This window comes from Triturus cristatus, chromosome 6 (assembly GCF_964204655.1).
Source record: "Triturus cristatus chromosome 6, aTriCri1.1, whole genome shotgun sequence".
Taxonomy (NCBI): Eukaryota; Metazoa; Chordata; class Amphibia; order Caudata; family Salamandridae; genus Triturus; species Triturus cristatus.
Genome location: NC_140589.1, coordinates 484,435,280 through 484,579,458, shown reverse-complemented (window position 1 = coordinate 484,579,458; position 144,179 = coordinate 484,435,280).

Below are 144,179 nucleotides of genomic sequence, written 5' to 3'. Positions count from 1 at the left end.
GAAGTATTGGAGAAACTAGGGCGGTCAAAGAGGGCCAGTAGCAATTGTTCAACAAAGTTCTCAGGACGCCCCATGTCGTTATTTTCTACAATTCCAGAGATACCAATGTTATTCCTACAAGATCTGGCATCCAGCCAGGTCCTCGCTCTTGATTGCCACTGGTTTTAAAAGGTGCTCCATTTTAACTATGCGCTTCTGCATTGTCACGGAGTTATCCTCCAGGCTGGAGATCCTTTCTTCAGTGCCGTCAATCCGGGATTACTGTCTGTCCAACCGCTCGCACAGACTGTCCATTTGGCCAGTTAGTGTATCAAAGCATGCCACCATGGCTCTGAAGCCCGCCTTGAGTTAGACCATCACAGCCAAGATGTCACATGGGGGGGCTGCAGCACCACCTCGTCGAGGGTTCTTCTGGCACTTTATGATGAAAGGTTTTTGAAGTCAAAAAATGTAAGGGTAGGTAGGAGCAGCACCTCTAACACCACTTCTAAAGGTGCAGGATGGGGGAGGGGGGAGCATTTAGAGGCTGTAAGGACTAACTCTAGCAGAGTGACCAGGTGATGGTTCACGGTCTCTGGAGCTTGTTATGCCCCTGTAGCATAAACAGGAGGCCCAATTAAACCGTAGAGTTACATCTAGCTGTCCTGCTTTCAAGGAGATGGTGCAGTTCTCTTCTAGCAGAAAGGTTGGGCTCTAGAAGCAGGGAAATCTTCTGGGAAGCAAGGAGTGTCTCAACCAGCAGTGCAGTATTTTGGAAGCAGCATGGCAGTCCTCTGGGGACCGCGGCAGGCCTCAAGCAGCAGGGCAGTAATCTGGCAGTCCATGAAATCCTTCTGAAGTCTTCCACAGGATCTGAAACATACTGAAAAGACGATCCAAGGTTCTGATAGTTATACCTGGTGCTGGCCTTTGAAGTGGAGGCATTTCTTATGCTACCCTTACATCTGGTTTTAAGGCTCTAAGAATTCTGAGGTGAAAAAGACTAGTGCCAGGTTTGATTGGGTGTGTATGCTAAAGGCTGCCCTTTTGAAGCGTAGGTATGGCAGGGAACAGCTCCACCCCCAGCTATCCCGGTAGCATGGAACAACCTGACAAAACACATAATCCCCTTCTGTCTCACTTGGAGGAATATACAAAGCCAACCAGCTAAATTACTCACAGTCTTTTGACCCAGAACACTGGCAGAAGGCACCAAATGGCCAGGACAAGAAAAAGTCATCTTTCTAAAAGTGGCAGTCTCTGAATTTTAACTTAAAATCAAACTGTACCATTAAAGAGGATTTTAAGTTACAATTCTTTTGAGTCCAAATTTGACATCCTTACCTCTTCCCCATCAAAAAGCACATTTTAAATGTACTACAGTAACACAATGTTATGAAATGGGCGAGACAGTCCTAACAGTAGTGAAAAATGTATTTAAGTTTTTTCACTACCAGGACACGCAAACTTAAAAACACATGCCCTACTTTGTATTTACAATGCATCATTCCCTGTGGGCTTTTTAGGGCCTACACAAGGAATGCCATATGTATTAAAGAAGAAGGCTTAGGCCTGGCAAAAAGTTATTTTGCCAGGTCGGATTGGCAGTTTAAAACTGCGATGGCAGGTTTGATTTGTGTTTTAAAGTGCTACTTTAGTGGGTTGCACAATCAATGCTGCAAGCCCACTAACAGCATCGCAGGTCAGATTTTGCAAAATGTCACGCAACACAGTGGAGCAAGACACCTTGCATTGCTGCGTGACAGGTAGACAGCATGAATGCACTATATTTACCATTACATTGTGCATTCCTGTTCTTTGCTTGCGCTGGTGCACTTGTGGCTGCCTACCGCAAATGCAGATACCCTTGCACCATGGTGCAAATGGGTCTGCGAGGCAAGCAAGATTATTTTTGTGCAGGAGGGGACATCTTCCTGCACAAATACAATACTGTGAGGCTTGTCCCTCTTTCTACGTGTGCTGTATTCTGCAGCACACATTGATAGAGGAGCAAACAAGTAGAAATATAGATATTTCGCCTTATTATGCCTCCCCTGAATTTTGACAACTTCCCAGGCCTACCACTCATGGCAAATCTGGGAAGGCACCCAAATTCATGGGTGGGTTCGCAGGAACACCCATACTCCACCCATGGAATTCCTCCCTGGGACAGAGTAATGCAAGACAGTGACTTGTGCTGCTTTGCGTTACTCCAGATTTACCAAGTCACTCAGGGTCATGTAAGTTGACCTTGCTTGGCATCGTAAATCTCAGTCTAGGTTTTGCATCACCCTATGTCCCCTTGCGTGGCTCTAGAATGACGCAAAACCTTTGATAAATATGTCCCTTAATTTACAAGTCATTGGTACATGTAGTACCATATACTCAGGGCAGGTCTGGCCATATCGGGCACCAGGCTTACCCCCAATGGGCCACTAAGGTGGGATCTGGATTTGGACCCCTGGGGGGCGTTTTTGTTATCGGGGGCCGGTTTTGCAGCATAGCTGCAATAACGGTCCCCTGTAACAAAAGCGGCCAAAAATGACCCTGACAAACAGCTCCTCTGTCCCCCCTACCCCCTGGTATGCCAGCCGAGCTAGTTGCCAGGGCCAGTTTCGGTTCCCAGTCCGGCCGTGCATATATTAGGGACTTACAAAAATAAATTAAATGTGCCAATCAGATGTATCATGTTTTAAGGAGAAAATACAAGCATTTAAACACTGGTTGGAAGTAGTAAAGTTGGGAGTCCTAATGCCAACACAAACTAATTAAGAAACATAAGAGATAAAACCAAAAAGGTTTAGGAGTGACCCTACAAAGAGGGCCCGGCACAGCAGGTACCTTGATTAAGAGAGGACTTTAGTGAAGTCATTAGGCGGCTGACCATAAATGCCTTCTCAATATGGAAGGGCAAAGGTCTAGCAGAGGACCAGATTTAATTCTCAAAAAAATGTGGTTAGAGTTTCAATGCCAACTGGATGAAATTCTGATCTTAATGTAACATAGGACAGATCAAGCTTTGAATTCACTTTTAAAAACATCTTTGTTGGGGGCGTGGCCAATATGGCACTCGCTAGGTCGTGTCTCTCTGTCTCTTCGCTCCTGCCCGACTCAGCCTTGACTTTTGACGGGGGAAGGGGGACCTTCGAAAATCACTTCCCCCAGCAAAACGCTTCCTGAGTGCTGGGGAAGCAAGAGAGAGCCTTCCGGATCACTAAGCCCTGTAAGATCCAGACGGGCACGTGGTGAGAGGTGGCCACACAGGTGCCTGTGGCGACAGCAGAGGCAGCCCGCCGTGGTGAGAAACAGACGGTGAGGACCCAGCGTTAAAGATACTGTGTGGCCCCGAGAACCAGGCCCGTGGGGCCGGGGGAGCAGCAGGGTGACTGAGAGAGGCCCAGTGTAATGTTGCACCAGCTATTAAGCAACACAGACCGCAGAAGGAAAAGCCGTGCTGAGTCCAGGAGCTGTGGCCTCCAGTGAGCCAGGTGCACAGGCAGCTGTGGAAGAGAAGCTGTGCCAGGAGAGTCGGTGCCGGAGTTTTGGCGGTTCCGGGTCGCTGAAACCTTGGGGCTGTCCGGCAATGAGGCCAGGGCCAATGAGCACCCACAACGGGCCATTCGCATCGATGAGGAGCACTACAGGCTGTGGGGCAGTGCCACCATTGCCTGGGGAGGAACTCTGGCCAGCATCCAGGCTGAGCTGATGGCCAGAATCATTGACCCACAGGGCAGGGGTAAAACAAGGCCTACAGACGAAGAGGAACGCAGATGGTGCAGCGGACTGTGGCGACTGAGGGGACTGGCAGAACTGCTTAGGCCTCGTGCCGTGAATTCCGGGAGAAGCAGGCGGCACAAGGCCAAGGAGGTGAGCAGCTGTGGGGGGCTGAAATATGGAGCAGAGAGATGGCAGCGGCCTGAAAAACTTTGCAGCGCATCGGCGACGTCCCCCCAATCCAACTCAAAGTGAAGTCCTTCCATGGACAAGTTCCACTCAAGAGCACTTTGTGGGGCTGAGATCCCCAACCATAACTAGGGGGGCCGTGACACCTTCAGGTGTGCGCAATGAGTGGGGAGTGCCGTAGGGGAGACCGGAGGCAGCAGAAGGAGGACAGCCCCAGGCCTGGACCCCTCCGTACGGTCTAGAGAACCGCCTCATCCCCACCTTAGGGCCCCCTTGATTACTGGCGATTCCGCACCGAGCTGAAGCCCTGGTAAGGACATTGCTGCTCCCCTAACTCAAGCTCCTCGACCCCCAGGTCAATCTATCTAACATGCAGAGTGCTATAAGCTACCAAGGAGCCTGTGGTTTGGCCAATCTTCTAACTACACGCATACCAAGAAGAGGTGGACTACAGTCTGAAAGACGGGGCATGAACCTGGACATGGCCTCCGGTAGAATAAAAAAGGACAGATCAGTAAAGGACATGCTTCTCAAGATGCCCCAATAGTAATATGTGAATCCCCCGCTCCTACAGCCCACAACAGAAGTGGAGGGAGCTGAGGACGTGGAGACCCGGTCAGCCGCCCCTTTCTGGAATCCCTTTTTGCTTCCCTTCAAGAAGACCTCACCTCTATGAAGCGTGACTTATCAGCAGACCTCAGGGAGGTGCACCGGGACTTAGATTCACTACGGGAGAGAGTCAACTCCCTGTAAGATCATGAATCCAGCAAGGTTAAGGAGTTAGAGGGCCTGCAATAAGAGGTTCTTTGCCTGTGAGAACCAAACCTTGACCTCCAGGCGCACACAGAGGACCTCGAAAATAGGTCCCGGTGCAACAACACACATAGCAGAGGTATTGCGTCCTGGACGGAGGATGCAAACATCGAGCCCATGGTGACAGACCTTTTCCACATGCTTCTCATGGAGCCGAAGGACTTCCACATTAAACTCGATCGCACACATAAAGTGGGTCATCGGCGGCATGCCCACCCCCTCCCGGCCTATATCCTAACTTGTGTACACACTTTGCAGCATAAAGAGCAGATCTTACGTGCTGCCAGAGACGATCCCACATTTAAATACAAGGGCCAGAAACCTGCACTATACTAAGACCTGACTGCCTCAACCCTGCTGAAATGCAAAGCTTTCAGGCCCGTTACCATGAATCTCAGATCCGCTGGCATCTCTTACTATTAGGGCCATCCATGTAGATTAGACTTCTGCGTATCGAGTTCCAGTAAGAGGAAGAACCGCAACAAAGCAAGACAAACAGAAACCAATGTAGCAGCCATGGATGGACTACAATTAAAGCCCCAACAAGCAAACTGCACCCTGACCCAGACACCATGGCCAAGGAACGGCAGGAAGTACGGGCAACACTTGCAGGGGACCCCTCTAGTGAATGAAGGCTGGTATAAGCGGGAGGAAATGGTGGACATTCCACAGATACCTCCTCCTGATCCTTTTTTTTTATGGCTGTCGGGGCTGGGTTCGGGCGTGGGCACGGTGAAATTGGTCATAAGTACTCGTTCATTGTTTCTTCTTTGGAGAACGCTGCTCCAGACTGAGGATCACTCCATTATGCTGGACTTTTGCCTCATGGGTTCAATTGTTGGGGTTCATTATGCTTCTTTTTATTTTACTTTGTTTGTCCCCTCTCCCGAGTCCCATGAATCTCTAGCCTTACCTATAGGCACTGCTTCCCACAGGGTGAGACTCCTAGATCTCAAGGGAAGGCTCACAGGGGGGGGGCGCTGGGAGGACACTGGCATCCCGCATGGCTTTCAATTGACATCATAGTTACATGCTGGCGAACATTAAAATCCTCAAGCTAAATGTAAAAGGGCTGAATAACCCGAGAAAACAGACAACTATTCTAACTTACTTAGAACATTCAAGCCCACAAATATGCTCATTACAGGAAACTCACCTCCTGGCCGGGGACACTCACAGACCTAGATCGAGGGCTTTCCCACAACAATATTTCTCTTCACACTCAGCTAAACCAGCGAGAGTTGCAATCCTCATCTCATGCACGTTTAGGGGAAAAATAGGCATGAAACAGGCAGAAATTAAGGGGAGGCTCCTGGCCCTCTTGGTTACCATTAATGGGCACACTTATACCCTAGGCACTATTTACGCACCTACGAGGGGCAGGAGGCATTCCTAAGACGGGCAGTGATGGAACTATCAGCTTCGCCAGACCAGCAACTTATACGAAGGTGAGATATTAGCTCCATTTTCGACAATCAGTTAGATCGTTCAGCGCAACGACATGTACAGGCCGGGGCTCTCTCACAGACGGGGCAGGAGTGGATGCAGGATCTAGGACTAGTGGACATCTGGTGCACTATACATCCCCAGGTGACAGATTACACATTCTACTCACATGCACATAAAACCTATTCCAGAATTGATTATTTTATCAGGTCCAGTTCTCTACTTCAGCACACGCTGACCTCAGATATTGAACCTCGTTCCCACTCTAACCAAGCCGCATTGACACTTACGCTTCGATTTCCTCCCCAGACAGACCATCATACAAATGGCAGCTGCCCAAAACACTTTTACACGTCCAGGGGTGATCACATGCCTCGATAAGGCACTGAAGGAATTCCTGATTTATAACGCTATCCCCGGCATCTCCATCACTACGCCTTGGGAAACACTCAAAGTATTTGCTAGAGAGAAACTCATCGCTATATCTACAGCAAACAATCAAATTAGACGGCACAAAAGAGAGGGCCTCAACAGGAAAGTGCAGGAGCTTGAACGCATTCATAAATGAACCGGGGCCCCCCGGGTATGGTGACAATTAGAGGCAGTGCGCCTGCAACTCACTCGCCTGGATTTGGATAAGGCAGAGTTTGCAGCCCTTAGGCTGCGAGATTCTTTTGGCTAATAAGCTCCGCGCCTAACGCCAAGCGGCCTCCGTGCATACAGTATGCAACAAGTCTGGCAATGAGTTCTCATATGACACAGCCATAACGCGAGCATTCCGTGATTTTAATGAAAACTATACACAGCCCAACACCTTTCAGAAAAAGATTCTCTCACCTGCACACAGGGGGCAATTCTCCCCAGATTAACACTGGATCAAGCAGCCAGCATGGAGTGTCCCATTCACATAGAGGAGGTGATAACAGCTATAGCCTCTTAAGTCCCCGGGCCCTGATGGGTACCCCGTCATCTTCTACAAGACATTTTGCACAACATTGGTGCCTAGTCTCACCAAGCTTTTCAACGAGGTAGGCGATACCTCGGACATTCCCCACTCAATGCTAATGGCCTCGGTCATAGTGATTCATAAACCTCGCAAGGATGTTCGACTCTGTGCCTCTTACAGACCGAAATTCCTTTTAAACACTGATTTAAAGCTCTTTACAGGGATATTGGCAGCCAGGCTAGGTCCAATGATGCCGGGGTTGCTGGATCCCGACAAGTCTGGCTTTGTGGCCACCAGGCAGTGCAATGACAACACACAGAGGCTAAATCACCTTCTCGACAAGGCTCAACACCAGAAAGAGGAATGTGTGGTGCTATCGGTCGATGCTGAAAAAGCATTCGACTGCTTACATTGGAAGCATCTGGAGACCACCCTCACGTGGTTTGTGATGGGAGACCATTTTTGTAAATGGATATTCAGCGGCTGTAGCCACCCCATGGCCACGGTGCGGGTGAATGGCCGCTCCTCCGACTCTTTCCCAATCACCCGCGGCACGAGGCAGGGTTGTCCACTCTGACCCCTACTCTTCGCTCTTTACATGGAGCCTGTGGCCCAGAGGGCGCAGGAGAACCTGCTGTTCTCTGAGGTTAGAATCAGGGGGGACCTTCACACTATCAGTCTTTAAGCGGATGATGCAGAAACTACACTGGAGAAACCCCAGACTTCCATCCCCGTGTTTTTCGCTTAACTCGAGAGCTTTGCAGAGGGCTCTGAGTTCCGGGTCAACGTTACGAAATAGCGGGTCCTAGGGATTTCCCTACGGCCTTCCACCCCCAGGAGACCCTTGAGCATTCTGTTCCACTTCAGTGGGAGAGGGAATCGATTCCATATCTAGGGATCATGCTCACGGTGTCCACATGTGCTACGGTTACCCTGAACTATAAACATCTTCTCTCCCAGATTCGTAAAGATCTGCGTCTCTGGAAGCCATTCAGCCTTTCCTTGCTTAGCTGAGTGGCAGCACTCATGATGAACGTGTTACCCCAGATATTATACATCTTTCAAATGCTCCCAGTGGAGACTCCCCCTAGTAATAATTAATTGCTTCAGCTGGAATTCTCTTCGTTCATGTGGGCTGACAAAAAATCTTAGAATGAGCAAGGAATTGAGCCATAGGTCCTCCCGAGAGGGAAGGAGTCCCCAATATAGCTTGTTACTACCAAGCTACCCAATTGCGTGTTTTGCTGAAATGGTCCCGCAGTGAGTCGGTGAAACATTGGCTGTTTATGGAAAGAGCGATCTCAGGTCAGGCGCTGTGGGGGATCCCTTTCCTTCACAAGACTCAATGCCCAGCTGGTTTATATTGCTCGCCAATCACTCACAAGACTTTGAGGGTATGGGACTATTTCGCAACAAGATACGGCTTAACCTCCTTCCCATCACCCCTCACAACTATAGCTTTTTAATGCTGGGATAGAGAAGGGTGTAGGTCAATAGGACACCTTTTTGACTTGGAGGGCCCTTTGACCATCGAAGATCTTTGTTCCAAACTCGCTCTGCCATGGTCCGAGTGGTACCACTTCCATCAGGTACGACATTGGGTGATGCACCCCTCGATGCGACTAGGGGCCCAAAGACCCCTAACTCCATATGAAAAATGGCTCCACACCAAGAAGTCCAACTCACACCTTATCACTGAGCTTTATCACTTTCTGCAGCCCACAGAATTGATGACAGGGCAATGGTGTTGGGAAGTAGAATTGGGGCGAACACTGTTGCAGAATGAATGGGGCGACATTTACTATCGTACACGCCACACCACGCTGAACATTTCCAGCATTGAAACAGTGACCAAAGTAGTGACCTATTGGTACCTTACACCCCCAAACTACACAGGCACAATACCAATCGCTCGTCGCAATGCTGGAGGGAATGGGGAGCAGAGGGCACACTGACACACTTACTATGGGACTGCCCTGTCATTTCACCCTACTGGGACCAAATTTTAGGCAACGTAGACAACAATTTCAACACACTGATAACGCATTTCCCGGTGGATGTTGTCTTGGGCCTATCCAACGCACTTACGTTTCCGCTCAGGTTGCGCAAGGGTAGACAAATGGGAATAGCCCTTGGGGCAGCATTGCAAAACATAATATTCCATTGGGGCACAGATAGAATAACCACATACCAGGGGTGGTTGCACAAATTATGGCACGTTCTGGGCATGGAACACATAACTCTTTCACTACAGGGAGATGGGTCCTCTTTTGCAGATCTTTGGCGCCCGTTTCTTTCCCTACTTGGCACTGGGCTGAGGGAACTCACTTGCCCTAAGTACTTATGCCTTTTGCGGCTCTTGTAGCCCCCACAAGAATCCACTCCACTGGCACCACCAGGCACAACATCCTAGTGAACTTGTACGGGTTACAGCGACATGACATTCAACTGGCCCTGATGGGGATGAGACAGGTGCAGGGGGTCGGGAGCATCCAGGGAGGGACTTAGAGGGGTTGGGGGGTTGGGAAGGGAGTTGGTTTTGTTTCTTCTTTATGTAGTCTGCCATGCCATGACTCATTGCTCTCTATGACAATAAAAAAACATTAACCTAAAAACATCTTTTTCAATCCCCCTTCTGATGCCATTGATTTTTCATCCAGTTATTTGCTAAGCACCCTAGAAAGAGCTTGTAAGAAATTGGGTTACTGATTGAGTGGTGGTGAAACCCTTATTAAGCAGCAACCACAATTCTTCTCAGGGTAAAGTCACAAACAAACCCTAAATTAACCTGTGCTGAACCCTTGGGTAGATTGCACAGAGCAGTCAGGCTTACCTCAGAGGTAATGTGTAAAGTATTTGTGCAACACTTCAAACAGTAATAGAGTTAAAACACTCCACAAAAGGATTCCACACCAGTTTAGAAAAATAAAGTACATTTTTATAAATAAAAGAAGATAAAATCAACAGAAATCCAATCTACAGAACCAGAGATATGCAGGTTTTAAGATTTCAGCAAAAATAGCATCGAAAGTCACTAAGTGTCAACTATGGATACCTGTTTGCACCAGACCGAGACAAAGTAACAAGTTCAGGCCAACCACGATGGAGCGTGGGCCAGCTACAGGGACGCAGTTAGCCCTGCTGAACAAGGTACATTCAATCCTGGTTTGCACAGCATTGTGTGGTCTGAGTCAAAGATGCATTGCCAAACTGAATGGATGCATCAAATCTGAGGTGCAGCAAGGGTGCGGTTTAAGATCCTGTGCGGTCGTTGACATTACCATTGATGAGGGCTTGCATGCAAATTCCATCTTCAAGATAGCGTTGCACAGTCTGGGCAATCCATCGGTTCTAAGGAGCTAAGAGGCTGAGATGCTCCACTTGGCATCATATTCAAGGCTGCCGTCGATGAGGGATGAGAAGCCCTACACCAAGAATGCATCGCACATTGGCAGTTCCTTCCAATGCGTCAATGGGCTGAGCCTCAATACAGCTCTTTGTCGCGGTACTGATCCACGCAGCAGTGGCAAACATTGGTTCTGCTCAGTGTTATGCTTGGAAGCAGTGGAGTTGCATCCATTCCACTGGATTCACAAAACATGGCAGAGCACCTTAGGCCCATTTACAAGCGTTCCGGACTAAGGTGGCACTACTTTTGAGGGTAGATTCACAAATGGCACAGTCCAGGCGCTGAGCTCAAGATTACTGGATGCTACTGTCCCTGAGGTGCAAGTCAGGATGTCCACCAACTAGCCCATTCAGTCACTTTGTGGTCCTGGGTTCAACAGATGCAGATCCAGTCCTTCTCACTCAGACAAGATGACAGCAGGTCAGCACAGCAGGGCAGTGGTCCGTCTTCCTGACAGAGTATCTATAGGTCCAGAAGTGTACTAAAGAGTTAGTGTCTGAGGTCCAGTATTTATATCAAGCTGTGCATTTGAAGTGGGGAGGAGCTTCTAGACGTTTCCCTTTGAAGTCCTCAGTGATCCTGCCTTCCCTGCCTTAGCTCGAGACTAACTACAGGGGGTATGCAGCCCTTTGAGTGTAGTCAGGACATGGCCTATTCAAGTGTAACTAGGGCTGGGTCCAGCCCCACCCACCCATCCTGCCAGTGATGGAAACTACTAGGCACACCACAGATCTCTATTGTGTGTGCTTGTCAAGGAGGAACACACAAAGCCCCTCTGTCAGCTACACCCAGTCATGTGACCAAGAGAAATGTGACAGGCACTAAGGGGCATATCAACAACAACCGGCGATAATTATCGCTGAGCGCACTTAGCGCTCGGATAATTATCGCCGGCTAGCGCCGATTTTTATCCCTGAAATAGCGTGCTATTAGCAACGCTTATCTCATCAGCGATAAAAATCCTAGCGCTAACTGGCTAACGTGAGATCATCGCTGGAAACCCAGCGATAATCTCACGTTAGCTAGTTGATAGGGACTCACAAACTTAGCCATGATATCCACCTTCCATAGGATATCATGGCTAAGTCAGTCCTGAAGCAGGCGTAAGGAAAGTAGCGATAACAGTGGTTATCGCTACTTTTCCTGACGCTATGCTTCATAGCGTTAGGCTTGCTGATAGGAGAAATGTCGCTTAGTGACATTTCTCCTGTCATGCCACGTCAGGAACGCTCACTTTGCATCTCATTAGAGATGAAAAGCTGGGCGTTAGGAATCCTGATGCTAAAGCAAGGTTTCACGCGTTAGCGTGACCTTGCTGATTAGGCGATAAAATTATCGCCGCTTTTCGGCCGAAACCGGCCACAAAAGCGGCAACAATTTTTTATCGCCTGCTTGTTGATATGCCCCTAAATGGCTCAGGCAGGAAAATGCCCACTTTCCAAAAGTGGTATTTTCAAAATTGTAACATAAAATCTGACTTCATCATAAGTTAGGATTTTTCAATACAATTCCAAAGCCACCAAAAATGAACTGGTTACCTGCTCCCATTTAGAAATTACAGCTTATTAAATGAAATAAAGTAACACCAATGCTATCCTGTGGAAGAGGGATGCCTTGCAGTAGAGACAAATGAATTTATGAGTTTTTGCCCACCAGGACATGTAAACACTACACCCTGCCCTCAGGGCTGTCCAAGTTCTACCCTGGGGGTGTCTTATATCTATTAAACAGGAAGGTTTGGACCTAGATAAAAGGTTTATTTTGCCAGGTTCAAATGGAAGTTTAAATGAGCTTACACATTCTGTAATGACAGGCCTTAGAATTCTTCAGAGGGCTACTTCAGTAGGTGTCACAATAAGTGCTGTAGTCCTATGAGTAGCATTTAATTTACAGACCCTGAGCAAAGGTAGTGCCACTTTACTAGGAACGTAAAGGATATTAAATATGCCAATTGGGGATAAGCCAACGTGACCATGTTTAAAGGATTGAGCACATGCACTTTACCAATGGTTAGCAGAGGTAAAGTGTGCAGAATCCATGGAGAAGGAAAGCCAAATGTTGGGGGGAATTCCAACCGATGGCTGTCAGATCTATCAGAGCTTGTCACTTCATAAGTACTCAAGAGGTAAACCATGGTAGATGTTTCATGGTGGAGGGGGAAGATGTTTGACCCATCCATCATTTGGTGTGATGTTTGATATTTACAAACAAAGATTTATGTAAGATTTATTAGAATGTCGGAGGCACCTTTCTGAGTCATTATTAGGATGCACTTGCTAATACAAGGATCACCACACAAAAAAGTAATATCCCACTGAGATGTCCACTTAAAACTAAGCCTGGGCAAAGCACTACTCTACGCTCGCGTAGTTTGCGAAGTTTGCGCTACTTCACACTACGCGAATTGCACGTAGCACAGTGCAAACACGCAGCGGTCATTTTTTGCTTGCTCACGGTCCTCAACGTCAAGTTGGCGACCGCGAGCCAGCAAAATGACATCCCGGCGAGACTTTTTTCTCATTCGCGATCAGCAACATCAAGTTGCCGATCGCGAGCGTGGAAAATAAACCTCCATGCGAGCTTCTCAACGCGGGGAGGTCAGGTTTCTCATTGTATGCTCGCGACCGCTCACGAGGAGAAACTACCAGTCCGTGTTGAGAAATCTGCTGCTCGAGTAGAAATCTTCTCGAGCGGCAGAAAACGACCGCTTGCACTGTGCAAGATGCAGTTTGCACTGATTGTACAGTGCGGACAAGCATCCGGCACTGTACAATCAGTGCGAACAGCATCTTGCACAGTGCACTACGCAGTTTGCGAAGCTACGCGTAGCTTACATAGTGTGAAGTGCACTTCGCGTAGCTACGCATAGCCCTACTTCGCAAACTACGCCCAGGGTTACTTAAAACACAAAGCTATCACACAAGAATACATACTTGACTGTTACACACTGTGCTTTGCAACAGGCATATTAACCCTTAATGAGAATTAAAAAAAAATCTTTTAAAGTGTATTTAAAATGAAAAATACAATGAATACACAATAATGCATTTGGGTCACAATTCAGTATACAACGCAGTATACTTATCAAGATGTAAATAGCTTGGGGGGTCATGCCCTCTACTGGTAGTGTTGGAGCAAGTTCTGCTGAGAAGTCTATGCTATTTTATGATATATTAAACCTGTACCTAGACTCTACACAGATCTGTTCAGCAAGGGCATTAACCTTCATAGATATCTCATGAATGTTATACCTAGGAACTTGCTTACACAGTGATCTCAGTATAGAACAAAATGGACCCAGCACAATATAGACAATAAAAACCAAACATAAACAAATAAATAGGCAAAAAAATTCAGAAAGAGAGTTCTAGTGTTATTTAATCACACTGAACTTCAAATTTCATATATTCAATTGACACTTTACGCAAAAAACATTTCACGAGACAGAGTAGATGTGCCCAAAAAGGTGGGGAAGGAAGGGTCAGTGAATTAGTGTAAAATTGATGGACATGTGAAAGGAACAATATATACTTACATTAACAATCAAATTGATAGGCATGTTTCTTTCAACACCACATATTTTACATGGATCTAATCTCAAAGTACGATACAATGTACATATATGCCGCCATATAGAATGAGAATCACAGTGCAACATGCACTGTTGATGTTACTGGCAGTTATGTTGTGTTGACGTTTCGACCCCTTGGTTCGTGTAGGCATTCGTTGAGACCTGACAAAATGGGGTCTTCCTCAGGACAGGGTGAAAAGTGGAAAGAAGGACGGGCACCGTTACTGCCTGGCTGGCAGGTTTCTGAGACGCGTGATGTCATCAAAGAAAGGGGGTCCAGAGCCTCCCAGCGGTACAATGAAGAGAGTGATAGCCACGTTGCCAAAGGGGAATCAATCCCCTATTACTCAAGGGAAGCAGTTCAAAATACTGCCTGTGCACAGCCTTGGGTAGATATAAGTCGGCTGAAGCGGGACACGATGTGCAACATCCACTTGGTCACCGTAGAGAAATGAATCCTCTTCGTGTGCTCTCCATCCGTGAATGATCTCAACAGCAAGTGCCTTATTGAGAGGTAATATAAAATGTAGACTATTTTTGACCGAAAAAGTACACATTTACTGTAATCTGTCAATTTCTTTGGAACCGATTTTATATATATATACCCAGGCAGCCAGTGAGTCGCTGAGTAGATTTAGACTAAGAGGATATACCAGTGATCTCCTAAACGACACTGCCCCAAAAGTACAGGCAATTGAGAGACAGTCTTTATTGGGTTCAAAAGAATCTAAAAAGACTCTGGCAGCAGAAAAAATGGAAAGTCCTCGACTTATTTTAGGTTTTTCCACAAAAGCTAGAACCATTAGAGGACTAGTAGAGAAAAACTGGAAAATACTGCAGACTGACAATGTTATTGGTAAAACTATCTCTGAACAACCTGAGGTAACATATCCTAAAAGTAAATCACTGAAAGATTTATTAGTACGCAGTCACTTTTCCGATGATACCCCCAAAAAAACAGTGGCTGGCTTCTACCCATGCCTCTCATGTAAGGCGTGCAAGAACAGCAAAAAGGTTAAAGAATATATGGTTCCAGGCAGAAAGGGAATGTGCATTATCAATAGGTTCATGAACTGCAACACGAACTTTGTCATCTACTGTTTGACATGCTCGTGTGGTCTCCAATACGTTGGAAGTACCATTCATCCCGCCAAGAAACGAGTGTTGGAGCACACACGGGCAATCACAAACCGCGACACAAATTACCCGGTAGCGAGGCACTTTGCTGAAAAACATGAATCTCGCAGCGATAAGCTCAGCTATTTCTGCCTAGACCATGTCCCCGTTACTGAAAGAGGAGGAGACAGGGTTAAAGAGTTGCGTCAATTGGAGGCACGCTTTATTGTTGAACTCCAAACACGCACTCCTGGGGGTCTTAATATGGAGGAAGAACTGTGGTCCTTTATTGGCTAAGCCAAAGTCCAACCCTAGGTGACATTTTTTATGCAATTTGATTCAGAAAAAGTAACAGCAAATTGATAACTCATGCAGTTTGTGGTGTGCATACATTTTTTGCATTTAACATTCATTTATGTATTACTTGCCCATATGTTGTTATATAAAGAATTCTGCAACGATGCACTTTTACCAAACGTTAAACTTCTGCTGGATAATAGCCCATTTGAGAGCTGTATTTAACCTATATGGGTAAGGTTTATTGTTAGTATGTATCTATGGAAATGCACCAAGTTATATTGACCTTAGACGGAGTTTTCCCAAATTCCTAAATGCCATTTGATGTAGCAATACTTATAATTAATTTTTTGCAATCGATCACGACAATGCATCCAAATTGAATGGATTGATTTTTCTTCTTTTAGGGAAACCGCAATGTGCGTACATTTATTTCGCATGCTCCATATGTTTAGGGGGTTGAATGTTATATTATGCACCCATAAAGCTGGCACGGTTTGATGAATTACCCTGTTAATCTTGCCATGATTTCTTCTGTTTAATTAACTAGGCTAAAATGGCCGACACTATAACGATTGATTTTCTGTTATCTGTATGATGAGTCCTCTGTCGGTTTTGCTTACTTTCCTTTCCGTCCAATGAAGACATTTATTATTAATATGTGGTTTTTTGAATATATCAACTGACACTGACGAAGGCCAGGGTGCCGGAACGCGTGTGTTAGCTTTCCACAGAAAGTGAGCAATAAAGATTAATTCTTGGAAACGAGCTTGGAGTGCGCTTCACGTTATCTTTGGTGGAGACGTGGTGTTTTGGAGATATATATATATATATATATATATATATATATATATATATATATATATATGAAGCAACTCGCAATTGTCTTTCCTGGAGGAAAATTACGGGCACAGACCACTGTTATACCAAACAGTATGCTTTATTTATTTCCCAATTTTGATGTCGATGTTCAGGACGCGTTTCGGCCGTCCAAGCAGCCTTGGTCACCTCTATATATATATATAATTTATTTTTTTCACTGAAAAAAACATAGGTTTCAGGGGCGTTATAGTTAGCTGGACTTTTCACTCGTACAAAACCATTGAAATTCCCCCGTTATAGTTAGTTCAGCTAACTATAACTCGCGTGCCCGCAATGCACTGCTGATGACATCACATATTACATCACTCATGACATGGTCAGTGACATCACTCAGTTATCCAAGTCCATGTCCCTACCCCAATTCCTCCTGCCTACCATGATCCAATGTACCATACTTGCGAACATTTTGAACTTGGTAAGAGGGAGATTTTGAAAAAAAACTGGGGTATTGATTTTTCCTTTTGAGTTACATTGAAAAAGAGGAGATTGTAGACAGGAGACAGATCAAATAAAGCCCATTTGACCTTAAAAACTTTGGACGTTTCCAGGCTGAAACGGGTCTGTTGACATGTATGGTTGTACTACCACTGCCTCTTCCTTCTGCCCACAATGGTCTATTATATTGCCACAGCCTCTCTTGCCAGTCCTGTATTGTTGGCTTGCTGCCCCTGCCCCCCTTTCCACTGCCCTCCATAGTCTGTTGTACTGCCACTGCCCTTCCTGCCTGCCCAGTGTGGTCAAATTGTTGCCTCTGCACTCTCCTACCTGCCTTCAATTTTCAGAGTCTGTGCCCCTGGCCTCTGCCTCTCAACAGTATCCCAATGAACAACTAGATTGCTAACATTCTATATTTATTACAAAAGTATGGAACGCCTGACGTCATCTTGATGTAATCAAAACTATATTACCTAGAGCATTTCCATTAGAAATTACATATATGAGAGGGTCTTATTTGCATAAAAATTATGGTTAGTGGTCTAAAAAACTAAAATGAGGACATGTTTTCCGAGTTTTCAAATAGCGGCAAAGAACTTTTAAATTATTTGTAATCTTTTTTTTTTTTTTTTAAAAACCTTTATTCGTGCATCTTGAAAGAACAAATACGGGCCTACAACCGTCAGGCCGGCCACGATACAATGAAGCACTGAAACCCACATTAAATCCCCCGTGCGTCAACAGTCAGGATTAACAACAAGTTATGGATCACATACTGGAGATATCTTTGACACCCGGGGAAGGAGAAGTGAAGGTTAATTTTAAGTTTTTTAGATAAGTTTATCAAGAAAAAAGTCAATGAAGGATAGGAACAAAGGAGATTCGAGTCCGCAAGATAGCCTCACCACACGGGAGAGCAGCAACAGCAGTAAGAACAACAATTGAAGTAAAAACTCAAACAGTGAGGCGGTGCAGAAATATAACAGGATAGTCACATGAGCAAGTACGCACCCCTCCGGAGCCGCCCCCACTCGATCCACCCCACACCCGGACCCCGAATCGAAGAAAGTAGAATGCAGAGACATAAAGGAAAAAAGGCCCATAGAACTAATTAAGAACAGAGTATTACCCCCCCACCCTACACCAATGCGGAGGCTACGGCCTACCCCCCCCCCCAGCATAGTGCCTGTCGCCCAATGAACCCGAAATATAGAGGAGAAAGAAAGTAGGAATAGAGGAAAGAAAGTAAGAAAACAGAAAAGAAGGCGGGGAGGAGCCCACGGGACACCAGAGCGCCCCAAACCATCAGCCAATCATGGCCCCCACACACTGAGAGCCCACTACGCCAAAAAAACGGCATTCGAAGATACCATGGCACCACAGTGTAAGCGAAGGGATACAAGTCGCAACGAGTGCGCGCATAACATACATACAGTTCCAGTCCCAGGCCAGCCCGTCCATAAACCATGGCAATAGAAGTCAGTCTAGCCCTGGCCCGATCGCGGGCTTGGGATTAAACCAGCCCCTGCATGAAGGCCCCGTGTCCCGAGCAGACAAAAACAAGATGGCCGCTTGTGAAAGGATGGTGAAGTAGGATCACGAAATGGCCGCCGCCCATCGATTAAGGTCCCTCTTTGCACCACATAAAATCCAAACCTGGCAAGTAAGGTACAGGAGTTCCACAAAAAGTAAGCAGTGGGCCACCGCGGACGGTTCCTCGAAGCCGTTAGGCATCGCTCAACAGGATAGTCCAGTGGACGCGGTGAGGCAGGCAACAATGAAGCAGGCAGCCATGACCAGGGGGACAAAGCATCCGCAGTTGAGGTGTAGAGCGGTGTACCCTGGGCGCCGGGAGCGCCAGGTGAAGGCACCAGTGTAACACAGTCACACACAGCCGTTGCGTCCCCGCAAGCGGACAAAAGCACCGGGAGACCCACGCCCTGTAGATGGCACACAGTGCGCTCACGACCCGCGGCCGACAGTATGGGGTCAAACCGCTCACTCAGCGCCTGCAGGCCAGCGCACATCTGTAGTTGGAAGTCCCGCAGGGCAGCCAGAACGGAGCCGCATGTAAGCGGAGGCTGGGCCCCCACAGCGGCAGCAATCCGGGACGGCACCGTGGAGCTGGTGTCCGGAAGAGGGGGGGCGAAGTGGGCAGCGGGCGAGACCGGAGTATTGCCCCCCAGCCGCAAGCAGGCACTCAACGCCATGTTTTGCCGCTATACGGTGCAATGGCCGGGGGGGGGTCGTAGCAAGGAGTCGATCCCCCTCAGGTCTACGCCGCAACGGGAAAGGCCGACAGTCGCTTCTCTTCTCGCAGGTTCCCTCCGCCGCTGGCTAGGCAATAGGTGAAGGGGGCAGCAGCCTCCCACAGCGCGGTCCTCAGAGCGGGGCAGGGGACCCGCCTCACCGGGGCCCACCCCACAGCCCCAGCCCGTCCGGCACAGGGTGCAGAAGGTGTCCGGCCGTCCCTCTCCGGGCTCGTCCGGCAACGATCCGTGGTGCGAGGTGAAATCGGGACCGCGGGGCTCAGGTTAGCGCTAGCTGGTCCGGCAACTGCGGAGCTTCCAGGGGGCCGGCAAAGGCCGTAATGGCGCAGGGTTTCAGTGCAGAGGACAAAAGCACCCAGAACTCGGGCATCCGGGCGGGCTGAGACTCCGGGAAAGCGGCAGCGCGGTCAGCGCGTCTTCGCACACGTTGCACCTCGAAAATCGGCGAGGATGGGCATCAGGATAGTAGTCCGAGGCCACGGACCGACGGAGCCGGGCGCTCAAGCGTCTGCTCCGGTCGCCATCTTGGCTCCTCCCCAATTATTTGTAATCTTTATGGTTTTTTTATCCAGTTGACCACTTGATTAAATGTTGCACCTAGGGGAGAGGATGTGGTGTTACTTCCAGAGCTGCAGACTTTGCAACTGGGGAACCAGGTTGGAGTTTCTGCTTCAGCTCAACATTCTGTGATTCTGGTCAAATCACTTAATCTCCCCATGTCTACAACCAAAATGAATTTGATCTTGTGTGGTGTAACCAATGCTCATGTAAATCACTCCAATACCTGACAAGTCTGCACTATATAAAATTGCAAATACACAAAAAATAAGTAATTGTCATTGGGCTACATGTAGGCTACATCTGGGTGATATTTTTGCTGCAGTTGGGCTCTTTTGTCTCTGGTGGCCATCTTGGGAGATTTATTTGTTATGAAGTTTCCTAATTTCCTCATTTACTGCAGTCTCCTTAGTAGGAAATGCTTTCAGTTTTTTACTTTGATTCCATCAAGAAGGTATTCAGATATGTCACAAATTTGCCATAAATTCTGAATGTTAGCACTCTAGTTGCTCATTAGATCACTGTAGTAAAGCTACTGCTCACCACAGAAGTCTGCTGCTGGTATTAAAAGTGCATGTTTCAGTCTACATATCATAATTTTTTAATGAAATAGAAGAGGATTTGAGAAGTCACTCAAAATGTGCCCTAATTTTTCTTTCTTCAGCACTAATCATAATTTCTATGGCAAAATGAACCCCCTCATTGTGTTCCTTTTTAAATTAAATGTTTTAAGTGTTACCAGTTTATTCCAATCAAGATGGCTTCAGGTGTGCCATACTTTTGTCATAAGTTAGACAGTAAGCGCTCTAGTTGTTCTTAAGAACATTCTGGGACATTCTGTCATTGGGCTATACTTGGGCTACATCTAGGTGATATTTGGGCTACATTTGGGCTCTTTTGTCTCTGGTGGCCATCTTGGGAGATTTATTAGTTATGAAGTTTCCTAATTTACTCATTTACTGCAGTCTCCTCAGTAGGAAATACTTTCAGTTTTTTACTTTGGTTCCATCAAGAAGGCATTCAGATGTGTCACACATTTGCCATAAATTCTGAATGTTAGCACTCTAGTTGCTCATTAGATCACTGTAGTAAAGCTACTGCTCACCAGGGAAGTCTGCTGCTGGTATTGAAAGTGCATGTTTCAGTCTGCATGTCAGAATCTTTTAATGAAATAGAAGAGTATTTGAGAAGTCACTCAAAAAGTGCCCTAAGTTTTCTTTCTGCAGCACTAATCATACTTTCTATGGCAAAACGAACCCCCTCATTTTGTTCCTTTTTAAATTAAATGTTTTAAGAGTTACCACTTTATTCCAATCAAGATGGCTTAAGGTGTGCAATACGTTTGTCATAAGTAGGACTGTTAGCGCTCTAGTTGTTCTTTAGAACACTATGGGAAGCTGCATTAGAACACAAAGGAATCAACTGACAGTCTCTGCCCTTGTTGGGTGTACATGTTTTACTGAGAATGTCAGACTTCATTCTCACATGACTGGGAAAGATAATGTGAATTTACAGAAAATATGCTCTCAGTTTAGCTTATAGATCACCTTCCAAACCTCTGTGGGAAAAGCATGAGAAAATAGTTTTCTCTCAAACATGATTCATTATATCACAGCACAAGGCTTTTTCACATTTTAAAAATCAGCTTAGAACACACCACAATTCCTAAAATGAGTATGGTACCATCAACAAACGATGTATAATGTAACTAAAGTCTTAAAACCTTCTATTAACTGCAATGCTTTTTAATGAGGTGCTATCATGTATATAGATGGCTGCCAACACTTCTTGGATGAAGTACTGACAGCCAATCAGATCTCACGATGAGATGTGTGGTTAGGCTCCGCCCAGATATCTATCTTTTTAACTCTAATTTTCTCAGGAAGTACTGAACGGATTTACACCATTTAAGCAAAAGGCACAAGTCTAAACTGAGGACCACCTCTTTGCCAAATTTGGTGTAATTCCGTTTAGCAGTTCGGGCTGTAGCTGCGTCAACAGGTCCTATGGTAAAATGCATGGGGAAAACATGTTTTGGGACCCCCCTTTTCTCTCGGCCCCCACTTGATGAACCACCATGACATTTTCAGGATAGGAGCAGATTGGGGCGGGCCAAAAGTTTGGAAAATTTTACGAAGATTCATCAATCGGCGCCAACGTTATACCAAATAGAATGTTGCGGATTTCCTATAGAAAATAAGTCCTAACTATAACTACCTACTGGCGACTGCCAGTAGGTAATACATTCACAGAAATTATTACAAGCAGCCTTGGTCACCTCTATATATATATATAATTTATTTTTTTCACAGAAAAAACCCATAGGTTTCAGGGGCGTTATAGTTAGTTGGACATTTCCCTCATACAAAACCATTGAAATTCCCCCGTTATAGTTAGTTCAGCTAACTATAACTCGCGCCCCCGCAATGCACTGCTGACTTCTCACTTATACAGTCAGTAACCTACACCCACTCATTCCCCAATACAGCTTGGCATATATATAAAACAAAATTAAACTTTACAGAAAAACACAGTCACTGGATGACATGATGTCATTTTAGATGTCATCAGTGATGTCATCAGTGATGTCACTGACCATGTGATGTAATATGTGATGTCATCAGCAGTGCATTGCGGGAGCGTGAGTTATAGTTTGCTGAACTAACTATAACGGGGGAATTTCAATGGTTTTGTACGTTTTAAACGCCCCTAAAACCTATGTTTTTTTCTGTGAATTTCTAAGGTTTTTTAAATGCTAATTCCTAACTATAACATACCTGAAATATTTCAGTGTATCAATTCCTTTAATTATTTTTTTATATTGTTTTGGTATTGGGTACGTGTTTTCGTGCGCGATTGCTATGCGACCGGTACGCGACTCCAAGTCGAAGTACGTCAAACGACGCTTGCGCGTGCTTAACGCGGAGGATGCACGAATTCTGCGAAATTTCTTAATGTTTTAAATTATATATATAAGTATTTAACACACATATTAGAGCAAGACATTATCTAAGATAATCATAAAAATAGTATACTTTTGGTTTTAATAAACTTAAATTAGTTTTTAATGCGATTTAGCGAAGTCGTGTTGGGTGCGTGCTGCCCCAAGAACAAAACACTTTAGCTTGATGATTATCTCCCAAAAATGACAGTTTTTTTTCCTTGCAGTCGCGCGCCCAACGCATTAGAAACCGTGCACCCTACGCAAGAGAAAACGTGCACCCAACATGTTAGGATGACCGACTCGTAATTTTACAGTAAAAAAAAAAATAGCCCCTATCACTAATTTTTATTATCCCCGGGGACCCCTTCCCCCGGGGCTTATAAAAACATGTTGGGGTCCGTGGGGGGAGCCCCAATGCCCCCACGGTCCCAGCCGGCTCCCGCGTCCTTCGGGAGCCGGCATTGCTTTTCCACATGGGGAGCTGCTGACATGCAGCTCCCCGTGTGGAAAAGCATTGTGGTTTGGATTTTGAAAGAGAGAGCAGTTTCCCTGCTCTCTCTTTCAAAATCCAAACGAAGTTTGCTATGGGAGGGCGGGAGACTCCTGCCCTCTCATAGCAAACAACAGTGTCCTGGGGGTGGGCACCCCAGGACACTGTAGGAGCCAGCCCTGGGGGGGTGGAGGTCCCCAGGGCCCTCGAAGGCTCCAGGAGGGGAGCCATGCAGCCCCCCTCCCTCAATAAATAAAGCCCCGGGGGTGGTGGTCCCCAGGGCTTGGGGGGCCGTTCAGCCCCCCACCCTATTTATTTTCTAGCCCTGGGGGCTAGCATTTCCCGGGGCTGGGGGGCCCCCTTGGGCCCCCCTTTTAATTTTTTACGCATTTTGCCCCCTGGGATTTGGCACCCCGGAGGCTAATTATTAAGGAAGCGCGAAAGCCACCGCTTCGTTTTATTTTTTTACGCCCGGATCCGCTCACCCTGCGTGCATTTTGCCATTTTAAAAAAAAGGGGTCCCTGTGGGTCCTTCTGGGACCCCCTAAGCAACACTAGAGGGTCAGAGCATTTCTACCCTGCCCCCTTTACATCTTTCACACACTTATTTCCCCTACTTCTTCAGCCTCGCTTCTACCGAGGCACAAAATGGCTGCCAACAGTTCCTGGTCTCGAATGTTGACAGACACTTGACATCCAATTAGCATTCAGTGTGTGATCGGGAGGTTGCACGCATGGTTCGCAGAGAGTGCGCTCAGGGTGCGCATAGGGTGCGTGGATCCTCCGAGGCCATAGATATATATGTACTTTTAACTCTAATTTTCTCAGGAACTACTGAACGGATTTACACCATTTAAGCAAAAGGCATGAGTCTGAAATGAGGACTACCTTTTTGCCAAATTTGGTGTAATTCCATTCAGCAGTTCGGGCTGTAGCTGCATCAAAAGGTCTTACGGGAAATTGCATGGGGAAAAAGTGTTTTGGGACCCCCCTTTTTTCTCAGCCCCTGCTTGACGAATCACCCCAACTTTCAGGATAGGAGTGGCCTGGCGCTGGCCAAAAGTTTGGAAAATTTTGCAAAGATTCGTCAATCGGCGCCAGACTTATTGGGAATAGAATGTTGCGGATTTCCTATGGAAAATAGGTCCTAACTATAACCACCTACTGCGACCGCCAGTAGGCAATATATATATATATATTTTGTGTGAGCAAGGCAGTTGTGCCGAAACGCGTTGCTTTAAAAGAATAAACCCTAGCCGGATGGCTAAGTACATCTCCTGTGTCGGTGTCCGATTTTAAGAAGATCGGGTTTGGTTTTGATATATATATATATATATATATATATTATCTACTGGCGGTCGCCAGTAGATAGTTATAGTTAGGACCTAGTTTCCATAGGAAATCCGCAACATTCTATTTGGAATAACGTTGGCGCCGGTTGATGAATCCTCGCCAAATTTTCCAAACTTTTGGCCAGCTCTGATCCGGTCCTACCTTGAAAGTTTTGCAGTGATCTATCAAGCGGGGGCCGAGAAAAAAGTGGGGTCCCAAAACGCGTTTTCTTCATGCAATTCTATGGTAACGGGCAGAAGGCAGATTGGGGGAAGGGTTGAAGTTTATGTCATTTGGAAAGGGTTGAAATGTTTAACCAATAGAAATGTGTTTTTTTGCTTTTGAACTTATGTGGGAAGGAATGTGATTTGATGTTTACATGTATATGTGTGGAAAATGAGAGGGAAACTTTGCCATTCTTTGGTTCTGCTGACAGGTGCACAGTGCAGAGATTCTGTATAAGAAAATCTGGTGTGTGAATGATATCTGGTGTGTGACTGATATACTTCTTAATCTACAAAACATCTTGAAAGGTGAGTTATTTAATTGTGAGGGGATGTATGTAGACTATTTTTATTTCAATCAGACTAATGTATTTCTTCTGCTAAAGTGTAGGGAGTACTTTTGTTCTCTACAATCTTATTGACAGTGTGTGTGCATGTAGAAACCATTTTGTGATAAGGATTTATTTTTTTCATGTGTTTGTAGACAGATAACTGTGCAGTTTTTATATTTTGGTAGAATTAGAAACCAGTCATTGTTTATGAATTTGTGAAATGAGTTATGTTTCTGCAGTAAAATGTAGTACTCCTTGTAGATGAAGAAATGTGTTTTGGTATAGTGCAAGGGATAGTGTTGTTTGTCTAGAATCACACAGAGAGCCTGTGTGCATTTGGGAACCACTGTGAGAGAAGTATTTAGTAATATCTTGTATTTGCTGACAAATAACTCTTTTAAAACCTGTCATGTTGTCAAGCTTTAGTAGCATTAGAAGCCAGTCCTTGCTTATGCGTTGATTAAATGAGTCAGGCATTGACACTAAAGTGCAGTCGTGAAATATGTAGATTGTGTGCAGTTCCCTTACCACTTGCACTGTAGTGAATGAGTTTTGGTAAACTCCTAGGGATAGTGGTGCTTGTGTAGAATCACACTGTGAGTCTGTGTGCATTTGGGAACCACTGTGAGAGAAGCGTTTGGTAACATTGTGCATTTGCTGACAGATAACTGTTTTAAAATCTGTCATGTTGTCAAATTTTAGTAGCATTAGAAGCCAGTCTTTGCTTATGCGTTGATTAAAAGAGTCAGGCATTGACACTAATGTGCACTTTTGAAATATGCACATTGTGTGCAGTTCTCTTACCACTTCCATAGTAGTAAATAAGGTTTGGTAAACTCGTAGGGATAGTGGTTGTTGTCTAGAATCACACTGTGAGTCTGTGTGCATTTGGGAACCAATGTGAGAGAAGTGTTTGGTAACATTGTGTATTTGCTGACAGATAACTGTTCTAAAACCTGTCATTTTGTCAAGTTTTAGTAGCATTAGAAGTCAGTCTTTGCTTATGCGTTGATTAAATGAGTCAGGCAATGATACAAAAGTGCACTTTTGAAATATGCACATTGTGTGCAGTTCTCTTACCACAACCATAGTAGTAAATAAGGTTTGGTAAACTCGTAGGGATAGTGGTTGTTGTCTAGAATCACACTGTGAGTCTGTGTGCATTTGGGAACCAATGTGAGAGAAGCATATGGTAACATTGTTTATTTGCTGACTGATAACTATTTTAAATTCTGTCATGTTGTCAAGTTTTAGTAGCATTAGAAGCCAGTAATTTCTTATGCGTTGATTAAAAGAGTCAGGCATTGACACTAAAGTGCAGTCGTGAAATATGTAGATTGTGTGCAGTTCCCTTACCACTTGCACTGTAGTGAATGAGTTTTGGTAATCTGCTAAGGATAGTGTTGTTTGTCTAGAATCACACTGTGAGTCTGTGTGCATTTGGGAACCAATGTGAGAGAAGCATTTGGTAACATCGTGTATTTTCTGACAGATAACTCTTTTAGAACCTGTCATGTTGTCAAGTTTTAGTAGCATTAGAAGCCAGTCTTTGCTTATGCATTGATAAAATGAGCCATGCTTTGACACTAAAGTGCAGTACCATGTAATATTGTCTTCACTGCACCAGAACTGTAAATGTACATTTTTTACCCAGGCACTGTCCTAGAAGTAGTCTGATGATTTAGTCAGTTTCTAAGTACTTATGTAGTGAACCATTCATTACCAAATAGACTGCTTCAAATGTCTATGCAGTATGCATGTAGTTCTCTAACCACCTTCACAGTTGTTTTCACACCTTCAATTCCCTAGTCAGTATCCATACACTTCTAGGAAACACCCTGTCAGTCCCTTTGCAGTCTTCTAGTGACCCATTCAGCACCATGTAGTAATCCATTCACTGTGCCAAAACCCAAACACTTATAAATTCACTAAGACACTCTCTTTACAGTACTCTAATGATTCAGTCACTGTCTAAGTATTCATGCACTGAGCCAGGCCTTAGCACATGGACTGCTTCAAACCCCTATGCACTATGCATGCAGTCTTCTAACCACCTACAGACTTGTCATTTACACTTTCAATTCCCTAGTCAGTATCCATATAGTCCAGCAAACATCCTGTCACTCCCTTTGCACTCTTCTAGTGACCCATTCAGTACCAAGTACTAATCCATTCCCTGTGCGAAAAGCCTACCACTTATAAATTCATCCAGGCAGTCTCCTTGCTGTAGTCTAATCATTCAGTCAGTACCCAAGTACTCATGCAGTGAGCCGGGCCTTAGCACATGGACTGCTTTAAATGCCTATCCAGTATGCATTCAGTTCTCTAATCAGCTACACAGTTGTCTTTTGCACCTTCAATTCCCCAAGTAGTATTCATATACTTCTAGCAAACACCCTGTTACTCACCCAGTGTGTCTCCTTTCAGTACTGTAATCATTCAGTCACTTAGCATGTAGTCTTTTAGTGAGGTAGGCTTTAGGGCATGAACTGCTTCAAAGTAGTATGCACTATGTATGTAGTGTTTTAATCATCGTCACACTTGTGGTTCAGGGCTACAGTTTCTTAGTCTGTTTGTATATAAAATGTGTTTGTACAGTAATGGAATACTGTAAATTTGAAAGTTATTAATATACATTTATTTGTGATTCTTTTTTGCAGATACTGTTTTTCAACGTTAAAATCGAGAAATTATGCCAGAAAAAAAAAGAAAAAGAAAAGAAGAGGGACAGGAGGATTATTTGAAGAAACATCAACCACAAGTATTGAATGAAGAAGATAATGTGGCTAAAAGGAAAAAAAATTCTGGTAAGATCACGAAGCAATTTATTAAAAATGTTTGTAGGAGCAAACAGAATGTAGAGAATGCTGCAACTTCAGAACATTTTTTAAGTAAGAAAAAAAATCAAAATAAGAGGAAAAGTAAAAAAGCAAATGTTCAGTCAAAGGAGATAAAGTATGGTAAAAGAAGACAAAATCAGTATAAGGAATTACGCAAAAAAATATTTTACAAGAGAGTAGTGCATAATTTGCTGAAAGATGTGAAGAAATATAAAAAGAGAGCTTTATTTTATAAAAAGAAGAAGTATATTGAAAGCATTGTGGAAAAGGCTTTTGAAGTAAAAATGAAACTGTTTATTTTACTGTTAAACAGAATTCGATCACTAGATAAACCAATATATGTAATATAGGCCAAAAGTAGGAGGAAAAGAGTTATTAATAAAAAAAAAATTGTTGTTTTTTTGGGAGAATGGAAACACAGTTCTAGTTCAGAGCCTTTTTTTAATGAAGAGAGTTATTCACTAAGTGAAAAATTATTGTATGCAGTTGACACCAGTGGTAGAGGTTATGAGGTTAGTGATGGTTGTCCAATGGAGAAAGAGAAAATGGTTGAAAGAAATGCAGAAGAAGTGATAGCTGATGAAGTTTTAGGGAGACGTGCTAAAAACCCTGTGTACACTTGGCATTGCAGTAGTGTTTGTAGTGTACGACAGGAATCAATTGAAAAATTATGTCGTTTTTTACGAGTCTATACTAAAAAAAGTGTAAAACAAAAGATTAAGCTGTTGCAAGGACTAGACCTTTGCAGAGTGAGAAAACATATTGGTTTGCAAGGTCATTCTCTGCACAGTCAGACTCCTTTGTCTTGCAGAGGGGGGGGCATCATGTGGGGGGGAAGGACCAGGCACAGGGGGTGGGGCAGTGCCAAAGGCGGAGGTCAGGATGGCGCTGCACACCTTAGCAAGGTCCTCCAGCAACTCCCCTGCACCCAAAGGAACCACAGGCCCCAAGGAGGGAGGGGGGTCGGAGGGATGGGTCGCAGCGCCACTGGAGGGTGTGGACAGGGGGGGGACTCAACTCCCCTGCCGGTGTCCTGCGGGGTGGTGCCACACTGGGGCTGATGGACAGACTGGGCAGGACTGACCCTTTATCCGACTTTTGGCCAGGAGAGCTGAGGGAAGGGGATTTGGAGGGAGTCGATTTTGTGGAATGCGGACGCCCGCTGCGTGTCTTACGCTTGCCCCCCGACCCAGTGGGTGTGTTCCTACTTCACCCTGTGTGTGCATGCCAGGAGATGTGCGTTTGACCTTCCCTGCTGGTGTGGTGTCTGTGTCTGTTGTGGTGGGTGCATGCTGATGTCTGGGTGTACGTGGGACAGGCATGGGAGTGGGAAGTGTGGATGGGTCAGGTGTAGGGGGTTGGACGAAGCGCTGCAGGAGACCCACTGCTGCAGTCAGTGTCGAGTCAATGGACCTCAGCAAGTTGCGTTGGTCAGCCTGCGATGAGAAAATGCCCTCCAAGTATGCCTCCATGTTGTTCAGCACTTGGCTGTGGCCATGGAGGACATTAAGCATCGCAGCCTGACCAACCTACAACTGCCGCTGGATGTCCACAGACCCAGCATTGGCGGCAGCAGAGGAGACAGGGGCAGGGGGTGCGGTGCCTGGCAGGAAGGAGACATGTGGTGACCGGGCATGCTGGGAAGGGACACGAGCAAGTGGGAGGCGGCTGATGGCAATGGAGGGGGTGGGGAGAGATGTTGTGCTGCTGTCAGCTGGTGGTGCAGCCTCCGCCCACTCGGAGAGCTCAGCCTCGGACCCGTTAGCTTCATATTCTGTGGTGGCAGTGGACAGGTCCTCCGCCTCACTCCCCTCCGCCTCAGTTCCACTCGATGTGCCAGCCAAGATGTCACCGCTGGCACTGGTGCTCGGTCCCTCCGCTCGGTCTGTGCTGATGTCTCCATCCGTGTCCCCCGACGATGCTGTGGGCAAGGTGAAGAGACAGGAATTAATCATACACCTGTATACATATGTCACATGAGTCCAATCTACATAGGTTACAGTGCATAGCCTGAAAAGAAACATGAGTAATATCTACAAAACAAGGTACATATGTAGGCCCTGCAACACACAGTTGGTTGACCCACCATGCCACTGAAAAACTATGGAGAGCATGACACAATAGCAAATGACATGAAATGGATTTTGACAGAGGAGCCAGGCTCTGGGGACAATCCAGCACTGCATCTGCACCACACAGCGTTGCCGAAAATAGGGATGAGCGGGGACCATATCCATGAACTTTAGGCACATGCTGCATAGGTAATACTGAAAACATGCCCACCATGACTGGCTCACTGCACCTTGAGTGTATGTCCAGACAGACATCACACACTGGCCAGACCTAGCAAGGAGATATCAGGTTTTGACATGTAGGCTTTGCCCACACCAACCACCCCCTACATGAGACAATTTGTTGAGACACAGGAAGCACTTACATCTCTTAGTCTGGGTGAAATACACATGGGCTGGAAAAATGCAAGATTGGACACAAAATACCCAAGGTGCGCCTGTCCAAATAATCATGTACAAATGGGCATCATCAGATGATTGTAACAAGACACACAGGCACTGGCCACCGTGAGTATGAACTAGGAAAATCAGGTCAGGCTGTACATTTGTACTACATTTTACGTCAATATACATGGTGCCAGGGGACAATGGCACAGAGCACAACCTATGCTGTAGACACTGAGAGTGTCCACATTTTGTGATGACACACATGACACCTAGGAAAATATGCCCCAGGGGACAGTAGTGGCCACACAACTCCATGGTCCTGAATGGGAATGACTGCAACACACGCCACCATCCCTGCACTATGCGTATCGCACACTCATGCACATCATGTAACAGGCCACAACATAGGACATGCGTGCTGTAAGGCATGACACTTGAGAGACTAACTCCCATGTCTGGACTCAGCATCAGTGCCAACTGACATGGAACCCACAAGTACTGAACTGCACAGGGCACAGGCAAGGTCCCAAAACCTGTTACACACCACCCCCACACATGATGCTACAGGCATTGTTCACGTGGATAAACTGCCAGCCTAGATAACCTTGTGAAGGAGTGACTACACACAGACCAGGGAACACATTGCAAGGAGGGGAAGGGAGGCAGGAGAGCACCGCTATACTGTGGGTAACAGGATCTGCACAGCACCTTTAAACCCTGGCAGTGTATCCATGCAACTGCGCACTTACAAATGCTGGTGACACACAACAAACACACATGTACCTACCCCCTTCCTGCTGCTGCTTCTCCTGTAAGCGCCTGTTTAAGTCTGGAAAGACCACTGCCAGCACACACTTGTGGATGTGGGTCAGATGGCGGCGCCCGCGGTTCTTATGGGTCTCAGGTGAGTCCCCCAGCAGGACCCGTGCGATCCTCCATGTCCAGCACCGGATATCCTGCCAGCGTTTTCTCACCTGGGCCAGGCGCCGCTTGCGACCATCCGTCCTCCTCACGGCACTGACGGCGTTCATCTAGATCTGCTTCTTGGCAGAGGCGCCTACCTGTGAGGATGAACAAGTGACACTACATCAATACACCTGGCACATGTCACAGAGACACATATTAGAACAAATTGGCTGGTTACAACAAGGCATAGTATGCATCCAACGCATTGCACCTTTGTCATAGGGACATTATCCTCTGGGGAAGGGCAAAAGCAGTACGTGCCATTGAAAGTACACAGGTGGAATGAGGGCAACGACACAATCAATGATCCAGGCTCACACTGTGCATCACAAGCTACACCAGGATTATGTGCAGCACCTCAAAGCAGTCACATGCCACAGGCCACTGACGCTACCTCAGCAGAGTACACAGACACACACAGGCACTGGACATTCACCTGCCATTGCCAAATGCAGCTACAAACCTCACTCTGCACATGTGCCACTAGACGGGGGGGCTCACAGGTGTGGGGCTGGCTCTGCACGTCAGACACACAACACTGCTCCCTGCTCACATCAGATGGGCAGGGTATATCCATCCCTCATGCAGCTTGGGTGCTACACTCCACATATGCACCCACCCACATGACAGGGGACTTACACACACACCGATGTCCAGGGTACGAACACATCATGTGGACACTCTCAGCACAGGTACACAGAACTAACACACATCTGTGGGTACAGTCACCTGTCACACTGGGCTGACCACATAATCACATGAGGACTGTAGAGGCTACATTCCCAGGAGGATAAGACAGGCAGAATGTGGCATGCACCATGCAGTGATTGTCACAGTAAACACAATGGAAGTGAGGACGGCAGACATGCACCACAGCATGCTCTGGCTGGGAGACATCAGGCATTCCCCCCCTGGGACCCCCCCTACAGTACATTGCATGTGTGTCACACCTGGACACAATGCCAGAAGTCACAGTCACAAAAAAGGGACACAGTCTGTGCTAGTGGACTCTGCACTCACCTGATACCCTGGTCTCCCATACAGCAGGGGGTACTGTTGGAGGATCACATCCAGCAATGCCAGGTTCTCCTCCAGGGTGAAAGGCTGGGCCCTCTCCACAGACCTTGACATGGTTCCAGGGAATCACGAGCAGCAGCTGGGTCGTAGAATCCAAAGCTGTACAGGCAAGTGCTCTCTCATGGGACCTGGCTGCCTTATATCTGCCTTGCTGGCCTGTTTCATGCACAGGAGTACAGAGTGATTGGTCACTCACATTTGCATCCTATGTTTCCTCCAATCCCTTTAAACCTAGCACAGTCAGTGGGTTTTTATTGTTTTTTTTCTTGAGCATGATGTCAACTCCACAACCACATTGCAACAAAGTAGATTCATTCAAACTGACTTTTGCTGTGCACCTGCAGAAAAAAATTCATACTTTAAACTTGGTCTCCATGACAACCAGCATGCATGTAGGCCTTTATACTTGTCCCTCATGTGTCCCCTATGTAATTTTGAGATTCACACACAGGTACGGTGCGTTTCGGGGCCCTAGGGCACCCCAAATGCATAGCAACGGCCCGTACAGGCGTGTGTACGGTCTGTATCACTATGGGTACGCATACGCGAGCACACCCATAGTGATAGTGAGCGTACGCGCGTGTGTACGGTCCGTATCACTATGGGTGTGCTCGCATATGCGTACCCATAGTGATACGGACCGTACACGCGCGCGTACGCTCACTATCACTATGGGTGTGCTCGCGTATGCGTACCCATAGTGATACGGACCGTACACGCGCGCGTACGCTCACTATCACTATGGGTGTGCTCGCGTATGCGTACCCATAGTGATACGGACCGTACATGCGCGCGTACACTCACTATCACTATGGGTGTGCTCGCGTATGCGTACCCATAGTGATACGGACCGTACACACGCGCGTATGCTCACTATCACTATGGGTAGGCCTACGGCAGCACTCCCATAGTGATAGGGAACGTACACAGGCCCTCAGAGCGAATGTACGGTGCCTTTCACACAACACAGTGGTGACAGGCAGCACACAGGAAGGAATAGAGCTGACATACTTGTCCATGGATGGACATCAAGGCATTGTCTGGGCAGTACTACATGTGTGGGGCACAGGTGTGAAAGGCTGTGATGTGGCACATTACTCCTGAGTTGAGAAGGCAATAGATGTATGATGAGATGTGTACAGATGTTATGTGTGACGGTGCAATATGTGCCAGACATGCCCTTAACTCCTTTGACATGTGTGCATGTCGTACTGCACACTAAGGGATGAGCGTCACTGGCATGGCACAGTCAACAACACACGCAAGTGTCCCCTGATGCCCGCTACAGGAGTTACCACACCAGACATGTGACTACCCACGGTGCACGATGTGTCTATGTCATGTATGTGTGGTGTGTTCCCATTAGCTTGATGTTGGTGTTCCCTCAAAAGCATCTGCTGTTGCAGCAACCAACATGTGTCTGTGTGTAGATGGCCATGGCACACTGTTACGCACACCAGGCCACATGTGGTATCGGATGTGAGGTGTGTATGTATGCATGGGACACGGAGTAGCGTAACAAGGACCTGTCTGCATCCTCTCAATGTATGTGTGGTGAGTCATGATATGTACACCTTAATGGCAAGGTGTGTGGGCTGTCCTAGTGTAATGTCATGTGACCTGTGGCTCTAGTGTTCCGCTACCTGTCTCTGCAATCGACATCCTACTTCTGCTGATGTGTTGATGTATGTCACTCCTGTGTTGCGCCTGGCTGTTCACTTACACTGGGACACAGCTAGTCCCATGCCATGGGATGTGTAGCTGGGTCTTGGTAGGAGTGTCACCTGGCAGCCATACGTGTCCAGGGCATGTAGCACATACCTGACTCCCTATGTAGCATATGTGTATTGACAGATTAACATGTGCTCAGTACATATAAATTGTTGTTGTAGTACACTCACTCTTCCTTGTCACTTCCAAATTACTGCAGAGCGCCGCCTCTTCCCTGACCAATTCCGGACTTGGCTGACATGCGGGAGAATGACTGTATACGCTGCTACTGCTTCCCACAACCGTTGATTGAGGAGTTGACGGCAAGGCTGGCACCACACCTGCAACCGCTGCACAGGTATCCTACGGCACTGACACCCAAGCTGAAGGTAATGGCAGCCCTACATTTTCTTGCCACGGGTACCTTTCAATATACCATAGCTCATGTTGGTGGCATGTCCCAGAGCATGTTCAGCTGTGTGCTGCATGACTTCTTAGAGGCCATGTTGCTTCACCTGGATGAGTTCCTCCATTTCCCAACTCCTGAACAGTTGACTGGGGTCAAGCGTGGATTCTATGCCCTGGGAGGGATGCCCCATGTCATTGGGTCCATAGATGGGACACATGTGGCTTACCACCACAGGCACAGGAGGTAGCGTACAGGAATCACAAACACTACCACTCCATCAATGCCCTTGTGGTGTGTCTGTCCAACATGGTGATTTCACATGTCTGTGCTCGTTTTCCAGGATCAGCACATGATGCCTACATCATGAGGCGTAGCAGGGTGCCTGAAATGATGACGCAGCTGCGCAACGAAAGAGCATGTATTGTTGGTGGGTACACTCTGTCTGTCCTGTATTTTGCGTAGACTTCCAGCACGACCGCTTCTCCTGTCCTACTTATGTCCATGTGGTTTCCATGTAGGGGACGCTGGCTATCCCAACATGCCATTGCGATCACACCTCTCCGCAACCCTAGCACGCCGGCCCAGCTCCGCTACAACACCGCCCATGGCCAGACAAGGCGAGTGATAGAGAGAACATTTGGCCTCCTGAAGAGCCGATTCAGGTGCCTCCACAAGACCGGCGGCGCCCTCCCATATGCCCCGGCGAAGGTCTGCAAAATCTTCATGGTCTGCTGCATGCTGCACAACATGGCAGTTGAGAAAGCTGTGCTACTCATCCTGGATCAAGATGATCAGGACCATCCACCCGTGGAGGACGAAGGGCTTGGCAATGTTGCTAGTGATGTGGAGGACATCCGGAGTCGGCTCATACGCGACTTCTTTGCTTAGTGGTGAGTACCAGTGTCTCAGTGTGCACGCATTGGTCCCCGTGTGGCATGTGTTGCGATGTGTGTGTCCATCTGCATGTATGCCACGTCAGTCAGAGGTATGTGTGGATGTGTCACTCGAGTGATGGTGCCAGTGATGAGTGTATTTCCCCAGTCATAATTGTGACCTAGCATGTTGTCATCCTTACATGTGTCGAGTACATGCACATGCAAGTGGCTGTGCTTTTTGTGGCTGACTTCTTGTGTGTCTCTCATCCCCAGGTACTTGCGCATGCCGTCTGCTGGTTGCATTGTTGTGGCACTGCTATTCCTCATGGACACGTCATCGTGTGCTGACTCAGCGTTACACGCACAGACAAGTTTGGAAGTCTCCCTAGGGTAAGGGATGCATCAGGGGTGTATTGGGTGTGGCAGTTGTTTACGATGTGTGCACACTGCCCCTGTCGATGTTTGGTTCCTCTGCAGACATGTCGCATCACCATGGGACACATTACATGTAGCTGGATACACCTGAACAGATGGTCAGACTTGTTGACAGTCATCTGTGATGGGATAGTGGATTGTGATGATGGCATCAATGTGTGTAACACTGCCCTCGTACACATACGGTTTGCATTGGCTTGACATGGTGTGGGACTTCCACATCAGAGGATCAATGGTGTATGGCAGCCTCTCCGTGAGCAGCAGGGGGGGTTTAGCTGTTACCCGACACTTGTGTGCCAGTTCCATGGCTATCACGCATTGTGCTGCAGAAGGGGGGTTCCAGTGTTGGACCCACATGTTACTCCACATGACCTGTGTATGTGTACTCCGAGTTGCCTCTGCATTCCGGAATACATGAATAAAGGTGTCCCTATGCCTCCAAGGTGCCTCTTCTCAGTCAATGCTGGTGTGTTGCCACGGTGCATACGGCATGTCTGGCATGGTTTTCCGTGATAGTGGCTATGTGTCTGTGTGTAGAGTAGCAAGATGCAAGCTGTTTGTGTGGGATTAGACTCTGTATTGTGCATGATGTCCATGACTGTGTGGGTATTGTGACATGTGCCATCCCCATGCATCCAACGTTGGCCAGGCCACCATTCTCTGCATCCACCTGACTCAAGCTTGCAGGACATGGTTCTGCCACCTGTCTACACATACCTGGGTGCCCCCCAGGACACTCCACATGATCTCTGACCTCTGTGCATGACTGTTGCTGTATTCAATATGTCTGTTGGCACGGTTGTGCGGCCACCCCCTCAGCTGGTTGGGCCCATCACGGGTGTGTATGGTGCTCCATGTCTGTCTTGCCTAATACATTGTGACCCATGTGTGTCCTGTGCCAGACTCAGGCCCCAGGGTATGGATGGTTGAAGTCATATGAGAACTCAGGCATGGTTAGACTTTACAAGACACATGTACGGTAATAATGCAAAATGTAGGCATCATCTCTTTATCGTGTAACTTTTTATTTGTGTTGGGGTACGTGTTGGGGGGGTATGACAAGAGGGGCTTTCCGGGTGTGTGGAATCCAAAGTTCACTGGGGGAGTTGGTGTCCTTGCCATTGGAAATCATCAGAGTCCATGCCACAGTCTTTGTCAACATTGGTCAGACAGTGACCAGCAAGTCCATGTGGCAGAGAATGTCTTTTGCTGATGTGCTGCTGTTGGTCCAGTGGGCCAGGTGCCAGGCCAGGTGTCCTGGGAGATGGTGCTGTTGCGCCGACCCTCACGGTCTTTTCCGTGGACGACCCGCCCTCCTGCGGGAACCCTCAGAAGCAGGCCGTGACGATGTTTGGGATGCTCCGTCGGATGTCTCCTCCTCCTCCTGATCCCTCCCTGTGGGTGGTGATGTTCTTGGCCTGGTGGCACAGGGAGGGTTGCCCATGTTGTCGGCTATCCAACGGAGTGTACGGTGAATTCCTGTGAACACCGTCACGAGCTCAGCCTGTCTGTCCTCCATCCGCCCTTGGTGTCGCAGTTGACAGGCATGTTGCTCCGCATGTTGCTGGGCCTGCTGGGTCTTGATCTCCTCGAGGGTCCCCTTCATCTCGTTGAGGGTGGACACAACCTGGCTCATGCTTGTGGTGTCCTGCCGGTATGTGTCCAGGATGTTTCCGACATGGGAATATACGGGTTCCGCAGCCAACTGGTCAGTCTCGCGCCTCCGCCATCCTCCACTCCCACCACCCCTGCCCACTTGCACCTGGCCTGCCCTTGTCGGCACATCGGGTCTCCGGAACCCCTGAGGGGTGGCATTAGCGTTGTCGCCTGCCTCCTCCTGGGTGCCCGGTACACCATGTACCTCCTGGTCAGCCTGGCTGCGTTGTGGTGGTGGGGCAGGGATCCTGGGTGTCTCCTGGGATGTGGCAGGAGTGGGGGTGGTGGTTGGCCCAGTTGTACCTGACGCAGGTGCTGCAGGTGGTTGGACACCAGAGGGGCCAGGTTGGTCGGGGTCGTCCACAGAGTGGTGAGAGTCGTCGCTGCCGGTGGGATCGTCATCCCGCAGAGCCGGGTCCTGTGAGTCTTCCCCCCCAGTGTTGGGGGGTGATCCACGACGTTGACCTGTGTGTGAGAGAGAAAATGTTATTTTTGTGCAATGCAACATCCATGTTTCATTCGTTTCAAAGTTGGCACATTTCCTCTGGGTATTTGGATATGTCTTGCATTCCACTCACAGTGCACTTGTGCATGGGTATGTCCCTTGGCCACAGCTTTTGAGATTTTACCTATGTGTGACACAGTCTTACTTGCTGCGTCAATTGTGACTGCAGTCAGCAGTGGAGTGAGCAGGTGTTGCGAGCCATGCATTGGCGCCTTCCGTGTTGCACTGTACGTGGGCACGTGGAGTTGTTCCACACACTTATATAATGCAGGTAGCTGGCGTTGTGCTCGTGCACAGGTTGAGACATGGCCCAGTGTTTTGCCATGGTGAAGAGAGGGGGATTCAGGCACTGGCCACCCTTGTCTACATGCATGCAGTCCACCTGCTGACGAGCAGACATTCCCACACCACCCAAGGCTGAATTGGTCTCCCTGTGTCTCCCTTTCTCACTCCCTCTCTGTCCCCCTCTCCCTCCCTCCCTGTGTCAGCCTCCTCCCTCTGTCCGTCTCCCTGTGTCTCCCTCCCTCTCTCTCCCCCTCTCCCTCCCTCTGTGTGTCACCATCTGTCACCTCAGCCCAGCTTCCTAGGCACACACTTTTTGCAGATCTTTGAATGGCCCTTGGCTTGTTCATGTGAGTTTGTTTCTGATCTCCAGGCACCCATTGGGTGTAGTGTCTGTGTCTGCGCTGCTGCTGTGGTGGTGTGTGCTGCCACTCTTTCACAGTGTTGGCTGTTCATTAGCTGCTGTCATGTGCAAAAAGTGCCTTCACCCCAATGTCTTAATGCAAGGCGTCCACCATTTGCTGGCAAGTCTTTCCTGTGTGGGGACAAACTGTTTGTCTGGCTGTGACCTAGGCCATATGGGCAGAGGGCCTTGTTGTCTGCTTCTGAGTTGCACTATGTGATTTGTGAGGCCCACACTCCCGCCATCCGGGTTACCGTGTCTTGTGTTGGTGTTTTCTGTGGCCTGTGACTTGGCATTGTCCAGCTGGGTGCATGGGGCATGGTGGCGCTAGTGGCATGTGCGTGTTCATGGAGTGTGGTTGAGTCATGCGATACCTTGGGGTGATTGCGTGCATGATTGTGAGTTTGGTTGTGGATGACGTTCCCCCCATGTGAGGTGAGTTGTTTGTGTACTCACCCGGCTCTCTGAGTCCTTCTACTCCGTCCACTGCCACCACCGGCATTATGGCCGTCACCCTCTCCTCCCAGGGATGGTATTGTAAGCGTCTGCGGGGCGGCCCTCCTCCAGTGATGTTGGCCTGGTTGTGGTCGTCGGTCATTTTGGCTCGGACCCTCCTCCGCAGATCGTACCACCTGGCTTGGCATTCATGCCTGATCCTTCTGGTGGACGCAACAGCATTCACAGCATCGACAATCGTCTGCCACATGGCTGTTTTTTCGGAAATGCTGGTCTGTCTGACCAATGTTCCAAAGAGGTGTGGCTCGACTCTGAGGATTTCGTCGACAAGGACCTCCAACTCTTGGCTAGTGAACTTTGCATTCTTGTTAGTGGGCATGGTGAGGGGTGTGGGTGTGGATGGTTGTGGGGGGTGTGGGTGTGGATGGTTGTGGGTGTGTGGGTGTGGTTGTGCAGGTGTGTGTGTGAATGCGATGAAGGGGTGTTTGTGAAGGTGGTTGTGTGAAGGTGAGCAAGTGTAAGGTGTAGTAAAGGTTCAAGTATGGTGCTGTGGGTTGTCTGTGGGGTCTGGCAGCAGTAAGTCTGTTGCAAAGGCTCATGGTTTGTGTCTGTGGGTCCTTTTTATTGGTCCATTGGTGGGTGTGGCTGTGTTTGAACTTTGGGTGGGTGTGTTATAAGGAGTGGTTGTGTTTTGGGCCTCTGTTTGGGAGTTTGGCAGTTGCAGGTCAGTGAATGTGTTGTATTTGTGCTTGTTGGACATGTTTTGTGGCTTTGTGCGATTCGAATAGAGTATTCTTGTGTTGTTTTGCTTTGTCCTTGTTGTGTACGTGTGTTTTTAGCGTGTGTACGGTGTGTACATCGGCCATTTTGTTGTACAGTGCTGTCCTTGTCTCTGGCTTGGTACGACTCGTACATGCGCGATGTTGGGTGAAGGTGCTGGTGTTGGGGCCTGGGGTGCGCTCCGTACTTAGACTGTTGGGGTCGGGGTACGCTCAATACATACGCGGGTGGGGGTACGGGCCGTACATACATGGTTGGGGTGGGGGTACGCTCCATACATACGCGGGTGAGGGTACGAGCCGTACATGCACGGTTGGGGTGGGGGTACGCTCCATACATACGCGGGTGAGGGTATGGGCCGTACATACACGGTTGGGGTGGGGGTTCGCTCCATACATACGCGGGTGAGGGTACGGGCCATACATACACGGTTAGGGTGGGGGTACGCTCAATACATACGCGGGTGGGGGTACGGGCAGTACATACACGGTTAGGGTGGGGGTATGCTCCATACATACGCGGGTGAGGGTACGGGCCGTACATAAACGGTTGGGGTGGGGGTACGCTCCATACATACGCGGGTGGGGGTACGGTCCGTACATACACTGTTGGGGTGGGGGTACGCTCCATACATACGCGGGTGAGGGTACAGGCCGTACATACATGGTTGGGGTGGGGGTACGCTCAATACATACGCGGGTGGGGGTACGGGCCGTACATACACGGTTGGGTGGGGGTACGCTCCATACATACGCGGGTGAGGGTACGGGCCGTACATACACGGTTGGGGTGGGGGTACACTCAATACATACGTGGGTGGGGGTACGGGCCGTACATACACGGTTGGGGTGGGGGTACGCTCCATACATACGCGGGTGAGGGTACGGGCCGCACATACACGGTTGGGGTGGGGGTATGCTCCATACATATGCGGGTGGGGGTACGGTCCGTACGTACACTGTTGGGGTGGGGGTACGCTCCATGCATACACGGGTGGGGGTACGGTCCGTACGTACACTGTTGGGGTCGTGGGGTGGTTGGGTGCGTATATACGGGGGCTGGGGGGAGTGTTGGGCGCGTATGCGGGCACATGTCTCCATAGTTGCTATGGGAGTTCGGAGCGGACGGTGCTTTTCCCATTCGGTTGTAACATCGGACGCACGGGATGGATCGTACTTCCGCGGTCGGACTTCACTTTTCACATTTGTACGGTAATTCGTCCGGAGACGTGTCGGGCACATTTTCCGACCCGAGGACGTGTGGGGAGTTATTCCCAATGCGATTCGTATGGACTTTTTCCCAGGCGAATCGTAGTTGGCAGTTTGTACGGCACTTGTACGATTCGTACGGTAAAAAGACCGGATACGAGTCGTACGGGGAATTTTTTTACAGGATCGTAATCGGCACCCAAATGTTTCTTGTATTTGTTGTCGACGAAGTCACTATAAAAATCAGACTAGGGGTGTCAATCTGTATTTATAAAGTGAAATAGAAGATAATGATAAGTGGATGGAATTTGCAACTTGTTTGTTGGTTGAGGATTGTTTTGATTTGGGATGTGAGCAGCGTATTTGCAAATATTGTTATAATACATTAGATGAGAATAAAATGCCTGCTAGAGCTGTTCATAATAATCTAGAGTTGGTTGCTATTCCTCCAGAGCTGATTGATTTAAATACGTATGAGTCTATTCTGATACAATGTGTTCACCCGTTTCAGGCTAATGTTCGTATGGAGCCCAAAACAAGTAAATTACCTCCATCAGAGTTGCAAAGAGGATCGAAAGGAAGAGTTGTGTATTTACTAGGCCTGGGCGGTAAATTCCGTTCCGCTCGTGGAATTTGCGGAATTTGGGTAATTCCGAATTCCGCGGAGAACGCGAAATTACCCAAAATTCTGCTTTCCGCGACTTCGCGAAATTTTTTGCTTGTCCGCGTTCTCAAAATGCGTGTTCGAGAGATATTTCTCCCCGAGCACGCAAACAGCGATTGTCAACAGGAAAAAAGCATCGCGAACAAGCAATTCCGCGTGTTCGCGGAATTTCTGCGTGTTCGCGGAGATTTTTTACCGTTTTGCAGAGATTTGCGTAACGCGATTACGCAAATTCCGCCCACCCCTAGTATTTACCATTAGATTTAAGGAAAAATGTTGAAACTATTGGTGTAGATCATGCAGAAAATGAGCCACTAGTCATTCTAGTTAATGGTGTTCCTACTAAGAATAAGAAAATCTGGCAAGAGTTAGTGGATGTTAGAAAAGTGCAAAAGGCATCATTGTATCTGTTAAAAAATAATGAGTACTATAGAAATGTGTTTGTTGGAGAAGAAGAAATAGATTTAGCAGACGATAGTGAAACATTAAGTGGACAAATTGAAAAAGTGGACATGTCCAGATGTGAAGAGATCTATGAACATTACAGTGTACATCCACTTCATTCCAAAGAGGTGATGGGGAATACAATTGAGTTGTTTCAAATGAAAAAAGCAACAGGAAGTCCCATGATTGCATGGGAAGAGAGCTTGGAAGCTCATTGTTTCCCGCAGTTGTTTCCAACAGGAAAAGGTGGACGATATGATGAACGTCCTGTGCAGATTCCTGCATCTGAATATCGGACAACAAGATTATATGCAGAAGATCCAAGATTTCGACAATGTATCCCTTATATGTTTCATCTTCTGTTTGAAAGTGACTTGTCTGGACTTTCATATGCAGTAAATCACATTTTAAAAATTGGAATGCATCTTCAAAATGTAACTGCAAAGGATTTTATGGATAAAGTGCATCAGAGAGATGATCATTTAGAATCTCAGTTGATTAATCTGATGGCATGTCAGCGTGGGACTAATTATTATTGGTACCGTCGACATGGAGAACTGAAATGCATGCTATGGAACTTGGGAACTCCTACATGGTTTGTTACACTAAGCTGTGCTGAGTATGCTTGGGATGATTTACTTGAATTTCTTTGAGAGGCAAATTCCAATATAAAAAATATTGAATACAAGACACCTGGAGAATTGTGCTCTTTGGATCCTGTCAATGTATGCAGATATTTCAATCATAGATTTGAAGCTATGATGTCTTTCATCTGCAATAAAAAGAATCCTCCTCTTGGAGAAGTTGTGGATTTCTTTTGGAGAAAGGAGTATCAAGCAAGAGGTGCTCCTCACATACATATGTTGTTATGGGTCAAGGACGCCCCCAAATTTGGAACAGATTCAGATGAAACTGTTTTGTCTTTCATTGAAGATTATGCTACATGTGCTCTTCCAAATAGCAGAGAAGAGAAAAACTTAAAACAACAAGTCTTACGATTTCAAAGCCATAGGTGTGGAAAATACTGTAGACGAAAGTACAAGTCAAAGGATAAGTTCCCTACCAAATGTCGTTTTGGATTTCCACGTCCTGTATTAGCCAAAGGAAGAGTGAACAGTTTTATGTCAGCTGTACGACATACCATCACAAGAAAGTCTCCGAAAAACACCTACAACTTAAGAAGAAGCGAAGAATCAAAATACATAAATGACTACAATCCAGTTATTTTATCCATGTGGAACGCAAACATGGATATTCAGTATGTTGCGGATAATTCCATTGCTGTTTCTTGATATGTAACGTCTTACATTACTAAATCAGAAAAGACTGAATTGAAAGAAATGTGGGAAGAGATTTCTCACGAGAAGACCCTAAGTAAGAAATTATACAATTTCAGTTTGAAGATGTTATCGCATCGTGAAATTGGAGCATATGAATGTTCAGATCGGTTATCATCTGCAAGTCTATATTCCAAAAGTAGAAGAATCATTTGGGTGAGTCTAGGTTTTGCAGGAATGCGAAATCGGGTAATGAAATCTGTTCAAGAAATTGAATATTTAGCAGAAAATGACCCTGAAAGTACAGATATTTTGAAAACCAATATGTTGGACACATACTATCCAAAGAGAAGTCATCATCTTGAGAACATTTGTCTCTATGAAGTGCTGCAAAACTACACTTTTAAAAGGAATATTACAGAGAACATCAACGATGGAAAATATGGAGTGATTGGTTCTGAAGGATGTCTGGTGAAACAAAGGAAAGGAAATTTAATTAATCACAGAAAACTGAGTTGCGACACTGCTGACAAAAGGGAATTTTACTATTTAGCCCTTTTGCAAATGTTCAAACCATGGCGTTCTGAACTGGAATTACTTGGAGATTTTCCCAGCTATGAAGATTCATTTAATGCTTGTAAAGATAGCTAACAATGCAGTGCTTTCGCAAATTATGTGAAAATGTTGAATGATGAAATTGATCAAGAAGCTACAATTGCAGCTGAGATTGCTAGAGACAGTTCTCAAGACAGTCAAAGTTCTGCTGCACTGAGTCAAGATCCACTAGGACAACCAATTGTTGAAAATGAAGCAGCGATTGCAATGAATGAGGTGGAAACAGCAATGTATCAAGCAAATGAAGATGCCATACAGTTAGGAAACTTGGAAGAGCAACTAAATGTTGAACAGAAACAAATATATCACCAAGTGAAAGAGCAGATTGACCATGGATTACTTCATGAAAAGAGAGTGTGCTCATGTACATCATTTCAACCTATCCGAATGTATGTGAGTGGTCAAGCTGGAACAGGAAAGTTTCTTAATTAAAGTAATTACAAGTTATCTGCAAAAAACAACTGAGTCGCATTTGTCTTGTGTTGTCACTCCTCCAACTGGGTTGGCAGCACATAAAAATAAAGGAATTACTTTACATTGTTTACTAATGCTGCCAGTAGAGCATGAGCACAAATTGGAATACCACAAGCTATCTGGAGAAGCTTGTTGTGAAGTTTCAAGAGTGCTGAAGAAAATGAAATTTCTCATTATTGATGAGGTGAGCATGGTTTCAAACTTGATGCTTGCCTTTGTGCATTTAAAGCAAATTCTTAAAACAGAGTATGACGTGTTATTTGGAGGAAAACACGTCATAGTTTTTGGAGATCTACTGCAACTGACACCGGTAAAAGTACAACCGGTATTTAAAACACTTGCCCATGAAGATACCAGAAAGTCTCTTGGCAGTGTTGGTAATGTGAACATTTGGAGTAATTTTGAATACAAAGAACTGACAACAAATATGCGACAGGCAAATGATGCTGAATATGGAAGTATTCTTCAAGATATAAGAATTGGAATTCTTTCAAAAAAAGGGAAAGAAGCTTTGGAGAGTCGATTACTTTGCAATGTCTTTCCAAATGAAAATGCAGTTGCTGCAAAAGTGTACGTGGAAATTGCTAAAAATAAGTCAGTGATTTGCCTAATGCCGACACTGCGTGAGTGTTCAATATTCAACGAAGAATTATTAAAATTGGAAAATGAAGAAATTGTTAAAATGGAAGCCATCAATAAATTACTACATGAAGGAATCACTATTATTTTGACGGGTAAGTTGAGATCAAAACTAGATTGTTTAGAAAAAAAAATGTCTAAAACTGCTGGTTTGGAAAAGACACTGTATGTGTGTGTAAACTGTCGGGTAATTTTAAGGCGTAATTTGGATGTAGAGAAAGGTTTAGTTAATGGTGCAATGGGTAAAGTGGTGGATTTTGTGAATTATCAGAAAAAAAAAGAATTGAATTTTTAAAAATTAATTTTGATCAGATTGATGAAGTTAAAGAAATTGGTCGTTGTTCAGTTCATTTTTTGCTTGTTAAAGATTTATATGTCCGTAGGAAACAATTTCCATTTTCTCTGGCATATGCAGTGACTATTCATAAATCTCAAGGATTAAGTGTAGACAGTGCATTGGTGAACATTGGTTCTACTGTATTTAAAGAGGGTATGGCATATGTTTCTTTGTCGCGAGTCAGAACATTATCTGGTTTGTTTTCGATTGATTTTCATGAGACAAAGGTTACTGCAGATGCAAACTGTGTAAAAGAGTATAATAGGTTAAGAAGGGTGCATGCTCCAAATTTAGGTCAATATCCTGTATTTGAAAAGCGTGTGGTTTGTCGAAAAAGAAGGTTAGAGAATATCTGTACTGAAGATGTCAAGAAGGGAAAAGAACAAGATAATGTTGCGATTTCAGGCAAAAAGAAATTGGACACTGTTGAAGAGATTGTTGGTTATCAGTTTGAAAATAGTTCTGGTGTCAACTGCTATGCTAATGTAGTGGTCAATGTTGTTTTATATCTGGAAGGTTTGCAAGCACAAATTATGCAGAATCGGGAAAAAAGATTTTGTTCTCTGTTGCATTCTGTTTATGAAAAATTGACAACAGATAGAAGTAAAATACAATCTGTTTCAGATGTTCGTAATCTTTTAGATGTGTGTTCTGGTTCTACACAATTTACACAAAATATCCAACAAGATGCTCAGGATTTTTTAATGTATATGCTTACAATTTTTGAAAATGAAGGTGTAGAAATAGAAAATATTTTTGGCCTTTCTTACAAATGGGAACATTATTGTGAAAATTGCATGTATACATGTAGCACCAATGTAGACACTGAGAGATTTCTGTTTTTAACATTACCAGACTGTAAAATCAGTGTCTTTCAATAGATTAGTGAAAGGTGCAATTCAAAACATGGAGTGTAGCCAATGTAAATCAGAAATGTTATCCACATTATTCTTAACAAAATATGGAAAATACATAATTTTAATGATGCAACGTTGTACAGCTGACGGAAGAAAATTGGATACTTTAATAAAACAATTTGTAGCAGCTCAACTATCAATATCAGGAAGGACTTTTGTAGCAATTGCAATAATTTTCCATGATGGTCCTTCCACCACATCTGGACATTACACTGCCTATCTAAAATGTGACAAAGGCTGGACACTTTGTAATGATGCCCAGTTGTTTTTCAAACAATGTTTGCCTAGGGAATTACAAAATTCCTACCTAATATTTTTAAAGCCAAAGTTTTAGGAAGATAATTCACTCTCTGATTAATTTATTATTATAATTTACCAATTACCATTGGACAATTTACATAAAGAAGAAGTGCAAAAATACCATTTGGCCTCAAGGAAAGGTATTTTTTTTAATTATGGACTTTTTGGTGGTCATTTATTCGGTGATTATTTTAATGCGGCATAATTTACAGTTTTTATAAGTTAATGTTATAAAATGTTGTAATCTGTAAGCATTTCATACATGTATGATTTGTATTTTCTGGTATTTTCCTGAGAATAGTATGTTTTTTTTTTTTAACAATCTTTCTGATTGTTTTTTTTTTTGCCCGCTTTTAAGCGATGAGTACCATTGAAATCACTATTTCGAGTGAAATTCAATATATTCTGAGAACAGCAAAAAAAGCAAACAAATTGCTTCGTGGAAATTATGTTGTGTTGTAAAAAATGTATTATTATATGTTATAATAAGTTTTTCTTTTCTTTCACAGATCCAAATTTTAAAATAAGCAATTTTTAAGAATTTATATTTGAATGAAAAACAGCAACAAATGAATACCATTTTTTATTCCTTTTACTGTGAAGGTAAGTTTAACTAAGTCTCAATATGCAGAATGAAGAAGCCTGCAAGAAGCTACAAAGTTGAAACACGTTTCTAAGAACACTCTGTTTATGTAGTTTTGAAATCTGACCATAATCAGATATCATGTGACCTGCAAAAAAAGAGATTTGAGGGGATCATAATATTTCACCTTTTTAGCTGTTGAAGGACCGCAATCATTTCAATCATTCTTCTTTGAACATCTTTGCAGACAAAACTCTGTGCTTACCTTTCGCAAGGAAATTTAAAAACGGAAATATTTTACTTTTTGTAACATAGTTATTGTGCAAGATACTCTTTTATATTTACAAAGAGAGGAAAAGGCACTCTGTGCACTTTTTATACTCCTTGTAAATACAAGCTCATCATTTAGACCACTTTGTGTTGAAAGGGTGTTCTATAAGTGTTGTTGTGCATGATTGCACTTAATACTCATAGAACAAGACACATGTCTAGATTTATCAGAAATCATAAATCTGGATATGTGTGTGAATGGTGCACCATTCTTCAATTGGTGTAGGAAAGCACAACAAAGTGAATTGTTTTCATTTCTCCACATTTTTATATCTTCAATGCATGCTGAAATGTTCAGCATACATTGAAGGAGAAAAATGCATTTTCTCATTGTTTTTGTGCAGGAAGGTGTGTCTTCCTGCAGAAAAACAAAGAGCACATGAAACAGATATCCTTGCACTATGGTGCAAGGGTGCCTGTGTCACCACATGGCTGCAGTTTAAGCAGCCATGCAGACAGAAGCATGGATTTGCAACATATTTATGTACATATGTTGCATCCCTGTGCTTCGGAAGTACTACAGCACACTGCAGTTAAAGAGGTTACTGTGTGATGCTGCAGCACTTCCTTATAGTTCTGCACTTATACATTCACCATACGCTACTAATGCATTCATTCAGTCAATTACGTACTACTCATACATTCATCTAAACTTTCACACACTAACAAAGAAATTTAGCTCTTTTTTTAAACCAGGAAAGTTAGTTCTTACATGAACTTTTTTTTTTCTTCTTTCTTCTTTTATATTTTTTGGAGGGTTTTTCTAACAATTTTGTGATTTTTTGGGTTTTTCTGAAAAAATAAACAGGAGAAACCAAACAATGAACTTCAGGGAACAATAAAAATAAAAAAAATAAAAAAAATGGCAAATATGACTTTCTTGGTGGCTGCAGATCAGATCGATCGACTGCTCGCCATAGCACAAAGCACTTTTAAAAATTGAAATTGAGGATGGATGTCCAAGGTTTGGTCCGATGGATGCACTCTTGATGTGCTCGGCTGCGATGAGGTGGATGGCGCAGGAGCAGGAGTGTTTCTCATCCGTCGGCACTCTTCTCGTGCAAGATTGTTTGGATGAAGGGTCCTCCTGTGCTTCATCATACTTGCCGTGCCGCAAGAGTATTTCTTGTTAGGATCCCCTCTTGATAGGACTCTTTTGCAAATCCTGCATGTGACCAAGGTGGCATTGGTCTTATTTTGCCCCTCAGGAAAAGTAAAAAATTTCCACACCACTGAAGAGAAACGTTCTTTGCGTGGTAACTCCGGCAAAAATTCATCCTCAGAAGTATGAGGTGATGCAGGGGATGCCTTCTGCCCTGAAGCCATTTTTGGTTGAAAAAAGTTAGAGCTAAGTGTAAACTTAGTCTAAAAAATCTTCTTCTCTCCAAAGAGGTGGTTCTCCAAAGAAGCTCAAAGAAGAATGATTGAAATGGGTGGGGTCTTTCAGTAGTTAGAACAGGAAGTGTAATGAACCAATCAAATCTCTTTTATTGCAGGTCACATGGGATCCGCGCACCCTTCGCTAACGCAGCACGCACCCAGCGCGCATCCGCGAAATTGAATTAAAAAGAAATATAGGATTAGATGTCAAAATATATTACATTTAAGACTAGTTTAGAGTTTGTCTTCAATTAATATTCACATGAAATACATAAATTTGTTTTTTAATTTTAAATACTTTGCGGGATCCGAGCACCCACCGCGTCATAGACGCAGATGACGCAACGCGGAAGCGCGTTAACGTCGCGTTACGTACATCGAACGTGTCGCGTTTAGGCTGGGAGTCGCGTACCGGTCGCATTGGAATCGCACACTAAGCACGTACCCAACGCATACCATGCGCGGAAGCTATTGCGTGGGGATCGAGAACGGTGCGCTTAGGGTGCACGGATCCAAAAACATGGCAAAAAAATATATAAAATAAAGTTTTGCACACATAGTTAAAAAAATATTTTGAAAAATATAAAAAAATATGTTTGAAAAACCCATTAAGTTCAAATAGTATTTTTTAATTTTTAAAATATTTAATTGAAAAAATACATTTAAAAATGGTGATAAAAAATTATTTAAAAAAAAATGTCATTAATGAAATGACACACTGAATTTGAAAAATATAGAAATCCAATCAAAATCATTAAACATGATATCTTCAGAGATAAGTTATAGATAGGAATTAGCATTTAAAAAACCTTTGAAATTCACTGAAAAAACCATAGGTTTCATGCATGTTATAGTTAGGAATTGGCATTTAAAAAACCTTTGAAATTCACTGAAAAAGCCATAGGTTTCAGGCACGTTATAGTTAGGAATTTGCATTTAAAAAACCTTAGAAATTCACTCAAAAAACCATAGGTTTCAGGGGCGTTATAGTTAGCTGGACATTTCCCTCGTACAAAACCCTAGAAATTCCCCTGTTATAGTTAGTTCAGCTAACTATAACTCGTGCCCCCGCAATGCACTGCTGATGACGTCACATATTTCATCACTGATGACATCTCAAATGACATCACTGATGACATCACTGATGACATCATCCATTTGATAAATTACTGCATCTTCTCACACCCTAATTTAACCGTTGATACACAAACTCAAAATTTCAGACGTCCATTCTCAAAACCATAGATACTCCAATACCAATAACTACATACCCACTTATCAACTCTTAGGTCCACATACACCTCCACTCATTCACAAGACTATCATATGCATCTATACACCTACATAGACATTCACACACCACCAATCATCCATGGAGGTACTGTCATACCTAGTCAGTCATGCAAATAATTATTCACACTCCCATTTACTCACCTACGCAGTTATACACACTCAAGTTCACTTACTCATAAAAATAGTACAACATTCTTACGCTCTTATACAATCATTGAAACAAGCACACACTCATCTATACAGCCACTCTCACAATCACACACTCTTACATATACCCACTTATATACTCTTACACGCATATATACTGCCTTTCACATATGTAGTTAGTCAGAAATGTACCACTGAGATATACATTCAATCCCTAACACACCCATACATACACTCACTCAACCATACAGTTCATCACAGATGCACTCTTAAAACCATGCACCCATAGAATCACCCACTCACACATCTATGAACAGAGTCACAAACAGCCTACCCACACAAACACTCAGGCACCCATACAGATACACAGAAAACCAATCGATAACCCATATAGACACTTATATAGCTATTCACAAAACCAACAGACAGAAACATACAGACATTCACACAGTTTAGTCACCAGTCTGCAGTAAGATACATTTAAGGACTCACTTATAGAGTCAGTTACGCACCTAGAAAATCATCCATTCACACACTTGTAGAGCCACTCATTCTTCCACAGGCCTTTCACTATAAATATATAAAACATATTTAAAATTTACAGAAACACACAGTCACTGGATGATGTGATCAGTGATGTCATCAGTGATGTCTTTTGAGATGTCATCAGTGATGTCATCAGTGATTTCTCTGACCATGTCATGAGTGATGTAATATGTGACATCATCAGCAGTGCATTGCGGGGGCGCGAGTTATAGTTAGCTGAACTAACTATAACAGGGGAATTTCTAGGGTTTTGTACGAGGGAAATGTCCAGCTAACTATGACGCCCCTGAAACCTATGGTTTTTTCAGTGATATATATATATATATATATACACATATATATATATATATATATATATATATATATATATATATATATATATATATATTATCTACTGGCGGTCGCCAGTAGATAGTTATAGTTAGGATCGTGTTTCCATAGGAAATCCGCAACATTCTATTTGGAATAACTTTGGCGCCGATTGACGGATCCTCGCGAAATTTTTCAAATAGGTGGGGCGCTCCGCTCCGCTCCTTCTCGGGGGGATTCGTCAAGCGGGGGCTGAGAAAAAGGGGGGGTCCCAAAACGCATTTTCCCCATGCATTTTTCCATAGGACCTTTAGTTCAAGCTACAGCCCGAACGGCTGAACAGAATTACTTGAAATTTGGCAGAGAGGTAGTCCTCAGGTCAGGGATGTGCCTTTTGCAGGTCTGGTGTAAATCTGTTCAGTATTTCCTGAGAAAATAGCATTTAAAAGCATATATATATCTATAGGCACGCTCCGTGCGCGTACGCGCACGCTGCCGTGCGCGAGCGCGATTCTGATTGGTTGTTAGATCTTAGTAAACATTCGAATCGGTCGAAACCAGGAAGTGTCGGCCGCCATTTTGTCTCTCGCAGTCTGAGGGGGTGAAAAACAAAGGTGGAGAACGTGAAAAGGGGGCAGGGTGGACAATTCCTGACCCCCTAGCCTTTGTCAGGGAGTCCCTGAAGGACCCCCAAGGGCCATAATGTCTTGTAATTTTGTTTGGAAAAATTGCGGAGTGCGTGTAGCGTGCGCGTACGGTAGAAACTGAAAAATTCCGAGAAATGCGTAACGTGGGCGTGCGGTGCGCGAAGCGCACCGTGCGCGTACGGTACGCGCACGGTGAAAAACCTTAAAAAAAAAAAAAAATACATAACTTAGCATTTAAAAAACCGTACAAATTCACTGAAAAAACCATAGGTTTCACACACGTTATAGTTAGGAATTAGCATTTAAAAAACTTTGCAAATTCACTTCAGATATTACATCACTGATGACATATGTGTCTTTCTGAAAAAAAAATATTTGTAATACATGTATAGCTAAAAATTAATGGAAGAAGACATGGGTAAATAAGTGTCTAAATACAGTGATGTAATATCTGACGTCATCAGCAGAGGATTGCGGTCGCGCGAGTTATAGTTGCCTGCAATAACTATAACGGGGGAATTTCAATGGTTTTTCACGAGTGAAATGTCCAGCTAACTATAACATGTGTGAAACCTATGGTTTTTTAAGTGAATTTTATATATATATATATATATATATATATATATATATATATATATATATATATATATATATATATATCCAGGCACTCCGCTTCAATTGCGCATTGTTTCGTAAGCAAACAATGGATACGGACCACAACTTGGTGCATAATTTTTTATTTCGTGCAATAGGTCGCCATGACGCATTTCAGCCTTTCCCACGGGTCTTGATCACATGACATGATATATATATATGTGGGTTGAATACTAACCTCTGCTCCTCTTATCTCTGCCATTGCTGCCAAGTTTCCCTGATCAATGCATGATGTGCTGTTCTAGCCAGGTTTTTCTTTGAATTCTCAGATATGTAGTTCAGTTTTGTAATGGAATACACAGGACTACAAGTCCCAGAATTCTAAAAACAAATCTAGACTGGGGACATGGGAAATTTGGCAGGGCTCCTCCAGTCCGTTCATCTACCATGTCAGCCCCAATTTATGGGATCCTTTAGCCATTTTTCCCACATCCAGCACCCACCAGTTAAAAGTAAAGCCTTCAAGTTCCACAATGCAACTTGCAGCAGGTTGAATTAACAAGTTAAAGAAATACACTTAGAATTTTGATCAGACTTTATCATATTTTACACAATGTTTGTTGGATGATTTATTTTCATTAGCTCTGAGTTCAATAGGGAGCCAGAGTCATATGAGATATCATCACAAGGCACGTCTACGTGCAATAATGGAAGGTCTTTGCGGATCTGACCCTGTAGCATCTTTAAAGATTTTAATACGTTTTATTATTAAAAAGCCAAAAGGTTTTCTTTCCCCATTTTCTCTCTCAGTCTTTTCAATGCTGTAAATATCTGCGGTTTCCTTCTTGTTTTTGCAATTTTTCTTTGGTTTTTCTATTACTGTGATGTCCCCCTCCCTTATTATTATCTTTTCCTCATGTTCTTTTTGTTTCACTTCCTTAAACTAATCTTTTCGTTTAGCATTCGAGATCTATGTTTATTTTCTCCTTTGTTTTACATGTAGTGCATTTTAGTTCAAACAGTCAGAGGTCAAGGCAAGATAAACAAACAGTTAAGCACTTTAATGGGAGCCTTTCTTATCGTCCCCGTAAACAGAGTGACTGGGGCAGCAGCTTTGCTTGGAGCGCTGCTGCTTCTGCCTGCTAAAGCCGAGGTTCATCTCTCCTGAGGTGGGCGGGGCTGCTGTGGGCCAGTTTGAGATGTCCAATAGGGACCTCGAAGTCTCCTGAAGAGCAGGGGATACACAATCCCAAGAGGATACCAAATATTACACAGCACCTGTTCATTTCTGCTGGTGCACCGGTATCTCTGAGTCAGAGACGATTTTGCTGTCAGTACATTGAGGTTCCAGTGTCATGTAGCAGGGTGACTGTGATCCTGCAGCAGTTCAATCACCAAAAGATGTCTGGGCCATCGAACCCCTCCCCCCTTCCCAAAAGAGATTCCATTGAGTTGTTTCTGTATCACAGTAGCCAGTGTGCACGCCTCAAGCACAGATTGCCAGGATAGCTTGATTCAAGTGGCACAGTGAGCCCAGGACCCACGTCTGGGCATACCTGGAGCACTTAGGACGAGAAAGCAAACGACACACAATTGATGGACGGAATGCAGAACAAATCAAAACATTCACCCCCAGTCAAGAGATCTGGGTTAAATCCATTATTCTTTTGCTCACCATGCCACCCCAGTTTAGACCTGGCCATATGCAAATCAGTCTTGACCCTGTTCCTCATGGGAACAGTCCAGCCCGAACTGCCAAGTCAGGTCCTCCCTGGACCGGAAACAAGCACTCCTCATTCTCGCCCCTTCACTTTTATGCTCACCCTGCACTCATAACGATCACAATGCACTCACACTGATCACCATTCACTCACACCATTCACCCACTCAGAGTGCCCTCACAGTGATCACTCTGCACTCACAATGCACTTGCGCTGTTCACCTCACCCTGCAGTCACACAAGCACACTACTCATCCTGCACTTATGTGACACTTCACTCACCTGTCCCCCTCAATCCTCACTCTGCAATCTCACTCAAACAAGTCCATCACTAACCATGCATTCATTAGTCCCACTCTGCACTAACATGTGTGCCCAAATTCATATGGTCACCTCACTCACCCTACTCTCACACTGTCGCATCGCTCACCGTGCACTCACATGGGCACTCCTGCCACCCACACAGCGCAGAGGATTAATGTGCCTGCTACCAAGAAAGTGTACCATGCAGATCACAGAACTGAGTGTAAGTAAACTATGAGTAGCGCTATAAAAAATGAAATGTTTGTCAGAAAGGTACTACAGCGAGATGAGGTGCATTGCTGGTGAGTAGTAGTGCGGGAATGCATGAAAAAGGAGTGTAGGAGAATAGGATCTGGTTCACATGGTGCCCCCACTTTCTGCTGGGGTTTCACTGTTTTCGACCTTAGTCTGGCTGTGGCCCTGCTAATCAGGACCCCAGCCTAGCTGCTTCCTCTCTAAAATGGTTTCCATGTTCATTAGGTACATTTCTAATTGAATTCCGGAGTCCCTTATGGTATACTATGTATCTAGGGCATAGGTACCACAGAGGCCTACCAGGGGCTGAAGCATGTATTATGCCACCCCTGGGAAGCACTCCAAAATGACACCACAGGTCTGCTACTGCAACCTGGGTAAGGTGGTGTTTGCACCCCTTACTGTGGTATAGGCTACTGTTGTAGGGATTCTGCGTATGCACAGAACTATGCACAGGAAACCAGAACCTTAGAGAATTGTGGTGTACCAGAAACTCCCCTCAGAACTAAGAACCCCTTATCCGACTAGCTGAGTGTCACATTCGTTATCCGAGATTTAGCTCGGCGGTCCCAATGTATAGACAACCCAGAACATGCGACTTAGTTATTCTCAGGAATGGTGGGAACCCGAAATACCCGTTTGCACATATATATCAGTCCACAACAGAATAACTAAGACACAGTAAAGTTTAAAGAATTTATTCATAAACCTCGAGTCCTGTTATACAGTACTTTGGCTAACATAAGCAGACAAATGGTTAAGATCATTACCATTAGCATTGTTACAATACCATAGAAAATGAAAGGAGCGATCATATTAATAATGACAGTGGAAAATAACCACCCTCCTTTCTCTAGCAACTAATAAAATATTATTAGACTATTAGAAGGTCTCATAGGCTTGCATTGGGGACCCCATACCGTATAGATCAGCTTAGGTGTATCACATCACAGGATCAGCTCAGTGTTCTCTGCTTCAGCTCTTCTATCGAATGCCGTAACAAAATGCTGCGCTGTTATATTAAAGCCTATGACTTTCTGGTATTTGCAGCTGCGTGCATGTTATGACTAAACAGTGGTACGATCACCCTGAACACAATCAGCCGGCACCGTCTAGTGTCCTAGAACAGTTCTTTACTCGATGTACAGACAAAGGGCACTAGCAACTGTTAAGGATGTATAAATAACATTCACTTGAGACAAGAGCGAGTCTGCTTTTCTCAAATGAATAACATGTAACAACAGTGTCGGGTGCAAAGGCAGCAAAAGCAGCAAGATGGTTGTCTAACAGCTAATGTGATTGAGCTAACTTAGCACTGTAAATAGGGAGTGGCCTAAAACCACGTGACATCCCCCTTTGATCGAACCACGGTATAACCAGGGGTGAATATTTTAACAGAACGCAGAGTTCAAGATCAACGATGCAGACTAAAGAGCTTGAAATGTGAGTTCAGAAAATGAGAGGAAAAAAAATTCGAAGAGAAAAATATGTAAAAAAAAACAAAAAAACAATCCATCGTCCATAGAGGCCAACGATCGTTTGTGAGAAGAGAGGGAACAAAAAAAGTTTCTCCACTTGACTCACCACCAGACATTGTGAGCACAATTGTCAATGTAGGAAAGTATAAGCAGCATATGCAGCCGCAGCTTCCAGTAGAAAATCATTGGAGTCATCCGCAAAATTGTCTGTCATCCAATTCAGCAAAGAAAAAGAACACACGTGTTCCACAGGGAAATGAGTATCAAGCACTCCACGTGGACTAGAAGCAGGCATCTCGATGTAACTTCGTGCCAGGAAGTCAACTGCTGCCTTCTCGATATCCCATAATCCAAGGACTCCATGCGCCGCACCCAAGGCCATAAACCCGACTCCAGAACAGTCAAACTCATGAACCACTAAGGGATACATCAGTCGATCAAAATCCAGGTCAGGCGACACCAAGTTTGACAAACACATATCCAGAGCCCATTGGAATGGACATTCGAGACAGTGAAAAACAGGCTGTACACAAGTAAAAAACTGGAACCGGAAGGATAATCCATAAGCGACACTCAAAGTAGCCAGTGGTAAAGTCCCATAGGATTCCCACATCCGGCTACGCAGATGGAACAGGCTGAATCCGTGGTCGAGTAGCGCAAGTCGTGCATCCATAGCGTAGAGCGCAGACCAACAGGAGTATGCCAGCAATTAATGCGAGAATCAGAGGAAATCCTCCGAAAACTCCAGAAAAAATAGAATCAAAAATAGCTGGTATTATACCAAAGATAGACTGGAAAGACGTCACAAGGCCAGAGCCTACAATTTTAAAAAAAATGGACCAGACCAGTCGTGGAAGAAGCATTGAAGATAGTATGTATTAATGTGCCAAAATGCAGGGGGAGGTCAGTATTCAAAAGAGCTTGAACTTCCGTGCGAGTGTTCGCCACCTGAAGGAGAAATGTTTCACGGGACGAAGTCAACGCAACCTCCTTTTGAGACAAAAGAGCCCTTATTCTGCTCATCCTATTGAACTCTGCTTTCAATTTTGGAATCGTCGGCCAGATGGATATATCCAGTCGGCCTTGCGGGGGTGGGAAAAGCACGTTATTACAGCAAATTACCCTTCGTGAAACTGAAACAATATAGGGAATTCCAGCTAACATCCCACAGCAAGCCTCACTATTTAAAAGCAGATAACTACCATTAGCAAGCAGCGTAAATGACGGCGTTATAACTGGCACAGGAATGCCCTTCAATACGCAAGCTAAATTAGGGGCATTCATATTGCACGATCCATGTAATTGGATATGTCTACACACTACGGAATGATCAGGAGCAGTCGTACACTCCTCACCCTTCAAATAAACTTCTTTGCCGTCCCTCTCACATCGATATGTAAATGGGAGAGACCAGACTTCATGCAAGAATGCAGAACCAAGTTTTTCATATCTGCCCAAGGCGTAATGTTTCATGCACGAACTAAACCTATACATAGAAATCGGGAGAGTGACCATCCCATGGATGAGCCACACTGCATAATCAGACTCAGCCACTGAAAAAGGCAAAGGCTCTAACTTTTCTATATGTAGTAATGAATACGTAGCATCTTTCATGGACATGAATTTCTGCTTTGCTGTCAGATTAAATGGGCGGAATAAAGAAGAAATATTCATGTAATCCCAAGGTACTTTCCCCGCCTTTAACGTCTGCAAAATCCAAGCAAATTGCACAATAGATCGTAATTGATTTTGACCATGATATAACACAGACACATCTTCCTGGACAATATCCACAACAGATGAAACAATGCTATCCAATGTATATATTCTCGAAGATAAGGTATTAATACTATTATCTATTACTGCCAATACTTTTTCCATATTGGCCTGGTCAATAGCACGGAGCCTGGAAGCAGCCTCAATCTGCGACAACTTCCAAAACCTCGTTGTAAACAGCATACACCCATCTTTTGGATCTTCCCAATGCGGGACCTTTAACAAAATCATTCAATTTTGTCATGCAAACGGGACAAGTGAATTTTAACAGAATCTAACGTGGAATGTTGCAACCATGTCTGGCACAACTTACCTACCGAGTAGGTAGTGACAGTGTGTGAGGACAGAAAACGTAGGTCTACTCTATCCTGTATGTATCCGGGAATTAACCCCAAAAATCTACGTTGACAGGTATCCGAACTCCTCTGCCATACCAGCCAACCTTTAGGGTTCAATGCACTAATATTGAAAGTGGAATTGGAAATAAAAGACTGCAACATAGTAATGGACAGATCTGTGTGATTCCCCCAACCAGGATAAGCACACAGATCCGGGATCGAGGGAGAATTTAATTTTTTAGAAATAGCCAATCCAAAACAGGTTGTCTGAAAAATTGTGGAATTTAAAAATAACATGTGGTTTGGGATGAGGCAGGCACGATGTAAAGCTTCTGTTCCTTGTACTTGCCAAGGCTTAGTGCCCCAAACCGATTTGAGATCAATAGTATCTTTCCAAACGTCATACCCTCCAATTGCCAAATCGTCCATAAAGGACTTAGAAAACAACAATTTAGTGTGCGTCAAACGCACCTTTGAAATAGGTTCGTCCTTAATTTTAAAATAAAAGGATGCATTATTGGACACACCGAAATCTGAAAAATATGAAAATTTGTTGACCAATGTCTTTGAACTACCAACCATCGGGGCAGGGCAATGTTCCCACTGAGTAAAGTTGACTAAACTATGAAATGTGTTAGCCCTATGAAGAAAATGAGTACCATAATGTTGATAACAAAACTGCTCTGCATAGTTTTCAGTATTCAAATACAAATCCTCAGCATCAAATGCGGCATAGTATTTCAAATCAGAAAACAGTGTCTCTATAGTTTTTACATCCCAATCATCAGATCGAATGTTCTGTTTTACCACATCACCCATAGAAACACGATATACAGATGGTACATTAATCACTTCCGTGGGCCCATGAATTTGAAATTTAACAGCATCCCATGCTATTCCATCACAGACAGGCCAGGCGGTGATGTTCACAAAAGTCTGGTCCCTCTTCATGATGTGTGACGATGAATGTGGGGCCAAAGTTCCATTAATTAATCCAATTGTAGAACGTTCATTCAGGTAGTGTCCATTTATAAGCCTAAAAAACACCACCACAAAACCAATGGACATGAACAAAAAATTGCAAATGAGCACCAGCCAAATGTAAATCCAGGGGGGAACCAAAAATTGTCTCTTGAACCAGGCAAAGAATTTTGAAAATTTGGAAGGGGCAGTGGAAGTCAATGATTCAGTTCCAAAGGAAGAATTAGACTGGATAATTTCAGTTGAATGCAAAAGGGGCAATGGAACATCAGCAGGATAAGAATACTCAGCATCATCAGGCAAATCACCATCCGCAGGTGACACAGCAGAATCAGAAAGTACTTGCATTTCAATGGCAACCTCAGGCACGATGTCAGATGGTGGCACCACAACAGAACTGCGCATCATTGAAGGGCAAGAAACTGAAGGTGTCAGACTATGGAGTATCGGCCACCCTGTGTAGCTTGACATTGTCAACTGAAATGTACCTGTTGTCTCTGTGACCAGGAAGTGGAGGCAAAACAATTGTACGGGTACCCTCAACTCCAAGCATCGGCACTGGTACACGATAGGAGGGGCCAAACTCCTTCTTCTTCTCCACCTTCTCACGGACCAGATCACCAACTCTGGGTAGCCAGCCGACTACCGGAATCTGAAGTCCAGCTTCGGACGCAGAGGATATGTGCTCCTTTGCTAGAGTGTCTCTTGCTTCTTGAAGATTCTGTAAGACAGTACAGTGGTCATCTAAGTCAAAAGGCGCGGCCGCTGCCGCCATGTCGAGACCCTCAAGGTCTGGGACAAACATTCGAACCCCGAAGAGCATCATGTACGGGGTCCTCCCACCCAGAGACCTTCTAGGGAGATTATTAAGTGCACGTTGGACGTCATACAAATGAGCTAGCCAGTTTTTGCCAGTACCTAACACCCTGGCTGTCAATGATTGCTTTAGGTCACGGTTCATTCGTTCCACAACACTATTGCCCTCAGGCCGGTATGGAGACGAAAATTTGACTTGGACTCCCAAACTTCTCATAGCTTCTTTGTACGCCTTAGAGGCGAACGCAGGGCCCTGATCAGTGTGGAGGGTTCCACATGCAAAACTCCCTATAAAGACACGCAATGCTTTGATGACAGTCCTGGCGTCAGCACTCCTGTGTGGCCACACCCAAAGAAAACGTGTGCACGAATCTACTGCAACCAAGATATACTTGTACGCAGTGTCTGAGGAAAAAGGACCGCAGTGATCTAAATAAACACACGCTAGTGGTTGATTAGATATATGCAGCTGCGTTTGTGGTGGACGCGCCATCGTAGATGGCTTTATTTGTTGGCAAATACCACAATTGAGGACATAAGTCCGCGTATGTTTGTACAAACCGTACCACCAATAACGCTGTTGCAACAGTGACACAGTTGCGGACACTCCGGCGTGCGCTGACGCAACACCCTCATGTGCAGCTTGTACCAAAGCAGGCCTGCAGTCCGAATTGGGAATAACTCTATCCCCAACATCATTAATCCTCACTAACGGGACGTTATCAGGACCTAAGTGATAATGGTATCGAGAAGGGAAACCTCTAGGGAAGTTTGTCCCAGTCTCTGAAGCAGCAATGGCTGCCAAGATGTCATCATCGATCTTACTTTTGGATCTTGTAACTGCTTCTACTAAGTATGTTGCCACTGCTGTTTTAGCTGCCTCGTCAGCCAAACTGTTACCGACAGCATGGACGCCAACTCGTTGGTGACCAAGAGTGTGAATAACATTCACAAGGGGTCGACTGCCTTTTAGTTCAGCCACCCTAGCCCAAAGCGTTTTATGCTTCACTGTGCTACCTTTTGAATCACAAAAGCCATTCGCGATCCAAAACATCAGATTGTCGTTGTAAGATTGAACACAATAGTAAGAATCACTCACTATAAGAGTTATGACTCTATAATCAGCAAACTCCAGTGCAAGCACCAGAGCTCTAAGCTCCGCCAATTGTGCGGTACAATCACCCAAAGTCTGCTTATGCACCGCATCCTGTATGAATTCTCCATTCACGAAAGTACCAACAACAATTGCGCAAGCCGCTGAATAAGCGTGCCTTGATCCAGTTGCGGGCTGCGCGGACCCATCAGTGTATATGACACAATGGAACTCCTCCAACGGGCGCAATGTAAGTGGAGCCGGATGAACTAATTCATACTCCAAACTCTCCTGAGTCTGTAGCCCTGCGTCAAAGATGTATTCGACGTCAGGCGAGGCTAAGGAGGTCGCCCATTGTATCCACCTTGGATGCAAAGCTTGAGAATTCGGCACACTTGCTTTAGTGACTGCCTCTAGGGCAGGAAATGGTGTCACCACCATCATGCGTTTCCCCTGTGATAGCGCTCTTTCTTTCAGGATTGCCATCTGAACTGCTGTCAAAACCTTTTCGACAGTGGAGAAACGCATTTCAGCCGAAGTATATAAATGAGATTTGTAAGCAATGGGGACCGTGTCGCCTTCATTGTATGTTAAGTACGTGAGCCCCTCCACACCCGGTACAATTCGTATGACCAGGTTTGTGTGGTTATCACGAGTTTGTAAATATTTCGCAGTAAGAAGGTCAGACTGCAAAGAGTGCAATGCAGCCGAATGCTCTGGCAGCCAGCAAGATTTGGTAAAAGTTGGTTGTACCAAGGCATATAGTGTCTTGATACGCTGGGCATATTCAGGAATGTAGGTACGACCGAAATTCAGAAAGCCCAGCAATGATTGTAGTTGTTTCAATGTCGCAGGGATACGAAGGCGTGCGCATTTCTCAAGGAACTGCGGAGCCAAGCCGCGGCCCTCATTGTTGAGTTCGTACCCCAAGAAGAATACTGTGTACTCGGCAATGTGGGACTTCTTAAAGTTTAACTTGTAACCAAAGTCCGCAAACATAGTAATTATGTTGTCCACGCGAGCAAGGTGTGGAAGCAACTCGTCGTCTGTTAAGTATATGTCATCAACGTACAAGTAAGCCTCCGGGTCTACCATCTCTAAGAGAGAGACCACACGGGCAGCAAATACCCCAGGACTGTTTTTATATCCCATTGGTAGCCTTTTAAACACTTTTTGTTTACCACCCGAAGTAAAAGCGGTCCACTCATAACTATGAGGGGATATGTTATGGCAATAAAAGCCATTGGACAAGTCGAGTGTGGTTTTGAACCTCTTTCTCACAAGACTATCGACGAGAGCCGAACTATGGGTATTTTGCACCGCACAATTCCGGCAGTGCGAGTTTAAGTGCCGGTAATCCAAAACTAGGCAGTACGATCCGTCAGGCTTCGTCACAGTGAATAAAGGATTATTCATTGGTGACACACATGTTTCAATTACTCCCTGATATTCCAATTGTTCAAGGATAGACGCTACGTGAGACCTAGCTTCTCGACGCATAGGGTACTGGGGTTGAGGCTGGGGGTCGGACCGCAATGGGATTTCGTGTAGGGTAGAACATTTATCCCACCCCACCTGATTACGATACAACGCAGGTGCTAGCACCCGCGCCCACTCCTCGGCTAACTTCCTAGACTCCTCCTTGGGCACTACGTGTCCAAAAGAAGGAAGAATGACTTCTTCCCCCCTTGGAGCGTTTAGAACGAAAGCCGGGGGCCAATCTTTCTCCGCCAAAAGTATATCATAGGTGGTCGTCAGATTATCCCAAAATACCGCGTTAATTTTTCGTTGTATGTCACCCTCAATATTGAGGACTACGTCAAATAATCTCTCAGGGGGGGCTACGCGAGTATCAGCAGTTTCTACCGTTACATAGATTTTAGTTGCTGTCGCCTACAGAAATGGACGCAGTGCTCCCCGCACTACTGTAACTTCCGCCGCGCTGTCTAGCAGCGTCAGTGCCCATTTCATGTTCAGAAGCTGTGTCCGTACCATCTGAGGCATACTTCGCTGAGATAGCAGCAACTTTCTTTTTCTGAAACGGAGGACGTGGACGTGCGGAATCCTCCTGCTTGCCTTTTCCGTCCGCCTGTCGGGGCTGGTCTCGTCCTTGAGCACCCCGGCCTCTCCCACGGTCTCCTCCACCAAAGTGTGAAGCCGCTGTTTCCTGTGAAGAACGAGGAGAGCGCTGGTCAGGAACCTGAAACCTATCAGGTGACTTAATACGAGAACGATCACGCAAATCATAAGTGCGTTCAACATATGCCTGAACAGGAGAGGCAGGACGAGTCTCCTGTTTCTGTTGCTGTTTATCTTGTTTTTTAGCTCGCCAATTTTGTTTTGGAAAGTTGGGTCCATCGTCTTTTGTAGACGAACTCCCTTTAGATTGCTGTACTACATCAGGAATTTTGATGACGGGTTTCACGCCTAGGGCACTACGTCCAACCATCCTATAGGCTTTCGCAATAACTTTTGCAAACTCCCTCGGCTTATCGTCATCCGCAATTAGCGCCATCATGTTTCCCACTTGAAACTGCATGGCATCTCCTTTGAGATTTCCCATAATCATGGAACACACTATATCGAAGCTGTCGATAAGCCGCATTCCCAACTCAATAGCCGCTTCCGCACCATGGTCCTCCTGGACTTTCTTGATAATGGAAGGTAGTACCGACATAGACGTAGTGCCGAAGCACTTCGAATAGGTCGCGGCAAAGACCTTGCCCCAATTGTCACAATCGACAATGTCTGGGTGTTAGAGTCGGGGATCTCTGGTTGCCGCAAGGGTGCCCTTGTGTCAAGCAGGAACCCTCTCCTCCACGTCAGGGTGCAGGATAACCCCTCGCGAATGACCCTTGCTCACCCTCTAGGTGCGTGGCGTGAGCAGCCAAGGCGATTCCTCAGGCGTTGTTGGTTAAGCACTTACAATCACACACACAGTAAATACATCAATCCCCCCAGAAACGGACACCAGACTTGGATATATATAAAAATACACTTCTTTATGTAAAAATAGGTATATATATCTCAGCAGACTTATCACAAGACCAATAACGTTTTCGCTAGGCCACCAGGTTGTAAAGCAGGCAAATGTTCTTTGTTCGTAGCTTCAAATGGAGACCTTGTAGTCTCTCGCAAATGTTACTTGTGGTTCCAGTACTCACAGAGATCGGCTCCTGTGAACGGGGAAATAAGGCGTTGCGGGCCCTGAGCCCGATACTGGAACTTCTTTCGTGACGTGGAGAGTCGGCACAGGTCGGTGCGGCTCTCAGCTTGGGAAGTGTTCTTGGGTCCTCAATCAGCAGGTGTGGGCACGTAGGCAGGCGCGGCCAGTGACCCTTTAGCACGGCGGTGCCAGAGGGTCTCCACAGCGGGGGCGGCGCGGCCTGAGATGTCCGGGGATAGCGAAGCGGGGTCGCAGGGCACGGTCAGTGCAGCTGGATGACCCGGCGTAGATCACAGTCGTCGGACGGCTTCCGGCGGGAGGGGTGATAGCGCGGTCAGCGCGCTCCAGTAGCAGGCGGTGACAGGGATGCAGGCGGCCTGGCCCGGGGACAGAGAGCGGCTCTGGACGGAGCGGGGCTCTCACGGGTTTGAGGCAGGCAAGCTTCTGAGTGTCACGGCCCTAGGAGTGGCGATGAGGGGCGCAGTCTCTTTCCAGCAGGATGCACACACGGCTCGAATTGGAGGACGAGCAAAAGCACAGAGAACCCACTGGTCCTGGGGTTCAGTTCAGGGGGCAAGCTCAGATCAAGCCCTTGGAGAATGTTCAAGCACAAAGTAGCAAAGTCTTTTCAGTAAGTCTCTTCCTCTCCTTTCTCAGCAAGGCAAGCAGCAGGCCAGCTCCTCCAGCGTCTTCTTCTCCTTCTAGTCGGGCAGAGGTTCTTTGTGGTAAACAGGATTCTGATTTCTTAGGAGCCAGGCTCCTACTTTTATACCATGATTCTTTTGTTCTTTAGCGCCAGGGGGCCTAGGCCTGGCTCAGTCCAGTTCTGGAGCACTTTGTTATGGTGATTCTGCTCTTTCCTTTCAGCAGCAGGGCAGAGACATCAGCCGCCCCACAGGGGGCGGCGCCGGCTTTGTGGTGGCAGAGCACAGGTCTATTCAAGAGTCAAGGTGTACTCCTCCCACCCGTCCTGGTGTCATCTCCCTACCCACCACCTGGCAGCCAACCTGTCTCTGGGGATCCCCCCACCCTGCTCCTTACTGTTGCTAGGCAGAACACACACACACAGCATGAGATGGTCAGGTCAGTAAATAGTAACTTTCTAAAAGTAGTATTTACAAACCCAGGATATTAAAATAAACTTGACTACAAGAAGTATTTTATTATTCTGAGTTCAGGCATACTAAACTTGACACTCTACCATGCTCTCTGAGTCCCCTGGGGTCACAGCGTTGGCGTGATCCCAGCAGCCCATTCTGGCCTATGGAGAGCAGGTAGCCTTCAATAGTGAAAAACGAAAATGGCTGTAATTCACTACTAAGACATGCCACACACATCAGGGCATGTCCTACCTTATGCCTACAATGCACCCTGCCCTTGGGCCTACCAGAGGGGTGGCTAATATGTAGGTAAGGGAAGGTTTAGGGACTGGCAAGCGGGGGCACTTGCGCAGTCAGCGCGACGGTCCCAGACCGCGCACAGGGTCTGCGGTGGCAGACCCTAGGCACATTTTACACGGCCGCTTTCTGTGGGTGGCGCAACCAGCGCTGCAGGCCCACTAGCAGCATTGGCATTCACAAGCCCTGGCACTCCTGGTGCACTTTACTGGGGACTGACAGTAAATCCAATAAATCAATCATGAAGTCAATTAATGTATACATTTTACCATAGGGAGAGCATATGCACCTTAGCACTGGTCAGCAGTGGTAAGGTGCCCAGAGTCATAAAACAGCCAACACCAGGTCAGAAAAAATACAGGAGGAAGGCAAAAAGTTTAGGGATGACCCTGCAAAAAGGGCCAAGTCCAACACAACCCCCTTCCAGCCAAAACGCAGGGTAGACCAATCACCACCGGGATGGTCTTCCCTGCTTGGGGTGATAGAACAAGGACCTGGCCCGCAACTGCAGGGGCAGACTCCAGTTCTAGGCCAATCTGAACCTATTGGACTCCCTCTGTCCATACTCTCAGGGCCCCCCTTAGCCAATCCATGGGGAACCCTTCTCCTCACCTGTGGACACCACCTGTGCAGCACCTAACCTTAACTGGCCCACAGGTGTGTCCCAACAGACAGACAGCAAAATGCTACAGTGGCCACTGACAGTAGTCAGGGATGAGACCCAGGCCGTATGCCTCTCAGGGCTCTCAATCCTCTGTGGCGCCAGGGAGCGGGGGGCAGTAGCCCCAGGTGCTTGGCACCCTTTGTCCATTCTCCCCCTTGTCAGGTCAGGTATGACATCCTGGCACTGACCCACCAGCCCCAGGACTGTACCCAGCGGCTGGACCCAAGACTGGGGTGGCCTCTCCCACACCCGGTCCTTCTCCTTGGGGCTCTGTACCCTCCCACCTGGAGTGGTACCCCCTTCCAGGATTGCCAGGGCACCTGGGGCAGGTGTCCTGTGCAATTTGCCCACCAGTTCAGGTGTTCTAGCCTGCAACTGGGTGTCCAGGTCAGGGGGGACACCCTGAACCTGGCCCTCCAACCTAGGGTCTAAACCCTTCAGTTGAGCCGGGGTCAGAGGCGAGGACTCCCTCCCTCTGCACCCCCTTCCAGAGTACTGCCCACTCCCAACTGGCGTGGTACCCCCAGAAGCAACATGGGTCAGGACACTGATTACAGTAGTCCCACCCTCCAGGTCAGACAACACCTGAACCTGGCTTCCCAACCCTGGGACCAACCCATGCGGTTGAACGCTCGCCTGGTGCACCAGGACTTCCCGGGGAGCACGCATGCCCCCCCTGAGGGTGACACATAACTCATGTGTCGTGTGACAGTCTGCCTGGCGCTGATCTCCCGACCCCTGTCCATCTGACAGTGCCTGAAGATCCCCCAGGACAGAAGTGGTATCACCATGGTCACTCACGGGGGATGCAGCCCTTCTGGCTGGCCTCTGACCCACTGGTTCTTCCACTGGGGACTCTTTCCCCCTCTCACCCCTCAATCTGGACATCTGCACCCTCCCAACTGGAGCGGTACTGCCAGACACCAGAACTGATGGAGGCCTGCTTACAGACACTCCCAGCTCACCAGACACTAGGGGATCCCCCTCAACGGGCGGCCCATCAGGACAGCCTAGGCTCCCCGCCTGGTGTTCCCTTAAAGAACCATCCAGGCTCTGAGACTGGGTTTCGGGCACCTGGGGGCACGCAGCCCCACACTCACTCCTTCTCCACTGAGACAGGACGTGAGCCCCTACACCCCTCCCACTACCATGGGACCTAGCTGGGCTACTCTGCACCACTTCCACCACTCTGGGTTGGAAGATACCTGAGCCACTCCCCACAGGGTCACTCCCCAATGCCTCTCCAGACCCTCTGGAATCCAGCAAAAGGTCTGCCTCCAATGTGAGTTCTCTGCGGTCAGAGAACTCACTCTCCAGCTGGTGTTGGCATAGCTCTGGAAAACAGGGACTTACAATATGCTCTCCCACAATTGGATCACACAGCCCCCTAGCAGGGTTAACCAAACTATCCTTCACCTTACCATCCAGTGCCTCACACACGTACTCCACACCACTCTCCTGAGACTGGCAAGACAGTATCTGACTGTCTCTGTCCCACAACCCACACTCTTCTGGGCGGTCTTCACACTCACCCACCAGGACTTCAATGTTGGGGGAACCCCTCTCCCTGTACCTCTCAGCTAGAGTCAGTAGAGTGTCCCTCCCTCCACTAGGACTATGAACCCCTGCGCCAGTTACCCTATTCCCTTCAGGGATACTGCGCATTACTGGAGCTACCTCATGCCCTTGAACCTCCTGGTGTATGTTAACCCCCTCCTTCAAGTCAGGTGCCACATCTCTGGGTGTGCGTACTACTCTCTCAGCACTGTAAAACTCAATATTGCTGCCACCAGAGGGAGAGCGGTCTAAACTCTTGATCTTGAGATCCAACTCCCTCATTTTTAGGTCATGATCCATTTGGCGTTGTTGTGCCTCCAAGGCCAACTTCTGCTTCTCCATTTCCATTTGTCTTGCCAACTTTGCCATCTCCATTGCATGCGCCCTGTCTGCTGGCCTGTCTGCCAGCTCCTCTGGCGACAGGACTCTGCTGGGCTCCCCAAGGTTGTCGGGTGGAATGATGTCCCCTGCATTCCGTGGGTCTCTTGACTCCTTCCAGGCTCTCAACGCCTTGGTGTACTGGTTCTTCTTCCTGAATCCAGCATGGGGAACTCGGAGTTTTACACTGTAGCCTTTCAATTGCTCCGCTGTGTAACCTTCCAGTCTCTCCCAATCCACCTCATCCATTCCAGAAATCACAGAGAGTGCTCTTCCAGCAGGGAGTGAGCCAGGCATGGTTGCAGTAATGGCAGATGTCTCAACAAAGTTCAGCAAATAAAAACCTGTGGCTGCGTTACTTGGTCTGCTCTCACTATCTGGTGATTAATAATTCACTGTATGCAGATTACAAATGCAAATCCGAAATCCCACCCGCTGCCAACAATGTTAGAGTCGGGGATCTCTGGTTGCCGCAAGGGTGCCCTTGTGTCAAGCAGGAACCCTCTCCTCCACGTCAGGGTGCAGGATAACCCCTCGCGAATGACCCTTGCTCACCCTCTAGGTGCGTGGCGTGAGCAGCCAAGGCGATTCCTCAGGCGTTGTTGGTTAAGCACTTACAATCACACACACAGTAAATACATCAATCCCCCCAGAAACGGACACCAGACTTGGATATATATAAAAATACACTTCTTTATGTAAAAATAGGTATATATATCTCAGCAGACTTATCACAAGACCAATAACGTTTTCGCTAGGCCACCAGGTTGTAAAGCAGGCAAATGTTCTTTGTTCGTAGCTTCAAATGGAGACCTTGTAGTCTCTCGCAAATGTTACTTGTGGTTCCAGTACTCACAGAGATCGGCTCCTGTGAACGGGGAAATAAGGCGCTGCGGGCCCCGAGCCCGATACTGGAACTTCTTTCGTGACGTGGAGAGTCGGCACAGGTCGGTGCGACTCTCAGCTTTTGAAGTGTTCTTGGGTCCTCAATCAGCAGGTGTGGGCACGTAGACAGGCGCGGCCAGTGACCCTTTAGCACGGCGGTGCCGGAGGGTCTCCACAGCGGGGGCGGCGCGGCCTGAGATGTCCGGGGATAGCGAAGCGGGGTCGCAGGGCACGGTCAGTGCAGCTGGATGACCCGGCGTAGATCACAGTCGTCAGACGGCTTCCGGCGGGAGGGGTGATAGCGCGGTCAGCGCGCTCCAGTAGCAGGCGGTGACAGGGATGCAGGCGGCCTGGCCCGGGGACAGAGAGCGGCTCTGGACGGAGCAGGGCTCTCACGGGTTTGAGGCAGGCAAGCTTCTGAGTACACGGCCCTAGGAGGGGTGATGAGGGGCGCAGTCTCTTTCCAGCGGGATGCACACACGGCTCGAATTGGAGGACGAGCAAAAGCACAGAGAACCCACTGGTCCTGGGGTTCAGTTCAGGGGGCAAGCTCAGATCAAGCCCTGGGAGAATGTTCAAGCACAAAGTAGCAAAGTCTTTTCAGTAAGTCTCTTCCTCTCCTTTCTCAGCAAGGCAAGCAGCAGGCCAGCTCCTCCAGCGTCTTCTTCTCCTTCTAGTCGGGCAGAGGTTCTTTGTGGTAAACAGGATTCTGATTTCTTAGGAGCCAGGCTCCTACTTTTATACCATGATTCTTTTGTTCTTTAGCGCCAGGGGGCCTAGGCCTGGCTCAGTCCAGTTCTGGAGCACTTTGTTATGGTGACTCTGCTCTTTCCTTTCAGCAGCAGGGCAGAGACATCAGCTGCCCCACAGGGGGCGGCGCCGGCTTTGTGGTGGCAGAGCACAGGTCTATTCAAGAGTCAAGGTGTACTCCTCCCACCCATCCTGGTGTCATCTCCCTACCCACCACCTGGCAGCCAACCTGTCTCTGGGGATCCCCCCACCCTGCTCCTTACTGTTGCTAGGCAGAACACACACACACAGCATGAGATGGTCAGGTCAGTAAATACTAACTTTCTAAAAGTAGTATTTACAAACCCAGGATATTAAAATAAACTTGACTACAATAAGTATTTTATTATTCTGAGTTCAGGCATACTAAACTTGACACTCTACCATGCTCTCTGAGTCCACTGGGGTCACAGCGTTGGCGTGATCCCAGCAGCCCATTCTGGCCTATGGAGAGCAGGTAGCCTTCAATAGTGAAAAACGAAAATGGCTGTAATTCACTACTAAGACATGCCACACACATCAGGGCATGTCCTACCTTATGCCTACAATGCACCCTGCCCTTGGGCCTACCAGAGGGGTGGCTAATATGTAGGTAAGGGAAGGTTTAGGGACTGGCAAGTGGGGGCACTTGCGCAGTCAGCGCGACGGTCCCAGACCGCGCACAGGGTCTGCGGTGGCAGACCCTAGGCACATTTTACACGGCCGCTTTCTGTGGGTGGCGCAACCAGCGCTGCAGGCCCACTAGCAGCATTGGCATTCACAAGCCCTGGCACTCCTGGTGCACTTTACTGGGGACTGACAGTAAATCCAATAAACCAATCATGAAGTCAATTAATGTATACATTTTACCATAGGGAGAGCATATGCACCTTAGCACTGGTCAGCAGTGGTAAGGTGCCCAGAGTCATAAAACAGCCAACACCAGGTCAGAAAAAATACAGGAGGAAGGCAAAAAGTTTAGGGATGACCCTGCAAAAAGGGCCAAGTCCAACACTGGGACTAGTTCTTTCGGCAAAGTAATAGTGAGTATCCTGTGTTTTCCACAGGACTAGTGTTAGGAAACACGGCTTCTAGTTGATGGAATTTCTCTGCAAGCCAATAAGGATACTCATCCTTATTCTGGGGGCGCTTTCCAACAACCGCGTTTACCATTACAGGACTGATCACTACCGCATGATGGTGATCAGCCCCGTGTCCCGCAACTGCAGGTGCCCCCACCTGTATAGTGCGCGACACATACTGCACTAACGCCCTATGGACCGTAATCAGGGTTGTGTGTAGTATACGTAAGCTATCCACACCCACCGTCAGGTAGCGTGGATGAGGTGTATGTCCGGCCAGTACCGGCCAAGTAGCTCCTTCAATAGACAAAGGACCCAGTCTCGCCGGGGTGACCGTGTGGGGGAGGGCGCCATTAAACCAAATAGTGTGCTGCCAGGTTGAAATAGGAATTTCTAAAGCCATATACGGGGTATAATGAAGAGGCACCTGCGTAGCAGTGTATTTGTGGAACGTTTTATCGTTATCTTCCACAGCCTCAAAGGTAACCCAAGAGTAAAACAACTCATAAGGGTAAGTGGCATTTGCACTTACGACAAACACCACTGCCATCCCGTCATCAGGCACCCCATACGTCCTCAAATGAGCACGTAGAGACACCCTACTATGAGCGGGAATTTCTACCGCCATTAGGACTAAAAAGAAAATACAACAAGATCTTTAGTAGCACTTGGGCTTAGATTAGTGTAACCTTTTTTATTATCAAGCTTGAAAGAACCTATAGCCTAAAACCTAGGTAGGTTAAACCGTCACTCCCGTTATCCGGAAACCAGAGTGAGGGCGTTGTGGACTAATAAAAGCACTATTAAGGCATCTCAGATATTAAGACCAAACGTTAGGTGCGCCATGTTGTAGGGATTCTGCGTATGCACAGAACTATGCGCAGGAAACCAGAACCTTAGAGAATTGTGGTGTACCAGAAACTCCCCTCAGAACTAAGAACCCCTTATCCGACTAGCTTAGTGTCACATTCGTTATCCGAGATTTAGCTCGGCGGTCCCAATGTATAGACAACCCAGAACATGCGACTTAATTATTCTCAGGAATGGTGGGAACCCGAAATACCCGTTTGCACATATATATCAGTCCACAACAGAATAACTAAGACACAGTAAAGTTTAAAGAATTTATTCATAAACCTCGAGTCCTGTTATACAGTACTTTGGCTAACATAAGCAGACAAATGGTTAAGATCATTACCATTAGCATTGTTACAATACCATAGAAAATGAAAGGAGCGATCATATTAATAATGACAGTGGAAAATAACCACCCTCCTTTCTCTAGCAACTAATAAAATATTATTAGACTATTAGAAGGTCTCATAGGCTTGCATAGGGGACCCCATACCGTATAGATCAGCTTAGGTGTATCACATCACAGGATCAGCTCAGTGTTCTCTGCTTCAGCTCTTCTATCGAATGCCCTAACAAAATGCTGCGCTGTTATATTAAAGCCTACGACTTTCTGGTATTTGCAGCTGCGTGCATGTTATGACTAAACAGTGGTACGATCACCCTGAACACAATCAGCCGGCACCGTCTAGTGTCCTAGAACAGTTCTTTACTCGATGTACAGACCAAGGGCACTAGCAACTGTTAAGGATGTATAAATAACATTCACTTGAGACAAGAGCGAGTCTGCATTTCTCAAATGAATAACATGTAACAACAGTGTCGGGTGCAAAGGCAGCAAAAGCAGCAAGATGGCTGTCTAACAGCTAACGTGATTGAGCTAACTTAGCACTGTAAATAGGGAGTGGCCTAAAACCACGTGACACTACCTATATCACTACCCTTGCACACACATATAAAACCTATAAGTCACTCCTATGGCAGGCCTTAACAATCCTGAGTGCTTGGTTTTTATGTGAGAGGGTACCCCTGCATGAGCAGAGCCCCTCTGCAGCATTCGGAGTACCTCCTCTGATTCTGTTTGTGGTGCAGCCTGACCATATACTCTTAAGTGCATTATAACCTCACGGTAAATGCTAACTTTGGACACGGAACGGAAACATGTTGTGTATGGTGTCAAACACTTTGGAATACTAACCCCCGCCAGTTCTGGTGGTGGGGGTAGCATTCCACCCTTCTAGAGGGAGAGACATGTTCACACTGGTCTACCCGATAAAGACTTTCTAAAGCCGTGGCATTACAAAATGGATGCCACTACCACAGACACGGGTCTGGCCACCTTCTGCTGACTGAATCTCCGGCAGGGGAGGCCTGGACAATAGGTTTCCTGTCCCAGGGAGGTGAAACCACCTGCCCAGACAGGTAGATGTGTATTAGGGCTGGGCGGGAGCACTCTCTGGTGCTTTGAAGTCCTGCACTGGGGGCACACTTGGTGTCCCTGTGCATAGTCCAGTTCAAACCGGTTGCAGGGGCTACCTGCCCCTGCTCTGGTGCAAAACTGGACAAAGGAAATGGGTGTAACCACCCCTCTTTCCAAACCCTCCCATAGGTGGGTCCCTAGAGTATGTCCAACCCCCAAAGTTTGTATAAGTATGGGAACCCAGTGCTTGCGACTTTAGATTGCCCTGGACAAAACTCTGTAACGTATATCCTGGACCTTCGACATTCTACTTTAACTAGAAGACTGAAGATATCTCCCTTGGGGTTAAGGAGTGACTCCCCTGCTTGGCAGGCACCAACGAAGCAACTGCCTGGTCTGTAATTCTGAAGCTCCTGCCAGACGCCGAGGTCTCTGCACCCCAGAGGTGGATTTCCAGACTTCCCCGAGGCTACCCTGAGTCCACAGCAAAGCTGAGGCCCGTGGCTATCGTGGGTAACGTGGAACCATGACCCCTGGACACCGTGTTGTTTTGCTGATCCATCATCTTCCTGGTCTTCCTTGAAGTTGTGCTTTGGGCTAAGAGTAGCCCCAGCCTTGAGCACCGCTTGCACTGAAGATTTCTGGCCTCCACTCCACGAGTGACCCGTGGGCCAGTTTCCAGTGTGACTGCACAAGGCTTCTTTGCGATTGCTAGCTCCTTGGCTAGTGGGTCCCCATGAAGGTGACGCCTCTTCTGATTGGGCTTTCCTGGTTGCACCAGATGTGCCCCAACTTACCCTTGCTGGGTGAGTCCCCCAGACCTTGCTGGTCTGCACCGACGTCTTTTCTCTGTTTCCAAGTGACTTGCAGTTGTCAAGGCTTGTTGGGTCCAATCTGGTCGACGACACTGCAGCACTCGACAGATTTTGTGGGACAGCTGGAATCTTGCTCCTGGTTGTCAGCGGCACCTCCTGGTCGTCCTTTCATTTGATTATTCAAGAGATTATAGACTTGTAAAACAAGCAGCTTTACATTCCTTCGAGACTTAGCCTGAAGGCTTCTCTCCATAGCTACCACTAGGATAGCTTTCAATAAAGGTTGTCTTTAACCTATCACCATAAGGGGTTGTTTGGGCTGATACAAGGTGCCCACTATAACTAGTGGACAGCATATATCAGGCCAACTTCTCACAAGGAGGAAATGGGGCAGGGGAGCCCAAAAAAGACTGTTACACCGTGTGCAACCAGTGCTAGGGCCAACCCCAACCCTTTACTGGGAGAGTTAGCCCCCCCCCGAAGTTTGGGTCTTGTTGTGCCCCTGGTACATGTCCACACCCAAAGTGCACTGGGGCAGGGATCTTGTGTCTAGTAGTGATTTACCAGAGACCTTATTATTAAAATAAACTAAAAAATTATCATTGTCCATATGACAATATACAACATAGCATTGTGCTTACACAGATGTAAACCCCTCAATTAATTAAAAAACACGAATGTCTGCCAGAGACATTCAAAATTGGAGCAAGGTACACGCATTTCAATGTACTAATGTGGCATTTCCCCTGTTGCTTTTTCAATTAATGAAAGCATGTCCTAAATACAAGTTAGAGGGAAAACAACTCGTACAAGGGCTCATAGTAAAATAATACGAACATAGAAAACATGCCACCAAGCCTTTCAGGTCATGTACACTGTTGTAATCATCCTGTTTACAGACCGCCACTTCCAATCACACGATTTCTTATCATTTGAAAAACTGGTGATTTACTTTAACAATTGCCATGAGGGAATCAACACACGGCGTCTTAACCCTGTATGAATGAGATGGCCCCTCAGCTTTAGAGCAGAAAGGTGCAGTTCCAACAGCAGCTTTGCTTGGAGCACTGCTGCTTCTGCCTGCTAAAGCCAAGGCTCCTCTCTCCATCGGTGGGCGGGGCTTCCGTGGGCTCATCCGAGGTGTCCAATAGACAGGACCTCCATATTCTGCTGAAGGCCAGGGGCTACACGATCCCAAGGGGATACCAGAATGCTGGTACTATGGCTGCGCAGCTATATTGAGATCCACATGGTGACACAGGTTGCCTCTGATTGTTGACTGTCCACTAGATCCTCTGGTTCACTGTGGGGAGGAGCAAATGAGCAGTGGAAGGCAGGATAGAGACGGACAGGGGGAAGGCAACTCAGTGCTCAAGCCGCACCAGCAGTTGGGCTGTCTGCTTCTGGTTACCATAGGCCTCAACCCTGCGAAGCAGCACCTACCAATCTGCACCCTAGCCTCTAAAATTTGCCCTCAAATCAAGTGGTTTTAGACTCCCACTCCCTGAGTCGACAGGCAGATACGGCCCATCCTCTCCGTCCGCTATTTCTCTCATCTCAGGATGGTAGAAAAAGGAACCGGGTGGGTAGCTAGAGCAGCGCGGAAAGGGTGGGTGGGCTTATGGGAGTCCTGTGTGCTCCTGGCCTCCATTAGGTCCCAGTCCTCGTTGCCGCCCCCTCCTCAGCAGCCATGGCAGGAGCCGGAGTCAATGGGCAAAATTGACTGTAGGGGTCTGAACAGTCACTCCTCGGCTACCGTTCCCACTGCTTCCTACTGCTAGCTGGGTCACTGTGACTTGATGGTCGCTCAGACCATAGGGAATGCACAGAACAACAAAGGGTAGAGAAATTCAGTTATTACAGGTAGAACAGAGCGTATGCACATCTCTTGATGCAACAGGCTCTGATTAATGGGACTAAAAAAGTTTTGGAATAGACCCTATGACATTTACAGAAGGTGAAATGAAACAAATTTTGGGAAGAGGACTCACCGCAGGGACAGATCAACACATTCGTACAATTAAATTTGCCCAGTGGTAAACTTAAATGCCACCTTACTATAGCTATCCTGAATCTGGTTAACAGGACTCTGTCCCAAGTGGTATCCATCCAAGACAGATGCAATTCCATAAGTCGGGTAAATTAAAGGTTGACACACTCCCTAGCAGAAATTGTTGCTATTTTGGATTTCTCTCTATGCAGTGGGTTTCAGTGAATGCTTTTTTGACCTAAGTTAAATCAGCCTTGGAGCTACAGGTAGGGAAAGAGAAAAGCTTGGGTCTCTCTAGTTCGAACATTTCCTGTTTGATTTAAGACAGCCAGGGGATGGCTAGGCCTCTATCTCAGCTGAGGTAGTCCAAAATCACCCTACTTTTTAGGCATGCATGTTGGTTTGCCCAGATGGCACACCAAAGTACCAGTGTGGACAATTTAGTAAGAGCTTCAATAAACCCAATGCCAAGCTCCTGGTGGACAATATAAGAGGTTCATGCAGGAGGCAATGCAGGGCCCTTTTCTCTTCTGTCTGAAGGGCAGAGATGTTAGGATAGCCCCAAATACCAGCCCCATAAGTGAGGATGGGGGGACATTTACTCCTGAAGACTTCCAGCAAGTGGACCATGGGCTTTTTACCAATGTGTGAAGCTAGGCAGTAGATAAAACTCACATTGCAAGCAAACCTATGAGTTGTTTTGTTCTTACCGGGGCCCCAATTTCCCTTGACATCAAGAACCACACCCAGCTAAAAACTCCTGGGTAAGACAACCTGATAGACTTGAAGAAAAACACTCCTCAGCTTCATATATTTGGGCCCACATGACACGGTGTACATTTTTGAGAATTTAGTAGTTTGGCCCAAGGAAGCCGTAAAGCCAACACATTTCTGTAAGAGGATGTTTAAGCTCATGTGTGTTTTTCCCATTAGGACAGAGTCATCCACCTAAAGTAACATGAGAACAGCCTTCTCCAGTGGGTAGCTGAAGATGCACTCTCCTGCAGGGCCATGCCTAACAGACACTGATAGATCGAAATGTAATGCAAGCAGGAATTAACCTAGCCCTAGATCCACCCCAGGTCACTCAGCATGTCCCTCACCGTGGACCTGACCACACTGTCCAAGGCACTAGACAGGTCCATGAAGGCCAGGCAGATGGAGCCCTGCTTAGAAATAGTTTACTTGCTAATAAGCAGGTGTAGATTGACATTGCTCCACCGTGCCCAGCCCCTCGCAGAAACTGTACTGCACCTCCAACAGTGGGTTTGACTCTGTGACCCAGGACAGCAAGTGGTCCAATACAACCCTTGCAATGATTTTAGTAGTGGAGCCCACAATTTTGAGGCAGAATTATACATGTTCATAGGTACCCCATCCGGGCCTTATTAGATGAATACTTAGTACTGGCCTCTTGGACCTTTTCCAGGGTGAATCTCACAGGCATTGGGTAAACTACCTCCGCCTCCTTGGTGTCCTCAGCAAAAGAAACAATTGATGAACGAAATGCTACACAATGTAAACATACACCCTCAGTCACAAGGATCTGGGTTGAATCCATTATTCTTTTGCTCACCACACCAACCCAGCTATTCTGGCTGATGAGGGGTGAAACCCCAAAACCGGTCCTAGGATGCTTGTTTCCAGTCCAGGGAGGGCCTGGCCTGGCAGTTCGGGCTGAAGTGTTCCCATTGGGCACATGGTCGAGACTGATTAGTTCAAACTGGAATGGCATGGTGAGCAAAAAAACACTGGATTTCGGCCCAGATCTCTGTACTGGGGTGAATGTATGACATTATTCTGCATTCTGTTCATCAATTGTTGTTTTTGCATTTGTCACCCCGAGTGGGACGGGTATGCCCAGACGTGGGTCTCGTGCAATCCATGCCACTGGAGTCAAGCTACCCTTTTGTAAAACACTCACTATCTCTGGGTTTCTCCATTAGAGCCCAATGCAAAATCACTGAGGCCTTTCTGCAGGGTGAGTCAAATAGTTTGTCCTAACTGGTTTTATAAGGAGGATACTGATGGCATACCCCAACTGAACGAAACCATTGGCCATTAAACATGGGGTAGCCAAATGTTAGGCAATTAAGTAGGATACATAGGTGATTGGCGATTATTTCAATACCACCCCTTTATCTGCATTCCTCCAAACTGGTTAATATCCTGGGACATAAAAGTTAGGGACAAAAGGGAATGCTAACATTGGTTGAAGAAACAGAGGCCTATTTTTTAACAAATACTGGCAGTGCTCCCATGGAAATAGTATGGGACTCTTACAAAGCTTTTTTAAGAGGCTGTATAACCTCGATTCAAATTGTCAGACAGAAAAAATACAAAATGGAGATAAAAGAAATAGAGGATAAGATTCAGGAATTAGAATATGATCTCATCATGCAAGATGAGGAAATGGAAGAGAATATCACTGATAGATTATTATCTCTCAGAATAGATCTGGCAGCGATACTAGATGCAAGGCTGCAAAAGAGGTGGGATACGAGTAAGATGGCGCACTTTGAATATGGGGAAGGTTCGGGCAAACTTCTATCTTGGAAAACTAAACAAGAACTAGCAAGGAGCAATATTAAGGAAGTAGCATGTAATTTCACCGGAAAAATGTGCCTGACTTCTGAAGATATAGAGGAAGCTTTTCGAAATCATTTTGAATCAGTCTACAGAGAAGATCTCAATCCACAGGAAAGCATAATAGAATCCTGGCTTCAGCGCTACCCTCCAAAAAAAGTCAGTGACATGGCCTCCAGTAATTTTAATAATCCTATATCTCAAGCTGAAATTAGGAAGGCAATAGAATCTGGCAAGAAAGGGAAAGCACCAGGACCAGATGGTCTTCTGGCCGAGCTATATAAATCCTTAATTCAAGTTCTAATTCCAGTAATGTATCAATTGTTTTCTTATATTTTTGAGGAAGGTGGGCCTATGCCTCCCTCCTGGAGTCAGGCTATGGTTGCCCTGATTCTAAAACCAGCTAAGCCTGCAGGTCAGTGCAACTCGTACAAACCAATCTCTCTGCTCAACCTTGATTATAAAATCTTTGTCAAGGTTTTAGCAGAGAGGTTGAATGGTATTATGAGTGGGTTGTTGCACCAGGATCAAAAGGGTTTTGTTAGAGGGAGGGGTATCCAAGATCTAACGTATAATTTGATTGGTGCTATAGATATTGCAACAATACATAAACTACCCTTAGCTATTATCACGTTGGACGCCTTGAAAGCTTTCGACCGGGTAAATTGGGCACATCTAATTAAGGTATTAGACAAATATAACTTGGGGGAAACATTTTCTAGAGTTATTTCAGCTATTTACAAAAACCCAACAGTTAGAATATTGATAAACGGAAACCTCTCCTCTCCTATACAAGTGCAAAGAGGCAAAAGGCAGGGATGTCCTCTGTCGCCAATGTTATTTAATTTGTATATAGAGTCTTTCGCAGATAGTATTAGAACACATGAGGACATACTTCCCTTTAGACATGGTATCTGGGAAAAAAAAGTTTCACTATATGCCGATGACATCATGGTATACACATCTGACCTCGAAAAAACTATCCCTATTTTATATAGTCTAGCCCAACAATTTGGTAATATTTCAGGGTACGAGATTAATCAGTCTAAAACTGAATGTATGGCTTGGAACACTACAGTTTGCCCCCCTCTATTGAAAAGAGAAATAGGATATTTAGGAATAAAAATTACTCATGATATTAATGATATACCTGATTCAAACTTGCGCAAAATCGATAAAGAAATATCCGATTCTCTAAAAAGTTTGGGCTTACTTACCCTTAACACTAATAGGAAGGACTAACTTGATAAAAATTATGCTCTTACCTAAATAAATTTTTATATTCCAAAATATACCATTGGCTTTTAAAGAAGAAGCTTTGAGAAAGATCCAGTCAAAATTGAATTCATTTATATGGGCTTCCAAGGGCATTAGAATTTCCTGGAAAAAACTTCAGAGGAAAAAGGGAGGCCTATGCGCGCCTGATATAATCTTTTATGCATGGGTCTCTCTAATGGAGGCAGGAAAAATGCTCATGAATGAACCCAATTTTTCAGATATAGGAAATATGTTTAGGGAAATGTTGCAAGACCTAAAAGGAGCTGAATTTGCTTATCTATATAAAGTTGGAGATCCACGCTACTGAAAATAAATTTTATTGAAAATTTTAAAAGATCTAGCAGCTACTTGGACTAAAATTAAAAAGTTCTAAAAAATCAGCTATTATAGTGCCATGGCGCCCATATGGGACACACCTGGATCACCTGAATGGACCAAAGATACACTAGTAACATCTTTAAAATCTGCTGGCATAAATTGTTGGGTCCAGCTTATGCCAGAGGGTTGTTTGAGAGCTTGGGAAGATTTAAAGCTTATGACGGATAACCAGTTATCTAAATTTAAGTACTTACAAATAAAAATTTGGTCTCAGAGGGTTGGCATACCAGTTGGTTTTACAAACGATTTAGAGGCTGCCTTGAGAGCCAGACGACGGAACAAGAAAGAAGTGTCTAATCTTTATTAGCTTCTGATAGAGCAGGCAGACGAGGACTTTACACTTCCAGCACAACTGTGGGGCGAGTACTTGCCAGATGCCAACATGGAAACATTATGGCAAGTATCTTTTGATTTATTATATGTTACAGTCCAAGCTGCCAACTTAAGAAGGAATCATCTCTTCTCTCTTCATAGAGTATACTGGTCTCCATTAAAACTATCCAAATTTGCAAAGGGCACCATTCCATGCTGCCCGAAGTGCCGGAAAGAAAAATCTAACGATGAGCATATGTTTGTAAGCTGCCCTATAATACAGCAATTTTGGGGACTGGTACTAAAAGGTATGGAAGGAATCTTTGGGTTCGATATACAGGTGAGCATCTTGCTATTCTTTTTTGCTCTTTTTCCCAATTATGAATTGCTTTCTCTGGATACTAATAAGTTGTGTTTTTATCTTGTACTATTAGCTCGCAGAGAAATTTGTAAATCTTGGATTAAATGTACCCTCCCGACCTTTTTAGATTGGGTCAATGCTATTAAATATGTAATAAATTTTATATAGCTACAAGAAAAGATAATAGCAAGAAAAGGGCCTATTGGGGACCTTGCATAAATTGGTTGGATAGTCTTTAAATTACATCAAAATAGGGTTATGTATGTCCAATGATTATGCCTCTACATGGAATTACTTTACCACTCGGGTCAGTTCCTGGGCCTCACAGATATAAGATAAGAATTGAACAGACACATTTTTAGAGGTTCTGTGTAAAGTGCAAACCATTTAGATCAGATTTCTCTTGCTGATGCCTACTAGATGGGGGACAGCAGAGGAAATCAATTGAGTTTTGGAAAGATCTAATGGCGTATGAGGACAAAAAAAGAGGGAATGCTACCCGAACTACCTTTCTCCTTCGGAATACTGAGGTCCACCCACAAAGGATTGTGGTCACTCTGGGCTGTAACAATGGTGCCCCCACACTTAATCCACCTCCTGAGAAACCTGGAAACAAATACGTAGTCAATGATTGTTCCATAATCCCCTGACAAAGGTAACATTTAAATGGTGGGCTCGGTCGACAGCATCACAAGCTGATACTGTTTCCAAGACAACAAAGTACAAAAGTTTGTTATTTTGGCCATGACAGGCCTTAAAGTGGCGAGCCACTGGATATTGTTCATTGTTCTGGCGTATTGCTCTCTTGTGCTCAAGAACACTTTTTCTGGCACGGTGTATTGTACTGCCTATGTAATATTTTTTACATGTCTAGATGAGGCAATATACACTGACCTCTCTATTGCTGTCGAAGTTGCCTTTGATCATATATTCTCTGTTACCCCTGGGTACTCTAATTTTAGTACAGATTTTACTGTTGATGCATGCTTTACAATGCATACAACAAGAGAACCCTGTAACACCTTGGTTCTTGCTAGATTTAATCTTAGTTGTCACTAATTTATGGCTGAGTTCATCATTTAAGGATCTGCCCTTCCTGAAAGTTATTTGTGGTGATTCGTTGAGATAACGATCCAAGATGGCATCTGTTTTAACAATATGCAAATTACGTTGTAATATTTTTCTGATTTTGTATGACTGACTGGAGTAGGTGGTAATAAACCTGACCTGATTTTCATGTTGGCTCTCATTCCTTGCTTTGGGATTAAGCAAGGCTGTTCTTTGCAATTTATTGACTTTGCCTACTGCCACTTGGATCACTTTATCAGTGTATCCTTAGTCTTAAATCTTTGACACATTAATGTTTTTTCTGTCTGAAATTTCTGTTCCGCGCTACAATTTAGTTTTGCTCTAATTAATTCTCCGTAAGGAATACTTTGAATTAAGCTATACGGGTGGGCACTTGTAGCATATAATAAGCTATTGCCTGCTGTTTCTTTCCTGTGCAGCTTTGTTTCCAAATGATTGCCTTCTACAGCAATTTCCACATCAAGGAAAATAATCTTCTTCTGACTTATGTGTGATGTTAACTCTATGTTCAATGTATTCATATTCAATGATCTTATAAATTCAATGGCACTGGACTCATCTCCCTTCCAAATAAGAAAGATATCATCAATAAATCGAGTCCAAAGTACGATTTGGTCTCCAGACATTTCACATTGATTGGACACCTGCTCCTCCCACCAGCCCATGAATAAATTCGCATAACTGGGGGCGAAGCAGGTGTCCATCGCTGTGCCCTGTGTTTGTCTGTACAGTTGGTCATCAAAATAAAAGAAATTATTAGTCAGACAATACTTAATCATGTCTATCAGCATTTCCGTATGTAAAAGGAGTGAAACTGATCTTGCTCTTAAAAAGTGGCGTATTGCTAGAATCCTTGATTCATGTTTTATCGATGTGTACAAACTTGTCACATCTAATGTTATAAGTAAAGAATCTTTTTCCCACAGTAGACCATCTATCATTTTTTTAAATGCATTGTGTCACTTAAATAAGCAGGTAAACTCACAACAAAAGGTCTTAAGAAGAAATCTATATACTTAGACTTCATCTCCAACTGTGAGCCTATAGAAGAGACAACAGGTCTTCCTGGGGGGGAGGGTGGATTTTTATGTAGTTTAGGTAAAAGATATAATACTGGAGTTTTCGCATGTTTACATGACAAATTACAGTATTCCTCCCATTCCAGTAAACCTTGGTCTTTCCATTCTTTCAACATTTCATTATACCGGTTCTGGGAAGACAGTACTTCATTCCTAGAGGATAACTGAAAACAATTTGAATCATTTAGTTGACATTTACCCTCCGTTAGATAATCCTCTTTCGCCCAGACCACCCTTTGTCAGATTGCCTTATAACAATCGACAGGTCTTTGCTGAAATTCTCTAATACTTGAATTTGAGTTCTTGTCAAATTACGTTTAGATTGATTTTTATCTGAGTATCTGATCTTCTTCAATTCTTTTACCAGGCTTTTTTCAAAAACTTCGATGACATCACAATGTACCATGGGTATAAATTTAGATTTTGGTTTAAAACCACTAGGACATGTGTTGTCTACAGTCACATCTATATTATCTATATTATCCAGATTGATAATCGGATCTTCATGATATTCTATATCCAGGTTCAATTCTGCTAGAGTATGTAGTGTCTATACATCTGATACACATAACCTGTTCTGTGTAGGTACTTCAGGACATGTCCTATCTGCTGGTGGATGTAAACTAAACCATTTCTTTAACTTTTTGGGAGGAACATGGCGGCCGCCAGCTAAGTAGTCGTAGCATCGCTTTCCCCCTCATGCGTAATGGGTTCCCACTGGATGAAGTTGCAGCCCTGAGACCCTGAGCATGTTAATAGAAAATATACATCTACCTCGCAGTATGTTTGAGGACATTCCATCTGATTTTTTTAAGGCACCGTGGGCGGAGGAAGAGCGGACGGTAGCGCGGAAGGAGGTGTCGGAATTGGCACGGAGCTGCAAGGGCGAAGAAAGAGACAGGACCGGTTTAAACGTGGTGAGGTTGCTGATTCCGAGGTACGGAGTCGGCGTTTTCTTTCACCACTTTCGGCTGCTGGCTCGTACCTGTGGCATCATAACTGTCAATCTCAAATTCGAGAGAGCACAAGTGGCTTTCAATTTTTTGACAACACTAATGGTAGTTGTAGCGCTTGGTGCAGAACCTGGTGGTGCTCCTTGGAGGCAGTGAGGGGTTGTATATACTGCATGGATCTCGAAGGGGGTGTAAAAGTTGGCAACCTTGGTCATAGTATTGGCTCAAAGGCCTCTGATAGCTTTAAGGACATAACCGTAAGAGCAGAGTTAAGTAAAACTCGAGAGGTCAAAATAAACAGATATGTTTTACGCAGCAGAGCGGCGAACGAAATAGAGGCGCCAGCATATCCCCCCCCGTATCTCTCCTCCGATCTCCGAAGTAAAAGCTATCAAAAGCCGAGGTTTACCGAAAGGTAATAGCACGGACGAGGATAAAGGGAAAATAAGGGACTCCTCAAGGAAGAAAGGCAGGGGGAAGAAGGGGTCTCCCCCTAAAATAAAGGTTACTCCTTCCCTTAAGACTTTCTATAAAGTAATGTCCACCACCACTACCACTTCCACTATGGCCGCAGCAGTCGCCCCCCCCTCCTCCCCTCCTCCCAGAGGGTCGTTGCCGGAGACACCCCAAGCATAAACTCGGTTAACACCTTAGAATCACCCAGCCCCCCATCACAAACGAATGAGAAAGCTGAGGGCACACAGATGAACATTGCTGCTAGTATTAAACATTCAACAGTAAGGCTGTCGAATAGATTTTCGGCATTGGTAAGCGAGGAAGTAGTGACTCCCTCTGACGATCAATATAATGCGCCCAGTGGCAAAAGCCCCAGTGACAACCAGCCAGACTGTATAGCGGGCGATGTGTTGGCTTCTGTGAAAGGGGCAGGGGTAGATGTAGATGTAGATGTAATGGATCCATTGGGCGCAGCAAACATGGCATCTCATACACTGGCAGATATACTCCTTGCTATGAAAGAAGAAATCGCAACCAGATTCACGGTTTCTGAAAAGAATCAGGCGGAGATGACAAACAGATTTTTAATCTCTGAGGCCAATCAGGCAGCAATTCAAGCCTCTTGTGAAACATTGACCAAAAGACTAGATGAAGTAACGGCAAGATCTGAGGCTATAGAGCTCGTACCACGGAAGCTGACTTAGCGAAGTTATCTGCTCAAAATAAGGATCTGAGAGAGGATCTTGAACATTTGGAGAACCACGCTCGGAGGAACAATCTAAGGTTTTTAAATGTTCCAGAAGCCCTGGAAGGGGCTGACCTTAAGGGTTTCGTGATATCTATTTTAAGGGGTTCGGTCTTAAAGGATGTGCCAGAAATCGATCTTAAACACGAAATACAGAGAGTGCATCGAGACCCATTCAGGAGAAACCCAGGCAGAAACCAAGAAAAATAATGGTTAATTTCTTAACTTATGCAGTTAAGGAACGGATCTTGACCTCCGCACTGAAAGAAGTCTCTTTGTCCTACAACCTCCCCACACCTTTTACTTTTCAAATTAGATCCGATATTTCCCACTCAACAGCAACTAGACAGTGGGAGTTGGGAAAACAAATGGAGGAGCTCAAAAAAATTGGGGCAAAGGCACAGTTGAAATTTCCGGCATTACTTCGGGTAATGTGGAAAAACCATATGTATCAGATAAAATCTGGAGAGGAAGCGGATGCTCTTATCGAGAAAATTAAGGGAGAGCAAGGGGAAAAATAGGGTAGCAACAATAATATGAAGGGTGTTCTCTCCGGTGGGAATTCAGACTAACGTCAAACTTATTTCTTTTTCTTTTTGATAGAGGGGGAGAGAATGCTAAACAGGCATATGCCTATTAGAAGGGAGGGTTCCTTGTGGGTAAGAGGAAGGGTTCGGGGGGTATGGGGGAGCACATGGGTGGGTTGAAATGGGAGAAAAGGGGAAAAAAAAATCTTACCTCATCATATCAAGTTATTTTGGCCGCAAAAAAATTGTTTGATCATGGAAGGGCGTTAGTTTTACAATTAACTTATGGGTGATTGGGGGAACAAAAAATTTGCTTTGTCACATGGAATGTCAATGGGTTGAGGTGTCCTAGGAGATGTAGGATGATACTTAAACACCTGGAGCTCTCCCCTGCTAAAGTTTGTTTGTTACAAGAGACACACTTAACTTACAATGAAAGTTGTTTGATTCTTTCTAAAACCCCCTGGATTTAGTCTTATAGTGTGTCACTTCAGACGTCACATAGCAGAGGGGTCGCAATTTTAGTTAAACATGGTGTACAGTGCTCCATAAAGAAATCACAATCAGACTCCTCTGGAAGGTGGCTAGTTACATGTCTATTGTTAGAAAATGTGGACCTAGTCTGTGTCTCCTATTATGGCCCAAATGTCGACGACCCGAGTTATCTGTGCAAACTACAATCAGTATTGCTTTTGGAATCTCCACCATATATTATTGGTGGCGATTTTAATGTTTTGTTAAACCCTTCGAAAGATAGGTCTAATTTGAGTCATTATATAGGTGATCCGAGGATCCGTCGTGCTTTATTAAATATGATTCAGGATCTGTACCTAGAGGATGCATGGAGGGCTAGAATGAGAGATCAACATGGGTTCACATTTTATAGTAAAAAACATGGTCACTCATCTAGGATTGACTATGTTTTTATAGATAAGCTATCCTTGAATAGGTTAATTGAGATTCAGGTTATGCCAAGTCTCCTCTCAGATCATTCTCCGGTTCAATTTATCTATCAGAGTAAAGGGGTGCAGTTCCCTTCCAGGTGGACTCTAAACCGGGCCAAGCTCTTAGAACCAGAAGTTATAAAGGCTGCTAAGTCTTCAACCTTGGAATTTTTCTCCTTTAATATGGGCTCAACATCAATGGATTATATTTGGGATGCATATAATGTGAATCTAAGGGGGTGCCTCCACGGTATTATTCGCTCTATAAATCGAATTGAGGCAGGGCAACAAAAAGACATCGAATGGAAAATAAGCCAGCTAGAGAAAGAGAGGAACGATCTAAGCAGAGGAAGTAAAGAACGATTGTTGCAGGTTCAGAAGGATTTAGAAGAAACACAACTGGAGTATAGGGGGAAATTAGACGCAAAATGTAGAGCGCAATGGCATTCCAAAAATATGGAGAATTTTGAATATGGAGAAAAGGCTGGTGCCCTGTTGGCTTGGAAGGCTAGAGCGGACCAAGCAAGGAACAACATTAAAGAACTAATAATTAATGTCGAAGGGGAAACATCAGCTAGCTTTGATGATATGCAAGCCTGTCTCCTCTCTCTTTTTTCTGACCTCTATAAAGAAGATTTGTTACCTTCTTCACGTTCAATCCAAGCATCGTTGAGGGATAAAAGGTTACCCTCTTTGTCAGAGGAAAGCAGGAACAGGCTAGAGGCTCCCATCACACATGAAGAAATAATAGAGCAAATAAAGAAGTCTAAAAACAAAAAGGCAGCTGGTCCAGATTCACTTCCAAGTGAAGTGTATAAGCACCTGGCAGAGGAGCTGACCCCCCAATTAAGTACCATCTTCAACTCAGTCTATAGCTTTAAGGGTAGGGTTCCTGAGTCCTGGAAACAGGCAACAATTGTTTTGATTCTGAAGCCTTTCAAAGATCCTTTAAAAGGAGACCTGTATCGTCCAATCTCCCTGCTAAATGCTGACTATAAGATCTTTATGGGTATATTAGCAGGGAGATTGGCCAAGGTAATCTCAGAGTTGATCCATGTAGATCAGAAGGGTTTCGTTGCTGGACGGCACATTCAGGAGCAGACAGACAAAATATTTGGCCACGCAGAGATCAGAATCAGATCCTCTGGCTATAGTTGCTGTAGATGCCGCCAAGGCATTCGATAGAGTTTGTTGGATGTACCTCTGGGAAGTAATGGCGAAGGCGGGTTTTGGACCAATTTTTATTCAAACGTTAAAAAATTGTTATTATGGTGCCTCGGCCAAAATTCTCCTAAATGGAATATTGACATCAAGCTTTTCCATACAAAGGGGCACTAGGCAGGGATGTCCAATGTCGCCTCTATTGTTTAACATCTATATAGAGCCGCTAGCACAAGCTCTAAGGTTAGATGATTCAATCGGACCCTTTAGGTCAGAACAATACAGTTGTAAGCTAGCTCTATATGCAGACAATCTAATTATATATACTAGTGACCCTGAAGGAGCTGTCCCTCGGGTGGAAGCGCTTCTGTCTAAATTTGGGAACCTGTCTGGTTATCTGATCAATAGGTCTAAGACAGAAGTAATGTGCTGGAATTTAGATCAATGGTCTGGCAAAGTTAGTAATGAATTCAGATATTTAGGCATCTACATAATTAAGAATCTGGAAATGATCCCACAGATAAATTTGAACAGAGTTACCAAAGAAATAGATCGTCTCTTTAGCCGATGGAGGAACCTCCCCTTGTCCATTTTTGGAAAAATTAATTTGGTGAAAATGATTATCTTGCCTAAACTCTCTTATCTATTTTCTACCATCCCCCTTGTTTTTCCTAATAATTGTATTAGTAAAATACAGAGTAAAATCTGGAGTTTTGCATGGGGAGACAAGGGGGCTCGGCTGACATGGAAGAAGCTGAGACGAAGGCTTGTTAAGGGGGGGTTGGCCCTCCCAGATATCAGTCTGTATGCGATAACTATCCAGTTTAAAAGTATTCGGATGTTATGTGTGAAACCCGAGAAGTCAGCGTGAGGTAGGCTGCTGGGAGTAATGGTTAGAGCTGAAGGAGGGGGTGGGGGCCAGTCTTTTCTATATAAGTTTGGCGCCCCTAGGTTCTTCAAGCGAGTTTGTCTGAAGGTGCTGAGGGTAGCCTTAGAGCTATGGCATAAGATCAGACTTAAGTGGGGTATTGGATACTACTCTGACTGTGCCCCAATTTGGGACTCCCCTGGAACTCCGGAATGCCTTAACCCCTTCGCCGCGGCAGGAATTCCGCCGCGGCGCTGGGGGGGTTTGGGGACAGTTGCGGTGCCGCTGTGCTCGTGATGGAGCCACTCCGTCACGAGTCACGGGTGAGCTGTGCTCATGACGGAGTGGTTCCGTCACGTCTTCGCCCACTGCGCTAATCACCCGCACAGGCGGGGAATTAGCGCCGCGTGGGCGGAGCGGCCGCCAACGGCCGCAGCATGACGGAACCACTCCGTCATGAGCACAGCGCACCCGTGGCTCATGACGGAGTGGTTCCGTCATGAGCACGGAAAGGGTTAAAGACACATTAGCGCTAACTATTAAAAGGGCGGGTATTAACACCTGGTCCGAGCTGGCAGACTCTGAGGGGATTCACCCCTGAGAATACTTGCAAGCTAGAATAGGGGCTGGATTCTCTAGGTTTAAATTCTTGCAGCTGAAGTCTTGGGTCAATGCGGAAAAAGGGGAATTTAGAGGAAACCGAGATATTGAAAGCTTGTGTCAATCTATCAATCCATTGAAGAAAGAGATCTCAATATGGTACAAACTGTTAATTGATGTTGATGATCAGAAGATATACTCTTCTGAGATGGTTTGGTCTGGAACATCTCTGGGTCCATCTATAGGTTCTTTGTTTGAGCCATCTTTGAAGATTTTATACAAGCAAGTTAAAACTGCTTGTTTGAAGAAGAACCACTTTTTTGTTATTAATAGGCTGTACTATACCCCGGCAAAGATTCCTAAATTCGCCCCATCCCCCCCTCCTAAATGTTTCAGATGCTTATTACCCTTGGCAGACGATTTACATGTTTTCGTTGAATGTCCGGTTTTGAAGAACTTCTGGAAAGAGGTCGGAGATTCACTTCAAGATATTTTTAAGATCAACATTAGCATTAATTTGTCATTCGTGTTCTTTGGAGACGATGGGCTAACAAGTCATATAGTCTCTCCACTACAGAGAGGCCTCTTGCTATACTTGGTTCTCTTGGCCCGGAGAGAGATCTGCAAGAAATGGAAAGACCCCCAACCACCAACAAGGGAGAACTGGCTCAGGGCCTCATTTAGTATGGCTCGTTTGGAGTACGAAAGCGCTGCAGACAAGCCATCTAATGTCTGGTATCCTCTTATTTGTTGGGGACGTAGTCTCCGGTTAATAGAATTGGTCCAATGATTACATCAAGCTCCCCTAAGCTAAGGGGTTTGGTCGGAGACCAAGGTGATTGCGGAAAAGCCAGGAGGCCCTCGGAGTGTTAAAAAGGCTTTATAAGATCCGCATAGAAAAGCTTGGTAAGATGAGGACAAAAAAAAAAAAAAAACCACTAGGACATGTGTTGTCTACAGTCACATTTATATTATCCAGATTGATAATCGGATCTTCATGATGTTCTATATCCAGGTTTAATTCTGCTAGTGTATGTAGTGTCTCTACATCTGATACATATAACCTGTTCTGTGTAGGTACTTCAGGACATGTCCTATCTGCTGGTGGATGTAAACTAAACCATTTCTTTAACTTCAATTTACGTAAAAAATATATATCTTTTACCCAAACTACATACAAATCCATTCTCCCCCCCCAGGAACACCTATTGTCTCTTCTATAGGCTCACAGTTGGAGATGACGTCTAAGTATATAGATTTCATCTTAAGAACTTTTGTTGTGAGTCTACCCGCTTATTTACGTTACACAATGCATTTTTTTTAAATGATAGACGGTCTATTGTGGGAAAAAGATTTTCTACTTATAACATTAGATGTGACAAGTTTGTACACATCGATAAAACCTGAATCAGGGAGTCAAGCAATATGCCACTTTTTAAGAGCAAGATCAGTTTCACTCCTTTTAAATACGGAAATGCTGATAGACATGATTAAGTATAGTCTGACTAATAATTTCTTTTATTTTGATGAGCAACTGTACAGACAAACACTGGGCTCGGCGATGGGCACCTGCTTTGCGCCAGTCATGCAAATTTATTCATGGGCTGGTATAAGGAGCAGGTGTCCAATCAATGTGAAATGTATGGAGACCAAATAGTACTTTGGACTCGATTTATTGATGATATCTTTCTTATTTGGAAGGGAGATGAGTCCAGTGCCATTGAATTTATAAGATCATTGAATATGAAAATATTGAACATAGAGTTAACATCACACATAAGTCAGAAGAAGATTATTTTCCTTGATGTGGAAATTGCTGTAGAAGTTAATAATTTGGTAACAAAGCTGCACAAGAAAGAAACAGTAAACAATAGCTTATTATATGCTATGAGTGCCTACCCGTATAGCTTAATTCAATGTATTCCTTATGGAGACTTAATTAGAGCGAAACAAAATTGCAGCACGGAACAGGAATTTCTGACAGAAAAAACATTAATGTGTCAAAGATTTAAGACTAGAGGATACACTAATAAAGTGATCCAAGTGGCAGTAGAAAAAGTCACTAGATTGCAAAGAATAGCCTTGCTTAATCCCAAAGCAAGGGATGAGATCCAAAATTAAATTCAGGTCAGGTTTATTACCACCTACTCCAGTCAGTCATACAAAATCAGAAGAGTATTGCAACGTAATTGGCATATTCTTAAAACAGATGCCTAGTGGATCGTTATCTCAACAAATCATCACAAATAACTTTCAGGGCCATCCACCTAGGTTAAAAGTATATCAGCATTAAGAATATTCAGAATAGCTAATCGACATTAAATGAAAAGGGTCGATTTAGAAAGTGAATGGATTATGAGAAAATAGTCATTGACTGTAATTATGAATAATTGGGATTTTTCACTTTTTATGAGAACAAGATTTGATATTTTAAATTGTAATATAGACATGGAATGTATACAGAATAGTTTTATTTTAGTTCTCTTTTTCTTATTTTTGTAATGTCATATGTGTAATAGGAGTATGCAATTCAAGGGAAAATGGTTAATCCGAGGCCGTCGCAATTAATTTGGCTAAAAATGGACGAGCGAGATCATAGAATTTATCCTGATTGGTGTACAACCAGCCCACTTGGGAGAAATGGTCTTATTATACCCTGATTAATGGACTGTTTGCCCACTTGGGTGAGATATGTGTACTATGTCGATCTGTGCTTCCCAAAAAAATATTATTTTGAATTGGCACGACTTTCAGTCAAATACCCACCAACTGCGATAAAAATGTTAAAACGCAGGGTGAGATTATTATATTAGGAAAATATTTACATTTGAAAAATACACTGAGAGATCAAAATACAGCTGTATTGTGCACATAAATTATTATTCTTTTTTGTACTAAACAGTGGTAGTTGTTAAATTGCAACCAGTGATTAAATCGCATTTGCATTTTGTTCATTTGTATTAATTTTACTAAATGAAATGTTTTTTAACAACTTTGTCCGTTACAAAATGGCACCTGTGAATTTTTGACTAAAAACCTGTTTAGCCCATTTCTATGTTTATGCATACAATCCTATGTATACTGAAACGTGACATGACTTGCTGTACCATGAACAAGCCGTAAAGGTGAAACGCGTCGGTAGAAGACCATCTGCTTTGGAATAAACAGATCAAGCATCCCTGGGTGCCCGTGGTTTCTTTTTCTGAGGTAGAGAAAGTATTCTGGCGATATTGAGGGAGTCCGGATCCCATCCATGGACCGCCGCGCAGCTAAGCCCCACACTACCAGAAGTTTGTGCAGAACTATATATATATATATATATATATATATTCACTGAAAAAACCATAGGTTTCAGGGCTGTTATAGTTAGCTGGACATTTCACTTGTACAAAACCATTGAAATTCGTCTGTTATAGTTAGTTGTACTCACTAGGCCTGGGCGGTAAATTCCGTTCAGTTCGCGGAATTTGCGAAATTTGGGTAATTTCGCGTTCCGCTGAGAACGCGAAATTGCCCAAAAATCTGCGTTTCGCGACTTTGCGAAATTTTTTGCTTGTTCTCGTTCTCAATATGCGTGTTTGCGAGATATTTCACCCCGAGCACGCAAACAGCGATCGCGAACAGGAAAAAAGTATCGCAAACAAGCAATTCCGCGTGTTTGCGGATTTTCTGCGTGTTCGCGGAGATTTTTTACCGTTTCGCGGAGATTTGCGTAACGCGATTACGCAAATTCCGCCCACCCCTAGTACTCACTATAACTCGCGCGCCCGCAATCCACTGCTGATGATGTCACATATTACATCATTCATGACATGGTCAGTGACATCACTGATGACATCACTGATGACATCTCAAATGACATCACTGATGACATCACTGATGACATCATCCAGTGAATGTGGTTTGGTTCGTTAGTTAAATATGTATGACATATTTAGCAATCTGCATTGAAGAATGAGTGGATATATAAATATAAATATGTGGATGGAGGATTTAGTAGCAGTGTGATTGACTGTTTACCTGACTATTTGTTAGTATCTCAATAAATATATTGGATAGTAACTAAACTGTGTTAATATTAGGCCTGGGCGGTAAATTCCGTTCCGCTCGCGGAATTAGCGTAATTTCGCGTTCCGCGGAGAACGCGAAATTGCTCAAAAGTCTGCTTTACGCAATTTCGCGAAATTTTTGCTTGTTCGCGTTCTCAAAATGCGTGTTCGCGAGATATTTCTCCCCGAGCACGCAAAAAGCAATTGTGAACAGGAAAAAAGCATCGCGAACAAGCAATTCCGCGTGTTCGCGGAATTTCTGCGTGTTCGCGGAGATTTTTTACCGTTTCGCGGAGATTTGCGTAACGCAATTACGCAAATTCCGCCCAACCCTAGTTAATATCTGTATCACTTTGTCAGTTGTTGTGTAAACTGCTGTACCAGTTGGTTACTAGCTATGTGAAAGTCTATATTAGTTGCTGATTAGTTAACTGAGTATTTGTATGGGATAGTAAATGTGTGTGTGGTTCGGTGGGGGGGGTGTGACTGCCGAAAGATGAGTGAATAGTTGATTCAGTAGGTATATGAGGTTAAGACTACATGTTATAACAGTTGTTTGGGTGAATATCTTTATGGGTGTGCTGATGAGCAAATATACCTCTTAATGGTACATGTCCAATAAACTAGAAAAATAAGAGGCAGTGTATGTGACAATTGTTGTATATAAATAAGTATACATAAGACTCAGTGGTTGTAGGAGTGACTGTATGGATAACTGTATACTTGTAATAGTGATTTTATAACACACTAAGTATGAGTTACTATCTATATGAATAAATGAAGTGGTGTTTTGTATATGTGTGTAGCTGAGTAAATGTAAGTAGGATTCGTTGTTTGCATAAATGAGTAGGATGACTGCATAAGTGAATAGGATGTGTGCTGCTATGTAATGTCGATATAGGTGTAAAAGTATATTTGATAGTGTTCTATTGATCATTGACAGCATGTATGAGTGAATCTATAGGTAAGTGATTAGATGTGTGTGTGGATCTAGGACTCACTGATTGGGTTTTTAGAAACTCTTATTGGTGTGTCAATGGAATCAAATATGGTACTCTGTATTTTACAGTGAGTAAAAAAAAAGGTTATACTAGTGTATGATGAGGTGTATCTGATTGTCACGTGGATGATGTCATCAGTGATGTCATTTGAGATGTCATCAGTGATGTCATCAGTGATGTCACTGACCATGTCATGAATGATGTAATATGTGACATCATCAGCAGTGGATAGCTAACTATAACAGCCCTGAAACCTATGGTTTTTCAGTGAATTTCTAAGGTTTTTTAAATGCTAATTCCTAACTATAATATGTCTGAAACCTATGGTTTTTTCTGTGAATTTCGAAAGTTTTTTAAATGATAGATTTTAAATGTAATAATAGTTATATGTATTTTTTATACTGATTTTTACAGTTTTTTAACTGTTTATTTTTACATATTTTATTTTTTAAATTACATTATATATTTTTAATATAAATGGAAATAAAAATGTATTTTAAAATATTAAAACTGAAATATTGTTTTTTCTGTTGAATGTATAAGTGCAGAACTATAAGTGTGTTGGTTAGTTAGGATACTGCATGCATAGTGGAGAGGGGTTTAACCCCTTGTGTGCCCCGCCCTTTCCACGCCCTGTGCCGGGCGTTTCATTAGCGGGCGGGGCTCATGACGAGATAGTCTCGTCATGGGCACAGCGCAACCGCGGCCCATGACGAGACCATTTCGTCATGGGCACTCAAGGGGTTAAGGCAGTCCATGTGCTAATGCCTGGCTCAATGCATGAGTACTTGCATACTGACTGAATGATTAGAGTACTGCTAGGAGAGAGCCTGGGTGAATTTATAAGTGTTAGAATTACTTTTCAGAATCAGTACTGGGCTTAAAGATGCAGCACTGAGGTCTCTCCTAATAACAGGTGAGTAAATAAAAATTTGTAGTGCGGCTGATTTTAGATGAATATTTTAAAGTTCCAAAACTGCACACTTAGAAAAATTTCCAAGTTAAACCAGTCAATGTTAGCCAACATCTTTCTCAGGTCAGGTACCTCTCACAGGCATGCGGGTGCTTCATCCACGAGCTCGTCAGCTCAATAACTCACGGGAGTACAATTAAACAGGAAAGGGGGTTGGGAGCACACCGCTTCACCTCCCAGCAAGGTTCGCCCCTGGCATTGTGGTAAATACAGTTTCAGTTACTTGCTTGCTTCAAGAGTGTTTGAGTGTTTCGCCACAGTTGGCGTCGATAGTGCTGATCTCTAGACACATGGTTCTGGTTCTTTAACCATCAGTAGAGATTACAGTCTTTCAAATGTGGAGTTTGCTAAGTAGGCTGGCAACATCTTTCTCAGGTCAGGTACCTCTCACAGGCATGCGGGTGCTTCATCCATGAGCTTGTCAGCTCAATGACTCATGGGAGAACTATAAAAAAGGAACAGGGGTGGGAGCACACCGCTTCACCTCCCAGCAAGGTTCGCCCCTGGCATTGTGGTAAATGCAGTTTCGGTTACTCGCTTGCTTCAAGAGTGTTTGAGTGTTTCACAACAGTTGGCGTAGATAGGGCTGATCTCTAGACACATGTTTCTGGTTCTTTAACCGTCATCAGTAGAGATTACAGTTTTTGAAATCTGGGGTTTGCTGAGTAGACTGCCAACATCTTTCTCAGGTCAGGTACCTCTCACAGGCATGCGGCTGCTTCATCCACCAGCTCGTCAGTTCAAGGACTCATGGGAGTACTATTAAACAGGAAAAGGGGTTGGGAGCACACCGCTTCACCTCCCAGCAAGGTTCGCCCCTGACATTGTGGTAATTGCAGTTTCAGTTACTTGCTTGCTTTAAGAGTGTTCGAGTGTTTCGCCACGTTGGCGCAGATAGTGCTGATCTCTAAACACGTGTTTCTGGTTCTTTAACCGTCATCAGTAGAGCTTACAGTCTTTCAAATGTGGGGTTTTCTGAGTAGGCTCCCAACATCTTTCTCAGGTCAGGTACCTCTCACAGGCATGCGGGTGCTTCATCCACCAGCTCGTCAGCTCAATGACTCATGGGAGTACTATTAAACAGGAACAGGGGTGGGAACACAACGCTTCACCTCCCAGCAAGGTTCGCCCCTGGCATTGTGGTAAATGCAGTTTCAGTTACTTGCTTGCTTCAAGAGTGTTCGAGTGTTTCGCCACAGTTGGCACAGATAGTTCTGATCTCTAGACACTTGATTCTGGTTCTTTAACCGTCATCAGTAGAGATTACAGTCTTTCAAATGAGGGGTTTGCTGAGTAGGCTGCCAACATCTTTCTCAGGTCAGGTACTTCTCACAGGCATGAGGGTGCTTCATCCACAAGCTCGTCAGCTCAATGACTCACGGGAGTACTATTAAACAGGAACAGGGGTGGGAGCACACCACTTCACCTCTGGCAAGGTTCGCCCCTGGCATTGCAGTAAATGCAGTTTCAGTTACTTGCTTGCTTCAAGAGTGTTCAAGTGTTTCGCCACAGTTTGCGCAGATAGTGCTGATCTTTAGACACGTGTTTCTGGTTCTTTAACCGTCATCAGTAGAGTTTACAGTCTTTCAAATGTGGGGTTTGCTGAGTATGCTGTCAACATCTTTCTCAGGTCAGGTACATCTCACAGGCATGCGGGTGCTTCATCCACAAGCTCGTGAGCTCAATGACTCACAAGAGTACTATTAAACAGGAACAGGGTTGGGAGCACACCACTTCACCTCCCAGCAAGGTTCGCACACTGGCATTGTGGTAAATGCAGTTTCAGTTCCTTGCTTGCTTCAAAAGTGTTCGAGTGTTCGAGTGTTTCGCCACAATTGGCGCAGATAGTGCTGATCTCTAGACACGTGTTTCTGGTTCTTTAACCATCATCAGTAGAGATTACAGTCTTTCAAATGTGGGGTTTGTTGAATAGGCTGCCAACATCTTTCTCAGGTCAGGTACTTCTCACAGGCATGCGGGTGCTTAATCCACGAGCTCGTCAGCTCAATGAATCACGGGAGTACTATTAAACAGGAACAGGGGTGGGAGAGCACACCGCTTCACCTCCCAGGAAGGTTCACCCCTGGCATTGTGGTAAATTAAGTTTCAGTTACTTGCTTGCTTCAAGAGTGTTCGAGTGTTTCGCCACAGTTGGCGCAGATAGTGTTGATCTCTAGACACGTGGTTCTGGTTCTTTAACTGTCATAGGTAGAGATTACAGTCTTTCAAATGTGGGGTTTGCTGAGTAGGCTGCCAACATCGTTCTCAGGTCAGGTATCTCTCACCGGCATGCGGGTGCTTCATCCACGAGCTCATCAGCTCAATGACTCATGGGAGTACTATTAAACAGGAACGGGGGTGGGAGCACACCGTTTCACCTCCCAGCAAGGTTCGATCCCTGGCATTGAGGTAAATGCAGTTTCAGTTACTTGCGTACTTCAAGAGTGTTCAAGTGTTTCTCCACAGTTGGCACAGATAGTGCTGATCTCTAGACACATGTTTAAGGTTCTTTATCCATCATCAGTAGAGATTACAGTCTTTCAAAAGTGGGGTTTGCTGAGTAGGCTGCCAACATCTTTCTCAGGTCAGGTACCTCTCACAGGCATGCGGGTGCTTCATCCACGAGCTTGTCAGCTCATTGACTCATGTGAGTACTATTAAATAGGAACAGGGGTGGGAGCACACCGCTTCACCTCCCAGCAAGGTTCACCCTTGGCATTGTGGTAAATGCAGTTTCAGTTACTTGCTTGCTTCAAGAGTTTTCAAGTGTTTCGCCACAGTTGGCACAGATAGTGCTGATCTCTAGACACGAGGTTCTGGTTCTTTAACCGTCAGCAGTAGAGATTAAAGTCTTTCACATGTGGGGTTTGCTGAGTAGGCTGCCAACATCTTTCTCAGGTCAGGTACCTCTCACAGGTATGCGGGTGCTTCATCCACGAGCTCGTCAGCTCAATAACTCACGAGACCACTATTAAACATGAACAGGGGTGGGAGCACACCGATTCACCTCCCAGCAAGGTTCGATCCCTGGCATTATGGTAAATGCAGTTTCGGTTACTTGCTTGCTTCAAGTGTGCTCGATTGTTTCGCCACAGTTGGCGCAGATAGTGCTGATCTCCAGAAACGTGTTTCTGGTTCTTTAACCGTCATCGGTAGAAATTATAGTCTTTGAAATTTGGGGTTTGCTGAGTAGGCTGCCAACATCTTTCTCAGGTCAGGTTCCTCTCACAGGCATGCGGGTGCTTCAACCATAAGCTCATCAGCTCAATGTCTCACTGGAGAACTTTTAAACAGGAACAGGGGTGGGAGCACACCGCTTCACCTCCCAGAAAGGTTCACCCCTGGCATTGTGGTAAATGCAGTTTCGGTTACTTGCTTGCTTCAAGAGTGTTCGAGTGTTTCGCCACAGTTGGCGCAGATAGTGCTGATCTCTAGACACATGTTTCTGGTTCTTCAACCGTCATCAGTAGAGATTACTTTCTTTTAAATTTGGGGTTTGCTGAGTAGGCTGCCAACATCTTTCTCAGGTCTGGTACCTCTCACAGGCATGCGGGTGCTTCATCCACGAGCTCGTCAGCTCAATGACTCACAAGAGTACTATTAAACAGGAACAGGGGTGAGAGCACACCGCTTCACCTCCCAGCAAGGTTCGCCCCTGGCATTGAGGTTAATAGCAGTTTCGGTTACTTGCTTGCTTCAAGTGTGTTCGATTGTTTCGCCACAGTTTGCGCAGATAGTGCTGATCTCTAGACACGTGTTTCTGGTTCTTTAACCGTGATCAGTAGAGATTACAGTCGTTGAAATCTGGGGTTTGCTGAGTAGGCTGCCAACATCTTTCTCAGGTCAGGTACCTCTCACAGGCATGCGGGAGCTTCACCCACCAGCTCATCAGCTCAATTCCTCGTGGGAGTACTATTAAACAGGAACAGGGGTGGGAGCACAACGCTTCACCTCCCAGCAAGGTTCGCCCCTGGCATTGTGGTAAATGCAGTTTCGGTTACTTGCTTGCTTCAAGAGTGTTCGAGTGTTTCGCTACAGTTGGCGCAGATAGTGCTGATCTCTAGACACATGTTTCTGGTTCTTCAAAGGTCATCAGTAGAGATTACTTTCTTTTAAATTTGGGGTTTGCTGAGTAGGCTGCCAACATCTTTCTCAGGTCTGGTACCTCTCACAGGCATACGGGTGCTTCATCCACGAGCTCGTCAGCTCAATGACTCACGAGAGTACTATTAAACAGGAACAGGGGTGAGAGCACACCGCTTCACCTCCCAGCAAGGTTCGCCCCTGGCATTGTGGTAAATGCAGTTTCAGTTACTTGCTTGCTTCAAGAGTGTTAAAGTGTTTCGCCACAGTTTGCGCAGATAGTGCTGATCTTTAGACACGTGTTTCTGGTTCTTTAACCGTCATCAGTAGAGTTTACAGTCTTTCAAATGTGGGGTTTACTGAGGAGGCTCCCAACATCTTTCTCAGGTCAGGTACCTCTCACAGGCATGCGGGTGCTTCATTCACGAGCTCCTCAGCTCATTGACTCATTTGAGTACTATTAAGCAGGAACAGGGGTGGGAGCACACCGCTTCACCTCCCAGCAAGGTTCGCCCCTGGCATTATGGTAAATGCAGTTTCAGTTACTTGCTTGCTTCAAGAGTGTTCGAGTGTTTCGTCACAGTTGGCGCAGATAGTGCTGATCTCTAGACACGTGTTTCTGGTTCTTTAACCGTCATCAGTAGAGATTACAGTCTTTGAAATTTAGGGTTTGCTGAGAAGGCTTCCAACATCCTTTTCAGGTCTGGTACCTCTCACAGGCATCTCTCTTCATTCACGAGCTCGTCAGCTCAATGACTCAAGAGAGTACTATTAAACAGGAACAGGGGTGGGAGCACACCACTTCACCTCCCAGCAAGGATCGCACCTGGCATTGTGGTAAATGCAGCTCCTCAGCTCATTGACTCATTTGAGTACTATTGTAGTAAATGCCGTTTCGGTTACTTGCTTGCTTCAAGAGTGTTCAAGTGTTTCGCCACAGTTGGCGCAGATAGTGCAGATCTCTAGACATGTGTTTCTGGTTCTTTAACGGTCATCAGTAGAGATTACAGTCTTTGAAATTTGGGGTTTGCTGAGTAGGCTGCAAACATCTTTCTCAGGTCACGTACCTCTCACAGGCATGCGGGTGCTTAATCAATCAGCTCGTCAGCTCAATGACTCACTGGAAAACTATTAAACAGGAACAGGGGTGGGAGCACACCGCTTCACCTCCCAGGCATAGTGGTAAATGCAGTTTCGGTTACTTGCTTGCTTCAAGAGTGTTCGAGTGTTTCGCCACAGTTGGCGCAGATAGTGCTGATCTCCAGAAACGTGTTTCTGGTTCTTTAACCGTCATCAGTAGAAATTATAGTCTTTGAAATTTGGGGTTTGCTGAGTAGGCTGCCAACATCTTTCTCAGGTCAGGTTCCTCTCACAGGCATGCGGGTGCTTCAACCATGAGCTCATCAGCTCAATGTCTCACTGGAGAACTTTTAAACAGGAACAGGGGTGGGAGCACACCGCTTCACCTCCCAGAAAGGTTCACCCCTGGCATTGTGGTAAATGCAGTTCCGGTTACTTGCTTGCTTCAAGAGTGTTCGAGTGTTTCACCACAGTTGGCGCAGATAGTGCTGATCTCTAGACACATGTTTCTGGTTCTTCAACCGTCAGCAGTAGAGATTACTTTCTTTTAAATTTGGGGTTTGCTGAGTAGGCTGCCAACATCTTTCTCAGTTCAGGTACCTCTCACAGGCATGCGGGTGCTTCATCCACGAGCTCGTCAGCTCAATGACTCACGAGAGTACTATTAAACAGGAACAGGGGTGAGAGCACACCACTTCACCTCCCAGCAAGGTTGGCCGCTGGCATTGTGGTAAATGCAGTTTTGGTTACTTGCTTGCTTCAAGTGTGTTCCATTGTTTCGCCACAGTTGGCGCAGATAGTGCTGATCTCTAGACACGTGTTTCTGGTTCTTTAACCGTCATCAGTAGAGATTACAGGCTTTAAAATGTGGGGTTTGCTGAGTAGGCTGCCAACATCTTTCTCATATCACGTACTTCTCACAGGCAAGCGGGTGCTTCATCCACGAGCTTGTCAGCTCAATGAATCATGGGAGTACTATTAAACAGGAACAGGTGTGGGAGAGCACACCGCTTCACCTCCCAGGTAGGTTCACCCCTGGCATTGTGGTAAATGCAGTTTCAGTTACTTGCTTGCTTCAAGAGTGTTAGAGTGTTTCGCCACAGTTGGCGCAGATAGTGTTGATCTCTAAACACGTGGTTCTGGTTCTTTAACTGTCATAGGTAGAGATTACAGTCTTTCAAATGTGGGGTTTGCTGAGTAGGCTGGCAACATCGTTCTCAGGTCAGGTACCTCTCAGCGGCATGCGGGTGCTTCATCCACGAGCTCGTCAGCTCATTGACTCATGTGAGTACTATTAAACAGGAACAGGGGTGGGAGCACACCGCTTCACCTCCAGCAAGGTTCACCCTTGGCATTGTGGTAAATGCAGTTTCAGTTACTTGCTTTCTTCAAGAGTGTTCGAGTGTTTCGCCAGAGTTGGCGCAGATAGTGCTGATCTGTAGACACGTGGTTCTGGTTCTTTAACTGTCATAGGAAGAGATTACAGTCTTTCAAATGTGGGGTTTGCTGAGTAGGCTGCCAACATCGTTCTACGGTCAGGTACCTCTCACCGGCATGTGGGTGCTTCATCCACGAGCTCATCAGCTCAATGACTAATGGGAGTACTATTAAACATGAACAGGGGTGGGAGCACACCGTTTCACCTCCCAGCAAGGTTCGATCTCTGGCATTGAGGTAAATGCAGTTTCATTTACTTGCGTGCTTCAAGAGTGTTCGAGTGTTTCTCCACAGTTGGCGCAGATAGTGTTGATCTCTAGACACGTGTTTATGGTTCTTTATCCATCATCAGTAGAGATTACAGTCTTTGAAATTTGGGGTTTGCTGAGTAGGCTGCCAACATCTTTCTCAGGTCAGGTTCCTCTCACAGGCATGCGGGTGCTTCAACCATGAGCTCATCAGCTCAATGTCTCACTGGAGAACTTTTAAACAGGGGTGGGAGCACACCGCTTCACCTCCCAGAAAGGTTCACCCCTGGCATTGTGGTAAATGCAGTTTCGGTTACTTGCTTGCTTCAAGAGTGTTCGAGTGTTTCGCCACAGTTGGCGCAGATAGTGCTGATCTCTAGACACATGTTTCTGGTTCTTCAACCGTCATCAGTAGAGATTACTTTCTTTTAAATTTGGGGTTTGCTGAGTAGGCTGCCAACATCTTTCTCAGGTCAGGTTCCTCTCACAGGCATGCGGGTGCTTCAACCATGAGCTCATCAGCTCAATGTCTCACTGGAGAACTTTTAAACAGGAACAGGGGTGGGAGCACACCGCTTCACCTCCCAGAAAGGTTCACCCCTGGCATTGTGGTAAATGCAGTTTCGGTTACTTGCTTGCTTCAAGTGTGTTCGAGTGTTTCGCCACAGTTGGCGCAGATAGTGCTAATCTCTAGACACGAGGTTCTGGTTCTTTAATTGTCAGCAGTAGAGATTAAAGTCTTTCACATGTGGGGTTTGCTGAGTAGGCTGCCAACATCTTTCTCAGGTCAGGTACCTCTCACAAGGCATGCAGGTTCTTCATCCACGAGCTCGTCAGCTCAATAACTCACGAGAGCACTATTAAACATGAACAGGAGTGGGAGCACACCGCTTCACCTCCCAGCAAGGTTCGATCCCTGGCATTATGGTAAATCCAGTTTCAGTTACATGCTTGCTTCAAGAGTGTTTGAGTGTTTCGCCACAGTTGGCGCAGATAGTGCTGATCTCTAGACATGTGTTTCTGGTTCTTTAACCGTGATCAGTAGAGATTACAGTCGTTGAAATCTGGGGTTTGCTGAGTAGGCTGCCAACATCTTTATCAGGTCAGGTACCTCTCACCGGCATGCGGGTGCTTCATCCACGAGCTCATCAGCTCAATGACTAATGGGAGAACTATTAAACATGAACAGGGGTGGGAGCACACCGTTTCACCTCCCAGCAAGGTTCGATCCCTGGCATTGAGGTAAATGCAGTTTCAGTTACTTGCGTGCTTCAAGAGTGTTCGAGTGTTTCTCCACAGTTGGCGCAGATAGTGTTGATCTCTAGACACGTGTTTATGGTTCTTTATCCATCATCAGTAGAGATTACAGTCTTTCAAAAGTGGGGATTGCTGTGTAGGCTGCCAACATCTTTCTCAGGTCAGGTACCTCTCACATGCATGCGGGTGCTTCATCCACAAGCTCGTCAGCTCATTGACTCATGTGAGTACTATTAAACAGGAACAGGGGTGGGAGCACACCGCTTCACCTCCAGCAAGGTTCACCCTTGGCATTGTGGTAAATGCAGTTTCAGTTACTTGCTTGCTTCAAGAGTGTTTGAGTGTTTCGCCACAGTTGGCGCAGATAGTGCTAATCTCTAGACACGAGGTTCTGGTTCTTTAATCGTCAGCAGTAGAGATTAAAGTCTTTCACATGTGGGGTTTGCTGAGTAGGCTGCCAACATCTTTCTCAGGTCAGGTACCTCTCACAAGGCATGCAGGTTCTTCATCCACGAGCTCGTCAGCTCAATAACTCACGAGAGCACTATTAAACATGAACAGGAGTGGGAGCACACCGCTTCACCTCCCAGCAAGGTTCGATCCCTGGCATTATGGCAAATCCAGTTTCAGTTAGATGCTTGCTTCAAGAGTGTTTGAGTGTTTCGCCACAGTTGCAGCAGATAGTGCTGATCTCTAGACACGAGGTTCTGGTTCTTTAACCATCATCAGTAGAGATTAAAGTCTTTCAAATGTGGGGTTTGCTGAGTAGGCTGCCAACATCTTTTTCAGGTCAGGTACCTCTCACAGGCATGCGGGTGCTTCATCCACAAGCTTGTCAGCTCAATGACTCATGAGAGTACTATTAAACAGGAACAGGGGTGGGAGCACACCGCTTCACCTCCCAGCAAGGTTCACCCCTGACATTGTCGTAATTGCAGTTTCAGTTACTTGCTTGCTTCAAGAGTGTTCAAGTGTTTCGCCACAGTTTGCGCAGATAGTGCTGATCTTTAGACACGTGTTTCTGGTTATTTAACCGTCATCAGTAGAGTTTACAGTCTTTCAAATGTGGGGTTTGCTGAGGAGGCTCCCAACATCTTTCTCAGGTCAGGTACCTCTCACAGGCATGCGGGTGCTTCATTCACGAGCTCATCAGCTCATTGTCTCATTTGAGTACTATTAAGCAGGAACAGGGGTGGGAGCACACCGCTTCACCTCCCAGCCAGGTTCGCCCCTGGCATTATGGTAAATGCAGTTTCAGTTACTTGCTTGCTTCAAGAGTGTTCAAGTGTTTCGTCACAGTTGGCGCAGATAGTGCTGATCTCTAGACACAAGGCTCTGGTTCTTTAACCGTCAGCAGTAGAGATTAAAGTCTTTCACATGTGGGGTTTGCTGATTAGGCTGCCAACATCTTTCTCAGGTCAGGTACCTCTCACAGGCATGCGGGTGCTTCATCCACAAGCTCGTCAGCTCAATGACTCATGGGAGTGCTATTAAACAGGAACAGGGGAGGGAGCACACCGCTTCACCTCCCAGCAAGGTTCGCCCCTGGCATTGTGGTAAATGCAGTTTCAGTTACTTGCTTGCTTCAAGAGTGTTCGAGTGTTTCGCCACAGTTGGCGCAGATAGAGCTGATCTCTAGACACGTGGTTCTGATTCTTTAACCGTTATCAGTAGAGATTACAGTCTTTCAAAAGTGGGGTTTGCTGAGTAGGCTGCCAACATCTTTCTCAGGACAGGTACCTCTCACAGGCATGCAGGTACTTCATCCACGAGCTCGTCAGCTCATTGACTCATGTGAGTACTATTAAACAGGATCAGGGGTGGGAGCACACCGCTTCACCTCCCAGCAAGGTTCGCCCCTGGCATTGTGGTTTATGCAGTTTCAGTTACTCGCTTGCTTCAAGAGTGTTCGAGTGTTTCGCCACAGTTGGCGCAGATAGTGCTGATCTTTAGACACGAAGTTCTGGTTCTTTAACCGTCATCAGTAGAGATTAAAGTCTTTCAAATGTGGGGTTTGCTGAGTAGGCTGCCAACATCTTTCTCAGGTCAGGTACCTCTCACAGGCATGCAGGTGCTTCAATCACAAGCTCGTCAGCGCAATGACTCACGGGAGTACTATTAAACAGGAACAGGGGTTGGAGCACACCGCTTCACCTCCAGCAAGGTTCGCCCCTGGCATTGTGGTAAATTTAGTTTTGGTTACTTACTTGCTTCAAGAGTGTTTGAGTGTTTCGCCACAGTTGGCGCATATAGGGCTGATCTCTAGACATGTGTTTCTGGTTCTTTAACCGTCATCAGTAGAGATTACAGTCTTTGAAATTTGGGGTTTGCTGAGTAGGCTTCCAACATCCTTTTCAGGTCTAGTACCTCTCACAGGCATGTGCGGGTGCTTCATTCACGAGCTCGTCAGCTCAATGACTCAAGAGAGTACTATTAAACAGGAACAGGGGTGGGAGCACACCACTTCACCTCCCAGCAAGGATCGCCCCTGGCATTGTGGTAAATGCAGTTTCGGTTACTTGCTTGCTTCAAGTGTGCTCGATTGTTTCGCCACAGTTGGTGCAGATAGTGCTGATCTCCAGACATGTGTTTCTGGTTCTTTAACGGTCATCAGTAGAGATTACAGTCTTTGAAATTTGGGGTTTGCTGAGTAGGCTGCCAACATCTTTCTCAGGTCAGGTACCTCTCACAGGCATGTGGGTGCTTCATCCACGAGCTCGTCAGCTCAATGACTCACGGGAGGTCTATTAATCAGGAACAGGGGTGGGAGCACACCGCTTCATCTCCCAGCAAGGTTCGCCCCTGTCATTGTAGTAAATGCCGTTTCGGTTACTTACTTGCGTCAAGAGTGTTTGAGTGTTTCGCCACAGTTGGCACAGATAGTGCAGATCTCTAGACATGTGTTTCTGGTTCTTTAACGGTCATCAGTAGAGATTACAGTCTTTGAAATTTGGGGTTTGCTGAGTAGGCTGCCAACATCTTTCTCAGGTCACGTACCTCTCACAGGCATGCGGGTGCTTAATCCATCAGCTCGTCAGCTCAATGACTCACTGGAGAACTATTAAACAGGAACAGCGGTGGGAGCACACCGCTTCACCTCCCAGGCATAGTGGTAAATGCAGTTTCGGTTAATAGCTTGCTTCAAGAGTGTTCGAGTGTTTCGCCACAGTTGGCGCAGATGGGGCTGATCTCCAGAAACGTGTTTCTGGTTCTTTAACCGTCATCAGTAGAAATTATAGTCTTTGAAATTTGGGGTTTGCTGAGTAGGCTTCCAACATCTTTCTCAGGTCAGGTTCCTCTCACAGGCATGCGGGTGCTTCATCCATGAGCTCATCAGCTCAATGTCTCACTGGAGAACTTTTAAACAGGAACAGGGGTGGGAGCACACCGCTTCACCTCCCAGAAAGGTTCACCACTGACATTGTGGTAAATGCAGTTTCGGTTACTTGCTTGCTTCAAGAGTGTTCGAGTGTTTCGCCACAGTTGGCGCAGATAGTGCTGATCTCTAGACACGTGTTTCTGGTTCTTTAACCGTCATCAGTAGAGATTACAGTCTTTTAAATTTTGGGTTTGCTGAGGAGGCTGCCAATATCTTTCTCAGGTCTGGTACCTCTCACAGGCATGCGGGTGCTTCATCCACGAGCTCGTCAGCTCAATGACTCGCGAGAGTACTATTAAACAGGAACAGGGGTGAGAGCACACCGCTTCACCTCCCAGCAAGGTTCGCCCCTGGCATTGTGGTAAATGCAGTTTCAGTTACTTGCTTGCTTCAAGAGTGTTCGAGTGTTTCGCCACAGTTGGCACACATAGTGCTGGTCTCTAGACACGTGTTTCTGGTTCTTCAACCGTCATCAGTAGAGATTACAGTCTTTCAAAAGTGGGGTTTGCTGAGTAGGATTCCAACATCTTTCTCAGGTCAGGTACCTCTCATAGGCATGCGGGTGCTTCATCCACGAGCTCGTCAGCTCAATGACTCACGAGAGTACTATTAAACAGGAACAGGGGTGAGAGCACACCGCTTCACCTCCCAGCATGGTTCGCCCCTGGCATTGTGGTAAATGCAGTTTTGGTTACTTGCTTGCTTCAAGTGTGTCCGATTGTTTCGCCACAGTTGGCACACATAGTGCTGGTCTCTAGACACGTGTTTCTGGTTCTTCAACCGTCATCAGTAGAGATTACAGTCATTGAAATCTGGGGTTTGCTGAGTAGGCTGCCAACATCTTTCTCAGGTCAGGTACCTCTCACAGGCATGCGGGAGCTTCACCCACCAGCTCGTCAGCTCAATTCCTCGTGGGAGTACTATTAAACAGGAACAGGGGTGGGAGCACACCACTTCACCTCCCAGCAAGGATCGCCCCTGGCATTGTGGTAAATGCAGTTTCGGTTACTTGCTTGCTTCAAGTGTGCTCGATTGTTTCGCCACAGTTGGTGCAGATAGTGCTGATCTCCAGACATGTGTTTCTGGTTCTTTAACGGTCATCAGTAGAGATTACAGTCTTTGAAATTTGGGGTTTGCTGAGTAGGCTGCCAACATCTTTCTCAGGTCAGGTACCTCTCACAGGCATGTGGGTGCTTCATCCACGAGCTCGTCAGCTCAATGACTCACGGGAGGTCTATTAATCAGGAACAGGGGTGGGAGCACACCGCTTCATCTCCCAGCAAGGTTCGCCCCTGTCATTGTAGTAAATGCCGTTTCGGTTACTTACTTGCGTCAAGAGTGTTCGAGTGTTTCGCCACAGTTGGCACAGATAGTGCAGATCTCTAGACATGTGTTTCTGGTTCTTTAACGGTCATCAGTAGAGATTACAGTCTTTGAAATTTGGGGTTTGCTGAGTAGGCTGCCAACATCTTTCTCAGGTCACGTACCTCTCACAGGCATGCGGGTGCTTAATCCGTCAGCTCAATGACTCACTGGAGAACTATTAAACAGGAACAGCGGTGGGAGCACACCGCTTCACCTCCCAGGCATAGTGGTAAATGCAGTTTCGGTTAATAGATTGCTTCAAGAGTGTTCGAGTGTTTCGCCACAGTTGGCGCAGATGGGGCTGATCTCCAGAAACGTGTTTCTGGTTCTTTAACCGTCATCAGTAGAAATTATAGTCTTTGAAATTTGGGGTTTGCTGAGTAGGCTGCCAACATCTTTCTCAGGTCAGGTTCCTCTCACAGGCATGCGGGTGCTTCATCCATGAGCTCATCAGCTCAATGTCTCACTGGAGAACTTTTAAACAGGAACAGGGGTGGGAGCACACCGCTTCACCTCCCAGAAAGGTTCACCACTGACATTGTGGTAAATGCAGTTTCGGTTACTTGCTTGCTTCAAGAGTGTTCGAGTGTTTCGCCACAGTTGGCGCAGATAGTGCTGATCTCTAGACACGTGTTTCTGGTTCTTCAACCGTCATCAGTAGAGATTACAGTCTTTCAAAATTGGGGTTTGCTGAGTAGGATTCCAACATCTTTCTCAGGTCAGGTACCTCTCATAGGCATGCGGGTGCTTCATCCACGAGCTCGTCAGCTCAATGACTCACGAGAGTACTATTAAACAGGAACAGGGGTGAGAGCACACCGCTTCACCTCCCAGCATGGTTCGCCCCTGGCATTGTGGTAAATGCAGTTTTGGTTACTTGCTTGCTTCAAGTGTGTCCGATTGTTTCGCCACAGTTGGCACACATAGTGCTGGTCTCTAGACACGTGTTTCTGGTTCTTCAACCATCATCAGTAGAGATTACAGTCATTGAAATCTGGGGTTTGCTGAGTAGGCTGCCAACATCTTTCTCAGGTCAGGTACCTCTCATAGGCATGCGGGTGCTTCATCCACGAGCTCGTCAGCTCAATGACTCACGAGAGTACTATTAAACAGGAACAGGGGTGAGAGCACACCGCTTCACCTCCCAGCATGGTTCGCCCCTGGCATTGTGGTAAATGCAGTTTTGGTTACTTGCTTGCTTCAAGAGTGTTTGAGTGTTTCGCCACAGTTGGCGCAGATAGTGCTAATCTCTAGACACAAGGCTCTGGTTCTTTAACCGTCAGCAGTAGAGATTAAAGTCTTTCACATGTGGGGTTTGCTGATTAGGCTGCCAACATCTTTCTCAGGTCAGGTACCTCTCACAGGCATGCGGGTGCTTCATCCACAAGCTCGTCAGCTCAATGACTCATGGGAGTGCTATTAAACAGGAACAGGGGAGGGAGCACACCGCTTCACCTCCCAGCAAGGTTCGCCCCTGGCATTGTGGTAAATGCAGTTTCAGTTACTTGCTTGCTTCAAGAGTGTTCGAGTGTTTCGCCACAGTTGGCGCAGATAGAGCTGATCTCTAGACACGTGGTTCTGATTCTTTAACCGTTATCAGTAGAGATTACAGTCTTTCAAAAGTGGGGTTTGCTGAGTAGGCTGCCAACATCTTTCTCAGGACAGGTACCTCTCACAGGCATGCAGGTACTTCATCCACGAGCTCGTCAGCTCATTGACTCATGTGAGTACTATTAAACAGGATCAGGGGTGGGAGCACACCGCTTCACCTCCCAGCAAGGTTCGCCCCTGGCATTGTGGTTTATGCAGTTTCAGTTACTCGCTTGCTTCAAGAGTGTTCGAGTGTTTCGCCACAGTTGGCGCAGATAGTGCTGATCTTTAGACACGAAGTTCTGGTTCTTTAACCGTCATCAGTAGAGATTAAAGTCTTTCAAATGTGGGGTTTGCTGAGTAGGCTGCCAACATCTTTCTCAGGTCAGGTACCTCTCACAGGCATGCAGGTGCTTCAATCACAAGCTCGTCAGCGCAATGACTCACGGGAGTACTATTAAACAGGAACAGGGGTTGGAGCACACCGCTTCACCTCCAGCAAGGTTCGCCCCTGGCATTGTGGTAAATTTAGTTTTGGTTACTTACTTGCTTCAAGAGTGTTTGAGTGTTTCGCCACAGTTGGCGCATATAGGGCTGATCTCTAGACATGTGTTTCTGGTTCTTTAACCGTCATCAGTAGAGATTACAGTCTTTGAAATTTGGGGTTTGCTGAGTAGGCTTCCAACATCCTTTTCAGGTCTAGTACCTCTCACAGGCATGTGCGGGTGCTTCATTCACGAGCTCGTCAGCTCAATGACTCAAGAGAGTACTATTAAACAGGAACAGGGGTGGGAGCACACCACTTCACCTCCCAGCAAGGATCGCCCCTGGCATTGTGGTAAATGCAGTTTCGGTTACTTGCTTGCTTCAAGTGTGCTCGATTGTTTCGCCACAGTTGGTGCAGATAGTGCTGATCTCCAGACATGTGTTTCTGGTTCTTTAACGGTCATCAGTAGAGATTACAGTCTTTGAAATTTGGGGTTTGCTGAGTAGGCTGCCAACATCTTTCTCAGGTCAGGTACCTCTCACAGGCATGTGGGTGCTTCATCCACGAGCTCGTCAGCTCAATGACTCACGGGAGGTCTATTAATCAGGAACAGGGGTGGGAGCACACCGCTTCATCTCCCAGCAAGGTTCGCCCCTGTCATTGTAGTAAATGCCGTTTCGGTTACTTACTTGCGTCAAGAGTGTTTGAGTGTTTCGCCACAGTTGGCACAGATAGTGCAGATCTCTAGACATGTGTTTCTGGTTCTTTAACGGTCATCAGTAGAGATTACAGTCTTTGAAATTTGGGGTTTGCTGAGTAGGCTGCCAACATCTTTCTCAGGTCACGTACCTCTCACAGGCATGCGGGTGCTTAATCCATCAGCTCGTCAGCTCAATGACTCACTGGAGAACTATTAAACAGGAACAGCGGTGGGAGCACACCGCTTCACCTCCCAGGCATAGTGGTAAATGCAGTTTCGGTTAATAGCTTGCTTCAAGAGTGTTCGAGTGTTTCGCCACAGTTGGCGCAGATGGGGCTGATCTCCAGAAACGTGTTTCTGGTTCTTTAACCGTCATCAGTAGAAATTATAGTCTTTGAAATTTGGGGTTTGCTGAGTAGGCTTCCAACATCTTTCTCAGGTCAGGTTCCTCTCACAGGCATGCGGGTGCTTCATCCATGAGCTCATCAGCTCAATGTCTCACTGGAGAACTTTTAAACAGGAACAGGGGTGGGAGCACACCGCTTCACCTCCCAGAAAGGTTCACCACTGACATTGTGGTAAATGCAGTTTCGGTTACTTGCTTGCTTCAAGAGTGTTCGAGTGTTTCGCCACAGTTGGCGCAGATAGTGCTGATCTCTAGACACGTGTTTCTGGTTCTTTAACCGTCATCAGTAGAGATTACAGTCTTTTAAATTTTGGGTTTGCTGAGGAGGCTGCCAATATCTTTCTCAGGTCTGGTACCTCTCACAGGCATGCGGGTGCTTCATCCACGAGCTCGTCAGCTCAATGACTCACGAGAGTACTATTAAACAGGAACAGGGGTGAGAGCACACCGCTTCACCTCCCAGCAAGGTTCGCCCCTGGCATTGTGGTAAATGCAGTTTCAGTTACTTGCTTGCTTCAAGAGTGTTCGAGTGTTTCGCCACAGTTGGCACACATAGTGCTGGTCTCTAGACACGTGTTTCTGGTTCTTCAACCGTCATCAGTAGAGATTACAGTCTTTCAAAAGTGGGGTTTGCTGAGTAGGATTCCAACATCTTTCTCAGGTCAGGTACCTCTCATAGGCATGCGGGTGCTTCATCCACGAGCTCGTCAGCTCAATGACTCACGAGAGTACTATTAAACAGGAACAGGGGTGAGAGCACACCGCTTCACCTCCCAGCATGGTTCGCCCCTGGCATTGTGGTAAATGCAGTTTTGGTTACTTGCTTGCTTCAAGTGTGTCCGATTGTTTCGCCACAGTTGGCACACATAGTGCTGGTCTCTAGACACGTGTTTCTGGTTCTTCAACCGTCATCAGTAGAGATTACAGTCATTGAAATCTGGGGTTTGCTGAGTAGGCTGCCAACATCTTTCTCAGGTCAGGTACCTCTCACAGGCATGCGGGAGCTTCACCCACCAGCTCGTCAGCTCAATTCCTCGTGGGAGTACTATTAAACAGGAACAGGGGTGGGAGCACACCACTTCACCTCCCAGCAAGGATCGCCCCTGGCATTGTGGTAAATGCAGTTTCGGTTACTTGCTTGCTTCAAGTGTGCTCGATTGTTTCGCCACAGTTGGTGCAGATAGTGCTGATCTCCAGACATGTGTTTCTGGTTCTTTAACGGTCATCAGTAGAGATTACAGTCTTTGAAATTTGGGGTTTGCTGAGTAGGCTGCCAACATCTTTCTCAGGTCAGGTACCTCTCACAGGCATGTGGGTGCTTCATCCACGAGCTCGTCAGCTCAATGACTCACGGGAGGTCTATTAATCAGGAACAGGGGTGGGAGCACACCGCTTCATCTCCCAGCAAGGTTCGCCCCTGTCATTGTAGTAAATGCCGTTTCGGTTACTTACTTGCGTCAAGAGTGTTCGAGTGTTTCGCCACAGTTGGCACAGATAGTGCAGATCTCTAGACATGTGTTTCTGGTTCTTTAACGGTCATCAGTAGAGATTACAGTCTTTGAAATTTGGGGTTTGCTGAGTAGGCTGCCAACATCTTTCTCAGGTCACGTACCTCTCACAGGCATGCGGGTGCTTAATCCGTCAGCTCAATGACTCACTGGAGAACTATTAAACAGGAACAGCGGTGGGAGCACACCGCTTCACCTCCCAGGCATAGTGGTAAATGCAGTTTCGGTTAATAGCTTGCTTCAAGAGTGTTCGAGTGTTTCGCCACAGTTGGCGCAGATGGGGCTGATCTCCAGAAACGTGTTTCTGGTTCTTTAACCGTCATCAGTAGAAATTATAGTCTTTGAAATTTGGGGTTTGCTGAGTAGGCTGCCAACATCTTTCTCAGGTCAGGTTCCTCTCACAGGCATGCGGGTGCTTCATCCATGAGCTCATCAGCTCAATGTCTCACTGGAGAACTTTTAAACAGGAACAGGGGTGGGAGCACACCGCTTCACCTCCCAGAAAGGTTCACCACTGACATTGTGGTAAATGCAGTTTCGGTTACTTGCTTGCTTCAAGAGTGTTCGAGTGTTTCGCCACAGTTGGCGCAGATAGTGCTGATCTCTAGACACGTGTTTCTGGTTCTTCAACCGTCATCAGTAGAGATTACAGTCTTTCAAAAGTGGGGTTTGCTGAGTAGGATTCCAACATCTTTCTCAGGTCAGGTACCTCTCATAGGCATGCGGGTGCTTCATCCACGAGCTCGTCAGCTCAATGACTCACGAGAGTACTATTAAACAGGAACAGGGGTGGGAGCACACCGCTTCACCTCCCAGCAAGGTTCGCCCCTGGCATTGTGGTTTATGCAGTTTCAGTTACTCGCTTGCTTCAAGAGTGTTCGAGTGTTTCGCCACAGTTGGCGCAGATAGTGCTGATCTTTAGACACGAAGTTCTGGTTCTTTAACCGTCATCAGTAGAGATTAAAGTCTTTCAAATGTGGGGTTTGCTGAGTAGGCTGCCAACATCTTTCTCAGGTCAGGTACCTCTCACAGGCATGCAGGTGCTTCAATCACAAGCTCGTCAGCGCAATGACTCACGGGAGTACTATTAAACAGGAACAGGGGTTGGAGCACACCGCTTCACCTCCAGCAAGGTTCGCCCCTGGCATTGTGGTAAATTTAGTTTTGGTTACTTACTTGCTTCAAGAGTGTTTGAGTGTTTCGCCACAGTTGGCGCATATAGGGCTGATCTCTAGACATGTGTTTCTGGTTCTTTAACCGTCATCAGTAGAGATTACAGTCTTTGAAATTTGGGGTTTGCTGAGTAGGCTTCCAACATCCTTTTCAGGTCTAGTACCTCTCACAGGCATGTGCGGGTGCTTCATTCACGAGCTCGTCAGCTCAATGACTCAAGAGAGTACTATTAAACAGGAACAGGGGTGGGAGCACACCACTTCACCTCCCAGCAAGGATCGCCCCTGGCATTGTGGTAAATGCAGTTTCGGTTACTTGCTTGCTTCAAGTGTGCTCGATTGTTTCGCCACAGTTGGTGCAGATAGTGCTGATCTCCAGACATGTGTTTCTGGTTCTTTAACGGTCATCAGTAGAGATTACAGTCTTTGAAATTTGGGGTTTGCTGAGTAGGCTGCCAACATCTTTCTCAGGTCAGGTACCTCTCACAGGCATGTGGGTGCTTCATCCACGAGCTCGTCAGCTCAATGACTCACGGGAGGTCTATTAATCAGGAACAGGGGTGGGAGCACACCGCTTCATCTCCCAGCAAGGTTCGCCCCTGTCATTGTAGTAAATGCCGTTTCGGTTACTTACTTGCGTCAAGAGTGTTTGAGTGTTTCGCCACAGTTGGCACAGATAGTGCAGATCTCTAGACATGTGTTTCTGGTTCTTTAACGGTCATCAGTAGAGATTACAGTCTTTGAAATTTGGGGTTTGCTGAGTAGGCTGCCAACATCTTTCTCAGGTCACGTACCTCTCACAGGCATGCGGGTGCTTAATCCATCAGCTCGTCAGCTCAATGACTCACTGGAGAACTATTAAACAGGAACAGCGGTGGGAGCACACCGCTTCACCTCCCAGGCATAGTGGTAAATGCAGTTTCGGTTAATAGCTTGCTTCAAGAGTGTTCGAGTGTTTCGCCACAGTTGGCGCAGATGGGGCTGATCTCCAGAAACGTGTTTCTGGTTCTTTAACCGTCATCAGTAGAAATTATAGTCTTTGAAATTTGGGGTTTGCTGAGTAGGCTTCCAACATCTTTCTCAGGTCAGGTTCCTCTCACAGGCATGCGGGTGCTTCATCCATGAGCTCATCAGCTCAATGTCTCACTGGAGAACTTTTAAACAGGAACAGGGGTGGGAGCACACCGCTTCACCTCCCAGAAAGGTTCACCACTGACATTGTGGTAAATGCAGTTTCGGTTACTTGCTTGCTTCAAGAGTGTTCGAGTGTTTCGCCACAGTTGGCGCAGATAGTGCTGATCTCTAGACACGTGTTTCTGGTTCTTTAACCGTCATCAGTAGAGATTACAGTCTTTTAAATTTTGGGTTTGCTGAGGAGGCTGCCAATATCTTTCTCAGGTCTGGTACCTCTCACAGGCATGCGGGTGCTTCATCCACGAGCTCGTCAGCTCAATGACTCACGAGAGTACTATTAAACAGGAACAGGGGTGAGAGCACACCGCTTCACCTCCCAGCAAGGTTCGCCCCTGGCATTGTGGTAAATGCAGTTTCAGTTACTTGCTTGCTTCAAGAGTGTTCGAGTGTTTCGCCACAGTTGGCACACATAGTGCTGGTCTCTAGACACGTGTTTCTGGTTCTTCAACCGTCATCAGTAGAGATTACAGTCTTTCAAAAGTGGGGTTTGCTGAGTAGGATTCCAACATCTTTCTCAGGTCAGGTACCTCTCATAGGCATGCGGGTGCTTCATCCACGAGCTCGTCAGCTCAATGACTCACGAGAGTACTATTAAACAGGAACAGGGGTGAGAGCACACCGCTTCACCTCCCAGCATGGTTCGCCCCTGGCATTGTGGTAAATGCAGTTTTGGTTACTTGCTTGCTTCAAGTGTGTCCGATTGTTTCGCCACAGTTGGCACACATAGTGCTGGTCTCTAGACACGTGTTTCTGGTTCTTCAACCGTCATCAGTAGAGATTACAGTCATTGAAATCTGGGGTTTGCTGAGTAGGCTGCCAACATCTTTCTCAGGTCAGGTACCTCTCACAGGCATGCGGGAGCTTCACCCACCAGCTCGTCAGCTCAATTCCTCGTGGGAGTACTATTAAACAGGAACAGGGGTGGGAGCACACCACTTCACCTCCCAGCAAGGATCGCCCCTGGCATTGTGGTAAATGCAGTTTCGGTTACTTGCTTGCTTCAAGTGTGCTCGATTGTTTCGCCACAGTTGGTGCAGATAGTGCTGATCTCCAGACATGTGTTTCTGGTTCTTTAACGGTCATCAGTAGAGATTACAGTCTTTGAAATTTGGGGTTTGCTGAGTAGGCTGCCAACATCTTTCTCAGGTCAGGTACCTCTCACAGGCATGTGGGTGCTTCATCCACGAGCTCGTCAGCTCAATGACTCACGGGAGGTCTATTAATCAGGAACAGGGGTGGGAGCACACCGCTTCATCTCCCAGCAAGGTTCGCCCCTGTCATTGTAGTAAATGCCGTTTCGGTTACTTACTTGCGTCAAGAGTGTTCGAGTGTTTCGCCACAGTTGGCACAGATAGTGCAGATCTCTAGACATGTGTTTCTGGTTCTTTAACGGTCATCAGTAGAGATTACAGTCTTTGAAATTTGGGGTTTGCTGAGTAGGCTGCCAACATCTTTCTCAGGTCACGTACCTCTCACAGGCATGCGGGTGCTTAATCCGTCAGCTCAATGACTCACTGGAGAACTACTAAACAGGAACAGCGGTGGGAGCACACCGCTTCACCTCCCAGGCATAGTGGTAAATGCAGTTTCGGTTAATAGCTTGCTTCAAGAGTGTTCGAGTGTTTCGCCACAGTTGGCGCAGATGGGGCTGATCTCCAGAAACGTGTTTCTGGTTCTTTAACCGTCATCAGTAGAAATTATAGTCTTTGAAATTTGGGGTTTGCTGAGTAGGCTGCCAACATCTTTCTCAGGTCAGGTTCCTCTCACAGGCATGCGGGTGCTTCATCCATGAGCTCATCAGCTCAATGTCTCACTGGAGAACTTTTAAACAGGAACAGGGGTGGGAGCACACCGCTTCACCTCCCAGAAAGGTTCACCACTGACATTGTGGTAAATGCAGTTTCGGTTACTTGCTTGCTTCAAGAGTGTTCGAGTGTTTCGCCACAGTTGGCGCAGATAGTGCTGATCTCTAGACACGTGTTTCTGGTTCTTCAACCGTCATCAGTAGAGATTACAGTCTTTCAAAAGTGGGGTTTGCTGAGTAGGATTCCAACATCTTTCTCAGGTCAGGTACCTCTCATAGGCATGCGGGTGCTTCATCCACGAGCTCGTCAGCTCAATGACTCACGAGAGTACTATTAAACAGGAACAGGGGTGAGAGCACACCGCTTCACCTCCCAGCATGGTTCGCCCCTGGCATTGTGGTAAATGCAGTTTTGGTTACTTGCTTGCTTCAAGTGTGTCCGATTGTTTCGCCACAGTTGGCACACATAGTGCTGGTCTCTAGACACGTGTTTCTGGTTCTTCAACCATCATCAGTAGAGATTACAGTCATTGAAATCTGGGGTTTGCTGAGTAGGCTGCCAACATCTTTCTCAGGTCAGGTACCTCTCATAGGCATGCGGGTGCTTCATCCACGAGCTCGTCAGCTCAATGACTCACGAGAGTACTATTAAACAGGAACAGGGGTGAGAGCACACCGCTTCACCTCCCAGCATGGTTCGCCCCTGGCATTGTGGTAAATGCAATTTTGGTTACTTGCTTGCTTCAAGTGTGTCCGATTGTTTCGCCACAGTTGGCACACATAGTGCTGGTCTCTAGACACGTGTTTCTGGTTCTTCAACCATCATCAGTAGAGATTACAGTCATTGAAATCTGGGGTTTGCTGAGTAGGCTGCCAACATCTTTCTCAGGTCAGGTACCTCTCACAGGCATGCGGGAGCTTCACCCACCAGCTCGTCAGCTCAATTCCTCGTGGGAGTACTATTAAACAGGAACAGGGGTGGGAGCACAACGCTTCACCTCCCAGCAAGGTTCGCCCCTGGCATTGTGGTAAATGCAGTTTCAATTATTTGCTTGTTTCAAGAGTTTTCGAGTGTTTTGCCAGAGTTGGCGACGATAGTGCTGATCTCTAGACACGTGGTTCTGGTTCTTTAACTGTCATCAGGAGAAATTACAGTCTTTCAAATGTGGAGTTTGCTAAGTAGGCTGCCAACATCTTTCTCAGGTCAGGTACTTCTCACAGGCATGCGGATGCTTCTTCCACGAGCTCGTCAGCTCAATGACTCACAGGAGTACTATTAAACAGGAATAGGGGTTGGGAGCACACCGCTTCACCTCCCAGCAAGGTTCGCCCCTGACATTGTTGTAATTGCAGTTTCAGTTACTTGCTTGCTTCAAGAGTGTTCAAGTGTTTTGCCACAGTTGGCACTGATAGTGCTGAACTCTAGACACATGTTTCTGGTTCTTTAACCGTCATCAGTAGAGCTTACTGTCTTTCAAATATGAGGTTTGCTGAGTAGGCTCCAAACATCTTTCTCAGGTCATGTACCTCTCAGAGGCATGCGGGTGCTTCATCCACGAGTTGTCAGCTCAATGACTCATGGGAGTAGTATTAAACAGGGGTGGGAGCACACCGCTTCACCTCCCAGAAAGGTTCACCCCTGGCATTGTGGTAAATGCAGTTTCGGTTACTTGCTTGCTTCAAGAGTGTTCGAGTGTTTCGCCACAGTTGGTGCAGATAGTGCTGATCTCCAGACACGTGTTTCTGGTTCTTTAACCGTCATCAGTTGAGATTATAGTCATTGAAATCTGGGGTTTGCTGAGTAGGCTGCCAACATCTTTCTCAGGTCATGTACCTCTCACAGGCATGCGGGCGCTTCATCCACCAGCTCATCAGCTCAATGACTCACGGGAGTACTATTAAGCAGGAACAGGGGTGGGAGCACACCGCTTCACCTCCCAGCAAGGTTTGCCCCTGGCATTGTGGTAAATGCAGTTTCGGTTACTTGCTTGCTTCAAGAGTGTTCGAGTGTTTCGCCACAGTTGGCGCAGATAGTGCAGATCTCTAGACATGTGTTTCTTGTTCTTTAACCGTCATCAGTAGAGATTACAGTCATTGAAATCTGGGGTTTGCTGAGTAGGCTGCCAACATCTTTCTCAGGTCATGTACCTCTCACAGGCATGCGGGTGCTTCATCCACGAGCTCGTCAGCTCAATGACTCACGGAAATACTATTAAACAGGAACACGGGTGGGAGGCAATGATATCCTATGGAAGGAAATTCAAGTTACTGGTAAGTACGGTTAGAATTACTTTTCAAGATCAGTACTCGGCTCAAAGATGCAGCACTGAGGTCTGTCCTGATAACATATGAGTAAATCGGAATTCGTAGTTCGGCTGATTTAAGAGGAATTTTTGTACGTTCCAAAAATCGACACTTAGAAACTTTTCTGCTGAAAACCACACAATGGATTCCTATGGAAGGAAATTCAAGTTACTGGTAAGTACGCATAGAATTACTTTTCAGTGTCAGTGCTGGGCTAAAAGATGCAGCACTGCTTTCTCTCTTGATAACAGGTGAGTAAATCGGAATTCGTAGTTCGGCTGATTGTAGAGGAATATTTGTAAGCTCCAAAACTCTACACTTAAAAACTGTTCTGCTGAAAACCACACAATGGATTCCTATGGAAGGAAATTCAAGTTACTGGTAAGTACGCATAGAATTACTTTTCAGTGTCAGTGCTGGGCTAAAAGATGCAGCACTGGGTTCTCTCTTGATAACAGGTGAGTAAATCGGAATTCGTAGTTCGGCTGATTGTAGAGGAATATTTGCAAGTTCCAAAACTCCACACTTAAAAACTGTTCTGCTGAAAACCACACAATGGATTCCTATGGAAGGAAATACAAGTTACTGGTAAGTACGCTTAGAATTACTTTTCAGGGTCAGTGCTAGGCTAAAAGATGCAGCACTGAGTTCTCTCCTGATAACAGGTGAGTAAATTGGAATTTGTTGTTCGGCGGATTTTAGAGAAATATTTGTAAGTTCCAAAACTCCACACTTAGAAGAATTTCCAAGTGAAACCAGTCAATGTTAGCCTATGGAATGAAATTCAAGTTACTGGTAAGTACGGTTAGAATTACTTTTCAGGATCAGTACTGGGCTTAAACATGCAGCACTGAGGTATCTCCTGATAAAAGATGAGTAAATCGGAATTCGTAGTTCGGCTGATTTTAGAGGAATATTTGTACGTTCCAAAAATCGACGCTTAGAAACTTTTCTGCTGAAAAGCACACAATGGATTTCCATGGAATGAAATACAAGTTACTGGTAAGTACGCCTAGAATTTCTTTTCAGGATCAGTACTGGGCTTAAACATGCAGCACTGAGGTCTCTCCTGATAACAGGTGAGTGAATCGGAATTCGTAGTTCGGCTGATTTTACTTCGGTCCAGTATATATAGAGCCACTTTCCTACACCATCCCCTCCCTTTACCACTGTGCAAACACGCCCTGTCGCGCATTTTAAGTTGGGGAAATAATTCCCCTTCAATCTTGAGGGTCCGTACAGTCCTACTAGCCCACTAGGTAAAACGTGCCATAGTGCGTGTTTGCACACGTCACCTCAGGCCCCGTCCCCTCCCTTCACCACTGTGTAAATGCGCCCTGTGGCTGTTCTAAGTTGAGAGATTAAGTCCCCTTGAATCCTAAGGGTCCATAGGGTCAAACTAGACCACTAGGTACCTCCAGTAAGCGCCACAGAGCTGCGTTGCAGAGAGGTGTAAAAAGGGGCTTGGCCTCAGAACACCTGCCTGCAGCGCAGCTCCCTGGCGCATACTGGAGATGCCTGTTGGGGGCGCGTTTGCAGAGTGCTGCACGGAGGGGGCACGGCCTCCGGCACGATGCCAGTCTTTTATTTATTTTAATTTTTTAAGAAGGGGGGCTGTGTGGTTCCCCTTCTTATTCTAATTTATTGGCCCTGATGACCCCATCCCCCAGGGCCTGTCTCCAAATTATATTTTTTTGACCCCAATCCCCAGGGCCGGCCACTGTTTTTTATTATTTTTAAAAAATATATATTTATAGACACACCTAGGACATGCTGGACAAACCGTACGTACCTATCACCATGATGATTTGCGTTATATTTATTAAAAGGCGACTATGCACGCAATGAATCCACGTGGAATGTATTTACACCACTAGTAAAGCTCTGACATGTCTGATGCCCTACCGTGCCTAATCCCGGTAGACACCCTTGTCGTTTATTTATACAAACATGGGTAGCTATTGACGGGCACATTTAATACACATGCACACCAAGCCATTCAAAGGGGATTCAACAAAAATTTGATCAAAACTATGCAAGAAACCCCCCTCACGGTTAATAAAACACACATCCACTGCCGGATGTGTAATACTTTTTATTTTACTCTCTGGAAAGGGGACGAACATCACTTGAGAGTCACAGCGCGCTCCTGACAGAGCCCAATGCTGTGTTACACCCACCATTGCCTGCAAAGTGCCACACACCTCTGTGTTGTATTCGCCTAGCTAGTGCATATGCTATGACACTCTCTAGCCCATGTGCACTGTAACACCACCCCGTGAATATGTCATGCCACACTTGTCTTCGCACGGGTTATATTGCCCCATCTAACGTGCCTTCCTCGATGCCTATGTTATAACGCACAGTGCTATGCCATACATATTACAATCTGGGATCCATATCTTTGTCACAGTGCATATGCAATGTTACACTCCCCAGCACATATTTTATATTACAACTTTAGAGACTAGTTATGTTACACAACACTACCCTGTGCATATTACACTCCAAGGCGCATATCGCATAGCACGCGCTAGTGCCTGTGCTATCTCGCGCTCTCCAATGAATCTGTCATTGCGCACAATGTATTGCATATTATATTTCACGCCCGGTTTATCTTATATCACACTTTTTGGTGCATAGTTTATACCATACACTATATCTAGTTTTCATTTTCAATCGTGCTCTCAGGACTATGTTCTATATAACACTGTGTTCACCTACCCTTTTCATGGGCATTACATTTTGCGATAGGGGGTGGAGGGTCAGGGGGTGTTTCTGCCATGTGAGCCCGGAGTCACAGTCACAAACGTCCTCTTCTTCCTGAATAAAAGTGAGATTATGCTGCATACTTGTTCATATTTTAAGTAGTTTGCACAGACACAATGTTTTAAAAACAATAAAGTTCCTAATACCCGCCTTCTCTGAACAGTTAGCTTGCTGCCCCATCCCCCTCCTCCCTATCCTCTGTTGTGTGAATCCATGGACTAGCCTCCTCCCTCCTGCCATGCATGGTCTGATGTGCTGCCACTGCCCTCAATTTAGTATGATGTACCAGTCCACTCCTCCTGCCCTCCATTGCCCAATTCTATGCCCCATCATTGACCTCCTGCTTAAACTCTGTGCTTAGCTTGCTGCCCCTATTCTCCTTCCCCCTGCCCTCCGATGTCTTTGTGCATGCCCCTGCTCCATCCTTTTTGCCCACCATGTTCCATGGACCTGCCACTCCTATCTACTCTGAGTGTTCTGTTGAGCTGCCACTCCCCTCCCACCTGCCTAGCATTGTCAGATGACTGTAACCTGTCCCTGCCACCTCCACCCTGCCTGTCCACATGCCATGCCCCTATCCTCTTCCTCCTGTCCTACATGGTCCATTGTACTGCCACACCCTTCTGCCCTCCCTGGTCTGTTGTGCTGCAACTGCTCCTCCTGCCTGCCCCGTGTGGTCTGTTGTGAGGCCCCTTCCCCTGAACTTTCTTGTCTGTGCACAAGGCCTGACCCTCCCTTCTATCCTCCATCGTCCTTTGTGCATGCCCCTGCACCCTCCTTCTTGCCCATCATAGCCATTGTGCTGCCACTAACCTTCCCACTTGCCATGCATGGTCTTCTGTGCTGCCATGGCCCCTCCCACCTTCCCTGTGTGGTCAGATAGCTGCCCCTGACCCCCTCCCACCTTCCCTCCATGGTCTGTGTGTATGCCATCACAGTCTCACTGTTGCTCTTCATGGTGTGTCTTGCTTCTAGTGCCCATCCTGCCGGACCTCCATGGCTATCTTGCTGCTCCTGCCCTGCCCCCTTGCCCCCAGCCCTCTGTTTACATGTGCAGACCCCTACTCCCTCCCTCCTGGCTTGTCTGTTCCATTGTAATGCCCCTGATCCGTCCCTCCTGCCCTTTATGGTCTGTTATGCTGCAGCGTTCTCTCCTGTCTATCCATTATGGTCAGCTAGCTACCATTGCCTCTTGCCCCTCTGTTCTCTGTTGTCCATGTGCATGGTCCTGTCCCCTCCCTCTTGCTTTCTATGGATTGTTGTGCTGCACTCCCGTCCTGCATGGCCTGTGTGGTGTATTGTGCTGCTGCAAACCCTGATGCCTGCCCTGCAGGGTCAGTTTGGTGCACCTCTCCATGTCCCTCCTGTCCTCTGTTATCCAAGTCCATGTCCTCATCCCATTTACTTCCACGATCCAATGTACCATACTTGCGAACATTTTGAACTTGGTAAGAGAGAGATTTTGAAAAAAAACTGGGGTATTGATTTTCCCCTTGGAGTTACATTGAAAAAGAGGATATTGTAGACAGGATACAGATCAAATAAAGCCCATTTGAGCTTAAAAACATTGGACGTTTCCTGGCTGAATCGGGTCTGTTAGCATGTATGGTTGTACTACCATTGCCTATTCCTTCTGCCCACAATGGTCTATTACATTGCCACAGCCTCTCTTGCAAGTCCTGTATTGTTGGTTTTTTGCCCCTGCCCCCCTTTCCACTGCCCTCCATAGTCTGTTGTGCTTCCACGGCCCTTCCTGCCTGCTCAGTGTGGTTAAATTGTTGCCTTTGCACCCTCCTACCTGCCTTCAATTTTCAGAGTCCGTGCCTCTGGCCTCTGCCTCTCAACAGTATCCTAATGAACAACTAGATTACTAACATTCTATATTTATTACAAAAGTGTGGAACGCCTGACATCATCTTGATGTAATCAAAACTGTAATACCTAGAGCATTTCCTTTAGAAATTACATATATGAGAGGGTCTTATTGGCATCAAAATTATGGTTAGTGCTCTAAAAGACTAAAATAAGGACATATTTTCTGAGTTTTCAAATAGCGACAAAGCACTTTTAAATTATTTGTTATCTTTATGTTTTTTTATCCAGTTGACCACTTGATTAAATGTTGCACTTAGGGGAGAGGATGTGGTGTTACTTCTAGAACTGCAGACTTTGCAACTGGGGAACCAGGTTGAAGTTTCTGCTTCAGCTCGACATTCTGTGATTCTGGTCAAATCACTTAGTCTCCCCATGTCTACAACCAAAATGAATTTGTTCTTGTGTGATGTAACCAATGCTCATGTAAAGCACTCCAATACCTGACAAGTCTGCACTATATAACACTGCAAAAACACAAAATAATAAGTGTTTTGCACACTTCTGTCATTGGGCTATATTTGGGCTACATCTGGGTGATTTTGGGCTACATTTGGGCTCTTTTGTCTCCGGTGGCCATCTTGGGAGATTTATTTGTTATGAAGTTTCCTAATTTCCTCATGTACTGCAGTCTCCTCAGTAGGAAATGCTTTCAGTTTTTTACTTTGATTCCATCATGAAGGTATTCAGATATGTCACACATTTGCCATAAATTCTGAATGTTAGCACTCTAGTTGCTCATTAGATCACTGTAGTAAAACTACTGTTCACCATGGAAGTCTGCTCCTGGTATAAAAAGTGCATGTTTCAGTCTGCATGTCAGAATTTTTTAATGAAATAGAAGAGGATTTGAGAAGTCACTCAAAATGTGCCCTCATTTTCTTTCTTCAGCATTAATCATAATTTCTATGGCAAAATGAACCCCCTCATTGTGTTCCTTTTTAAATTAAATGTTTTAAGTGTTACCAGTTTATTCCAATCAAGATGGCTTCAGGTGTGCCATACTTTTGTCATAATGAAGACAGTAAGCGCTCTAGTTGTTTTTAAGAACATTCTGTCATTGGGCTATACTTGGGCTACATCTGGGTGATATTTGGGCTACATTTGGGCTCTTTTGTCTCTGGTGGCCATCTTGGGAGACTTATTTGTTATGAAGTTTCCTAATTTCCTCATTTACTGCAGTCTCCTCAGTAGGAAATACTTTCAGTTTTTTACTTTGATTCCATCAAGAAGGCATTCAGATGTGTCACACATTTGCCATAAATTCAGAATGTTAGCACTCTTTTTGCTCATTAGATCACTGTAGTAAAGCTACTGCTCACCAGGGAAAACTGCTGCTGGTATTGAAAGTGCATGTTTCAGTCTGCATGTAATGAAATAGAAGAGGATTTGAGAAGTCACTCAAAATGTGCCCTAATTTTTCTTTCTGCAGCACTGATCATACTTTTTATGGAAAAATGAACCCCCTCATTTTGTTCCTTTTTAAATTAAATGTTTTAAGAGTTACCACTTTAATCCAAGCAAGATGGCTTCAGGTGTGCCATACGTTTATCATAAGTAGGACTGTTAGCGCTCTAGTAGTTCTTTGGAACACTCTGGGAAGCTGCAGTAGAACACAAAGGAATCAACTGACAGTCTCTGCCCTTGTTGGATGTACATGTTTTACTGAGAATGTCAGACTTCATTCTCACATGACTGAGAAAGATAATGTGAAATTACAGACAATACGCTCTCAGTTTAGCTTATAGATCACCTTCCAAACCTCTGTGGGAAAAGCATGAGAAAATATTTCTCTCAATCATGATATCCCAGCAGAAGGCTTTTCACATGGTGAAATCACCTTAGAACATACCACAATTCCTAAAATGAGTATGGTACCATCAACAAATGATTTATAATGTAACTAAAGTCTTAAAACCTTCTATTAACTGCAATGCTTTTTAATGAGGTGTTATCATGTATATTGGTCCCAAGATGGCTGCCAACACTTCGTGGATGAAGTGCTGACAGCCAATCAGATCTCAGGATGAGATGTGTGGTTAGGCTCCGCCCACATATATATATGCTTTTAAATGCTATTTTCTCAGGAAATACTGAACAGATTTACACCAGACCTGCTAAAGGCACTTCCTTGACCTTTTGGCTACCTCTTTGCCAAATTTCAAGTAATTCTGTTCAGCCGTTCGGGCTGTAGCTGTGTCTAAAGGTCCTATGGAAAAATGCATGGGGAAAACGCGTTTTGGGACCCCATTTTTTCTCGGCCCCTGCTTGACGAATCACCCCGAGACTTTCAAGGTAGGAGCTGAACGGAGCGCCCCATTAGTTTTGAAAATTTTGCGAGGATTCGTCAACCGGCGCCAAAGTTATTCATAATAGAATTTTGAGATTTCCTATGGAAACTAGGTTGTAACTATAACTATCTACTGGCGACCGCCAGTAGATAATATATATATATATATATATATATATATATATATATATATATATATATATATATATATATAAATAAACATATATATATATATATATATATTTTTTTTTTTTTCACTGAAATAAAAAAAGATTACGGAGACATTATAGTTAGGAAATAGAATTTAAAAAACTGTAGAAATTCATTGAAAAAAAACAATGATTACAAGGACTTTATAGTTAAGATGTAAAATTAAAAAACCTTAGAAATTCTCTGGAAAAACTAAAGTTACAGGGACATTATAGTTAGGCTTACATTTCCCTTGTACAAAACCAGAGAAATTCAGCAGTATTAGTTACCAGAGCTTACAATGCACTGCGTATGACCTCACATATTACATTACTCATAACATGGTCAGTGACATCACTGATGACATCCCCCAGTGATTCCTAGTGTATTTTAAAGGTTTCTAATTGTTAGATATATACCAAGATAATACAAAAGTTAAATGAGTATCGTTTTTATACTACTAAAGAGTGATCCTATTTCTGATACAGATTTTGTGAGTGACTGTGTGTCTGAGTGTACCCATGTTTGAGTAGGTGTCTGAGTGGCTCTATAGGTCTATAAGTATTTGTATGGGTGAATGATTGGCTGTGCGAGTGACTATGTGAGTGGCTGTATGGGTGAGTGAATGGGTATGTCAGTGGTGTATGGGTAAGTCACTGGGTATGTGAGAGGCAGTATAGATGAGTAATGGGATCAGTGAGTGGCTGTATGTGCGAGTGAGTGAGAGAGTGTGTGGGTGACTGTATGTGTGAGTGAGTAAAATGTGAGAGTGGCTGTATGGGTGAGTAAATGCTTCTGCCAGTGACTGTATAGGTGAATAAGTACATGCGTAAATATCTGCATGAGTACGTGAGTGGGTGTGTGAGGAACTCTATAAGTGGGTGGGTGGCAGTATAAATGACTTTATGGGTGAGTGAATAGGTTTGTTAGTAGCTGTATTGGTTACTGGCTTAGTGTGTAAGTGGCTGTATGGGTGGATCAGTGGGTGTGTTAGTGTCTTTAGCTGTATGACTGGATATGTGGGTTGCCGTACTGGTGAATGAGTGGGTGTATGAGTGCCTGTGTGGGTGAGTGAGTGGATTTGTGAGTGACTATGAATCAGTGAGTGGGTGTGTGAGTACTTATATGGGTCTGTGAATGGGTTTGTGAGTGGTTGTGAAGGAGTGGGAGTGTATGTGAGGTTGTATAGTGGTTTTTGTGTATTTGTGGCTGGTTCTGTAGACAATGTCATTTGAGTTGTCATCAGCGATGTCACTGATCATGTCATGAGTGAAATAATATGTAAGATTATAAGCAGTGCATTGCGGGGATGTAAGATATAGTTAGCTCAGGTACCTATAACTGCTGAATTTCTCTGGATTTGTATGAGTGAAATGTGATCCTAACTATAATGTCCCTGTAACCTTTGTTTTTTCAGTACATTTCTATGTTTTTTAATTCAATTTCCTAACTTTAATTTCCCTGTAAGCCTTGGTTTTTTAGTGAATTTCGATACATTTTTTTTTATTGTATTTCCTAATTATAACATCCCTGTAAACTTATTTTTTGTGTGAATTTCTACGTATTTTTCATTTCAATTTCTAACTATTACCTTTATCTTTTGAGAGTGAGTGTGTGAGTGACTATAGTAGAGTCTCTGCGGGTATGTTATTGGGTGTGTGAGTGTCTAAATGGGTATGTGGTTGGGTGTTTGCATGTCTGAGTGGTCTTGGGACTGGTTATATAAGTGTTTCACTGAGTGTGTGAGTAGGTGCCTGACTGTCTGAGTGAGTCTGTAACTTTTTGAGTAGGTGTCTAAATAGGTGCATGAGTGTCTGACAGAGTGTCTGAGTGGGTTTGTGAGTAGGTGTATACCTCTCTGAGTGGGTCTGTCACTGAGTGCATTGGTCTCTGAGTGGGTATATGAATGGGTGTGTGAATCTGAGTGGGTCTGTGAGTGGGTGTGTGAGTAGATATGTGTATGTGTAAGTGTATTGGTAGGTCTGTGAGTGGGTGCATGAGTGTCTGAATGGGTCTGTGACTGTGTGCAAGAGTTTTTGAGTGGATTTGTGAATGGGTGTATGAGTGTCTCAATGGATCTTTGGGTGGGTGCATGTGTCTCTGATTGGGTCTGCGAGTAGGTGCATAATTGTCAGTGTTGGTCTGTAAGTGGGTGCATGTATCTCTGAGTAAGTATGTGAATAGGAGCATCAGTTTTTGACTGGTTCTGAGAGTGGGATTGGGAGATGATCTGTGAGTAGGTATATGAGTGCCTGTGTGGGTTTGTGATGAGTGATTGACTCTCTGATCAGGTCTGTGAGTTGGTTTAATTTATGTAAAATGAACATGACCATCTGATTCGAATCTTCATCTCTTAAGAAGACTCTATAGTTTTTGGGAAATTGTGTATGAATCTATGTTACTTTATACAGGGGAAATAGTTATTATTCTGCCATTGTCAAAAACTATACAGCATATATATAATACACCTGCATGTCACTACTTGTCGGTTTTTTTCATCGCAAATTCTTCGTGAATTGTCGCAATACATAGATTCTGGTTTCTTTGAAAATTTGCGAAGACGGTGTGTTTTTCAAATAGTGTAAAACACATTTATATACATATTTTAAATATTCTTTGTCAATAGCTGTTTACTAATACACTGTTTACATTTCTCTATTTTGAATCATTTTTTAAGTAAACTACTTTTTAATTTTATTTCTCATTTTCGCAACTACGCCTGTAGTCATGATGGTGTCTGTATTCTAGAAGATAATGTGACCTGGAAAAAAGAGATATCATTGGATGAGAGAGTTTTCCTTAATATTCAAAGAAAGTCCCCAACCGTTTCTCTGTTCTTTAATATTAAATTCTTATTAGGATCATTCATTGGAGATGTCCTGTGCTTTCAGTACAGTACTTTAATTAGAACTTTGGCTTTGGGATTTTTTTCTACAAAATAGCAACAAGAGGCAGTGAGGAGCAGGAGGTGCCACTGCAGCCAGAAGAGCAGGAAGAGGAGGAGTTGGAACACCAGAATCCTTATGATGAACACCTGTACCCAAAAACCAGAGTATTGCGTGGTAAGTTTTCATAATTCCCTCTGAAGAGTCAAAGACTGTTGTGAAGTTTGTAAAATATACTCTCTGTGGAAAGACCCTCTCAAAAGGTACCAGCAAGAGATATTACTGTGGTACAACAACAGTGATGTATGATTTGAAAACTGCCTAGGGTGGGGCAGGCAAGGGGAAACCCTCTCAAAACATTTCACAATCTTGAGATGGTGAGAAAACCTCCAATCAGGGCTAGGGTAGTGCCTCTTCCCACAGGAAGTGGTCACTAGAGGGTTTAGACACCCTAACACCTAAGTAGCCCATTATCTACTAAATGTCCCCCCTTGTAGCACCCCTAAATTCAGCATATAGGTGGCTTCTCAAGACGTGAACCTCAGATTCACCAGACCAAAGAAGACCAGGACAAAACAAGACCTGCTACAAGAGAACAGTAGCTCTGCTGCATGACGAAACGGTGCAAAAACGCTGTCAACTGAAAGAAGGACTTGACAATTGCTGCTGCTCTGTCAACCTGAAGCCTGAAAGCACTCCAACTAACCCTGTCACAGTGCCAGCTGTTGACAAATTGCCAAGAAGCCCCCTTTGAGGGAAGGTATCACTCCCCCACACACCACAGGCACCCATCCCATGAACTCTGTTTTTTTGACTTGCTGCTCCCCAAAGACCTCGACACAGCACCAAAGCAATAAAATGTACAACATTTCTGGAGGGTCTTATCCGCCTGTCAATTGTCCATAGAGCTACTCAGACACTTATTTACCCATTTAGCCACTCTTATACCCACTCAATCACTCGGATACCCACTCACACACCCACTAATTCACCCATAGTACCACCGTGGACTAAAGCCTCTAGTCCAAAGGGAGGTTCTTGGTGCTTTGGCGAAGGTTTCAGGGCCTCTGGGATTTCTTGGAGGTCAGGCAGAGTTTCTGGAAGGACAGGAGCTCCAGTGGACAAACCGGGTGCAGGTGGTGGGATTCTTGCAGAGTTTTGTTTGCAACAGTTCAGTTTCTGGTCCGGCAGTGGTTGTCTTCTGTCTTCTTCTTTATACTGTTGAATCTGAAGAGGTAAGGTTCAGAGGTGCCCCTAAATTCTAGAGAATACCCTGAGGCACTGGGGCCATTGAATATTGGGGACTGCTCAATAATATTGCTATCACAGCATAAGGGAACAGTATTGGGACAAATTTAGAGTATGAAAAAACAAGGGTTTGATTGAGACGGAGGCATAACAATTTGAAAAACCTCAAACCCAGTTTACCTGCACTGTACCTTCTCCTAAGGTACACAAGTCCATTATAAACCCTCCAGGGAAACCAATAGTATTGTCTATCGGCAACCTGCTAGAAAACACTTCGAAGTACATAGATCATTTCCTGGTCCCTTTTGGAGGTGCTTTTCCCCCACATAATAGTGACACCAATGATTTTCTCTAGAGGATTGAAGGCATCAATTGGCAACCTGATTTCCTCTTCATGACCTTAAATGTCAAGATATTATGCAGAAGCATTCAGCACCTAATGGCATAAAAGCCAGTGAATCATTTCTACAAGGCAGGCCGCTCAGTCTTTTTTCACATACAGCTGATCCTAGACATGATGACATGCTGCTTAACCAACATCTTTCTCTTCAACAAAACACAATACAAACAAGTGCGGGGACTGCGATTAGCACACGCTTCACTCTCAACTATGCAAACCTATTCATGGACTAGTGGGAGGAGCAGGTTTCCACTTCACCTGAGTTCACGGATGGCATAGAGAAAGTCATACTGTAGGTGAGATTTATTGACAATCTCTTTCTTAGCTGGCAGGGCAGTGAACAGAATGCCAACAGACTTGTTGACCATTTTAACACGAATGATCAACACTCACTGTACACTCCTTTACAAAATGATTGTACATTTCATATAATATGCACAGACTCCATTCCAGTTAGTTTAAAAAAAGAAATTGTAGCCCTTTATTAATGTTCTTCTTTTCCACATATTTTTCTTCAATGTAGCATACATTGGCAACATTGAAGAAAAATTTGTTAAACAAACTGAAATGAAGTCTGTGCAATGTGTAACCTAGATTATATGAAATCATTTTGTAAAGGAGTGTACAATGAGTGCAGATCATTTGTCTTAAAATAGTTTGGGGATTTATATCCCTATACAGACGGTTAGGAGGCTTATCTTCCAAATCTGTGCACCATTTGTTGTTGTTGATATTATATCCCCTCAAAGTGAAAGGTGAGTTTTATGAGTCTCAGGCTTATTCTGTAAAACACTAGATTTGTTGATCACTTCAACAGCAATAATCTCAATCTGATTTTACCGTAAACTACAGCAGGGAATGTATAATTTTTCCTGATGTCGAGGTGGTAATAGCAGGGAACAGGGTCACCTTCATACTGTATTGAAAATTGACTGTGAGCAACAGCCTACTCCATGCTCTTGGCAGCCACACTAGTCATCTCAAGTGGATTATTCCAGTTGCAGAATTGATACGAGCTAAAAGGAATTGCAGTGATGACAGTTCTTTCCAAATAGAACAAGAAAATATGATTGAGCGGTTTACACAACTCCGATACCCTAGATGGGTATTCAAAAAGGCCATCCATAAACTAGTTACACACACTAGAAATTGGATCTTATTTCGAGCAAGCAAAGAGACAGATGAGAAAAACATAGACAAAGAAGAGAATGAAACCAGATTCACCACCATATTCAGTGGTATGTCAGGTAGCATATGGGAGATTCTGATTAAGAACTGGGATCCCATGTGGAGTGACCCAGTGATAGGCAAAATGATGGGAATAAGCCCAAAATAATCTACCGTAGAACAAGATAATTGAGAGACATGCCCATAAAAATGGATATCCATACAGTAGGTAACACACAAGATGTACTGGGTAACACTCTAAGAGGCTTTTATATATGTGGTAAACGTAAAGCCTGTGAGCATTCCACCAAATGTAAAGATATTTGGTTCCTGGTACCAACAAGGTGAAACCTATTACACAGTTCATCACTTGTAACACAACCTTTATTGTAAAGATTCTGGAATGCTCTTGTGGTCTTAGATATGTGGGGAGTACAGTACACGCAGTACTTAAAAGAATCCTAGAACATAACATTCTAGAGCAATTACAGACTATGGTAAACACTACCCAATAGCAAGGCACTTTGAAGCACATTTCTACAGTGATAGGAAACAATTGAAATTCATTGGGATCAGCTATATCAAGGTAGATCCCTGTAGTGGGAACCAAATTGCTACATTGAGAAAATATGAATCTAGACTCATTTTTTAATTGAAAACTGAGGCCCTCCATGGTCTCAACTCAGATGAAAAGTCCACTTGGATTAGATCTGCATATGAACGTGACAATGTGGAACATGCATAGTATGGTATTGGTTCTTACATAACTTGTGTTTTGTTTACAGGATTTTCCTGATGTTCTCTCAACAATGCGTGATACCTAATTTATGTATTTATTTACTTTTACAGGGAGGAGAGGAAGAGACTCTCACCTGGCATGCTGGGTTCGAGAGAAAGCCCCTGCTGGGGCACCCTATCCTTTCTTTCTTCCGGAGCACTTGGAACACACTGGGTGATATTTGCATTTTTCACTTTTAAATCTATGTGGCCAGTAAAATTATTATACGAATAGCATGTCATATAATTTTGCCTTCATCTTTGACACCCCACTAGTCACTATGTGAACATAATACATATTATGCAACCCTATCATCTACTGGACAACCCACTAGGATGTTATCCTCGTGTTATTCTGCCTATTCAGGTCCTCGCCCACCTGGGCTGTATTCTTGGATAATTGTGGCATGTACAGAACACCACGTAATTTATTCAACTAATATGTTATCTGGCTGCCCAATTGGGTGATACTGCTGAGGGTGAAACTGGTCGTTCTGACCTTCAACCCTTTATTCTGAGCCAGGTGCTATCCTCACACAGTAACCCCCTCAGCAGGCATGGCACTTCATGGCCATATTGAACATTTATCTGATATTCACCAGCTACTCTTCTAGCTCGCCGTTACAAGAGATTACATAACCCTAATATACAGCACCTATACCTTCGACCTATCACCCCCTCAGGGTCAGATGAGTACGGGATAATATTTGGTTTTTCACTTCAATTAATTTAATTAGATTTGCCATAGATTTATTTATATGTATTGTAGAAAAAACATTTTGAATGTGTGTGATGCCCTGCATTGCTTGATTAATCAGTAAAACATTGTTTGAAATTTGGATTTTAAGGACCTACATTTACATTCTTTAACTAGTATCTTTCTTTTTTGTACTGTCCAAGATGGCAGCTTAGGTATGTGTACCTTCTGAATGCTGCAATAACTAGTCCTACCTTGTTGTTCATTGTTCATTAAGCATATATGGTGTAATGATAGCGCAGCCTCCCCATGTGCGAATAAGGCTTAATAGCCGAAAGGCATAGCAGGGGATGGAAAGGGCTGAATAAATGTAACTTCACTCATTTTAAGTGCATGTGTATATATGTGTGAATGTATGTATGTGTATGTTCAAGTATATAAATATATACATATAGAAGATAATTACGATATATATATATATATATATATATATATATATATATATATATATATATATATATATATAAAATATCTTATCTTACCTCAATTAAGAAATAGATAAACACATACTTAATACACAATCACAATGTAAAGTACTCTAACAGTAGATAATCTTTGTGTTACGTGTGAGAAGGATACATTTGTGGCATGTGGGAATATGACAGCAAACTTCTTGTTAGGAGAAACCGTTGTCATCTTGCCATTCCATCTTTCCTTTGTTTCCAGTAAAGACAATCCCTGGATATTGATTTAAATTGCTCAGCATTGCACTGTGATCAATGCCCAGCATTTAGGCTGTGACAGAAACAATATATTTTGCCTTGCTTCTGGCAAGACTCTCTTTATCAATCTGGCTAAAACGATTGCCTGCTATCTCCAAAAATACACAGAGATGAGAAAGTATACATTATTTATTAGAGGAACCTATAGTACATCATGTTAGGGTTCACATGGAATCCGAAACACTACAGAATACATAGTCAAGCTAATAAAATAGTGTGGGAATTTATATTTCTTTTTAATACTGATTACGTTTACATAGATTTGCTTTGATGTAAGAAAGTGAAACAAAACAAATGCATGCCTCTTATTTCCAACACATTAATCATCAGAAAACAATGTGTTATTTTGCCTATTCCACTGTGTTCATTTCATTTTACCCAATATAAGTTATGGGAGATAATTCCAAATCTGAATTTAATCTAGGGCACAGTAAGGTGTTTATGTAAAAACCCTATCTAGCAATATTCATACACAACATAATTTCCTCTATGCCTCATACTCTAATGGAAGGTACCTCCCGACTATCCATTTTATAGTTCTCAAAGTTAACTGTCTGAACCAATGATATTTCACACATACCTGGTTGAAACAATACACCTGTTATTGTCCATCAGTGTATTATGAGCATAGTTAACCATGGTGGGTTCATTGCAACATTCCTCCCCCTATTCTTCTTAGTACATCTTGACATGGCTAGAACGTGGTTTTGGAGAAAGGAAGATGGTGGATTAAGTCAGCCAGTGAGAGCACCACTCAGACTCTCTCCTACTGATCCTCCGGTTCTCTGACCCCTGTCCCCCTGATGGCAAGTAACTAACATGAGAGTATGGGGCAGATCCTACACCGACTTACTTACTTAAACATAGATGTGCAAGCTGTGCTCCATGCCAATCCGTGGCTTCATCTAACTTGGCAGGTCGGTGCTGTTTGGCTCTGTGGTTTCGCCTGCATTCCACAGTTGCAGTGGCTTTCGCGCAGCCTTGCTGCCAACCTCACTGAAGCACTACCTGGATTCAGGATGACTCCGCAGTGGCTTCCAAATCGGAAGTGATGTGGTCAAGCGGGGGAGCCTGCAGGAGCGGCAATGAGAGTAGAGGATGCAGTGGGTACAGCGCAGATTTGTTCCGACCACACAAGGGGATTAGGAAAGGCATCAGGAGCGCCCCCGATTCCTTGCTGGGGAGACCAATCCTCTGACTTCTTGCAAGCATTGTGGGACACTGAGAGGGGGAGTTCCGCCTCTAACGTTACCTCTGTTGTTTCTCAAGAACCAGCACCCCCCTTGCTTCTTAGAGGCTCATCTCCACTTACATCAACTATATGCTTACAATGCGGCCTTGCGGACATAAGTCCAGTGCTGCAGGATGGTAAAAATGACTCGGTCAATGGGGGTTCTAGCCAGGCAGCAGACTTATTGACCTCTTCTCCCTCCAACAAGTCTTGAGGCAGACTTGTTGGAGGGATCTGGGGCACAGCCCAGGACATCGGTCACCCCACTCTACACCTGAAACACTGCCGAACCTGCTAAACCTGACTCAGACTCAGAACAAGTAGATCAACCTATCGTGCTTAAGATGCCCATTGCTGTAGTTAAGTCCAAAACTATTCTAGGTAGTCCCCATGCTGATGACAAAGCCTCAGGAGGGAAAGGATCTAAAGGGGCCAGGGGGGCGAAACGAGGGGGCAAAGGAGGGCAAGGTCGGGGGAGGGCTCAAAGCTTGGTCTCACTGTCACCGAGGAGCTTCTCAAAAGTACGACCACAGCTCGAGTTAAGGATTGCTGCGCTGCCAGCCCCCTACGCAGATTCTAAGAGCGAAGTTAAAGACATATTCTCCAGATGTCTAGTCACTGCCGAGTAGATGTTCTATCACCCAAGGAGATACCCCCAACAACCTCAAGCTGATCATGCTGAATATGAGATTACAAAACTGGGCCTGGCTCAATCTGAAGACAATGGTGGAATTCCTGGTGGGTCCCTCAATATACCCATTCAGGCTTCTTCTTTGCCTCCTACTCCAGCATCTGGAGAGCAGTCAGACTATATAGCAGAGTCATCAGGCCAGTGCGAGATAACCACAAGGAACCTTCTCTATCTAAGATCCTGCAGGCCCTAACTGCCCATAGAGTGGAAACTCAAGAATTCTATCTTCAAGCCACAGCTGACAACCAGGATTTCAAACAGGCACTGATGGCTGTCACTGTTAAGGTTGCTTTACTTTCCTTAGACGTTTCTGATCTGCAGCAGCGGGTCATGACTGTGGAGGAATCTAGCATTGCTACTGTCGCTGCTGTCAAGAATCTAGAGGCCTTGACAACGGCTCTACAGGTCAAGGTTGAAGATATAGAAAACCAGCAGTGACGCAACAACTTGCAGGTCTTTGGAGTTTCCGAAGGGAAGGAAGGCTCAGACCCCAGGACATACATAGTCAGCCTATTCCAGCAGGCATTCCCTGATTTATCTGACTGGGATATGGACTCACAGGATCAGTGGGCTCATCAGCTACCTCCTTTCATCCCACAGCAGCCTCAAAACAGGCCATCCGATCCTCGTCCTATATTGGTATATGTAGGCAATTTTCTGCTCAGACAAGCGCTATTTTTTAAGGCCCGCCCCACTGCTCCTGTCAAACTGGACTCAATGACTATATTGTGCAGGTCGGATCTTTTTAAGGCTACAATAGACCGACGGCGGAGGCTCCGCCAGCTGATAGATCCGTTTAAGACAGTATGCACACAAGTATTCCTACAGGAACCTGCCCGATTGAAAGTATATAAAGATGGGCGGTCATATTTTTTTTATACTAATATGGAGGCCAAGCAAGCTTTAACCCGATGGGAGTTTAGGGGTTGACTTTTTGGATATCTGATGGGGGGGTTCCAACGGTTAAGAGGAGCTTTGTGAGAATGCCTTTTTTGTTGATTGTATAGACCTGTAGGTCTTTTTCTTTATTGCTTCATTGTTTCTCTATTCTGAATTCAAACTTTCTCTCCCCCTTTTCCTTTTTTTTCTTTGTTGGTAGTGGTCTAATATGGTTGTGGGAGGTGGTGGGGAGGTCGGGGAGGACGGGAGTTAGGGGCTGAGGGAGGTTAGGAGTTTGGGTGGTTGCTCTCTATAAGCTGTTAGTCAGTGAACAGCAAGGGACGGGGATGATTCCTTTCTGTTGGAACTGAGGGGTGGGTTTACTGGGGTTGTTTTTTTCTATCAGAAGTTAGCATTAAGCTACTTTTTTGGCAAATTAAGCTGGGAGGGTTGGATGGGGTTAATAGCCTGAGTACAGTCAGAATGTTTTATTTAGGTAATACACGTGAAAGGGACAGTGGAAAAAGTGATGGTAGCATAGGTAGCAGAGGGATGATTATGTAATGTCTCAGTTAAAGCTTATCTGTTGGAATGTTGCAGGACTAAACCTAGCTAGGAAGCAATGATTAGTGTGTGAGGAACTTATTGGCCCTCAAACCACAGATTTGTGGCTTAACTGAAACTCACTTGGCCTATAAAGATAGGTCCATGTTGAATCAATTAGGGTTTGATATTTTCGTCTGCACCTCTCAAACAATCTCAATACAGGGGGTTGCCTTGCTGAAATCGAAAGAATCTAAATGTATCAGTGTTGCGAACTCAGGCAGATCCTAAGGGGAGATGGGCTATAGTACAGCTGTCAATTGCCGGTCATACATTCTGTTTGGTTCATGGCCCCAATATTGATAACCCTGACATTTCTTACTTTTTAAGTACTGAACTATTGGGGTGTGGTGGGGTGGGGATCTGATTGTTATGGGGGATTTTAACTGTATTATGGATCAGAAAATCAATACTACAAACTTTAAGACACCGGGCAGAATGCATAAAATCTGAGCTGCAATGCTCCCGCTTATGCATATTTATCAACTTGATAATGTTTGGAGGGTGCTTTACCCTGTGTTTCCAGGGTTCACATTCTATTCTAATCCACACAAATATTATTCACGTATCAATATGATCCTTGCTAAGAGATGACTTTTGGTAAATGCTGTAATGGAAATGTGTCTCAAAGCAACATCTGATTATAACCCCCTGGCGATAACATTACGGTGGTAGCAGAATGTAAGGGGTGCCCGTCGATCTTTCTAATTTCCTAAGCGCTTACTTAATAACGCGGAATATTGTACCCATCTTAGGGCAGCGCTCGGTGAATACTTAGGTAAGAATAAGGGCACTGCTGTGGCCCATGTAGTTTGGGGTTGTATTAAGGCTTTTATTAGAGGAGCAACTCAACAGTTTATTCTGGCCCGGAATAGGCATTTAGCTCAAGAGACGGAACAAAATCGCCATCAATATACTAGCTCATGCACAGGCAGTTAAGTCCAGGGATACGAGTGAACGGGATATCTATCTACAGTTGTTAGAAAAACTGGTCTATGTCGAATAGAAGACTTATGGAGAAAATTGCTGTCAATTTTAATAAATACAAGGCTACACAGTATGAATATGGGAAGAGGGTTGGTCAAGTTTTGGCTTTACAGATAACAGACAGTAAGGCAAAATCGATTATTAAATCAATTAAAGGGGAGGACGGACTCCTCTACACTCAACATCAAGAGATTGTTGAACAATTCGGAGTCATCTACGCTAAACTATATGGTGAATTAGTCTCAAATAAGAGTAGGCTTACAGATCATCGGCAAGAGAGTCATCTTTCATGACTCGATGTCGATGAAGCAGTAATATTACAAGGAGATATATAATTGAGGGTGCAATTAAGGCTCTGCCCTTGGGTAAAGTCACAGGCAAGGATAACATTTCTCTGGAGTTTTATAACATTTTGGGGGATATTTTGGCTCCAGTGTTTATGGATCTTACCACTTACATCTCTAACAGGGGGCAAGCTCCAGCATCATGGAGTCTGACTACTATTATCATGTTTCCTAAGAAGGGAAAATTGCCGGAAGATAGAGGCTCCTATTGTCCCATCTCTTTGATTAACTCGGATGCCAAAATATTTTCAAAGAACTTCGCTATGCGCTTGGCTTCTAATATACACCAGCTTGTTTCCCCACAGCAACATGGGTTTGTTCCTAGTAGAGATATGGTGCCACACATTAATGCTGCCATGCGGGAAGACTATGGGATTTACGCTTTATAATACCTCTGATCCCAACTATTTCAAGTGGGTCGAATTTAAGGTGATCAGGGACATAACAAGGGTCTGGCATGAGATTTCTAAGAAATTCTTTTGGCCGTTGCTGCATTATTATACTGTTGTATGGGGCAATGCAACCCTGCCTGATATATTCCAGGATTCAGTTGGAAGAATCTGGAAGTCTTCAGGCATGATTTGGTTGGGTCAACTATATGACATTCAGGATTTTTGCTCATTTAGAGCGCTCAGAGAGGAGTTTGGGCTTCCTCATAGCTCTTCCTTTAGATATCTCCAGGTAAGAGATAATCTCTTAAATGGTATCAATTTACCCACTGCACCTTATACATCTGAGTTATTGGCTGGTATTTATGAGAACACTAGTAGAGGTGCCATAGGTGTAATATATCAGAAACTCATGGCATCTGGTCTTGATGACAACCTGCGCATATCTATTAAACTAAGCCAGTTTGTGAATACTGATATCACGGTCGAAGAAGTGCAGGAGTGACTTGTTACCTTAGATAGAACCATCGCCTCTATCAATTTAAAATTGCAACATCATAAAACTGTTTTCATGCTCTACTATACTCCCGAGCTCATCTCTAAGTGGACAACATCTTGATTCCCTGATCAGTCATTCTGCCCTAAATGCAAATTATATGCTGCAATCCTAAAGCATATGCTTTTGGACTGTCCATTGCTTAGGATTTACTGGCAACATGTTTGAACGACACTAGCAGCGCTTACTGATAAAGAAATGTTTCTTGGTCTTAAGCATGATGTTGAAAACTCTTTGAAGGCCTTTTTCTCTATTGCCATTGTCTGCGCCCGCCTTTGTATTGCTAGGTCATGGATAAATCCTATCAGTACAAATGTAAAGGAGTTCTGGGCATTGCTCAGACAGGTGTTTGAATATGAGTTAGCCATGGCTAAGGCCAGAGGCCCCCGTGCACTGTGTAGTCTCAATGGGGTGTGGTTCGGTCTAAAATGGGTTTAGTCACTTACTACTCTTTATTATTATTTTTCGTTGTAATCTTGTACTTCCTTCCCTATGCTCTCTCATTTTTAGTTTCCTATCTTGGTAATAACTTTTTTAATTTGACCAAATGAAAAGATAAAGTTTTGTCGTTCCCTTTTGTGTTTTTTCTCTTTTCACTGCTGTATTTAACCAGTGTACTCATGGCTACAAAATATCTAATAAAAATTATGAAAATAAAAAAAAGAAGAGAGTTTCATATAAAGGAACTGCACTCCAGAAAAAACTTGGGGGCATATTAACAATGCGGCGATAATTTTATCGCCTTATCAGCAAAGACACGCTATCGAGTGTTTTGCTGATTTTTCTCCCGTTTCCAGCACGCCTAACTTCGCATCGCTAATGAGATGCAAAGTAGGCGTGTCTGTGGAAACAACATGGGTAAATATCGCGAAGGCAGCTTCGCGATATTTACAATGCGGGGAAGCGATTATTTTAAGTATGCCTTAACGCAGGAATTTAACGTCCGTTAAATTCCTGACTAAGGCATACCTAACATGGGAGGTGGATTCATGTGATACGACCAGAGGGTCGTATCATCAAGCATATTGCAGTTTTACATGGAACATCGCTGGAAAACCAGCTATGTTCCATGGAAAAGGGCGCTATCGCTGGAATATACATCGCCATGGCGCTAAGCGTTGTTAATACAACGCTAGCCTGGCAAAATATTCCAGCGATAGAAAAAAATGCGGTGTCAGCAATAATTTCGCTGTCTGTTGCAAATATGCCCCTTGGAAACTACCCAGGGTATTGCTTTGAGATGAATGTAATGAAATTAATTAGCAATGCCATATTTTCAATTTTGTTTTGCTACTTCACATTATTTTGTGATTTTTCAACTTATGTGCAGGGTTTGTCATAAAATGACAGTATGTAAGAAATGTAAAGATATATTTTTCATTCCTATCCAACAATAGCTTTTTTCTCTTTAAAAGTGTTGAGGCTATTTTGTGAATATCAATGTTCTTAATCATTGAACAAAACATGTGTTTGTCATTTAAAATGTTTGTACAAACCCTTTGTCAGACAAGTGAAGTTGAAATGATTTGCAACACAAGTTCTTTTAGTATCCTTAATCATGTTTATCGTCTCCTGTTAATGACTGAACAAAGGATGTTCTTTACCTTTTCAACTGGGACACAAAGTTGTGATGCCCTTGTATTATTCCTAGATAAAGAACAAACATACTTTACAGGGAGGTTATAAACAAAGGAGCCAAATTGTGCTTTTGGACAATTTAAAAATCACAATTAAGATTATTACTAGTAGTTTAGGAAAATAAATATACTCTCACTTTATTCCCCTTATTATTATGAGGTATCTGTGACATTTTTAAATATCTCAGTGCAAACATATCAGCCATTTCCTTCGGCTTAGGCGGAAAGAATGCAAAGGACACGTTGTTGGAACTCAACGATTTGGGGGTTATTCCTATAAACTAAGGGAAGACCGGCGATAAAATTATCGCCGCTTTAGCGGCAGAAAACTGCCGCTAAAACGGCGATAATGGGCTTGATAATATGCTCTATGGAATTCCAATTGAAGCTCAGGTTAGATGTCCTTCACATCTCACCAGGGATTCAATTGGAATTCCATAGAGCAAATTATCAAGCCCATTATCGCCGTTTTAGCGGCAGTTTTCTGCCGCTAAAGCGGCGATAATTTTATCGCCGGTCTTGATAATATGCCCCTAAGACCTCAATTTAGATTGAATTCAGGTTTATGAAATGCAACAAAATATAGGCAGAAATGTATATGTGGTTTATTTTTTGGGGGAGGAAACAGATTCTCATTTTATATTTGTTCTTCACGATAAATCAATAATACATACATGCATTAAGAAAACTATTTGAAAGGTTGCTCAAAAAAGTGCATAATGTATTTGTATGTTTATACTTCGTATTTTAAGTTTTTATTTTTAGCTTATTTTTACCAGGCCTCCCGGCAAATGAGTGGTGTAATTTTAGGACATTCCTCTGCGACCGGAGTACATTTATTATTCAGCATCAGCATTTTCAAATTTGAAATAAAACAACACCAGTCATAATACCACGAATTCTTCTAAAGAAAAGAAAAAAAGGACATCTTGACACACTGTAACAGCCAGATGGACCAACAATATCAAACAAATACTGAAAGAAATCCTGGAACTAACGTGGATTGTGGAAGTAAGAAAGACACAGATGAAAATTGGCTACTTTTTGATGAAAAGCCATGTCTGTAGAACTTAGTAGATCAAGCTTTGAATCCATAAATATCGGTGTTTTCATTTTAACACTGCAGTAACGTTCATTTAGCACAAAGTGAGGTAAAGCAGTTCAAAGCAACTATAGCACTAAAAAAGGGCACCTTTCCAGCACACAATACTTTTTGTTCTGGGGAGTAACTACAAGGCATTGCTTTGCTCCCCTTTGCATCACCTTGTGTCACTTTGATATGTTGGAATGTGTTATTAAATCTGGGCTTGAGTACGTTGAATGATTATTGTACGAGACTCAACATAATTCAGCACAACATAGGACTTCTGCCTTTGAATTTAGTCATGACATATTCCAATTGGAGCTGGCCTGGGAACATTGCACATTCGAAATTTGAATGAGCTGTTTGACTATCCTATGATCTGATATCTCACAAATATTTTGGGGCATATTTATGAGAACCGATGCATCACCGCGGTAATGCACCGATGCATCAGAAAAATGTATGCTGCGTTATGACACATTCATGCGCCATGGATGCACCTTATTTATAGTATAGGTCACCATGTCGTAAGGCCCCAAGGGGCACCAAAAATAGTGACTAATCTGTGGGACGGAAGGCACAATGGAATGTAACGCAGCCCCTGACAAAGTATCAGTAAGCTGATTTGTGGGTCATAAAGCAATATTATGTGCCGCAAATCAGCTTTGCATCATGGGTCAGAAAGCCTCAAAAAGTGCCACATCGAAGAAAAAAAACACATTTCCAATATATCAAAATAAAGAAATGGGAGGAGCTGCAAGCACTAGCAGTGAGAGCAACAACCGCAACACCAGCCAAGATGTCAAGACAGAACTCCCAGGGGAAGAGGAAGAGTCATTTCCATGAAGAGTAGAACTTAAGATTAATAACTGAGGTGACAAGAAATGAACACCTTCTCTTTGTCACCTCCAAATTGCCATTAAGGAAGAAAGACGTCATTTGGCAGTCCATAGTGGATAAGATTAAGAGAGTAGATGTTGTAAGGTGGATTATTAGTAGTGATAAGTAGTGGCTTACCACAAGTAATAAGGCCATGAACACAATAACAGGGGTCAGTCAAGGTCTCAAACAATGACACATGTGTAAAAAA